At 48.4% G+C, this 144,179-nt stretch overlaps 1 protein-coding gene across 5 annotated transcripts; it reads left to right on the top strand.

The window, feature by feature from the left end:
* The first annotated feature begins 36,784 nt into the window (after positions 1-36,784).
* FAM171A1 (family with sequence similarity 171 member A1) lies at positions 36,785-130,153 on the top strand. 5 transcript variants are annotated; one of them, XM_048510906.1, is made up of 8 exons: positions 36,785-37,211; positions 79,716-79,943; positions 86,821-86,913; positions 97,007-97,165; positions 98,231-98,368; positions 123,785-123,901; positions 126,022-126,136; positions 127,333-130,153. In XM_048510906.1, exons 1-8 carry the CDS (start codon positions 37,115-37,117, stop codon positions 129,038-129,040), a joined length of 2,655 nt encoding a protein of 884 aa, XP_048366863.1. In that variant the 5' UTR covers positions 36,785-37,114; the 3' UTR covers positions 129,041-130,153. The 5 variants fall into 5 exon arrangements, with proteins under 5 accessions (XP_048366863.1, XP_048366862.1, XP_048366865.1 ...); XM_048510905.1 differs by having other exon boundaries at positions 98,192-98,368; XM_048510909.1 differs by lacking the exon at positions 36,785-37,211 and adding an exon at positions 85,419-85,522 and having other exon boundaries at positions 79,832-79,943; positions 98,192-98,368.
* Positions 130,154-144,179: the final 14,026 nt, after the last annotated feature.

Genomic DNA, 144,179 nt, shown 5'->3' with positions numbered 1-144,179 from the left:
CCCCCCCCCCCCCCCACCCCCCCCCCCCCCCACCCCCCCCCCCCCCCACCCCCCCCCCCCCCCACCCCCCCCCCCCCCCACCCCCCCCCCCCCCCACCCCCCCCCCCCCCCACCCCCCCCCCCCCCCACCCCCCCCCCCCCCCACCCCCCCCCCCCCCCACCCCCCCCCCCCCCCACCCCCCCCCCCCCCCACCCCCCCCCCCCCCCACCCCCCCCCCCCCCCACCCCCCCCCCCCCCCACCCCCCCCCCCCCCCACCCCCCCCCCCCCCCACCCCCCCCCCCCCCCACCCCCCCCCCCCCCCACCCCCCCCCCCCCCCACCCCCCCCCCCCCCCACCCCCCCCCCCCCCCACCCCCCCCCCCCCCCACCCCCCCCCCCCCCCACCCCCCCCCCCCCCCACCCCCCCCCCCCCCCACCCCCCCCCCCCCCCACCCCCCCCCCCCCCCACCCCCCCCCCCCCCCACCCCCCCCCCCCCCCACCCCCCCCCCCCCCCACCCCCCCCCCCCCCCACCCCCCCCCCCCCCCACCCCCCCCCCCCCCCACCCCCCCCCCCCCCCACCCCCCCCCCCCCCCACCCCCCCCCCCCCCCACCCCCCCCCCCCCCCACCCCCCCCCCCCCCCACCCCCCCCCCCCCCCACCCCCCCCCCCCCCCACCCCCCCCCCCCCCCACCCCCCCCCCCCCCCACCCCCCCCCCCCCCCACCCCCCCCCCCCCCCACCCCCCCCCCCCCCCACCCCCCCCCCCCCCCACCCCCCCCCCCCCCCACCCCCCCCCCCCCCCACCCCCCCCCCCCCCCACCCCCCCCCCCCCCCACCCCCCCCCCCCCCCACCCCCCCCCCCCCCCACCCCCCCCCCCCCCCACCCCCCCCCCCCCCCACCCCCCCCCCCCCCCACCCCCCCCCCCCCCCACCCCCCCCCCCCCCCACCCCCCCCCCCCCCCACCCCCCCCCCCCCCCACCCCCCCCCCCCCCCACCCCCCCCCCCCCCCACCCCCCCCCCCCCCCACCCCCCCCCCCCCCCACCCCCCCCCCCCCCCACCCCCCCCCCCCCCCACCCCCCCCCCCCCCCACCCCCCCCCCCCCCCACCCCCCCCCCCCCCCACCCCCCCCCCCCCCCACCCCCCCCCCCCCCCACCCCCCCCCCCCCCCACCCCCCCCCCCCCCCACCCCCCCCCCCCCCCACCCCCCCCCCCCCCCACCCCCCCCCCCCCCCACCCCCCCCCCCCCCCACCCCCCCCCCCCCCCACCCCCCCCCCCCCCCACCCCCCCCCCCCCCCACCCCCCCCCCCCCCCACCCCCCCCCCCCCCCACCCCCCCCCCCCCCCACCCCCCCCCCCCCCCACCCCCCCCCCCCCCCACCCCCCCCCCCCCCCACCCCCCCCCCCCCCCACCCCCCCCCCCCCCCACCCCCCCCCCCCCCCACCCCCCCCCCCCCCCACCCCCCCCCCCCCCCACCCCCCCCCCCCCCCACCCCCCCCCCCCCCCACCCCCCCCCCCCCCCACCCCCCCCCCCCCCCACCCCCCCCCCCCCCCACCCCCCCCCCCCCCCACCCCCCCCCCCCCCCACCCCCCCCCCCCCCCACCCCCCCCCCCCCCCACCCCCCCCCCCCCCCACCCCCCCCCCCCCCCACCCCCCCCCCCCCCCACCCCCCCCCCCCCCCACCCCCCCCCCCCCCCACCCCCCCCCCCCCCCACCCCCCCCCCCCCCCACCCCCCCCCCCCCCCACCCCCCCCCCCCCCCACCCCCCCCCCCCCCCACCCCCCCCCCCCCCCACCCCCCCCCCCCCCCACCCCCCCCCCCCCCCACCCCCCCCCCCCCCCACCCCCCCCCCCCCCCACCCCCCCCCCCCCCCACCCCCCCCCCCCCCCACCCCCCCCCCCCCCCACCCCCCCCCCCCCCCACCCCCCCCCCCCCCCACCCCCCCCCCCCCCCACCCCCCCCCCCCCCCACCCCCCCCCCCCCCCACCCCCCCCCCCCCCCACCCCCCCCCCCCCCCACCCCCCCCCCCCCCCACCCCCCCCCCCCCCCACCCCCCCCCCCCCCCACCCCCCCCCCCCCCCACCCCCCCCCCCCCCCACCCCCCCCCCCCCCCACCCCCCCCCCCCCCCACCCCCCCCCCCCCCCACCCCCCCCCCCCCCCACCCCCCCCCCCCCCCACCCCCCCCCCCCCCCACCCCCCCCCCCCCCCACCCCCCCCCCCCCCCACCCCCCCCCCCCCCCACCCCCCCCCCCCCCCACCCCCCCCCCCCCCCACCCCCCCCCCCCCCCACCCCCCCCCCCCCCCACCCCCCCCCCCCCCCACCCCCCCCCCCCCCCACCCCCCCCCCCCCCCACCCCCCCCCCCCCCCACCCCCCCCCCCCCCCACCCCCCCCCCCCCCCACCCCCCCCCCCCCCCACCCCCCCCCCCCCCCACCCCCCCCCCCCCCCACCCCCCCCCCCCCCCACCCCCCCCCCCCCCCACCCCCCCCCCCCCCCACCCCCCCCCCCCCCCACCCCCCCCCCCCCCCACCCCCCCCCCCCCCCACCCCCCCCCCCCCCCACCCCCCCCCCCCCCCACCCCCCCCCCCCCCCACCCCCCCCCCCCCCCACCCCCCCCCCCCCCCACCCCCCCCCCCCCCCACCCCCCCCCCCCCCCACCCCCCCCCCCCCCCACCCCCCCCCCCCCCCACCCCCCCCCCCCCCCACCCCCCCCCCCCCCCACCCCCCCCCCCCCCCACCCCCCCCCCCCCCCACCCCCCCCCCCCCCCACCCCCCCCCCCCCCCACCCCCCCCCCCCCCCACCCCCCCCCCCCCCCACCCCCCCCCCCCCCCACCCCCCCCCCCCCCCACCCCCCCCCCCCCCCACCCCCCCCCCCCCCCACCCCCCCCCCCCCCCACCCCCCCCCCCCCCCACCCCCCCCCCCCCCCACCCCCCCCCCCCCCCACCCCCCCCCCCCCCCACCCCCCCCCCCCCCCACCCCCCCCCCCCCCCACCCCCCCCCCCCCCCACCCCCCCCCCCCCCCACCCCCCCCCCCCCCCACCCCCCCCCCCCCCCACCCCCCCCCCCCCCCACCCCCCCCCCCCCCCACCCCCCCCCCCCCCCACCCCCCCCCCCCCCCACCCCCCCCCCCCCCCACCCCCCCCCCCCCCCACCCCCCCCCCCCCCCACCCCCCCCCCCCCCCACCCCCCCCCCCCCCCACCCCCCCCCCCCCCCACCCCCCCCCCCCCCCACCCCCCCCCCCCCCCACCCCCCCCCCCCCCCACCCCCCCCCCCCCCCACCCCCCCCCCCCCCCACCCCCCCCCCCCCCCACCCCCCCCCCCCCCCACCCCCCCCCCCCCCCACCCCCCCCCCCCCCCACCCCCCCCCCCCCCCACCCCCCCCCCCCCCCACCCCCCCCCCCCCCCACCCCCCCCCCCCCCCACCCCCCCCCCCCCCCACCCCCCCCCCCCCCCACCCCCCCCCCCCCCCACCCCCCCCCCCCCCCACCCCCCCCCCCCCCCACCCCCCCCCCCCCCCACCCCCCCCCCCCCCCACCCCCCCCCCCCCCCACCCCCCCCCCCCCCCACCCCCCCCCCCCCCCACCCCCCCCCCCCCCCACCCCCCCCCCCCCCCACCCCCCCCCCCCCCCACCCCCCCCCCCCCCCACCCCCCCCCCCCCCCACCCCCCCCCCCCCCCACCCCCCCCCCCCCCCACCCCCCCCCCCCCCCACCCCCCCCCCCCCCCACCCCCCCCCCCCCCCACCCCCCCCCCCCCCCACCCCCCCCCCCCCCCACCCCCCCCCCCCCCCACCCCCCCCCCCCCCCACCCCCCCCCCCCCCCACCCCCCCCCCCCCCCACCCCCCCCCCCCCCCACCCCCCCCCCCCCCCACCCCCCCCCCCCCCCACCCCCCCCCCCCCCCACCCCCCCCCCCCCCCACCCCCCCCCCCCCCCACCCCCCCCCCCCCCCACCCCCCCCCCCCCCCACCCCCCCCCCCCCCCACCCCCCCCCCCCCCCACCCCCCCCCCCCCCCACCCCCCCCCCCCCCCACCCCCCCCCCCCCCCACCCCCCCCCCCCCCCACCCCCCCCCCCCCCCACCCCCCCCCCCCCCCACCCCCCCCCCCCCCCACCCCCCCCCCCCCCCACCCCCCCCCCCCCCCACCCCCCCCCCCCCCCACCCCCCCCCCCCCCCACCCCCCCCCCCCCCCACCCCCCCCCCCCCCCACCCCCCCCCCCCCCCACCCCCCCCCCCCCCCACCCCCCCCCCCCCCCACCCCCCCCCCCCCCCACCCCCCCCCCCCCCCACCCCCCCCCCCCCCCACCCCCCCCCCCCCCCACCCCCCCCCCCCCCCACCCCCCCCCCCCCCCACCCCCCCCCCCCCCCACCCCCCCCCCCCCCCACCCCCCCCCCCCCCCACCCCCCCCCCCCCCCACCCCCCCCCCCCCCCACCCCCCCCCCCCCCCACCCCCCCCCCCCCCCACCCCCCCCCCCCCCCACCCCCCCCCCCCCCCACCCCCCCCCCCCCCCACCCCCCCCCCCCCCCACCCCCCCCCCCCCCCACCCCCCCCCCCCCCCACCCCCCCCCCCCCCCACCCCCCCCCCCCCCCACCCCCCCCCCCCCCCACCCCCCCCCCCCCCCACCCCCCCCCCCCCCCACCCCCCCCCCCCCCCACCCCCCCCCCCCCCCACCCCCCCCCCCCCCCACCCCCCCCCCCCCCCACCCCCCCCCCCCCCCACCCCCCCCCCCCCCCACCCCCCCCCCCCCCCACCCCCCCCCCCCCCCACCCCCCCCCCCCCCCACCCCCCCCCCCCCCCACCCCCCCCCCCCCCCACCCCCCCCCCCCCCCACCCCCCCCCCCCCCCACCCCCCCCCCCCCCCACCCCCCCCCCCCCCCACCCCCCCCCCCCCCCACCCCCCCCCCCCCCCACCCCCCCCCCCCCCCACCCCCCCCCCCCCCCACCCCCCCCCCCCCCCACCCCCCCCCCCCCCCACCCCCCCCCCCCCCCACCCCCCCCCCCCCCCACCCCCCCCCCCCCCCACCCCCCCCCCCCCCCACCCCCCCCCCCCCCCACCCCCCCCCCCCCCCACCCCCCCCCCCCCCCACCCCCCCCCCCCCCCACCCCCCCCCCCCCCCACCCCCCCCCCCCCCCACCCCCCCCCCCCCCCACCCCCCCCCCCCCCCACCCCCCCCCCCCCCCACCCCCCCCCCCCCCCACCCCCCCCCCCCCCCACCCCCCCCCCCCCCCACCCCCCCCCCCCCCCACCCCCCCCCCCCCCCACCCCCCCCCCCCCCCACCCCCCCCCCCCCCCACCCCCCCCCCCCCCCACCCCCCCCCCCCCCCACCCCCCCCCCCCCCCACCCCCCCCCCCCCCCACCCCCCCCCCCCCCCACCCCCCCCCCCCCCCACCCCCCCCCCCCCCCACCCCCCCCCCCCCCCACCCCCCCCCCCCCCCACCCCCCCCCCCCCCCACCCCCCCCCCCCCCCACCCCCCCCCCCCCCCACCCCCCCCCCCCCCCACCCCCCCCCCCCCCCACCCCCCCCCCCCCCCACCCCCCCCCCCCCCCACCCCCCCCCCCCCCCACCCCCCCCCCCCCCCACCCCCCCCCCCCCCCACCCCCCCCCCCCCCCACCCCCCCCCCCCCCCACCCCCCCCCCCCCCCACCCCCCCCCCCCCCCACCCCCCCCCCCCCCCACCCCCCCCCCCCCCCACCCCCCCCCCCCCCCACCCCCCCCCCCCCCCACCCCCCCCCCCCCCCACCCCCCCCCCCCCCCACCCCCCCCCCCCCCCACCCCCCCCCCCCCCCACCCCCCCCCCCCCCCACCCCCCCCCCCCCCCACCCCCCCCCCCCCCCACCCCCCCCCCCCCCCACCCCCCCCCCCCCCCACCCCCCCCCCCCCCCACCCCCCCCCCCCCCCACCCCCCCCCCCCCCCACCCCCCCCCCCCCCCACCCCCCCCCCCCCCCACCCCCCCCCCCCCCCACCCCCCCCCCCCCCCACCCCCCCCCCCCCCCACCCCCCCCCCCCCCCACCCCCCCCCCCCCCCACCCCCCCCCCCCCCCACCCCCCCCCCCCCCCACCCCCCCCCCCCCCCACCCCCCCCCCCCCCCACCCCCCCCCCCCCCCACCCCCCCCCCCCCCCACCCCCCCCCCCCCCCACCCCCCCCCCCCCCCACCCCCCCCCCCCCCCACCCCCCCCCCCCCCCACCCCCCCCCCCCCCCACCCCCCCCCCCCCCCACCCCCCCCCCCCCCCACCCCCCCCCCCCCCCACCCCCCCCCCCCCCCACCCCCCCCCCCCCCCACCCCCCCCCCCCCCCACCCCCCCCCCCCCCCACCCCCCCCCCCCCCCACCCCCCCCCCCCCCCACCCCCCCCCCCCCCCACCCCCCCCCCCCCCCACCCCCCCCCCCCCCCACCCCCCCCCCCCCCCACCCCCCCCCCCCCCCACCCCCCCCCCCCCCCACCCCCCCCCCCCCCCACCCCCCCCCCCCCCCACCCCCCCCCCCCCCCACCCCCCCCCCCCCCCACCCCCCCCCCCCCCCACCCCCCCCCCCCCCCACCCCCCCCCCCCCCCACCCCCCCCCCCCCCCACCCCCCCCCCCCCCCACCCCCCCCCCCCCCCACCCCCCCCCCCCCCCACCCCCCCCCCCCCCCACCCCCCCCCCCCCCCACCCCCCCCCCCCCCCACCCCCCCCCCCCCCCACCCCCCCCCCCCCCCACCCCCCCCCCCCCCCACCCCCCCCCCCCCCCACCCCCCCCCCCCCCCACCCCCCCCCCCCCCCACCCCCCCCCCCCCCCACCCCCCCCCCCCCCCACCCCCCCCCCCCCCCACCCCCCCCCCCCCCCACCCCCCCCCCCCCCCACCCCCCCCCCCCCCCACCCCCCCCCCCCCCCACCCCCCCCCCCCCCCACCCCCCCCCCCCCCCACCCCCCCCCCCCCCCACCCCCCCCCCCCCCCACCCCCCCCCCCCCCCACCCCCCCCCCCCCCCACCCCCCCCCCCCCCCACCCCCCCCCCCCCCCACCCCCCCCCCCCCCCACCCCCCCCCCCCCCCACCCCCCCCCCCCCCCACCCCCCCCCCCCCCCACCCCCCCCCCCCCCCACCCCCCCCCCCCCCCACCCCCCCCCCCCCCCACCCCCCCCCCCCCCCACCCCCCCCCCCCCCCACCCCCCCCCCCCCCCACCCCCCCCCCCCCCCACCCCCCCCCCCCCCCACCCCCCCCCCCCCCCACCCCCCCCCCCCCCCACCCCCCCCCCCCCCCACCCCCCCCCCCCCCCACCCCCCCCCCCCCCCACCCCCCCCCCCCCCCACCCCCCCCCCCCCCCACCCCCCCCCCCCCCCACCCCCCCCCCCCCCCACCCCCCCCCCCCCCCACCCCCCCCCCCCCCCACCCCCCCCCCCCCCCACCCCCCCCCCCCCCCACCCCCCCCCCCCCCCACCCCCCCCCCCCCCCACCCCCCCCCCCCCCCACCCCCCCCCCCCCCCACCCCCCCCCCCCCCCACCCCCCCCCCCCCCCACCCCCCCCCCCCCCCACCCCCCCCCCCCCCCACCCCCCCCCCCCCCCACCCCCCCCCCCCCCCACCCCCCCCCCCCCCCACCCCCCCCCCCCCCCACCCCCCCCCCCCCCCACCCCCCCCCCCCCCCACCCCCCCCCCCCCCCACCCCCCCCCCCCCCCACCCCCCCCCCCCCCCACCCCCCCCCCCCCCCACCCCCCCCCCCCCCCACCCCCCCCCCCCCCCACCCCCCCCCCCCCCCACCCCCCCCCCCCCCCACCCCCCCCCCCCCCCACCCCCCCCCCCCCCCACCCCCCCCCCCCCCCACCCCCCCCCCCCCCCACCCCCCCCCCCCCCCACCCCCCCCCCCCCCCACCCCCCCCCCCCCCCACCCCCCCCCCCCCCCACCCCCCCCCCCCCCCACCCCCCCCCCCCCCCACCCCCCCCCCCCCCCACCCCCCCCCCCCCCCACCCCCCCCCCCCCCCACCCCCCCCCCCCCCCACCCCCCCCCCCCCCCACCCCCCCCCCCCCCCACCCCCCCCCCCCCCCACCCCCCCCCCCCCCCACCCCCCCCCCCCCCCACCCCCCCCCCCCCCCACCCCCCCCCCCCCCCACCCCCCCCCCCCCCCACCCCCCCCCCCCCCCACCCCCCCCCCCCCCCACCCCCCCCCCCCCCCACCCCCCCCCCCCCCCACCCCCCCCCCCCCCCACCCCCCCCCCCCCCCACCCCCCCCCCCCCCCACCCCCCCCCCCCCCCACCCCCCCCCCCCCCCACCCCCCCCCCCCCCCACCCCCCCCCCCCCCCACCCCCCCCCCCCCCCACCCCCCCCCCCCCCCACCCCCCCCCCCCCCCACCCCCCCCCCCCCCCACCCCCCCCCCCCCCCACCCCCCCCCCCCCCCACCCCCCCCCCCCCCCACCCCCCCCCCCCCCCACCCCCCCCCCCCCCCACCCCCCCCCCCCCCCACCCCCCCCCCCCCCCACCCCCCCCCCCCCCCACCCCCCCCCCCCCCCACCCCCCCCCCCCCCCACCCCCCCCCCCCCCCACCCCCCCCCCCCCCCACCCCCCCCCCCCCCCACCCCCCCCCCCCCCCACCCCCCCCCCCCCCCACCCCCCCCCCCCCCCACCCCCCCCCCCCCCCACCCCCCCCCCCCCCCACCCCCCCCCCCCCCCACCCCCCCCCCCCCCCACCCCCCCCCCCCCCCACCCCCCCCCCCCCCCACCCCCCCCCCCCCCCACCCCCCCCCCCCCCCACCCCCCCCCCCCCCCACCCCCCCCCCCCCCCACCCCCCCCCCCCCCCACCCCCCCCCCCCCCCACCCCCCCCCCCCCCCACCCCCCCCCCCCCCCACCCCCCCCCCCCCCCACCCCCCCCCCCCCCCACCCCCCCCCCCCCCCACCCCCCCCCCCCCCCACCCCCCCCCCCCCCCACCCCCCCCCCCCCCCACCCCCCCCCCCCCCCACCCCCCCCCCCCCCCACCCCCCCCCCCCCCCACCCCCCCCCCCCCCCACCCCCCCCCCCCCCCACCCCCCCCCCCCCCCACCCCCCCCCCCCCCCACCCCCCCCCCCCCCCACCCCCCCCCCCCCCCACCCCCCCCCCCCCCCACCCCCCCCCCCCCCCACCCCCCCCCCCCCCCACCCCCCCCCCCCCCCACCCCCCCCCCCCCCCACCCCCCCCCCCCCCCACCCCCCCCCCCCCCCACCCCCCCCCCCCCCCACCCCCCCCCCCCCCCACCCCCCCCCCCCCCCACCCCCCCCCCCCCCCACCCCCCCCCCCCCCCACCCCCCCCCCCCCCCACCCCCCCCCCCCCCCACCCCCCCCCCCCCCCACCCCCCCCCCCCCCCACCCCCCCCCCCCCCCACCCCCCCCCCCCCCCACCCCCCCCCCCCCCCACCCCCCCCCCCCCCCACCCCCCCCCCCCCCCACCCCCCCCCCCCCCCACCCCCCCCCCCCCCCACCCCCCCCCCCCCCCACCCCCCCCCCCCCCCACCCCCCCCCCCCCCCACCCCCCCCCCCCCCCACCCCCCCCCCCCCCCACCCCCCCCCCCCCCCACCCCCCCCCCCCCCCACCCCCCCCCCCCCCCACCCCCCCCCCCCCCCACCCCCCCCCCCCCCCACCCCCCCCCCCCCCCACCCCCCCCCCCCCCCACCCCCCCCCCCCCCCACCCCCCCCCCCCCCCACCCCCCCCCCCCCCCACCCCCCCCCCCCCCCACCCCCCCCCCCCCCCACCCCCCCCCCCCCCCACCCCCCCCCCCCCCCACCCCCCCCCCCCCCCACCCCCCCCCCCCCCCACCCCCCCCCCCCCCCACCCCCCCCCCCCCCCACCCCCCCCCCCCCCCACCCCCCCCCCCCCCCACCCCCCCCCCCCCCCACCCCCCCCCCCCCCCACCCCCCCCCCCCCCCACCCCCCCCCCCCCCCACCCCCCCCCCCCCCCACCCCCCCCCCCCCCCACCCCCCCCCCCCCCCACCCCCCCCCCCCCCCACCCCCCCCCCCCCCCACCCCCCCCCCCCCCCACCCCCCCCCCCCCCCACCCCCCCCCCCCCCCACCCCCCCCCCCCCCCACCCCCCCCCCCCCCCACCCCCCCCCCCCCCCACCCCCCCCCCCCCCCACCCCCCCCCCCCCCCACCCCCCCCCCCCCCCACCCCCCCCCCCCCCCACCCCCCCCCCCCCCCACCCCCCCCCCCCCCCACCCCCCCCCCCCCCCACCCCCCCCCCCCCCCACCCCCCCCCCCCCCCACCCCCCCCCCCCCCCACCCCCCCCCCCCCCCACCCCCCCCCCCCCCCACCCCCCCCCCCCCCCACCCCCCCCCCCCCCCACCCCCCCCCCCCCCCACCCCCCCCCCCCCCCACCCCCCCCCCCCCCCACCCCCCCCCCCCCCCACCCCCCCCCCCCCCCACCCCCCCCCCCCCCCACCCCCCCCCCCCCCCACCCCCCCCCCCCCCCACCCCCCCCCCCCCCCACCCCCCCCCCCCCCCACCCCCCCCCCCCCCCACCCCCCCCCCCCCCCACCCCCCCCCCCCCCCACCCCCCCCCCCCCCCACCCCCCCCCCCCCCCACCCCCCCCCCCCCCCACCCCCCCCCCCCCCCACCCCCCCCCCCCCCCACCCCCCCCCCCCCCCACCCCCCCCCCCCCCCACCCCCCCCCCCCCCCACCCCCCCCCCCCCCCACCCCCCCCCCCCCCCACCCCCCCCCCCCCCCACCCCCCCCCCCCCCCACCCCCCCCCCCCCCCACCCCCCCCCCCCCCCACCCCCCCCCCCCCCCACCCCCCCCCCCCCCCACCCCCCCCCCCCCCCACCCCCCCCCCCCCCCACCCCCCCCCCCCCCCACCCCCCCCCCCCCCCACCCCCCCCCCCCCCCACCCCCCCCCCCCCCCACCCCCCCCCCCCCCCACCCCCCCCCCCCCCCACCCCCCCCCCCCCCCACCCCCCCCCCCCCCCACCCCCCCCCCCCCCCACCCCCCCCCCCCCCCACCCCCCCCCCCCCCCACCCCCCCCCCCCCCCACCCCCCCCCCCCCCCACCCCCCCCCCCCCCCACCCCCCCCCCCCCCCACCCCCCCCCCCCCCCACCCCCCCCCCCCCCCACCCCCCCCCCCCCCCACCCCCCCCCCCCCCCACCCCCCCCCCCCCCCACCCCCCCCCCCCCCCACCCCCCCCCCCCCCCACCCCCCCCCCCCCCCACCCCCCCCCCCCCCCACCCCCCCCCCCCCCCACCCCCCCCCCCCCCCACCCCCCCCCCCCCCCACCCCCCCCCCCCCCCACCCCCCCCCCCCCCCACCCCCCCCCCCCCCCACCCCCCCCCCCCCCCACCCCCCCCCCCCCCCACCCCCCCCCCCCCCCACCCCCCCCCCCCCCCACCCCCCCCCCCCCCCACCCCCCCCCCCCCCCACCCCCCCCCCCCCCCACCCCCCCCCCCCCCCACCCCCCCCCCCCCCCACCCCCCCCCCCCCCCACCCCCCCCCCCCCCCACCCCCCCCCCCCCCCACCCCCCCCCCCCCCCACCCCCCCCCCCCCCCACCCCCCCCCCCCCCCACCCCCCCCCCCCCCCACCCCCCCCCCCCCCCACCCCCCCCCCCCCCCACCCCCCCCCCCCCCCACCCCCCCCCCCCCCCACCCCCCCCCCCCCCCACCCCCCCCCCCCCCCACCCCCCCCCCCCCCCACCCCCCCCCCCCCCCACCCCCCCCCCCCCCCACCCCCCCCCCCCCCCACCCCCCCCCCCCCCCACCCCCCCCCCCCCCCACCCCCCCCCCCCCCCACCCCCCCCCCCCCCCACCCCCCCCCCCCCCCACCCCCCCCCCCCCCCACCCCCCCCCCCCCCCACCCCCCCCCCCCCCCACCCCCCCCCCCCCCCACCCCCCCCCCCCCCCACCCCCCCCCCCCCCCACCCCCCCCCCCCCCCACCCCCCCCCCCCCCCACCCCCCCCCCCCCCCACCCCCCCCCCCCCCCACCCCCCCCCCCCCCCACCCCCCCCCCCCCCCACCCCCCCCCCCCCCCACCCCCCCCCCCCCCCACCCCCCCCCCCCCCCACCCCCCCCCCCCCCCACCCCCCCCCCCCCCCACCCCCCCCCCCCCCCACCCCCCCCCCCCCCCACCCCCCCCCCCCCCCACCCCCCCCCCCCCCCACCCCCCCCCCCCCCCACCCCCCCCCCCCCCCACCCCCCCCCCCCCCCACCCCCCCCCCCCCCCACCCCCCCCCCCCCCCACCCCCCCCCCCCCCCACCCCCCCCCCCCCCCACCCCCCCCCCCCCCCACCCCCCCCCCCCCCCACCCCCCCCCCCCCCCACCCCCCCCCCCCCCCACCCCCCCCCCCCCCCACCCCCCCCCCCCCCCACCCCCCCCCCCCCCCACCCCCCCCCCCCCCCACCCCCCCCCCCCCCCACCCCCCCCCCCCCCCACCCCCCCCCCCCCCCACCCCCCCCCCCCCCCACCCCCCCCCCCCCCCACCCCCCCCCCCCCCCACCCCCCCCCCCCCCCACCCCCCCCCCCCCCCACCCCCCCCCCCCCCCACCCCCCCCCCCCCCCACCCCCCCCCCCCCCCACCCCCCCCCCCCCCCACCCCCCCCCCCCCCCACCCCCCCCCCCCCCCACCCCCCCCCCCCCCCACCCCCCCCCCCCCCCACCCCCCCCCCCCCCCACCCCCCCCCCCCCCCACCCCCCCCCCCCCCCACCCCCCCCCCCCCCCACCCCCCCCCCCCCCCACCCCCCCCCCCCCCCACCCCCCCCCCCCCCCACCCCCCCCCCCCCCCACCCCCCCCCCCCCCCACCCCCCCCCCCCCCCACCCCCCCCCCCCCCCACCCCCCCCCCCCCCCACCCCCCCCCCCCCCCACCCCCCCCCCCCCCCACCCCCCCCCCCCCCCACCCCCCCCCCCCCCCACCCCCCCCCCCCCCCACCCCCCCCCCCCCCCACCCCCCCCCCCCCCCACCCCCCCCCCCCCCCACCCCCCCCCCCCCCCACCCCCCCCCCCCCCCACCCCCCCCCCCCCCCACCCCCCCCCCCCCCCACCCCCCCCCCCCCCCACCCCCCCCCCCCCCCACCCCCCCCCCCCCCCACCCCCCCCCCCCCCCACCCCCCCCCCCCCCCACCCCCCCCCCCCCCCACCCCCCCCCCCCCCCACCCCCCCCCCCCCCCACCCCCCCCCCCCCCCACCCCCCCCCCCCCCCACCCCCCCCCCCCCCCACCCCCCCCCCCCCCCACCCCCCCCCCCCCCCACCCCCCCCCCCCCCCACCCCCCCCCCCCCCCACCCCCCCCCCCCCCCACCCCCCCCCCCCCCCACCCCCCCCCCCCCCCACCCCCCCCCCCCCCCACCCCCCCCCCCCCCCACCCCCCCCCCCCCCCACCCCCCCCCCCCCCCACCCCCCCCCCCCCCCACCCCCCCCCCCCCCCACCCCCCCCCCCCCCCACCCCCCCCCCCCCCCACCCCCCCCCCCCCCCACCCCCCCCCCCCCCCACCCCCCCCCCCCCCCACCCCCCCCCCCCCCCACCCCCCCCCCCCCCCACCCCCCCCCCCCCCCACCCCCCCCCCCCCCCACCCCCCCCCCCCCCCACCCCCCCCCCCCCCCACCCCCCCCCCCCCCCACCCCCCCCCCCCCCCACCCCCCCCCCCCCCCACCCCCCCCCCCCCCCACCCCCCCCCCCCCCCACCCCCCCCCCCCCCCACCCCCCCCCCCCCCCACCCCCCCCCCCCCCCACCCCCCCCCCCCCCCACCCCCCCCCCCCCCCACCCCCCCCCCCCCCCACCCCCCCCCCCCCCCACCCCCCCCCCCCCCCACCCCCCCCCCCCCCCACCCCCCCCCCCCCCCACCCCCCCCCCCCCCCACCCCCCCCCCCCCCCACCCCCCCCCCCCCCCACCCCCCCCCCCCCCCACCCCCCCCCCCCCCCACCCCCCCCCCCCCCCACCCCCCCCCCCCCCCACCCCCCCCCCCCCCCACCCCCCCCCCCCCCCACCCCCCCCCCCCCCCACCCCCCCCCCCCCCCACCCCCCCCCCCCCCCACCCCCCCCCCCCCCCACCCCCCCCCCCCCCCACCCCCCCCCCCCCCCACCCCCCCCCCCCCCCACCCCCCCCCCCCCCCACCCCCCCCCCCCCCCACCCCCCCCCCCCCCCACCCCCCCCCCCCCCCACCCCCCCCCCCCCCCACCCCCCCCCCCCCCCACCCCCCCCCCCCCCCACCCCCCCCCCCCCCCACCCCCCCCCCCCCCCACCCCCCCCCCCCCCCACCCCCCCCCCCCCCCACCCCCCCCCCCCCCCACCCCCCCCCCCCCCCACCCCCCCCCCCCCCCACCCCCCCCCCCCCCCACCCCCCCCCCCCCCCACCCCCCCCCCCCCCCACCCCCCCCCCCCCCCACCCCCCCCCCCCCCCACCCCCCCCCCCCCCCACCCCCCCCCCCCCCCACCCCCCCCCCCCCCCACCCCCCCCCCCCCCCACCCCCCCCCCCCCCCACCCCCCCCCCCCCCCACCCCCCCCCCCCCCCACCCCCCCCCCCCCCCACCCCCCCCCCCCCCCACCCCCCCCCCCCCCCACCCCCCCCCCCCCCCACCCCCCCCCCCCCCCACCCCCCCCCCCCCCCACCCCCCCCCCCCCCCACCCCCCCCCCCCCCCACCCCCCCCCCCCCCCACCCCCCCCCCCCCCCACCCCCCCCCCCCCCCACCCCCCCCCCCCCCCACCCCCCCCCCCCCCCACCCCCCCCCCCCCCCACCCCCCCCCCCCCCCACCCCCCCCCCCCCCCACCCCCCCCCCCCCCCACCCCCCCCCCCCCCCACCCCCCCCCCCCCCCACCCCCCCCCCCCCCCACCCCCCCCCCCCCCCACCCCCCCCCCCCCCCACCCCCCCCCCCCCCCACCCCCCCCCCCCCCCACCCCCCCCCCCCCCCACCCCCCCCCCCCCCCACCCCCCCCCCCCCCCACCCCCCCCCCCCCCCACCCCCCCCCCCCCCCACCCCCCCCCCCCCCCACCCCCCCCCCCCCCCACCCCCCCCCCCCCCCACCCCCCCCCCCCCCCACCCCCCCCCCCCCCCACCCCCCCCCCCCCCCACCCCCCCCCCCCCCCACCCCCCCCCCCCCCCACCCCCCCCCCCCCCCACCCCCCCCCCCCCCCACCCCCCCCCCCCCCCACCCCCCCCCCCCCCCACCCCCCCCCCCCCCCACCCCCCCCCCCCCCCACCCCCCCCCCCCCCCACCCCCCCCCCCCCCCACCCCCCCCCCCCCCCACCCCCCCCCCCCCCCACCCCCCCCCCCCCCCACCCCCCCCCCCCCCCACCCCCCCCCCCCCCCACCCCCCCCCCCCCCCACCCCCCCCCCCCCCCACCCCCCCCCCCCCCCACCCCCCCCCCCCCCCACCCCCCCCCCCCCCCACCCCCCCCCCCCCCCACCCCCCCCCCCCCCCACCCCCCCCCCCCCCCACCCCCCCCCCCCCCCACCCCCCCCCCCCCCCACCCCCCCCCCCCCCCACCCCCCCCCCCCCCCACCCCCCCCCCCCCCCACCCCCCCCCCCCCCCACCCCCCCCCCCCCCCACCCCCCCCCCCCCCCACCCCCCCCCCCCCCCACCCCCCCCCCCCCCCACCCCCCCCCCCCCCCACCCCCCCCCCCCCCCACCCCCCCCCCCCCCCACCCCCCCCCCCCCCCACCCCCCCCCCCCCCCACCCCCCCCCCCCCCCACCCCCCCCCCCCCCCACCCCCCCCCCCCCCCACCCCCCCCCCCCCCCACCCCCCCCCCCCCCCACCCCCCCCCCCCCCCACCCCCCCCCCCCCCCACCCCCCCCCCCCCCCACCCCCCCCCCCCCCCACCCCCCCCCCCCCCCACCCCCCCCCCCCCCCACCCCCCCCCCCCCCCACCCCCCCCCCCCCCCACCCCCCCCCCCCCCCACCCCCCCCCCCCCCCACCCCCCCCCCCCCCCACCCCCCCCCCCCCCCACCCCCCCCCCCCCCCACCCCCCCCCCCCCCCACCCCCCCCCCCCCCCACCCCCCCCCCCCCCCACCCCCCCCCCCCCCCACCCCCCCCCCCCCCCACCCCCCCCCCCCCCCACCCCCCCCCCCCCCCACCCCCCCCCCCCCCCACCCCCCCCCCCCCCCACCCCCCCCCCCCCCCACCCCCCCCCCCCCCCACCCCCCCCCCCCCCCACCCCCCCCCCCCCCCACCCCCCCCCCCCCCCACCCCCCCCCCCCCCCACCCCCCCCCCCCCCCACCCCCCCCCCCCCCCACCCCCCCCCCCCCCCACCCCCCCCCCCCCCCACCCCCCCCCCCCCCCACCCCCCCCCCCCCCCACCCCCCCCCCCCCCCACCCCCCCCCCCCCCCACCCCCCCCCCCCCCCACCCCCCCCCCCCCCCACCCCCCCCCCCCCCCACCCCCCCCCCCCCCCACCCCCCCCCCCCCCCACCCCCCCCCCCCCCCACCCCCCCCCCCCCCCACCCCCCCCCCCCCCCACCCCCCCCCCCCCCCACCCCCCCCCCCCCCCACCCCCCCCCCCCCCCACCCCCCCCCCCCCCCACCCCCCCCCCCCCCCACCCCCCCCCCCCCCCACCCCCCCCCCCCCCCACCCCCCCCCCCCCCCACCACCACCCCCCACACCCACCCCCCCCCCACCACATCCCAACACCACCCCCCCCACCCCCACACCCACCCCCCCACCCCCCCCCCCCCCCACCCCCCCCCCATCCCACCCCCCCCCCCCCCCACCCCCCCCCCCCCCCCCCCCCCACACACCCCCACCACACCACCCCCACCCCCCCCCCCCCCCCCCCCCCCCCCCCCCCACCCCACCCCCCCCCCCCCGATTCCTCTGGGTGGAAAATGGCTTCTGTTCTTCAAACATACAAGTCTCTCTCTCACTGTTCTCTTGTTTCAACCTTTCCTTTCCAACCACTGGGGAATAGCATGCTCCAACATCACTCTCCCAAGCATAAAAAGAACTGGGAAATGTAACTGAGTCTAGAGTAGCCTTAAAAGTCTCTTCTTGCATTGGTGTTTATTCTATTAAAATGATTTTAATAATAAAAGTGTAGGATAACCTATAAACTTGATTGCCTATTTGTTAAAAATGTAGTATATCTGTGTGCTTCTTTATCTGGTGCAATTCTGATATTTGTACTCCACCCCAATACTACACACCTAAACTATTCAATATACAGCTGAACACCCTGACAGAAATAACACTGACATTCAAATATGCATTATGACTGGATCTTTCCATTAAAAGGCATCCCCATGTCCACAGGAAATCAGTTTATGCATCGAGGCACATTCAACTTAGTTGGGGTAAAATTCTGCATAAGTAAGATGAGAGGTACACACATATGCAAGTTGCAAATAGGAAGAAATCATGAACTTTGATCATTTGGCTTAACCTTCCTTAAAACAGTTCTTGGTTTTCTTTTGTTGAGTTCTTCAGCGCCGTAGATCCCATTCTTTTCTGCTTTGCATCAGATGATTCACAGCATTCTTTGGATTAGTTACGCGTAGTCTATTAGAACACTAAGGTCTCTGATTCCCAAAACAAATAGGAAACCTTTATGAGACTGTAAGACTCAGAAAAGAATGTCCTTATCTGCATTGTCAGACACAATCTATGGGGGAAAGTTAAATCAGAGTTGCATTTGCATTTTTATGTTCCATTTTACTATTTTACAAAATAACTCCTGTCCAAAGCTGGCATGATCATGTTGTCATAAGCCCCTGCTGGAATCCACAAGGAGAGCCAGGATTTGTTCCCTTCTGAGTTCTGCTTTAGATTTCTGTCTTGAAAAGATTATTTCCTCTTCTGGGGTATTGTTTTCCACTTTGTTTTATTTCACATATTTCTGTTAACACTGACTTTTAATAAAATATCAGCTTAAAAAGATGCATAACCTCTGCCCCAGTACAGAAGAAGATCACACAAGGAGGTGCACATGTTAGCACCACATAAGATAGCGACAAGCCATTTCTTTTGTTGCCACACGTTCTGTGAGGGAAGCTTTTAAATCACCCCAGTATGGTTTCCCTAGCTGAAACTGACTCTCCATTCTGGGGGCCATTAGGAGCCCGGGATGCGGGTGGGGGGGACAGATGAAGAAAGGGGTTAGGGAGTTGTTTGTTTCTTTTTCGCTTTCATGACTAACAACAGCCAAGTGCTACAGGAGGGGGAGAAGGCTGAACTGTGTAGGGATTTAAAGTAAACTCCTTCTCTTACCTCCTTTCCATGCCATCATCCTGATCTCTATTTGCTTTTTCAAAATGCCGGGATGATACAACCACTGATCTCTCCACAGCTTGTCTTGTTAGGACCCAGTAAGACACATGAAGATATTCATATTCCTTCCCTTGTACACACACATGCATACAGAACAAAGAGAGAGAACACAACAGGTGAGTGCAGTGTGCCCTAATATACATTTCCTTTCAAAGATATTTTGTCATAATCTCCAGGAGAAATTAACTGTAGCCAGTCCATCACTGCCCTGAGATCCCAGAGGCCTCTTGGGGCGGGGGGGGGGGGGGGGGGGACAGGTGTTTTGTTTTAAATTAATGATATTTTAATGCACATACTGGAACCCCATAGGATGGATAATGAAGACTGCTTTCAAAAGAATTCTCTGAGTTGTCATCATCTCCCCAAGAAAAGTTTTGGGCATGTGTGTTTTATGCTGCTGAGTTGCAAAACATCGTGTTGATAACAGTTTTGATCAGGTCTTCAAGGGGGGGATGTTACTTTATGGAGAGGGAGACCCCTTAATCAAGACATATAATTCATAAAATATAGTTGAGGAAATTTACAGTAATATTATATGCCCATGGTTAGATCCCTGGACTACAGGTCCAAGATTATAGCTATTTAAGACTACTATGTGGTGTGAGTATAATATCCTTAAAATATATCAGTCGGATCCTTGTTCATATTGAGGGCAATTATTACAAGTGTGGGTAGTTACAGTCTGCACAGAAGGGGACACAGAATATCAGACCAGACTGTTTATAAAAGAACAAGAGGGAATCAAACAAGCTTTTCGAATAGATCCTGTTCAGGAAAGAGCTTCCCACCCTTTTTTCCATCAGGGTATCAAAGATGTTACAGGAAATTATTGCCATGAAGGGGTGCTGCATAGTAAAAAAATGTTCTCAGTGTATTGGCTTTTCTTGGGTTGAGTGGTTTGATTTTGGTGACTGAGATCCAAAGAAATATTTACATTAAGCATGCCCATTACATGTTCAAAGCTCATGGGCAAAATAAGTTCTTGATATAAGAGTCCCCTTTATCAGTTTCAACTACCGGGTTTATTCCAGGATTAATTAGGGATCCGAAATTAATTATAGGAGGGTTAAATTCAATAAATATAGGAGGACCATTTCATCCCCTGCAACGAACTGCAAATCGAAGCTGGAGCAAATTTCATGTTAAATGGATAAAAGTGAATAAGTATATTAGAGGTAAGTGTTATTGTTGTGGAGCTAGCAGTAGTCAAAATTGGCTAAGTAAAATGAGAGGTTATAATGGACCATAAAAAGAAGCATGGGATTAAAATCTTATCCTCTGTGTAATACCAAAATGTGGCTTAATGCCACATATCAGCCTCAGAATTATTCTGAAAATTTTGATCCAGATGAATATGCAGAATTATCTCCAAAAATGCCTGTCTTAAATAGTTCATGGAGAGGGACAGAGTCCATCTGCTCAGGGTAGGTCATTAAAGATCCTAATTTATGGTTCTAATTTAACAGATGGGTAAGTAATCACCCTCCAGGGGAGAAGACAGTGTGCAGCTCTGGGATTTTTTTACCCTGCCTGTTCAAATAGTAGATAATGTTATTGGCCCAAATAAAGAGAGTGGCACAGCTTATAAAAGAGTTGAAAGATCCTGTAGTGATGAAGTCATTATAGATACACAATTATCAGATACTGAAGGTAAAAGAGCATTTCTAGGTAGTTTATTCAGAGCTTTAATCCTGGGTAGTTACCCTAGTATATTAGCCCACAAAAATAGGCATAGTATTTTACGGTTAACATGTCAGTTAGAAAAATCTATTAATTTAACAGGGCTTATTGTGAGGGAAATGTAAGAAGAAATTGAAGAACTACACCAAGATATATTACAAAACAGATGACCATACATACTCGAGTATAAGTCGACCCAAATATAAGTCAAGGCACCTAATTTTGCCCCCAAAAACTGGGAAAACTTATTGACTTGAGTATAAATCTAGGGTGGGAAATACAGCAGCCAGCTTCCCCTGCCCACTTCCATCCAAGGCCCTGCAAGGTCTCCGATGAAGGTGGGCAAGGGATCTCTGCAGTCTGCACCAGGCTTGGATCCAGGCTGAATCTGAGCTCAGCGCAGGGTGCAGCCTGGCCTGCTTCCCCTCCCCACCTGGGGATCTCTACACCCTGCTCCTCACTCCCCCTGCTATGGCACCTAGAGCAAGGCTTCTGCAAGGCTTTGACAGCCCCCTCACTTCTTGCCATGGCAGGGGGAGCAAGGCAGAGGTATAGGAAGGGGAACCAGAGCCCGGGGCAAAATGGTGTCCAGGCCTGTCTGCAGCACCCCCGCCCCCCCATGAGGCCACACACCCCTGCCAGAACAAGCACAAATTCAAGTGCTCCAGAAGCCCAGTAGTTAATGAACTCCACCCCTTGTCCTTAAGGCTTGATCATGCAAAGATCTGAATACCTTAAGATTCCAAAGCCAACTCTGGTTTGTCAGGAGGATTTATATGTATAAACATTCTGATGTGTAGAGTATCAAAGTGTATCCAGCAACTGGAAGCTTTTAGAACTGGGTCCAAATATGGAAGCCCTAAACAGAGGTTAGCATGATCCATTCTGGAGGAAATAGTTAACTTAAGGAGAGGATACAGAGATGAACTAAGAATTTTATGACAGGTGTTTTGATTGACAGAATCAGGTGTTTTGATTGGTCAATAACATATAGCTCAGACAATCAGTTTGACCAATGCATGTTGAGCAATTTCACATGCAAAGTCCTAGATATTGAAGGATCCATATTGCCCACCTAGTAAAACTCCCTGTTCAATATAGGAAATCTAAAGCAAAGTATTTCCAACAAACAGCTGCCTAGCCTCTGCTTGAAGTCCTACAGTGAAGAAGAACCCACCACTCCACCTCCATCTAGTTAACTGGTTCCATTGTCAAGCCTCTCTTACCATTAGGAATTTTTTTATTTCCCAAGTTAAATTTAACCTCCTGTACGTCAAGCCTGTTAGATCTAGTCTTGCTCTTTAGTAGCAAATGGCATCTTTGCCCTCTTCCATGAGACAGCCCTTAAGGTATTTGAAGAGTGTAATAATATATCCTTTCAGCTTTCTCTTGTTCATGCTAAAAATACTCAGTTCCCGCAAAGTTTTCTTGGCCCTCTCCGCACACACAAGGTGACTCAGGTTTGACTCGTGTCCGCAGAAATCGTTATCCTCCGTTTCTCTGCACAGCAGCTGACTCGTGTCTCCGGAGCCGAGTTCAGAGGGCGGGATTACCTCCTTGCGTCTTCCGCTCCTCATTCCCGATTGGCTGCCATTCTTTGGCAGGAAACATGAGTGTGCATCCCTTTTTTTTCGTTTACCGACATAGGAGCTACGTAGGAGGATTTTTTTAAGGCACACTTCTTGCTGCCGCCACAAGTCTCCCGTTCTGCGCATGGCTGAAAATACCGCACCGTGATTGGCTGGCTGGCAGAGTCGAGGTGAGCCAGCTTCGGCTTGAGTGCAACCCAAGTTCACCAGGAAGTTGCACCTCCCAGTCGAGCTCAAAAATTTAACTGTGAGAGGGGGGAAGCCGAGACAGACAAGAGTCGAATGCTACGGCTATGCAGAGTACCCGGGTCGGACCTACGTCGAACTAAGGTTGAATCCTACAGTGCAGAGGGGCCCCTTGTAAGACTGTTTACCAGACCTTTGGCTATTTTTGTTGTCCTCTTCTGAACTCATTCCATTTTGTCTGCATTCTTCCTTAGTACGGCATCCAGAGCTGGATACAGTACTGAGATCTGACTGACAGAATAGAGAGGAACTATTGTGTGCAGCTGTGTGCACATATACGCATATTGAAAAATTCATCTCCCTCTGATATCAAGGCACCATATGTAGGTTTTTAAAACCTGGCTACATACTTTTGGGGACAGTGTAACAAAGGCAGGCAAAAAGTCAAATATTTCAAGCTCTGGGAAGCACATTATTCCTAATCCCTAAAGGCAAAGTACAGATCTGTCTCAATATGGAAGAGTGTAAGCCAGCAAGGACTGAAGTAGAACATGTATGGAATCCACAGTTTAAATTTGCTAATGAAAACAGGTCCTTAAGATTTAAAAAACAGAACAATTGAACAACATCCCATTCTAGAAATAGAATTCTGATATTAAGTCCAAAAGAATAAGCAGAAGCTGTGCAAATGCATGTCAAAGAACCTCCGGAGCAGAACAGATTGCCATGTAAGGGCTGCAAATAATTTAAGATGTCAAAAGAAGTTCATTCTCTCTTATTCCTAAGGGTTGTGTATTCTAACACTCACATCCCATTCATCTTAAGTCTTGGAGAAGTCTTCTAAGTAATGGAGCAAAACAGGTACACTATCTACTGAGGTTGGCCAAAGGTTTTTGAGTTGGATAAATCAAGAAGGCAGAACTTGCCAACTCCCTTAAGGTAAGAGTTAGTACAAACATTTACAATGCATCCAATGGACAGTTTCCCCCAGTGGCATAGTATGCTTACTGGGATAGGTATTAACTCAGTGCCAGGGAACTTGCATGTAGATGGTCCCATACTGATTTCATGGCATCTCTGCTTTAAGGATTGTCAAATATCAAAACTGAAGAAGACCTTGGCCTAATACCTTGAGAATCTATAGTCAATAATGGGCTGGTTGTTACCTCATGTCATGGAGTCAGGTATCTATGTGAATGTGTCCTGCTTTTCAGTTTGGCCCCTATTGACATTAGAGTAGACTAAGCATAAGGAACAAAATCCTTCCTTTTCACTTCCTACCTGAATGAGTTTCGATTGTCTACAGTGAGTGTAATGAGACCGAGGAGGGGGTTTACCCAATTTTGCCCTCTCTGTCTGTTGTGGAGACAGCCTGAAACTCATTTCAGTGCTTCGTCTGATTGACAGTGATCTCAGTGCCAAGATGAAGAGGAGGGGGAATATATACCATAGTGGAGGCTTGATGGCAAGAATAAATGAAGCAATAGTATGATTCAGTATGGGCAGCTCAGGGTAACTGGCTGTGTAGAAATTTAATAGGTTAGCCATTATAGGAATTAGTTCTCCATCTGAGACTTTCCAAATGGTTCTGTGCCTGTACTGGCCCAATCTCCAATGTATTGTGTAAAGAGGAAGTGCTAAGATGTATATTTGGTGAGAAAAAGCATGACCAGGGCAGAATCAGGCAAGTCAGTACTGGAGCCTGGATGTATCTGGCATGCCCAGAGCAAAACCAAGATGGTTGTTTATTAAGGCTGGTTAGCCTTGTAGCATCAAGAATTTACTGTTTTAGGGAGATGGTCTAGGCTGCAGATCCACTATCATCACAGTCACGTTATGTCATTCAAAAATAAAGCTGAATGTTATTGTTTTGCGACTCAAGATTTTTATAGCATAATATCAAGCGATGCTCTCTGAGAAATGTTGTTTGAACTGTGTAAGGACTGGAAGCAGGGCTATGATGAACTGTGGGGCGAACAGGAAATGGAGAAATGTCCCATTCCCTATAGTGAAACAGCATCAGATCACTAGTTCAGGAGCTAAAGTAGATTCCACCTCATGTAGCTCCAAATTTAAATAGATTGTTGTTAAAGAACCTTGTCTGCTGAAAAGGAAGCTGCTAATTTAAGGCCAAACCTGAGTCGTACAGTGAAGGAAGGGGATGTTTTACTTTCCTGCTTCATGCAGTACAAAAGAGTCAGGGAAGGCTCAGAACTGGTTGCACATTCTTCAATGCTGATATCGCCCTCCCTTTTTTATGGTAGGGTCCATCCCCTCTGGCCCCTTTGCAGCTGGGGGAATGATAAATTAGGGCCTGAAGAAGTGCTTTTATTTGCAGACTAATGGATAACCCCCTCCCCCCCACACACACTGAGGACATCCTTAAATTCAAAGAGTTCAGAGCATGCTCAGTTCTTATGTGGCTGGGAGGTTTCCTTTTGTTTTAATGTACAATCTAAACCTCTTGTACATGCCTCGAAAGCCTCCCCAGTATCCATCAATACTAAATTAGGTGGTCCTAGTTTGCTGCTGTGTTGATAAGGCATGACCTAGCAATCCATGTTATCGGATAGATTGGCAAGTGAAGAAACTTGGGAAGAGGGAGCCAAGCAGTTTGGGAGGTCCTCCCTTAGAGACATACATTTCCAGAAAGGTGAGCTATATGGCTCAATGAGTCTTTTCCTGCGCTGCCTTAAGCACATACATTTTGAAAATATATTCTAAATACATTTCTGTTCATGTAGCCCTGAACTTCAGTGGCGTAGTGCTGCACTGCAGCTGCCCTAGTGTGCTATCTGAGATTTTTGCCTTGGTGAACAAGAAGATGCTCATCTAGCCTAGTTAATTCCACCCCACCACCTGAAATCGCTCTCAGCTGCCTTCAACATTCCCTGCCTCTGGAAGGCAATGTATATGCTCAGCACTCCTCAAGCTCTTCTTGCAATTTTAATTTTTTTTAATTATTCAAAAAGTTATATTTCTCTGCATACCCGGGCAAGAACTTCAAGGATACTAGAGTCTCAATACTGGTTGATTTTCAGTTCTGCTGATAAAGTTTGCAATTAGAAGTTGTGGTGTACTGGTTTCTATTCTGAGCCTTGTCTTTTGGCACAGAGGCCTCCAAAAGACCAGAATCTGCATTTTTGCTCTGTCTGCCTTGAAGCACATACTTGGATCCCGATCCACCAGTCAGGTTGCACTTGCAGCAGGGTTCTTGAGAGCACAGAAAAGCTACCAAATAGGTGAACCCACAGTGGAGGCAGCTGCACATGGAAAAAAAAAAACAGGGGAGTCAGTGCAGACAGGCTGGGAAGCGGGTTTCTGTCCACCTCTGTATAGTGCTGTGAGGGCTTTAAACAAATTTATTTTTACAAGTCTACAGAGAGATAGATTATCCCCTTTCCTCGATGCAAAACAAACACAGATACACAGCAGCTAAGCGAAGCAGAAGACAAATCACCAGCCAGCTGGAAAGGACATACAAAAGGAAGTCCAGTAAAACTCTGTATAAACTTATTTAAGATGTTTTGTTTTTTAAATTACAAAGACTTTTCTGCTTCAATTAGAAATCCTTGTTGGCCAACTTTAGCGGAGTTTGATAGCCCTGTTTTTCTGTTAACGTAAGTATTTCAGCAGAAGAGATAGTTTACAAGAAAACTTGCCTTTGAGCCATTACTGTTTACAAAACTTTTATACTACCCAGGGATTATACTGACAGAGCAGTTTTAATGATACTTCAGAGCAGCTATAGGGGTCAGATCTATAAAAGTTTATTCAGGCAAATTCCTCACGGCTATCGAAAAGGTGAAAATGTATTATTTCTTCCTTCTTTGTGATAGTGCCTCATGATGATTCAAACTATGTAATCATATAACAACATGCTAGGGGTAATGAAAACATATTAGGGTGCCTGTGGTGGTAAACTGTATGTATTTTGAAAGATGAACAAAGATCATGTGACACATGAGGGTACGCAGATAGTTCTCACATGTTTAAGTCAATAACATGTTTATTTCAGAGGAAACGACAGAGTAAAGACTAGATTATCCATGACAGATATCCATGTAGCTAGGTTTACAAAATCCATGTAGCTAGGTTTACAAAATCCAATACACGCATAACTCTACCTAGAATTTTAAACTACTAACATTTTAAGACTTGAATTTTATTCAGCCATGAAAATGTTTCCTTATGCATGACTTAACAGGACAAAAAGAAAAAAAGGTTCATTTCAGAAATGAACAGCCAAGATTTCAGCTGTCTCTTTCTTTTGTATGTACGGTATCTGGGGCCCAAAGAAAATGTTAGATTTTGTTGCTATGCTTTTTTCATTAGCATATCACAGGAAGTACTTGAGAGATATTACAGAGGGCTCAGCACAATAACAGATTGTTGTAAGCAGCTCTGTTTCTTGTATGCCCCCTGCTGAAGAAGTAACCTCCTTGCACCAGCTTTATATGGTATATTTGTGACTGTAGAACTAACCTCCCAACTGTAAGATTTGCTATACTGGCGTTCTACTGATGCTGTTATGATGTTGGCATAATGGTTTGCTCTCCCAGCAGAGAAACAACAGAAGAAAAAAGTTCCAACCAGTGGTGGGATTCAGACTAGTTGCACCAGGTCGGTAGAACAAGAAGCTGTTTTTTTGTCTAGTTAAGAGAACTGGTTGTAATCCCACCACTGTGTCCTTTCGGAACTGGTTGTTTAATTATTTGAATCTGACCACTGGTTCCAGCCCTATGGAACTGAGAGAATAGCAACAACAGACAGCAACCCAACCATTAGTCTCCCATCACAGAGTGTCATGGTAACAATTTCCCCTATATCATCAATATATGGGAGAAGTCAATTAATTTATGGCAATGTCAGCATACCTCTATGATGTTTCTCTGTGCCCTTCAGTCCTCACAGAGGTCTTTTGTGCGTCCCAAAGGTGCACAACACAAGGAGGCCAGAGGAGTATATCACAGACACTGTCATCTAGGATGTAGGTGTCCTGATTATACATCACTCCTGTGTATGCTGTCATTGGCTGCAGTTAGTCAGCATATGCCATTCTAGGGGCTTGGCTATTATCCTCACCTCTTAGTACAGTAGTTCATGGTAACCTAAGAGTTTCCATTTTAGCTGATTGTGAAGTAACCGATTTCTTCTTTCAGATCTAAAATACATTCCTGGGGTTGTTTATATGCTGTTATTTTATGAACGAATTGTCCTGTTTTACTGGTAGAGTGAGAGCAACTCAGCATGCCTGGACATTAAGTGTGTAAGTGTTATCTCTTGGTGGGATGTCCTTTCTTTGTCTGTACCTGGAAGCTGCCCTCTGACCCCTTATCCTTCTTTCACAGTAGCCATTGTTCTTTGTCTCACTTTCCACATGGACCTGCATGGAGTCAGAGGTTTCTAAGGGTCTTTTCTGTAGAAGCAAATATTCCACACTTGCGCTCAGAACTCACATGATGCCAGCAATAGCTGGCACTTGTATAGGGAAATATATTCTTTAGATTAGAAGTTACAAAGCCATTTGTTGCATACAATATTTGTTTCTACGCAACCATTTCCATCCAAAATATTTATAAGATATGTCAGTTTCAAAGGTTGCTTTTTGTTCTGTGATTAATAGAATAGGAAAGCAAAATGTCCTGGATAATTCAGGAAATTTACCAAAACCAAAAAAAATAGCAACCAATTAAAGCACATCTCTGATGTCTTCTGTTGCATTTGATATACATTAAGTCAAATATATCTCAATATTCATTAGTGGCCATGAACAAAAATGTTATCTGCATCGAGCAATGGTACCAACAAACTAGTTACCAGGATATTATTTTGTTTCATTTTCAGTGTATTGGAAGTCCACCATCACCACCTACTGCTGAACTGGCTGAACTACTGGAGAATCCAAATAACCAGGCTGTGTTTGCCTCTGTTCATACACCCAACTGTTTGAACTCCATCAGTACTGAAACTTATGGTCCTGTCCTGGTTCACCAAACAGAATTACAAATGTGTTCAATGCATGATAGAGGTGTCGATGCCACAGTTCCTTGAAACACCATCATGTCCTGAAATCTGGCACACTTGTCCTTTTAGAGACTTGAAGAGAAGATAAACATGCCAAAAGAGAAGGATTTATGTATAAACTAAGTAATCTACAGTTTAGAGCCGCAGATTATAATAGGATTCTAAATAAAAACATTGCTGTTAGAAATTGTTTTGGGGGAGGGTAATGCTATGGGCCTCTTAAAGTTAATATAGTTTAGGGCCTCATCATGCCTTAATGTGATCCTACAAATCAGATATAAGTGGGGGCCCAAAACAGAATTAAACCTAGGGATGCTGGTTCAGCTCACATTCTGCTTGCTGGTCAGTCAGGATTATACACCCAGCTGTTCAGCTCCATATGAACAGCTGGAGCCTGTTGGCAAGTGACTTTCTACATTTTCATAATACAGGATTGTGCAACTGGATGCATTTCATGCTTGTGATTTGACATACAAGATTGCCTGTTGACTTTTTGACCCTTTCCACACAATCAAAATAAAATGTTTTGAGGCAGGAAATGAAACATTTCCTCCATGGAGTTCTGTATGGTTTTTCCTCCCTTAGGCAGTTTCTGCACGGCAACGATGGGGGTTGGGTTGGTGCATTCCACGCCGACCCAACCCCCCTGGGACCGTTCGCACGAATGGTCCCAGAAACAGCCGGGAAGACGGCGCCGCAGAGCGCTGTCGCCCGGCCGACCTACCGTGTCCGTAGCCGTCCGGCGCGTCACCGAGGCCTGGGGACACGCCCCCCCCTTGCCCTGCGCGAGTGCTCCGGCGTCGCAGGGCAGGGGGGCGTGTCCCCAGGCCTCGGCAACGCGCCGGACAGCCACAGCCACGGTAGGTAGAGGGCGGAAGGGGGGGAGGGCGCCTTGGAGCCGCTGCCATTCGCACGGCAGTGGCTCCAAGCCGCCATTTCCCATAAACCTCGCTTCCCAAGCGAGGTTGGAAAGCGGCGACCAGCTGCTCCGAAGGCGGTAAGAAGTGGCATGGGCGGCGGCTCGCGACACGAAGTGTTATTTCCAGCCTGGAAAACGTGTTATTTCCAGCCTGGAAACATTTTGTATGCATCCTCTTTTATAACGATTCTTTATCCTGAAATGTTTTCAAAATGTTCTCATGGTTGTGTGATCTATGTAATAAGTTTTCCATGCCTCTCTGCTGTCCCCAAACTTCTTCCTCAGCACAATTTCCTATCACATTGCTGAGCTCACTTCATTCCTTCTCACCTGATTATTTTCATCATTTCTGGGGTTTTTTTTATTTTGGGGAGCTTCAATTTTGAGCAGTTTCAGTTACAAGATCTATGGGGAATCTCAGCATAAGGCACTGAGGTATCCAAGAATCGATTTCATTGAGAATTTTTAAAAAACTAGAAAAACCACCAACTGGCAGCCAGGAATTGTTTCAAGGGGGTATGGACAAACAGGTGGGAAATTGAAACATTTTGCAAACATTCTGCAAATGTTTTCAGGGACTTGTTCAAAATCAGCCTGTATGTCCCTTCACAGCAAGCTGTTTAAATAAAGAGTGAAAACATTGGTCAGTCATTTATAAATACAGTTTTTTAAAAAGTCTTACCATTTTATGTCAATCTAAATCCACATGACTCATTATTTTGTGAATAGTTTCAGAGGATAGTCATATTGGTCTGCAGTAGAACAGCTAGATTGAGTCCAGTATCACTTTAGAGACCTTTCTCCTACAAAGGCACACATACTATCTCTCCCTCCCCCCCAGCCTTTCCCTCACTGCTACAGAAGGAGAGAGACTTGTTTTTTTTAAAAGATGCTTGCCTGAAAAAAAGGTTTTTAAAGGCCCTCTCAATCATTAGGGAGGGCGGAAGCAGGGCAGGGGAGGTGAGGTGAGGTGGGCTGGAGCCAGAAACATCCAATTCTCATCCCTCTCAGTGACCAAAATGGGAACCTGCCCTCTGATTTCTTATATCCTTGGAACCAAAAGCCACAGAAATTTCAACTCGATGAATCCAGTGTACATTCAGAATCAATGATATCCAAGAATCTTAATTATTCATTTAATACTTCTTGCATGTTGAGGCATTCTATCCCTTTCAATATTTCATGCCATCATCCATTGATGCTATTTAAGGCCCTTTGTTCCCAGATTACACCCATTACTTCATATCTAATTCTCTCTCCCTTTCCTCCATTCTGAACTTTAGTCAGTCCATCACCCAAGTACCTGCTTAATATATTGAGAGTGGCTCTTGAATGCAAACCCTGATATTGATGGCAAAGCTGCCTCTGTCTGAGAAGCAGCTCATAAGTAATAATCTGGGTGAGTTCATAGTTAAGGTTGCAGCAGAGTTATACATAAAATAAATAATCATAGATCTTTTGCCAAAAAGAACTTTTGGCATACAGTGCTGAGCTCACTGAAAACATTAGTGACATACACTTTGTCTACAAAGTTCACTTTAAAAGGCAAATTTCAGGGGAATTTGTGTCAGTTTGCTGAAACCAAAGCATACATGAATTATGCAGACATAAACCAGGAGTCCCCAACATGGTGCCAATGGACCCCCGTGTTACCCACTAACTGTTTTCCTGGTGCCCACCAAGTGTTTCAGAAAGTAGGAGAGGCTACGTGAGACTTTTGCCCAGCAAGGTTTCTGATTGGCCACTGGAGATTTAATTGGCTGGGGAGACTTTTGAAAACATAGGTGTGGCAGCAGCTGTTACCACAACACAAAGATCTTCACTGTGTGACTGAAGGTAAGCTGTGGCAGCCATTTTGCAGCTGCCTCCACCTGCTGTGGCAGCTATTTTATGTCAGCCATTTTGTGGCTGTGCCCGCCCCTATTGTACCAAAGTTCCAGAGGTGCCAGCCGGTTCAAAAAGATTGGGGATCCTGACATAAACCTTGAAGTAGTAGAGAGAGACTTGGGGTGGTGGCAGGAGGAAAAGAGCAGGGTTCTGCAGTCCAGTCATAGTTTGCTCCCTCAGAACCAATGGGTGAAGGATAAAATGTGCCAGCCAGCTGAACTCCCAAAGTACCTTAACAGACTAGGATTGCTGGGTTTATATTTGGATAGCAGATGTGCCCATGAAGACTTTGACTTGGGATGCTAACTGGAAAGGGAGGTGCTGGAGAATGAGGATATTCAGCAGCTGTGTCTGAAATAAATCTTTACCTATATAAATCACTAATGTCACAACAGCGAACCCTCAACCAATGGGAGTGTCCTGCACGCCCATTGATTGATGGTTTATTGTCACACTCAAAAGTGCCCAGAGGAGAAGAAGCATCAAGCCGCCCACTCACCAAGCCTGCCACCTGCCTCCCCATTCCCCAACCCCCCAAAACAACCCGGGCCCAGCAGAGAAGCAGAATCCAGCTGCCCTTCCACTAGGTCTGCCACCTGCCTCCCTGTTCCCCCAGTCACGCTCCCCCTGCCACCAAAGCCAACCCGGCCCCAAAGGAGAAGCAGCGCCTTCCTGCAAGTGCTGCCACTTACCTCCCCATTCCCTCAGCTTCTCTCCCCTAACTCTCAAAACCAACCCATCTGCAGGCAGAGAAGTGGTGCCAAGTCATACTCCCACCATGCTTGCCACCCACCATCCAATTCCCCCAAACATCCTTCCCCCACCCCAAAACCAACCCAGGCCCAGTGAAGAAGTAGCACCAGATCACCCCCACTAGGCCTTCCCCCACCTCCCCATTCCCACCCCACCTTCCCCCACCCCAAAAACCAACCAGCCCTGGCAGAGAAGCGATGCCTCCCTCCCCATTCCCTCCACACCCTCCATAACCCCCAATCCAAGCACAAAAATAGCCATCCGAGGTGGCTAACGGTGAGTTGGGCTCCCCATTCCCCCACCCACCATCTCCCAAGCACCCAAAACCAAGCTGGACATGCCAGAAACCCTCCTCCAAATAAGGCAGCTTGGTATGAGATAAGGCGTCCTGAGTACATATTGGGGAAAAATCTGTGTGGAGTTTCTCCCGAAGACACCTTTTTTGTGTGTCCTCAGGGCATCTTATTTGTGCTGTGCAGAAAGGACCTTAGTTTTCTTACACAGACCGTGCTGGTCTGCTATCCCATGGAAAAAGGAAAATTTGCTACACAACATCAATGGCTTCTAGGAATATTGACAGAAACTGTACAAAGTGATAGAAGAGATAGGCAGAAGTTATTGGGTGGAAGGGAAGGAGTCGGAGGGTATTATATGATACCTCCTAAGGAATTGTAATAGAAGATATATTGATTTTATTGACAGTGTAATATAACATGACCAACTTTCAACATTAAATGTAATAATTATTTTAAAGAAAGAGGAGTTGATTCCTGGCACAAAGTCATCTGTTAATTCTGTCCTGGGATAGATTTGAATCAATGTGTTCATTTATTCAGAAAACTTCTAATTTTACAAGAAAATATTTAGTTATCTGAAATGTTTATTTTAGCACAGGAGTGGCTGAGGTACCTCCCAACCTCTAGTTAAAATAACAGTAATAATTCTTGCTGTACAACCAATAATAATAATATTAAATGTGCAATGAAACAACAATTAAGTGAAGCAGCAGTATTGACATACACCAACAGACCAATTACAATAAAATCAGCAATAATTAAACATCAGAAATATTGAAACCAGCATCAAAAACCTATGCAGGGAGTGGGGTAGGAAGTAGAATTGACTACAGTTAAAATTAAAATTAAAAGGGGGGAAATAATGGTAAATAAAAAGACCAAATAAAAGATTTCTTGGCACTTCAGACTTAGGAGATCTGGCACCAAGTCGATCATATGGGGGGTGAGGGAGGCAAAATTTGAGACACTACAACAGAAAAGGCAAATGTGCCAGTCATAATATAGTGGAGAACTATAAATTACCGGGTCCCAGTACTCTATGTATTGGCATTCATCCTGTATTTAAAATACTCACTTTTGCTTTTCTTTCCATTGTACAAGTAATTTATTAGATCTAAAGTACATTTCAGCAATTAGACTGACCAGCTCTGTGCCAAACATGAGGTTTTTTGACACCAGTTTTATAAAATGTTTTTGAAAAGAAATGAGACATTTACAGAATGCAACACAGCAAAATCTGCTTCAAAGCTAAGCGACCACCCCCATTAGAAAGTTGTACTAAGAAAACTGCGGATTCTGCAATTCCAGCACAAACCCAGCTTCCTTCCTTCCTTTCTTGTATTTTGCATGCATTTTCAGACCACCAAGCAATTTAACAAAATGTGACGCAATAGATTGAAGCTTTCTTGAAAAGCCAAAAACGTAAGCACAGCATTGGAGGTGAGAGACACAAGTAACTCCCCTGATACTGAATTCTCTCTATTTCCTGAGACTTATGAAAAGCACGTGCCTATCTTCTTCTCCCTGTTGGAAAATGAACAGGAGAAGTTCACCAGTGGCTTGAGAAAGAACAGGATCACTTGCTCCCAGTTGCTGATGGAGCAGGTTATTCAGTCACCTTTTCATTGAAGATTTAGCCCAGTTGTTCCTTCTCAAGGCCACTGTTGTCTCCTATTCCCAGATCCTCGTGGCAGCAAATAGGCTGGCTCACCAATTCCATTTTAGAAAGCCCTCTTGAGGTTCCTTAGTCTTACTTTTGCCTGCTCTTAAGTGGACAACTAGGAGCACCCTATATAAGATTTTTGTGGTTTACTGTACCCCATTTGAATCACTTTGATTTCCACGTTATAAGAATGAAGTTTTGCACAGATCACATGTGGTTGCTTGGGTTAGAGTTGGTTTGGTGTAGTGGTTAGATTGTTGACCTACAATCTCAGGGACCCAGGTTCAAATTTTTCCTCTGCTGGGTGACCCTGCGCCAATCACTATCTCACAGTCCAGCCTACCACACAGAATTCCTGTTGTTATGAAGGTAAAATGAAAAGGGAAGAATGCCATTGTAAGCAACTTTGGGTCCCCTGAGCAGAGAAAGGCAGGGTATCAATTATCTAAGTAAAGAAACATAAATATGCATGTCTGCTTGTTGTAAAAGAATTTACTGTACAACAATGTACTTTTTTAGTTCATTGTAGTCTTCAGAAATTGACATGCTGCCCACTTTCACCCTTTCCTGTCACCCCATTTTGTCTTGCTTTATGGTTATAGAAGCAGAGTACACCTTTAGTACTCAAGGAGCACAGAATGTGTGACAGGCACTGGAATCCCTCACACTTGTAAATTCAGTTAATGCCTGTAAACACTAGGCAGCCTTCCCAGACAATATGGACTGTCAGGCTTCACAGTCCATATTTCCAAAGAAATTCAGGCTGTTATATTAACATTTTTTCCTGAGCTTCTTTATGCGACCTTAGTCCCATCCTAAGCAGAATTATACTCTTCTAAGTCTACTAACATCAATGTTTAGGATGATACTGTGAAACTACAGTGGCAATTGTTTTAAAATCAGGATTGATTTGTTCTTACTCCAGGCTTTAAAATCATCTGAAATTTCTTTTTGTAGATGGATGGCATTCTTCAATAATTTAGCAAACACGGCAAGATATGACACATTCACAGCCAAAGAATTCAACAATATTAAGACGTGTTAACAAGGGTCAGGAGCTCTGCTGACTCTTACTGTGCGTTAACACAAACGCAGTCATTTGTAATTTTGATTTCAAGCAGCACACTGAACAGCTTTATCTCGGGTGACTCAACACAGTTGGCATTTGCTCTCGGGGTCATCTCATTTTTCTCCTTGTCAACACAGAACTGTTCTATTCTCTTACTACTTTGTCCCTGAAAAAAAGAAGAAGAAATATCCAGAATGAATATCGGCATGTGGGATGGGGACTATGCTTAGACTGTGAGACATGGGACTTGTTTATTGGTTTTACTGTTTATTTATTTTGCTATTTAAGAACATAGGAAAGAGCCTGCTGGATTAGACCAGAGTCCGTCTAGTCCAGCACTCTGCTACTCGCAGTGGCCCACGAGGTGCCTTGGGGAGCTCACATGCAGGATATGAAAGCAATGGCCTTCTGCGGCTGCTTCTCCTGAGCACCTGATCTGCTAAGGCATTTGCAATCTCAAAGACAATCAAGATTGGTAGCCATAGATCGACTTCTCCTCCATAAATCTGTCAAATTTACACCCTGCTTTTCTCCATAGTAGGGACTCAAAGCAGTTTATAGCATTATTCCCTTCTCCATTTTATTCTTATAACCTGGTGAAGTAGGCTGTGTAAAGTACTGTCAAGTGGCAGCCGACTCATAACAACCCTATTAGGTTTTGAAGGCAAGAAACTAACAGAGATGGTTTACCCTTCCCTTTCTCTACATAGCGACCTTACAATTCCTTCCTGAGCAAAGCAAGGACAATTACACAAGAACGATTACTTGCTTATGCAATAAGCAGGACATAAGGGCCATCTGCCCATCCTTGTGGCCAGTAGTAGCAGAGACTCACAACACAGAGCTCATTCAGACTACTGTTTTAACCATGCATTCTGCCACATTTCTCAGTGGATGAGCAATACAGCTTGTCAGGATGATGCTGATAACCAGTCAGAGTAGCTTCAATTGTCTGTGTCACAGAACTTGGTTTTAAAAGGTCACCTGAATATAAAACACACACCTTAGAGTTTTCTGTATGGGTGGCAGCGATCCATGTGTTAAGTACTTCCAGATGTTATGATGGGGGAGCTTGTTTTTGACGGCATCTCCAGGTCCAGAGTAAGGTCTGATTTAAATGGCACGCTGGTGAGGCAAAATAACTCACTCAGTGCAACCTTGTGCGGGCCCAACACCTCACTGAAATTGGGCTGCTCTAAGCACAAAGCAGCAGTATGTACACATCTGTAGCTCAGGTTCATGTTCACTAAACATGCATAGCTGCTTTGCATGAGTACCAGCCCAGGATAAATTAGATTTGGGCTCTTCATGAAACTGCTCTGTACTGAGGCCATTTCCACAGAAATCTCTTAAAACGTTTGGAAAACATTTTCTATCTGCTCTGTACTATGGAGTATGTCCGCACTCACCTACTTGAAACAATTTGTGGCCATCATTACATGTTTGTTCCTTTTTTTTAGTTAGTTAAATGAATTGATGCTTCAAGGCTTCAAAGCTTCATGCTATAATTCTCCATACTTTGTATAATCCTGCCTTGAAGGATACTCTCCCCAAAATAAAGAAACTCACAGAAATTATAAGAATAAATAGGCTGGAGGGAACAGAGAGTGAGCTTGCAAAATGGTGCCGAGGAGGACATTCGAAGACAGCAGAAAGGTGTGGAAAATGACTTAAAGAGATCGCACGGCAAGTGAAGTCGTTTTAAAAAACGTTTCAGCCTAAAGAATAGTTTTAAAGGGGGATTCACTGAAACCGTTTTGAGGCTGATTTGAGGCTGATATAAATCATGATTTCGGTATATAAGTAGTTCCAAAAATCGGAAGTCAGACATGGTGGTGTCAGGCATGGATTATACGTAAGTGTTTCCGCACTCCTACATTCCTGCTGGGTAACACTAAACTAGTCACAGTTCTCTCAGAACTCTCTCAGCTTCGCCTACCTCACATGGTGTCTGCTGCGGGGAGAGGAGGGGCAAGGAGTCTCCATACAGGAGAAAAAGGTGGGGTACAAACTGGGCTGGAGTGAGGGGGAACTGAACCCAGGGCATACGTGCGCCCTGCGCCCCTGCCCCATTCCCTCCATGAACCGGCCACGCCCCCGCATTGGCACACACCTGGTGCGTCGTGAATCCCCCCTCCCTTTGACGCTACCCCACTAGGTATAAATCCAAACTTTTCCTATTGCCATGACATGGCCTGTTTGCATTGTTATCAGGCATTTACGATTCATGAGATTGTATGTATGGATCAACTGGATCAACACTTGTCATGGATTCTTTAGGCTAGTCCTGCACTGAGCAGGGGGTTGGACTGGAATAGACGGCCTGCATGGCCCCTTCCAACTCTACGATACGATTCTCTCTCGAGCTCCAGTTCTCAATTCGGATTGCAGAAAGTAGCCGGCAGGTGGAGCTATGAGCCCCGGACTCTTGCGTGTTCAGCAACAGGGAAACAGCAAGGGAAGGCAGAGAAGGGGCGAGGAAGGGGTTAAGTGGCGGAGGAGCCTGGACGCCTCTTTCGGCAGACCCCCCTGCCGTCGGCTCCCCTCGCAGTCCACTCAGCCGCGGCGGTGGGAGGAAGCGGCGCCGGATGCTGCCCGGTTGTAGCCCACCGACGGCGATGCAGCGGCCGGAGAGGGCGCAGGGCGCACCGGCGGGCAGGGTGGAGTGAGGCGCGGTGCGGGCTGGCCCCTGATCGCGGCTCTTTCTCCTCCTCCTCCTCTCCTCCTCCTCCTCCTCTTGGGCAGCGCTCCGGCGATTCCTTCCCTCCCTCCCTCCCTCTCTCTCACCCACCCACCCCCTTCTCCCGGCGGCATCGACTGCGGTTGCAACGGCGGTGGAAAATGAACAGATCGGCGGCGGCGCTTCTGCTGTGCCTGCTGGGTTGCAACGTGTGGAAGGCGGTGACCAAAACCTTAGGCGCGACCGATGCGGCTCAAGGTCGGTGCGGGAAGGGGCGCGCTTTTTGTGCAGTTTGGGCAGGGGCTACGGGGCCTGCATTGTGCCGGGGCTGGGGTCTGCAAAGCCCGGGCGGCGGAGGTCGGTTCTCTCCCCGCCAGAGGGGGCGGCGCCCGCTGTTGCTAGCCGCGCCGCCGAAAGGAGCTACAGGGCGCCTGGCTGAGGAGCAGCCGGGAAGGGCTTTTGTTACTGGATCTGCTCGGTGCTTTGTGCCTGCCAAACGTGGGGTTTTGCCCCTCCGTTCACACACAGTCGTTGATCTGCTCTTTTTGCACCCGTTTCTTTATAAGCCATGAACCTCAATCCGTTCTTCTTGCTCGCTGTGGATGCCCTGGTGACGGGCGCTGCGTATTCCTCTCTGGCTCGTTCCCTGGTTCAGGGTTCCGGTTGGTGTCGAGTGGCCTGTAGTACCCCCGGCCTCCCCTATCAGCATGAATCAAAATGTTAAGGAGGCAAGGTGGGGGGCGGGAAGGGACGTTGTCCATCCTTTCTGCCCGCTAAACCTACAAAAGGATAGCCAGTCTGCACTGTATGCCTGGAATAGAGCACGTTTCCTTTTGAAAAAGGGGGGCTATCTAGGTGCGGGGGCGGGGAGGGCGAAGAGAAAAGGGCCATCTGGCCAATTTTTGCCTTCCCACCCCTTGCAAACTGTTTCTTGCTGCTGGCGACACTGTGCTCCCTCCTGAGGGAGCCGCTTAATGATGCTTGCTGCTTTGCATGCTCCACCAGGTGCCTGTATTGTCCCTGCCGTTGTGCCTTGCCTTTCCTCTGTTCTGCCCCCACCCCTGGTGCCAGTGGCATTGCTGGTACGTTGTGGACCTCGCTTGGCAGCCTGAAGCCGCCTTGGAAAGTTTCTTCTCCCCCGCCCCCTTCCCCATTGGAATCCTTTGCCTTGAGATCTGCCCATGCTGTCATCTTGCATTCTGCCTTTTGTTTAGCAATGTGAACCTCTCGAGCTTGGTTTTACAGCGTGCCGTAAAAATATACAAGCACGGCGTCGCCAGCTAATTGTGCTGGGTCTTCATTTGTCTTGGAATCTGGAGAAATGACTGGAAGTGGATCTCTTGGTTTCCCAGACACACACACACCCATGAAAAAAAATTCTGTATTCTGCCACTTGCTGAACCAGTTTGAGGGATACTGAAATAGAGCATGGAGAATCAATTTTGTTAACACCCAGTCTAACAAAGTTAAAACAGCATTCAATGGATTCTTCCCTGCTGCAGTGCCTTGTCTTCTGCAGAATGCACCTGTATACTGACAATCCCTGCAATGCTGGAGGTGGGAGAGGTAACTCAGTCATCATTTCCAGGCAGCTCCCTGTGGCATTTCTAGCCTTCATTGTTGAAGCGTGGTGTGGTGGTTAAGAGCAGGTGGATTCTAATCTGGAGAACGGAGTTTGATTCCCCACTCCTCCATGTGAGCGGCAGAGTCTTATCTGGTGAACTAGATTTGTTTCCTCACTCCTACATTCCAGCTAGGTGACCTTGGGCTAGTCACAGAACTCCCTCAGCCCCTCCTACCTTACAAGGTGTCTGTTGCGGGAAGAGGAAGACAAAGGTGTCTGTAAGCCCCTTAAAAGGAGATAAAGGGGATATAAATCCAAATTCTCCTTCTGCCCAGGCCTATTTCTGCATATTTCAGAAAGAGACCATTTCAGAAATATGTAATAAAAATACAGCAAATTCGTCTTTTGGCTGCAGGGCATTATATGTGCAAAGTAGATGCTGAAAGGGAGCGGTGTTGTGGTTGGGGAAGGAGCTCATTTATTCTCTCAAGAAGCCTTTAGTAAGGGATCCTAATAACATGCATCCAGGGTCAGGATGAGTAAGTCAGTGTTCTGTTACAGTCTCTCTCTCTCTCTCTCTCTCTCTCTCTCTCTCTCTCTCTCTCTCTCTCTCTCTCTCTCTTTAGGTGTAGATGTAAAAGCCAGTGACCTTTAAATGGCAGTTTTGCTCCCAAAGCAAAGGGTGAATGACCCTTTTACTAGGTTGTAAATAGTGGTCTTTGAATAAACCATTGTCTCTGTTCTCTATTATGCACATTTCATCTCTCCCTTCTCCCCCCACCCCCAAGTGTTAGCTGTTAACCTGTGGATTGACTTTTACTTTAATAAGATTAATTTTGCTTAATTTGGACTTTTTGCATTTGAACAGGCTCCCCAAGGAGACCAAGGTTTCCTTGGGGTCTGTAAAACGGACCTGTTCCGCCAGGCATTTGGTCAGCTGGGTTGACTGTATGATCCCTGTGACATCTAGGCCTCCCATGGGCACGATAAGGGTGGGTGGGAAAATTGCCGCCATCTGACATAGGGATGTTTCTGTTTTTATTGTTTTATGATTTTATTGTATTTGATTGTTGGTTGTTCACTGCCCTGAGTCCTCTGGGAGAGGGTGGTCTAAAAGTTTAATTATAACTAAAAATAAATACATTTGTTGGGTTTCCCCCTCCACTTCAGAAGCTGCAAACTAAAAAAACCCTTTTGTTTTAATATTGAAAAAATGATCATTGAGTTACAGCAGTTTCTTTTCAAAAAACATTGATTATACTTATATTCCACCCAATTCACGGCTAGAACCAGGCTAAGGATAGCTTTCAAAAATACAGTAAACCCAAAATCACAAGCAAACACTACAATATAGTTCAAAATATTGCTTCTTAAAAACAAATACAGATGGCCACATTAATAATCTCCAAGCCCAGTTTGTTAGTATACTATCACATTTTAAACTGTGCATAGTTAATTGAAAGTGCCCCTGTGAATTGGTGTTTATCTCCTTGTTTCACACAATGGCCACAATTCAACATGGAGTTAGATATATACACATCAGTATATGTAATTGTAGCCTTTGAGTTGTTTGTTGTGCTCACAGAGTAGAACTCCCTCACTTCTACTTTGACTTGTAGAGTTCCTCAGATGTAGCCCATATGAAATGGGAGATTCTCAGGAATTATGCCGTGTGCAACATTGGGGGAAGAATCAGTGGAACACCTGTCCTCGTGGGAACATAATTGTATGAGTGGAAGAACATAATTGTATGAATGGAAGAAGAGATAGGATCCATAATGTCAGTGCAGTTCTTGTGACCTTCCAAGCAATAAATGTTGTATATTGCTTTGGTGAAGGGAAGATATTATGATAATTAATAACCCAAGTAATAAATGCAGTAAAATGGAAGACACAGAATTATCTGGACTTGAATGAATGGCTGAGTAAATGGGCAGCCCAATCCAGAGTCTTGGGACTTCCCTGCCACCTCCAGAGTGCTTTTTGGTGGCGCAGGGAGGCAAAAAGAAAGCCTCCCTTCTGCGGAAAAGCTCTCCATTGAGCTCAATGGGCTTATGCCACCTAAAAGGGTGATATAATTCCATGCCCTGGGCTCCAGCATATTGGGAGGCAGTGCTGGGGTGGAAGTCAACTAATGTCGGCTCCAGCCTCAGCTATGTCTCCAGAACGCCCCTGTTATGCCAGTGGGAATGCAGGGCTGCTCTGCATTGCGTTGGGGCATCCCAGAAGGCCATGGTAGCTGCCTGCCAGTAGATTTGCCCCTCCATCAAGATAAATGGGGAGGGCATTTCTGCTGGCTCCTCCAATTCCCTTCAGTCCCCCCACTCTGAATTGGGCTATAATTGAATATACAATAATGGTAACATTAAAATCCTTTACACACAGTAGATCAATTTCTGAATTTCATGAAAAATGGAATGTCTTGTTTACTTATATAGCTGAAAATTAAGAATAAAGTTAAATAATGTTAAACCAAAATAGAAGAAAAAAGATCTGGGCAATATATGTGTTATAATAAATATGTTATTAGCTATGAAAATCTATTGAAAAGACAGAGTAATGTAATCTAAAATGTCATTTTAGACAGTTAATTCCACACAAACTGTAGGAATGTGAAAGTTTATATTTTATGTCTATGTGTGTTTATTTTGTTTATTGAAATATTGTGTATTGGCCTGTGTTGAGATAATTTTGTGGGGGGAGGGCTAGAGGCACCAATTTACAGTGCAATCCTAAACCCTTCCAAGTCAATGGGTTTAGAACAGTGTATCTCTACTTAGGATGGCACTCTCCTTAAAAACTCACTAATGATTAACTGGCCTATAGATATCAAGTTCATAAGTTTTGTGATGGAAACCTACAGTTTATCTTTTTTTTTTGTAGTGTAGCATTGTGTTGAAGTTGGAGTAGTGTTCCTCTTGCAATATTTAAAGGAAAATGTGTTTCAAATTATGTTATAGGTTATGATACTAATGGTATTTTAGAATAGGTATATTCTTTGTGTTAAGTGAAATTCCTAATGTATTAGGTAAATAATTTCTGGCTTACTTTTATACTGTCTGTATGTTTTTAGAGATTTTTTTGTGTAAGAAAAGATAGTTGAGACTGACTTAATCTGGCATCTAGAAGGAGCATTGACTGTAGCAACTACAGAATGGCTTGATATGTAAATCAAGGCAGAGGTTTAAAGATGGAGAGTCAGCTATTATTATACAGCTACTGTACTGAGGGTTCACTTTATCTCTCTTTGAAAGTTGACCTCTTTTCTACTTGCAGCGATGTCACCCTTGAGTGAGCAAGGAACATTGATTTATGGTGAATGGAGTGGTCAAATTATGTCATCAGCATTTGAAAATCCAGGGTTTACTGCTGTATGGTTTATCAAGGTACTAACCCCAATGGATTATTTGCTTGGTTCTTATTCATTACAAGTGGATTTTAGAAATCGCAGTAGACTACATGCAAAGAATGATTTATTATGAAAAGAATTGACCAAGTGTAGTAGCATGTGATGTTATAATCCAGTTCCTTTGGGTGCACAAAGAAATAAAGCCATTTGGTGTACGTGTTTGGTACCTGCGTTGAGATTCAGAACGTGAGGATCCCCGTTGGAACTGTTGAGAGGATTTTGTCTCCCCTCGGGAGGTGGTGTAAATAACAGCAGTTAATGGAAGGGCAGATTATTTTTCTTTTTATTTAACAATCTGGCTTTTTGCACAGGTAGAGTAAGGAGTAAGAATAGTTTTGCTTAGGAATCCCCACATCAAGAAAGCTGAAAACGCTGCGAGAGGCAGAAGGTGCAGTCTTTCTTACAAAAGAAAATGTCCTGATTATTTGTGGAATAAAACCTGAAATGGAATTATTAACCCTAATTATGATTAAATGCTAGCCAAAATGTATGTGATATTGGAAGGCAAGATAAAGAGATACTTTTCTGTTGGTTTTAGGGCAAGCTTTTGTATTTAGGGCTGCCAAGAGTCACTACTAGCCCCCCTTCATTCCATATCATATGAAACAATCATGACTTTCCTGCCCAGACTGACTACGTCCTTGGAATTTTGTCTCCTCTTCTCCCATCAGCAGCCTACTTCTGGTCCCCACTTTTATGGCTCAAGTTTAAATTATGTGGTTATAAAAACCCTGGTAGCAAGAGCCCTAAGGCCAGGATCTCAAGAACTGGGAAACTTTGGTCTAATTATCACCGAAGCGGTTGACCAATTTCTGGGCTGTTCCACTTCAGACTGCATTTGGGCAACTCCAGTGACTGAACAGGACTATTAAAAAAAATTCGCAACATAGGAAAACAAACTTGAGGAAAGAGGACAGATTTTTGTGCAGAGGACAGATCAGTCACGTGAACCCCTATCGGGAAACTGAAAGGGAACATCCCAGACTCTTCTTAAATCCTCAGTAAAAGCTGAAGATTGATTTAAATGTTATGGTGTTGAGGCAGAGAGCTCCCCGGTGTGATTTTGTGCAAGCTTGACATCTCATCCATGCTCTGCTGCATCACAAGAAAAGTAATTACACATGCTCAGTTTCCAGACCAGCAGAATATCGACATAGGGCAGGCGAAGGATCTTTGGTGTGCAAGCTTAATCACATGCAGTTGGTGGTTTTCACAGTATAAATATAAAGCCAATCCTATGCCAAGCTGCATATACTCTTTACCTCACTAGTACAGTATCACATCTTAATCAAGCTAAGACATTTTGTGAGACCAAGAGGTCTTTAGATTTGATTTTGTCGGAGCACTCCCGCAAATCAAATGCCAAACTGCTTTTGAAATGGAGGGAATTTTCAAAACAGTGGGAGGGGCAGTCATCTGTTCAATGAGAAACAATTAAAACTGTCACTGTCATTCAAGCCCTTTGCTTGGCCTTATAAAGATCTTTGTATTCTAGCCGCTAGTTCATGGCTAAACAAATGGTATTATGTGTGCACATGTTTGTCTTCGGATGTATGGATGCACTATTGCTCTTTGGAAAATATTGATTGACATTTTTTAAAAGAAAAATTGTCCATTGAGAAAATGCTAATGTGAATTTATAAATGGAGAACAAGCAAGGTTGCTAATGTTTGCTTTGTCTAAATATTTGTTGCTATATTCTAGGGTAAGTTCAGTGAAGTATGTATGTGTACATGGTAGAAAGTGTGTGAGAGTGTGGTTTTTCTGTCTTTTTCCCTGGAACCTGCATTGCTTACTTAAAGTGTCAGACGAGGACAGGATAGTTCAAAGGCCATGAAAATTATTGGTTGATCTTGGTCCAGTCCTTTACTCTTAGCCCAACCTACCTTGGTAGCTTAACCTACCAAGTGCCAGCAAGTCATAGTCAACTTCTAGTGACCCCAAGGTGCTTTCAAGGCAAGTGATTAAGCAAAGGTGTTTTGCCATTGCTTTCTTCTGCAATCTTCCTTGGAGATCTCCCTTCCAAGTACTGACCCAGTTTAGCTTTCGAGATCTGATGAGATTAGGCTATACTATACCATTCCACATCCCAACCTATCTTGAAGAGTTGTTATGATGAAATGGAGGAGGGAAGAACCTTGTACACCACTTGGAGTTTACTGGAACAAGGCTGAGATAAAAAATATAAAAAACAAGTAGGGGTCTACTTGAAACTTGTGGGAGCAGCTATCTCATTCCTTTGTTTCCTTGCTTCTCTCCCTGCTTAATTTCTCCTTCCTGCCCCCCTTTTCTCACACACTCTCTCCTTCATGCCTATCACTTTCTCTCTTTCTGTTCTCCATACCATTCATCACTCCCTTTTTGCCCCCCCCCCCCCGCCATCACTCTCCCAAAATACACAGGAGCTGTGGTGGCAGTGGCTCTCCTGGAATCATAACAAATATCCTTAGAGAAACTGATCACTATTATCTGGAGATCAGCTCTAATTCTGGGTAATCTCCAGCCTCCACTTGGACATTGGCGGCACCAGTTCTCTTGGAGGAAGTGTTTGTTTTGAAAGGTGGCGTCTAAGAACAGTCACTGAGAAAAACACGTTTCTCAAGCTACAGGTGCCCCTTTGATCATTTTTAGCTTTTAAAAACTCTCTGATGTATTTTTTTTTGTTCTCATATTTTCTGCAAGCTTAGGGCCCTTTTCAGGTTTATAGAAAGATCTATCTTGCCCATAAACAGTCCCAGTCACAGAATTTAACTATCTAAAGATATGCCGACTTTGCTCTTAGATATATAGATAATATCTAACTTTTAAGATATTCTACCATCCTTTTAAGTTTGTCTTGGTGGAGTACACAATCTGTCTTCTCACAATGTTTACAAACCATACAAAATTGCCCATGCTTTATAATGTCCTGCTGGAACCCTGCCACATATATTATTGACATTATATTTCAAAATACTAAAACCTATGTCAAGCTTTAATTTCAAGTAACAATTTAGAATGGTTCTACGTTTTATAGTGGTATTACTATGGATTTCTTTTACATACTGGACTAATGCAAGTACTTGGGATGTTTGACATCTGTTTAATTTTTTTTCCTGTAATGAGGTTTCTTTATAATGACCTTGCAGATTTCACAGTCCAGGATCATTCTGATGTAATAGTTGGCCTAACTTGTTTTGTATTGAACAAACTTGATAGTAACCTTAGAGAATTTCATTTGGCTGTACTGGAACCTAGCATATTAGTTAGCAGAGATGGTTGATTTATCATTTATCCTGATGTCTCGATTTGTTCATATTAAGATTTAATGATTTGACTTCCGTGTGGAATGTGGCAGCTTTCTTGATTGAGCTGCCAGGGGTACATTACACCACTACTGAGTTCCTTTGGTCTTCTGGGCGTCTTTCAAAGGGCGGTTTTTGTTACACAAAGCCCTGTACTGTATAATGTAAGTCCAGTATACCAAACCTCTTCTTCTGTACTAGTTCCATTTTAAGCATGCCAGCCGAATGAAAACTTTAAACCGCAGAGGTACAGAATGGTTTTCTTAGTGATTATTTGCAGTTCTTAAACTCTTTTCCTCCAGATGTTTCACAGAATTTGAGTACTTCTAAAATCTTTTTTGGTTAGACAAGTGCATAGTAACTTATGATAATCAAAGTTCATTTTATTTGTGTAATATACAAATGTGCTCTTTTTAAATGGGTTATTATTTTATTGGTATTCTATGTTTAAAGGTTTTTAGCTTCCCTGTACTTCTCTGGATATAGATGCGTCGTTTTCTGAACACTTCATTTATTTTTCCAATTCATAGGCTGCTTTTCCTCCAGGGAGATCAGAGTGACATTTAAGGGGCTGTCCCATTTTTTCTTCAGGTTACTGAGAGACAGTGACTTTCCAAAGCTACCCACTTCATTTCACTGCTTGACCTAAATCTTTCAGTCCGTGTCCCACATTCTATTTGCCTCACCCAATGGACTCAAATGTTATAAATCATTTTACTAATAGCCCTTAAGTGTAGTTTCAAATGATGTGAGCAGCAGATTTGCTTATTTTCTTTATAATATTCCATATTCCTGCCCACCCCCCAGGGCAGTTGGCACAAATAAAACACGAGCAGGTAAGAATAGCGATCTGGCGATTAAACCTAGAAAGCATTTGAAGCAGTTGAATCAATACATAATTATTCTTTACACAAAAGCTATCTGAAGTAGAGCGTTTTCACTTGCTATCTGCAGTAAGTCAGACAAGCTACCTTTAGAACATGATTCTTGTCTGCTACTACCAAGTAGGCCCTGTCTTTTATGACTATCCATTGCACCTCAGACTGTACATAGGGTCTTGAGACTCAGCAGTGGTGTAGGAGGTTAAGAGCTCGTGTATCTAATCTGGAGGAACCAGGTTTGATTCCCAGCTCTGCCGCCTGAGCTGTGGAGGCTTATTTGAGGAATTCAGATTAGCCTGTACACTCCCACACATGCCAGCTGGGTGACCTTGGACTAGTCACAGCTTCTCGGAGCTCTTTCAGCCCCACCTACCTCACAGGGTGTTTGTTGTGAGGGGGGAAGGGCAAGGAGATTGTGAGCCTCTTTGAGTCTCGTGCAGGAGAGAAAGGGGGGATATAAATCCAAACTCCTCCTCCTCTTCCTCTTCTTCTTCTTCTTCTTCTTCTTCTTCTTCGGTGGATTCCGCATGGGCCAAAAACAGCGGTGTGAAAACCATGTGAAATGGTTTAAAATGGTTTACACCATTTTCACACTGCTGTTTTGGGCCCATACGGAATCCACCTAAGTCAGTACATAGGTTTAAATGCAGTTATTTGCTAGGTATTTCTTTCCATCAGCAATAAATAGTTCAAGTTTATGTGGCCAGTCATTAAGTTATTAAAAGAAGGGGTGGTGGTTCTAACACATCTACTTGACTGGCCATTGTAGGCATATCCATTTAAATTTTATAAGGCCGTATTATAGCAGCTGTGGCACCTTTGTGAAAGTTCTGTACAGTGAGAGCTCAGATCCTAAAACTCTTATTAATTTTCCAGCTTTCCACATAACAGCAGCAGTAAAACATTCAGAGAGGTTCTAGAACTTCTAACAGTTTTGCCTTACAAATGTCAGGTGTTAACAGTCCCAGAGTGGTAGCTGGTTACTCTGTTGTAGCAAAATTACACAGAAGTCCAACTTCAAGACTAACAAATTAATTCAGCATGAGCTTTCGCAAGTCAGAGCTCACTTCCTGAGATGCATAGAAGTGTACACTTGTTCAAATACATCTTGGGAACAGGGAGAGGCTGATATAAAACAAAGAAAGGCTGGTATAAAACAAAACCCCATCTGAAGAGAAATTGGTTCACCTGGAGGAGGCGTGAGACACTTCCAGTCAACAACAGCAGAGCAGACCAAACTTTAAGTCAAGGATGAAATAAGACAATTAAATCAATTAACATCTGTAAGGGGTGGGATATTAGCACCTTTAGTAGCATAGGTGTTAATAGCGATATCCTCAACTTATTAATGATTTGCTAATTATCAAAGGCTGTAGCCATACATGTGTGTTTTTATCCCTCAGGGTAATGTAAAGGTTAGTAAGATGAATACACAAAAGTCTAGGTATATCTTTAAGACTAACCATAAACTTTTGTGGATTGGAGTCTGCTTATTCATATGCAGTGCTAGTAGGGCGACAATGAAGTAGAGCCTGTTGTTAGGTCTCAGATTCTTCAGAAACCAGACTGTCATTAGTAGTACTGAATAGTATGGCTGCTACTTCAACACCCTGTAGTTTCTTTGTGCGTATGTTTCTTTGTGCTTTGTAGAAAGCACAGGGAATAAGATGCTTCTACATGTTATGTGCACCAGAGTGTAACGAAAATAATGTGTACTTCTTCTGTTTCATTAGAGTATGTTATCAGGACACTGAGGTGATGGATCATTTCTTCATCTTGGCTAAAGAGCTCCCAGCCATCAGCTCTTTGTCTTATCTGACATTTTCAGATTGTCCAAGATGAAAGGCCTTGTTTTGAAATTTCCATTATCATAGCTAAGTCTTAAGCAATGTTGGGCCATTGGGTAATTGCCATGGAAGCCTTCACAAGTTAGTATTGAGCCTGGTGAAAAGATATGCATCGTTGTGCTTGCAACTACAGGAAACATCTTGCAGCAGTGAAGCAGATACTAGAAGGAAGATGCAGTCAAAACAAGAAATGGTACATTTAGTCTACAAAGTGTAGATGTGAAAGAGGATTGTCACAAATTTTACAGCTGTTGTCTTCTATGTTGCCAGCTGTTTTAAACAGGAGTCTTGTTGACCTGGCAAAAACCACATCTCCGTTTTAAAATTCTATGCCAGGGGTAGGGAACCTGCGGCTCTCCAGATGTTCAGGAACTACAATTCCCATCAGCCCCTACCAGCATGGCCAATTGGCCATGCTGACAGAGGCTGATGGGAATTGTAGTTCCTGAACATCTGGAGAGCCGCAGGTTCCCTACCCCTGTTCTATGCCATGCTGGAGATGATATTGATGTCATGAGTAAGATAGGTCACTCATTCCATAATAATGGGCTCTGGAGTTTTGTGTTTGGGAAGGGACCAGGTTGGTTGATATAATGATACTTGTTCTTATGATAGGCTGTTTCTCTGTGGTGTCAGGATCTCGACCTTGGATTTAACAAAGTCAGACCAGTGCTAGAACAAGCAGTGCTGAAAAATATTTAAGATTCCTATCACCAGCTCCAAATTTAGGAGCCAGGTCCAGTCCTGCAATGGGCTGAATAAGAAATGTTTCAGGTGCTTATATTATAGCTGTGCTTGACTGGCGTCAATATTCCTGAGAGCTCTGTTTTGTTTTTAATAGAAGTTGCAGTTTTGAATGGAGCAGGCTTCTTAAGTTATATGATTTTGTTTAAACAAATCAGATAATTCATTAGGTTATGCACATAAGTTCATTCCTTCTGACCTAGCAAAGGATATTAACATCGGAATTGGCTGTGGTCTGCCGTTATAGTGGAAAGACACAAAAGAACGGCAGTTGCTAGTCTGGACTGTCACTTTAAGTGAATGCCAACTTCCTTCGTGACAGCATTGTTGACTTGACACTGGATAAATACTATTGTTAGAGAGTTCAAGGATAAAAAGGTGACTTTAAATACACTTGCATGCGTGTGACTTTAAGAAGGAAGCTTCTGGTAGCCTGAATTCCAAACGTACTTATCACTTTAAGCTATTAGTTAAGCCGTAATTGGAACAGACTTCAGAATATTAAGCTATTAGGAAACATAAAAAATATAGTTGCTCAGGGAGGAAGAGGATTTGCAGAAGCATTAAAGGACACTTCAGAAAAGCTCTGAGATTTTTTTCACCTGGGTAAAGATTAACTGATGAAAAAGGAAGCCGGATATCTCAAAATTTAACCTTCAAGGGTAAACCCATACTACATAGGTAACCTCCCTGACCTCAGTGGCTTCTGTATAAGAGGAATCAGTGCAGGATTGCTGTCTTAAATCTACCAGTTGTGTTCAGGTTGTCATTTGTTTACCATGAGCATCAACACTGGCCATACAAACCCGGCTATAGAGATGTCACTGCCTTTGTAATTCATCTCCCCCACAGTTGCCTATAGCCTGCCAATTGCTTTTACATAAAGAAAATGGACAGGGCTCTGCCTAGTAGCTTACAGCATAAAAGAGAGGTTTAATGTCAAGGTTATTAGAGTTGCCACCATGCACCATTGTCTTACTCAGCAGCCTGATACACACATGCATTCAATAGGCATCATGGTCCTAAGCACTACCTTTCTAAACCCACTCCCCTGGAAAGCCCAGATCAGCCCAATCTCATCAGATCTCAAATTCTAAACAGGGTCAGCACAGAGTGGTATTTGGATGGGAGACCACTCAGGGAATCCATGGTTATGATGCAGAGGCAGGAAAGCCACTTTTAACCATTTCTTGTCCTCAGAACCCTACAGAACCCTAATCACACACCGGTGTGTGATTAGGGTGTGACACTTGATATAAAATTGACAAAGGTGACCCAATCAACTCTTCTTCTTTGTATCTCTAGCTGAAGGTTACATTGCTAGTTAAGTAAGACAAAGAGAAAAGAAATTAAATTTATGCTGAAATCGAAGGAGAAAATGACTAAAGGGGAGATTGGACAACTACATGGGGCATGGATTGGTTCGGTGAAGAAGTAAATACAGTTTTAACATGCTTGCATGCTCAAGCGAAGCTAGCTTGGAAATGGATTTTAAAAATCGTGGTTAAAGTTGTAGTCATCCCCCCCAGAGTCGTGCATTAGCTAAGGAATAGAAGCCGAGAGGCGGAGGGAGGGTTTCATCCCTGAGGTGGAAGGCGATCAGCAACAGGAGCCAGCGGGATTTAAGTGATCCCTGACAACCGCTCTGCCCTGTGCTGGTCTCTGGCACCTTTTATTAGGGTTTCATTGTGGGCGTGTAAAGGAGGTGGGTAGGGAGATGAGCGGGGAGACCGGGAGACCTGGAGATCATCATGTGATGCATGATCTCACCTGGCTACGTCTTGCGGAGGAAGGCGTGGCGTCTGAGCCTAGTATCCTCACCTAGGGGCAAGACCATTGTCCCTCATCCGGTGACTGAGGCCAGAACAGTTCATGACCCGTGACTCATAGGGGATGAGGTGGGGGGGGTGCGGTCACGACCAAGAAGGCAGTAGGTCGTTGGCGTCCCAACGTTTCTACCGCAGTGCTGCTGGGTCAGCAGTGCAAATTACTACATCTCCTCACTTTTTACATTTTTAGAAGGGGACCGAGAAATGCTGGGGGGTGATTTAAAGGGGCGCTCGTCTCCTCAGCCGTCCTGGTCAAACTGGACGAGCTGCTTGTAGCATTAGAACTTGGTTCTTGCGAGGGCAGAAGAGTGGGGGCTTCTTACACACGTTACAGGCAACATTAGACGGTGATTTTACACTGAGCGAAACAAGATCCGATGAGCGAGGGCATACACGAATTATAAAGCCAATGCAAGGAGCTGTACAATAGCACTCAACCATCCTCCCGGCAGCCAGCTCCAGAGGGCTGACCACCAATGAAAAGGAGCAAAACATCATATTTCAGATTAGATACAACTTCTTGCAGCTCCGTACTTACTCATATGAATCGAATTGGGAATTGTCAGAGAGGGTTAAAAGCAACACATATTATGTATATATTCTCACAACCTTGGTGATGCAACAACAACAAGTAATCAATAGCGACACGTACGATTATCTAAAGATTAAACTTGGTATTAGAAGTTCCATAACGCTGCTTCGGTGTGGAGGGCATCCAGAAGCCGCTCCAAGTGGAGGTAGAAGTTGGTAGACTTACACCGCTTGGGACCTGACAGGCCAAGAAGCGGCCCGATAGTCTTGAAAGTGTGTTACATGGGGAAACAAGTCCGGGGACTCCCACAAAGTCGCCATAGGGAAGCTTATCTCCGCCCATATGGCTGACGCAGCTGCGTCTACGTCGTCACGGCAAAGGGAGGTCGAGGAGAGAGCGGGCGTACACCCGGTGCCCAGGCTCCCGAGGTGAAACCCTGATCACAAAACAATGGTGGGAGCGGCAGTAGAGAGTCCCGGCAGGCAGATAGCGAATGGCGGGAATACAGCCAACAGCAAATCTGATAACTTCTAAAATTAAGGCATGCAGTAACTGTGTCAATAATCAGTCCTGGTCATAGTACTCAACAACCGAATTTCCCTTGGAGAATTCGGCTCCAATGGGCATAAAGGGAGCAAAGAGCATCCAGACATTGCGTGCGGCAACAATATATACAAGACATGCATGTGTTTGTAGATAAGAGCGACATCATATAAGTATGAAAACAATAGAAACATAGCTAAAAGCAAGTACATAGAAGCTAGATGTAGGAAGGAAGAGCAACCCGTGGTTTGCATAATTATCCAATGCATGGCTCTTGCTGTTTGACTACCAAAGCTTCACAGAAGCGATGGCCGTTAGAAGTCCATGGGTTTCTCAAAAGGCGTAGGGGAGAGCTACTGATAGTCTTTAGCATTGCAGGTTCCAGTGACTCTCGACTGAAGCAAGGTTGTGAGAGAAATGAAGTGTTCCAACAATTATTTATTCAATGACTGAAAACGAAGCGGAGGGAGTTCCAAAGTTAATCTATCAGGAATGTTCCTGGCTGCAATTCCAAGTTTCCAGCCAGAGGCTGACGAAGAGGAGAGAATGGCGGCTGTAGATGAGAGGAGCAGCGACACACAGCGTCAACCTTTGAGCCATAGCTGGCCCGAGGCTGCCATTCCCCTGGGGGGGGGGTCAGGGAGGGGTTCACGAGGGTTGCGTCCATTGATGGAAAGAATGGGTACTGGTTCCAGAGGTCCCTCCCACATCTTGGCCCCAGAGCTGGGGGGGGGTGATCCAGGGCTCTCAACAGCAAGGCGGTGGGGCCGGATCCTCCAGGAGGCCCAGCTCCCATCTCGAGGATGGAGGCCACAGCCTGGCATGGCGAGCTGGACTCTGCCTGTATGTAGAAGAGAAAAACAAAGCGGCACTTTTCCCCAGGGTTTCGCGTGCTGGCTGAGTTAGACTTCTTATAGATGACAATGCGGAAACTTCGAGGCCCTGAGCAGGTGGGGGGGGGGGGGCGGGCAATTTTTTTGATAGAAGAGGCGAAGAATACTTTGAGATATGGTCTGCTGGATGAGACGCGATTGGTGGGTCAATAGGGGGGGAACTACTCCCTTTCTTTTCACCGTTGTTTTGGCCAAGCTTTAGGTTAAGCAGTTGGCCCCATTCCATTCTTGATCACTTGCACAGCATTCAAAGGCGTTAAAGAGATACAAGGCAGGGAATTACCCGAAGGCTTAAGTGAGGAGAAAGGGAGAGGTCATATCCAGGTCGGATGATGTTTGCTTGTAAAAGAAACGATCCCAATCACCCGTCTAAAGGTTATTGGGTTTTGCAAAAGCAACTTAAGAAGCAATTCACACAATTATAGTCCTTATAATAAGTAATATAGCATCCTATAGGAAAGATGTAGAGAAGATGCAAAGAAAACAGTTCCTGGAGGCTTGAGTTTTGATCACCACGAGCAACTTGGCAGAAACCCTTTTTCAAATCCCTGGGTGTTAGGGTGGTGGAGTCAGCCCATTTTGAGAGGAAGAGATGCAAAGGGAGATGCATTAGAAGAAAAGGAGGGGGGGGGGTTGGGAAGTTAACTCTACACCTTCCCCTCCTGTAAGGAAGACTCTGGCCGGTTTGAACTTGCTTCCCTACCTTCAGCCTGGCCCGGAGGCTGTGTGCAAGGTGGAAGTGTGGCTTCGAAGAGCCCCCCCAGGCACTGTGACTAGCCAGGGAGGGCACTCAGCAGAGAAATGTGGGGAACACGAGAATAATTCTGGCTCCACATACAAGCCTGTGTGCTCACGCCAATGTGGCAGGAGGTGTAAGAGCTCCAGGTAGACAAAGGAAAAGGTTCTCAAAGAAAAGGGCTTGAAGAAAAGAATTTTTGAGGGTTCAAAACTAAAATGGAGGTGGCTTTGAGGGGCAGAATGGGTGTGACACCTTTCCAAGGCATTGGCACATATGATAATCCAAAAAAAGAAAGGAGAAACTTTAAATTGAAAGGCATAAGAGCATAGCTTAGAGGCAATGGGGAAGAGATTCACTCTCATGAGGGAAGAACCTTAGGGGTCCCTTTTAAAGGGGCAAGACACACAGAACATACATAAGCATGCATGAGCATATATAATGTAATGAGGAGGTTGCAGCTTTGACTCAAGATCTTGCTCTCTCTCTCTTGCTGAAGATGGTTTTCTTGTGAGAGCATTTTTTAAACAAGAAGGCTGACTCTAATCATATTTGGGATTTCTGTGAGAGCATTTTATCAATATAAGCCCGAGGTGCCGAAAGGAAGTGGGGTTGAGTCCTTGTCTGCTTAATTCCATAGGAAGTGTTTTCCAAACTGGATCACATTTTCATTGAACAGACAATTGAGGAACATGAAGCCTAAGAGGAGATAACATGAGTTTAAAGCATCCAGACCCCGTGGTAAGTGGGAGGGGTCCGGCAGTTCCTAGGAATGTTGCTGTGGAAAGAAAAGGTGGTTGAGGGGTCGAGTGGGTGAGGGAATTGTGGCATAAGCCTTGGCCCTCTATGCGTGGTTCCAGAACTTGGCTCCCAAACAAGGGTCCTAGGGGCAGGCCAGTGTTGAGGAATCTCTATGACAGGAGTAGGGGAACCTGCTTTTGACTCTCCCAGATGTTCAGGAACTACAATTCCCATCCAGCCCCTTTCGGCATGGCGTGGCCAGTGGCCCATGCTGAAAGAAGACTTGATGGGATGAAGTTCCCTAATTTATCTGGGCATGGAGTTCTGCCCTGAGTGGCTGCACCCAAAACTCGAGAAGCCCACCATCTGGGTCTACTTGAGGCGTGGCACTCCTCCATGAGCTGGGATCCTGCTCCCTTCTGAGGTACCCCAGCTTGATTTTGCTGTTACTGGGTGCTTGGAGCTTGGGGCCCTGCACGTGCTCAGAGGCTATGAAATCTGGCAGACACTGACTGGAGGCCAAAGGGGCTTCCCTCTTTATGAAGGACTCTAGGCTTAAGACCATCGATGCGAGCGTCTTTCCCTCTCCATACCTCATTGTCCTGTATGTGACATTCTGAGGAGGGTTCAAGGCGGCAGTCCCTCTTGGTTGAGTGAGGCCAGACGGGGCATAGTGCCAAGATATTTGGTGTTTTTCTTCCGTCAGCATTCCTTCGGCTGCAAATCAGTGGTTTTGCAGGGATTTTGAAATCTCACTGGCCGCCATTCTGTGGCACTAGCGGAGGCATGAGGTGATTTCAGAAATAGCAGGAGCGAGCAGAGCTGGAAGTGGAAGCCAGAGGAGGGGCAGGCAACAGAGATTTAGATCAGCTGAGCTTAGATTAGGAGATTCAAGTGAAGGCATAGAGGCAGGAGGACCCGAGGAAGGCAGGCATTGGACACATGAGGAGGAGGTAGGCATCATCTTCCGTCAGGGTTTCCTTCCCCTCCGTAGATAAAGTGGTTAATGCGCTCTGCCAGAGTTTTGAAACCAGCGCCATTACGTGGCTGTGAGAGTCTTGGTGGCTCCAGAAAATGAGGAGGAAGCGAGGCAGGAAGGCAGAAGCGAGAGGAAGGAGGAAGCGGCCCGAGGGCAGCGGAGTCTGGCGGGAGAGTTTGAGGGCCGAGGAAGCAAGTGAGGCAGAAGGAGGACGAAGCGTCCAAATTAGTGGATAGAGAAAATTCGAGGGTGAAATTGAAGGTGAAAGATCGAAAGGAGGCTGACCTACAGCAAGGGGAGCCATAGGTCTGCAGGCTGATGGCGACATAACATTATCTCCACGTCAGTAACAGGAGGCTGACACACTTGAGGGCTCTGTGCGAAGAATTAAGCCCGATGTTTTCCCAATCCTTAAGATTCAATGTCCCCCACTCAGGGTACCATGGACATTGAGCTTCAATCTCCTCAACAATTGCAGCTCCCCTCTCTTTATGGAGACCCTGCGCATTTAAGCTAGCAGCTTACGGATTGGATTAGCGTGCTTGTCATAAGCCCTGCTGCAAGCTCTCCCATACTCACCGGTGTTCCGTCCCGAGAGAGTGTCTAGGGCCGATGTCTCTGGATCGCCCGATCAAGAGGGACAAGCGTCTGAAAGCAGTGTGGTCCCTGGATCGCCGATCCAGCCGGACTTAGTATCATGACCCCAAGCCGGTGAGCAGGGTGGAGGTTCGAGAATTCCCAGGTTTGGCACCAGCTTGTAGTCATCCCGCGGGGTCGCTTCGCTAAGGAATAGGCGAGAGCAGCGGAGGAGGTTTCATCTGGTGGAAGGCGTCAGCAACAGGAAGCCTTGATTTGCGTGATCCACAACAACTCTGCCCTGTGCTGGTCTCTGGCGCCTTTTATTAGGGTTTCATTGGGGGCGTGTAAAGGAGGTGGGTAGGGAGATGAGCGGGAGACCGGGAGACCTGGAGATCATCATGTGATGCATGATCTCACCTGGCTACGTGCGGAGAGGAGCGTAAGCGTCTGAGCCTAATCCTCACCTGGGGGCAAGACCATTGTCCCTGCGCCCGGTGACTGAGCCAGACAGTTCATGACCCGTGACTCATAGGGGGATGAGGAGTGGGGGTGCGGTGCGACCAGAAGGCCGTAGGTCCGTTGGCGTCCCAACGTTCTACCACGGTGCTGCTGGGTCAGCAGTGCATTACTACAAAAGTGGCCGGGCAAACAACAAAAAATGTGGCATTCAAAGAAAAAATGTAGCATTTAGTGGTAAGATACATTGTAAAGAACTAATGTGGAAAAGTATTTTGTTCAGATGGGTGCAGCTGTTTCAGTGGGACATATTGGTGTACGACAGTCCTTTAGATATGCTTGTCCCAGGCCATTAGGGGCTTTATTGATGGTAGTCAATGCTTTGCATTGAATCTGGGCACTAACTGATAATGGAAGACATTGGAGTGACAGCAGGACATGTGTAGTAGGCATACTTTGCCTAGGTCCTAGTAATAACTGAGATGCAGCATTCTTGGTTATCTTTGAGGGTAAACCTGTGCTGAGCATATCTAGCCTGAAGGTTACTGTAGTGAGAATCCATGTAGCAATCAGCCTTGCCAAGATAGTAGAAAGTATTTCTGCGATGGAATTAACTGTCTTCTCCATCAGTAATGCTAGATCACTTCCAAACTTTCTCAGTGATATGCAAGACATAAAATGTGCCCTTTTTCCCAATACCACTGAGTTCACTGTGGCAAGTTTGTGATGTTATCAGCAATTTTTCTGCTTGAGCACCTCCTCACTAGATTTGGTTTCAGCAGTGGGGGGAGCTGGGGGAGTAGAAACTGGTTCCAGGGCAAAAGATTTCCTTTGCTCAGGGTGAGCAGGATACTACTGTACGAAGGGTCTGGCTTCTTTTTCTCGACTTTAGACACCTCTCCCTGGAAACTCCCTACGGTAACTGAGTAACCTTTCCCCCCTTGTTTCCTACCAGGCTGCATTGCAGAAAACTTAAAAATTGAAGGTTGAAATTCTTCAAATTGCATGTTGGGAGGTGTTAAGGGAGCATTCGGCTGTTTTGGCTCAGTTTCTGTTTCGGCTCAGTTTCGGCTGTTTCGAACTGTTTCGGCTCAATTTCAGCTCAGTTTCAGCTGACTAAGTACCTACTCTTTCATTCTGTGGACTCTCCTTTGGTGTAGTGGAGTCTCATTTGGAGGTTTTTAAATAAAGACTGGATGGCCATCTGTCTGGAGCAGGGGTCAGCAACCTTCAACAGCCAAACAGCTATTTGGATTCATTTTCCGCGGAAAAGAAAACACACGGAGCCGCAAATACTTTTTGATTTTTAAAATGAAGATAACACTGTATATATTGTTTTTTTTAACCAATTAGAGTGTGTTGCTTATGAAATCCATCCTCCCCAGGGTTTTTGCGAACTGAGTGCATGCAAAATAAATATATTTTATAAATATGAAATAGATATGCTACTTCAGCCACAGGTTGCTGGTGACTTCCTCCCACTATCAGCCCGCAGCTCTCTCCAGTCTGCACCCTCTCCTGCCTTCCCCCTCTCAGCCACTTTCTCTGCTTCCTTCCCTGCTTGGCTGTCCTGTCTTTTGCTCTGTCTCTGCCTTCCACTCTTCAGCCACTTTCTCAGCTCCCTTCCCTGTGTGGCTCTCCTCTGTCTTCCCCTCTGCCCCTTTCAGCCCCTTTCTCTGTCTCTTTCACAGCTTCTTTCCCCTCTCTCTTCTCCTCTTCTGCCTCCCTTACCGTTCCTCACAACCTCCACAGGTCTCGGCTCCTTCCCTGTCCCTGGACCCCCACCCTGCCTTAAATAGCCTCCCAGAGGTCTCTGGGACTCCCTCGTCCCCACCCTCGGCCTTGTGCTGGTACCGTAGCCAGCTGGCTGCGGCGCAATCGCTCGCCCTGCCCCCGGTCCACATGATCTGCTCCTGCTGGAGCCAGGGAACCAACCCACTGCGGAGCGATCAGCCGTTCGCCCCGCCCCGGGTCCAGCTGGTCTGCTCCTCTATGGCCGGGGAGCTGACCCTGCTGCAGGGATATAAATCATCCTCCTCCTCCTCCTTTTTCTTCCTTCCTTCTTCTTCTTCTGTTCTATTATTCTAATCTCTTTTTCTCAGCCCAAATGCCACTGGATATTTTGGTGGAATAAAAGAAGAGTAAAAAGCTCTTTATTCCTATAAATATTGTGTAGATAGATAGATAGATAGATATTGATATTGATATTGATATTGTTCACTGCCCTGAGCCCTTCGGGGATAGGGCGGTATATCAAATCAAATAATAAATAAAAGAAATAAATAATAAGACTAGGCAGCAGAATCAGATTTCAAATCAATAATATCTATGAGTCTTTCCAACAGCTGGCTCAAGTTAGCTTTAGCTTGGATAAACATTCAAGGTAATCTGAGTTTGCTGCTTAACTAACAATTTCTCCTTATTAGAACCCTTTCTACCTTGCAAGGCTCTAGCCAAGTCAACTGAGTTATTTTTAGGTTGCAAAAAAGCTTTTTTAAATGTCCTGTAACTTGGAAAAGGTGTTCTGTAAAGTGTCAAATATAAGAAAAGCCTGATCTGCCGGTATCTTTAGTGTAGAGGTAGCCGAACTAGTACCACCATCACAGTCCTATTTGTTTAATTTTGCACCTGGCATCCCGCCCCCTGGATTGGAAGGATCCTTAGCAGATTGAGTTGAAGATAGTGAACTGTTGTCTAAACACTGAAACCTGTTTTCAGTTGCCAACTGAAAAGTTAACAAATCATCCATCCTATTTTCTTACAGTGTAAGCTTGATATATCCCTAAAAGGACAAGTTATTATCTGGCCCATTGAGTTAATAAGTACCTTAAAAATTATAGCTAAAAATTCTAAATACATAACATATATTAGCAATAAACATTTGTGACTTGACCAAGAAATTTCAAACACCTTGCCAGTTGTCCTTCGTTTTTCCAGTTCTCCTCATTATTAATGATCTGCCCTTTGTATTCATATTTATTTATCTTCCTCCCACTAAATCAAATCAAACTCACTTTTCTAATTGGGCAGAATTTTACTGTCTACTTGATGAACTGTTTACAAAATTCTCTAGAGTTAAGATTTTTTTTTCATGGGGAGGGATTTTAATGCCTAGGTAAGCCCCTTGGATGAGACTTTCCTTGGTAAAATTCCAGATTTACCTGTTGACCTTATCTTACCAGGTTGCTTCAAAAGAGGAACTAGAGATCACAAGATTAACCAAGTTGGAATTCTATTATTCAAGTCAATTACTCAGTGTGGCCTAATAATGTTAAATGGATGAATGGACCTTGATTTTCTTGGAGAGTTTGTCCTAATTTTTCCAAAGGGATGTAGTATTGTAGATTGTTGTTTAGTTAACCCTGCCTTTTATCATTGATTTTGGGGTTGGTGAGTTTCTGGGAGGCACTCTCTATTTACCTGGTCCTTTTTATTTAGCAAAAGATTCAGTTGATAAGTTGGAAATTTAAGGACTATTCACTGGACCCCATCCCAATGCTCTCTTTTGAAATTAGTCTTGAAATAAGAAGAATGTCAAACTCTACAGACCGTAGGAAAGGGATTAGTCTCTTTTCTAAATTGATGGAAAATTTGTCACTGTTCTTGCTTAAGTTACCTGTTGATAAAGTAGTCCCAAGAAATACATAGTTTGATGGAGCTTCTAGGGTTGCTAAGTGTTGAGTATCTCATAATTTGTGACGTTTGAGACAACTTGGGACCGATAGTTCAGTGAAAGATCATTTGGCTGCTAAGAGTGTTTAAAAGCAAATTCTAACGGCAAAGAAGGCTGCTGCCAAAATGAGATCTTGACAACTGTTAATTAAGACAGCTGGGTACAATGATTCTTCTAGATTCTGGTTGGTTGTTCCAAATTTTTTTTTCTAAAAACTAGAGGTAGTTTCTTTTATGCTATCACTGCTCAGACTTGAGTTCCACATTTTTCATCATTATATTCTGAATCAAATTATGATGACAATCTAGAAGATGATACAGTGCCTCTTGATTTTCCAAAATGGCCACCTGATCTATGTTCAGAGGTAGTTTACATAACCTTATTAAAGGTCTCCATACTCAGAAGGCTGCTGGTCCCAGTGGTATCCCAGCAGAATTAGTTTGTTGTCAATAGTTGGTAAGACCTACGCAGCATATTTATTGAACAGACTTCAGTCTTGGATGTCCAGCTCTAAGATTATTGGCCCAGAACAGTGAGATTCATAAGAATATAGTACACTTGATCATTGTCATGTGTTATCCCACTTGATTGGTAAGTATGCCTCGTAAAGGGTATTTTATATGAAGTTTTTACAGTTCTTTCCTATGCATTTGACTCCATATTTAGAACCCGAAACTGAAACGGACCACAATTGATAGGAGAGTGTTGTGGTTAATTAAAAACCTTTATACTGATTCCCGTTGTCCAGGGGATTAGACAGTGGTGCTTTTTAGCACCATCTTGATTTAATTTATACCTGTCCCATTTGTCACCTTTTAAAAATTATCCTTCTTTTCATTAGTTTAAATAACTGGATATTTCAGTCCCACTTTTACTTGATGCAGTTGACATAGGTTTCCTTTCCTGAATCCGGCTTGTCTTTTTCAGCACCTCCAGGTTTAAAAAACTGTTGTCTGTCTCTGTTGTTCTTTTCCTTCCTTTTTATAATTTGTACTTGGAGCACATTTAATGTCTTTATCCTTTTTCCCATGGAGTACATTTAGTCTCAATCTTTGGCTCTCCTCTCAGCATTTTCCCCCCCTCTGGGAAATGTAATTGCTGAGTTCGGACACAGGACTCATTTCCTGATGTTTTTTGGTCATCCTTGATGTATTCTTCCAGCTCTGAGTGCCTGTTGGTCTCTGTCAGATCCATAGTTTCTTATTCCTCCTTTTCCAAAGAATGAAGTTGGCTTTTATCTGCTCATGGAGTGTTTTCCTGTGGTGATACCGTCTTCTCCGAATTCTTTTTCTGAGTGTTGTGAGAAATGCAGGAGGAAGTTCTGAGGGTACAGTAAAGGAAAACATAAGAACAGCTGCTATCAAGTAGCACTGGCAACACTGAACCAGTGTCCATTTGATGGCCTGATCCTGTAACGCTTATTTGAGAGTAGGTCTCACTGAAGTCAGTGGGATGTATTTCTGGTAGATGTGCAAAGACAGCCATCTTAGCAGTTTAAATTGTCTTGTAAGACTGTTGCTTCTCAGCCATTTCTCCAAACCAGGGTTTGCATATGTACTGCCATCTATTACCCTAACTTGTAATGTGAAACCACCTCTATAAAACGTATTTATTTATTGCATTGCATTTATACCCCACCTTTTTCAGGAAGACTCAAGGCATTTTTTGTTCTTATTAGTTTAGTATCTGATACCTTTTATAGGGTTGTCGGAAAGATTATAACAGCTAATTCACAATGTTTGGAATAAGTGTCATTCATAGATTTCACCTGTTGTAGGATTGTTCCATTGTTTTGTGTGTTGCTTCTTGGACTCAGTCCATACTGTGTGGGTTTAAAACCTTTCATGGCCTGGGAACCACATTCTTTCAGAGCTACCTCTCTTTGTATGTTCTTGTGCATCACACACACTCTTCTTATCTGAGTTTGTTACCAATGCTTTTCAGTAGTGATCCTTGATTCTTTGGAGTGGCCCACCCTGCCCTGGGCCTTACAGCAAGGAAGGCGGCACTGAGAAGAAGATCCTCACTAAGTTTTTCTTCTTCTTCAATCATATCCACAATGCTTACCTGTGTTGTTCTTTTCTAGATGATTGTTCTCGTAATGTTCAACTGTTTACATGTGCATACCTTAGATGTTACGTCGTTCTAGTTCTATTACTGTAAGGTTCTCTAGCTTGGAAAAGCTTTAAGTTCACAGGAGGCCAACAAGCAAAAAGTTTAATCCTGCCTCCCAAAGGTATGGGTGGGAAAAACCATGCTCTGAAGATGGCCTCCTTAACTCAGAGCCGAGGGAACCTTCACAGCGAGTAATCCAAGACTTCATTTTCACGTGTGATATCACTTTCTGAAGATAATTTATTTATGCCTAGAATAAGGACCACCCTATGTGGGGTGAAGCAGAGAGAAGGACAGCATAAACATACTCTACTGGGAGTATCAGGTCCTGGATTTACCTGATTACAGGTTCTTCAGGTCTGGGTGCATAGTGGAAGTTGATGTTCCTATCTTTCACCAGCCTCCGGGGGATGTAGTGAATGTGCCAGCTCTGAGGTTGGCTGTCATGTATCTCACCCCACAGAGACCCTTAAGGGCTCTTTAGAGTCATGTTAGTTTTCTGTCTGTCACCAGCTTTCTGGGGGTGTGGTTAGGGTTTCCAACCTCCAGGTGGTAGCCGGAAATCTTCCACTATTACAATAGATCTTCAGGCAACAGAGATCAGTTCGCCAGGAGAATGGTGAAGGTAGAAGGTGGACTCTGTGGTATTATACCCTGTTCAAGTCCCTCCCCGCTCTAAACCTCCCTTCCTCAGGCTCCACTCGTAAAATCCCCAGGTGTTTCCCAATCTGGAGGTGCCAACCCTAGGTATGATCAGTGCATCAGTTCCAAGATTGGCTGTCATGTACTTCACACACACGCACACACCGAGCCCCTTCAGGGCTCCTTAGGGTCACCTGCATAACCTGTACTATATTTCCCAGCCAATGTCTAAATGTTACTATTATCCTCTTTTTAACATTACAATCAAACATACACAGTATATATTCTTGTTGTGATGAAGGAAACCCCCAGAGCCTATTAGATGGTTGGAGCTTTGGGTAAAATTATTTTCTGGCCCTGTTAACCATCAAACCCCTGCGCACATAGCAAAGGATGAGTACCAGCTACAGAGATAAAAAGGTAAAAATGTCAGGTGCGATTTGTTAAAAGAAGGCTCCAAATGCCCAGCATACCTGCAGCTGCTTCCTTTTAAACATAAGTTGCTGACAAAATTGAAACGTGTGATTGCTGGCCCCTCTGGCTCCCAGTGGTTCAACTGGCCAGTGGGCATAGCACTGCAGAAAGACTCACCTGGCTGCTGAGAGCCAATGCTGGCCCCCAAATTCCCTTGTCTTCCTGTCCCCTCTCCCTCCACCCTGGCACAAATGATGTTCCAGTTTAAGGCTGAGAGCTAGACATACTTTTGTGGGTTTCCTGTTGGAATAAAGCCGGGACAATATGCAGCCTCGGGCAGATTTGCTTCTCCTACTATGGTTTGGGAAACTGGAAAGAGGAAGCCTTTTTATTCTCTTAAGAAGATATGTCCCTGAGGACTTCAGACATTGGGGGAATGTGGAAAACATTTTTCCAGAACTTTCAAGTAGTGGTGAAATAAGGCGAAGAAAACAAAAAAGAGGAAACACCAACGTTTATAATGATTAGAGTTAAATAGTGGCTCCCGTCGTCCGCCCAGCATTAGTTTATTTTATTAAAGAAGTTTTAATAATGTGTGGTACTTGGAAAAATATTAGATAGGCAAATCTAAAATGGAATGAGTAAATTACAATTAATCCTTGGTTTTTCACCTTTACTTTAATTTTTTTCTACTTTAAAGCTTGTTCTCCTAAAAAGATGCACCATATAAACAAGTTTCTTTTTTTACTGGGTCCATGGCATAGCCTTCATAGGGACCTACATTTAATGAACAGAAGGTGACTCCAAGCATTGAATTGACTAGCTCAAGTTCATTGTCAAAGTTCCCTGTCCCTTAAGGTAGCAGTGGTATTTTCTCAATTGACAGGTTTATAATTAACCTAATAGCAGTCTGTTGAAGCGTCACAATGCATCTGGTCACATCTGCCCTGTCTGCTTAATGGTTATGGCAGTGACATAGAAGACGCCATTTTGCAGAACTGGAGGCTGCCATACAGTACAGTCCTAAACAAAGGTAAGCCTTGTTTTGGCTCTGGTGGTGAATTCTTATCCTGTGCTTGAGCGGATTTTTTTATTATGATTTTGCATTTGTATAATAATATTAAAACTTGGCCTTGTATAAACCCTTGCATGTAGCTCCTCCTCAACCGTGCTTAGTCCTGGACATTGGTCAGACATCTCCTGACCATTTCAGACAGCTAAAATTGGTTGTGAGGTTGTTTTGCTCCTGAAATCCTACAACTTTCTTGCCATTCTCCTTTTGTGGGCTTGTGATTAATAGGCAAGATCTACTTGACTGCAACAGTTTTAGCCATATAAATGCATCCTTGTTGCTTTTGTAACAAGTGGCAGTAATTTCTAAAGATTTAAATAAAAATGGTAATGTTGGGCCCTGTTCCCAGCGGTTTGTTGACACTGTGCTGTTCATAAATTAAAATATTTTTTAAAAAGCTGAACAATGAGCCAGATGTTAGAGATAATAATGTGCAGACCTTCACTTTGTCAAGCTTACAGTGCCATTTAGGTTGACATGTTGTGCTTATACTAGCAATTCTGCCATTACAATCCCATATGGATTTTTCTCTATATTTGGAAGTGCAATCAAACACATCTGTGAAATAAGCCAGCCAGTTTTACTCTGTGGAGTCACAATTCCTGCTCAGATTTGATGCAGTTGGCTTATATGTGAACTAGTGAACCTGATTAAAAATTTAGAAGGTTAAAAAAAAATCCGGACTTTTATGTTCTCATTATGTTGTTGTTGGTTTTCATGCAAAACAGGTGCAGCCTTTACTTTCTATGTGTACTTACAGAAACACATTTATCAAAATAGAATTGTTACGGTTGGGACCAGACCAATTTGGCTGCCATATTGAATTTTGCTTCATATGTTCCATGTAAAGTGAGATGATCTATGGCTAGATAGGATGGTCGCACAAGGCCTGATTATGATACCTCTATGTGAGCACATCAAAGAAAGGACAAGGTTAAAACTCTTTTCCTCTTAAAGCCAGAATTCCATGTGTAAGGAGTTTATATATGGACGTAACTTCAGATATCTTACTCATATACCATCTGGTATAATCCAGGTAGTACTGTACCATATCCTATTTCTGCATGTATCAACCAACTCCTAGGGTATCCCTAATAAAACTGCAGTTTGTCATTTAGAATTGTTCAACAGGGCATAAATGTGAATACAGTTCATAAATTCCACCTCTAAAGACAACTCATTATAAAAACACCATAGAAAATTGCCACAGGTTACATTTATTATGCACTGCTGCAAAATTAAATATCTCTAACCTAGCTGTTACATTGCTGAGTACATTGCAAGGTGAGAAGATTTACACTCTGAACCTTAACTGTATTTTAATATGTAGAAATGATTCATATTGGACATTTTCCCAAGCAGTTTGTTGTCCTTTGCTGTTCTCAGATTATAATGGATTTTTTAAAATGATAAACAACAAACCAGATGTTAGAAATGCTTTAAATTTGACATGCTCATAGTGTCAGGGAAGTTGACATGGTACGCTTATGTTAGCAATGAGGAGAATGCTAGAAGACACATTCTAATGACTGTACATCATTGTCTTGTTTTGATGTTGCCAGTCAAGGTGCTGACCGAATTCTGTCATGCCAGTGCTGTCAGGTGTATAACATCTACCCTTCATATCCTGATTCTTGATAACTTTGTCTGCCTTCATATGAGATTATTTAATGCTTCGTGTCCATTTTGTTAAAATTAAAAATATTGTATCTATGGATAGTTGAACCGTGAGCCCAGGCACTAGCACGTTGCCAGTGTGTTACCAGCATCACTACTCAGTATCTGATAATCACTGATCAGAGAGAAAATATACACTGGAAAGACCCAAATTCAAGATGTGGCAAGCATAGCAATTGGGCTGGAGTCCATGGCACCCTTTAGTTGTAGAATGGCATGCAAGGTACACTCCCTTGCCAGCTACATAGGAACACAGCTAATGGCTGTACACCAAATGCTGGCATTCTTTCCTGATGTCAACCTGCCACTGTCCACCTACAGAACACAACAGGGGAGGGAGCAAAGAGAATGCATGTTCTCTCCCCTCAAATCAAGATGAATTATGGAGCAAACAGTAGGAGTCCTAGGACAAACACACTCAAGGGAGCTCTGCAGAAGGGGGTTCAAGTCCCAGAGTGCAAGTATGGTGTCCACAGAAAATATTTCCCCCCTTCTCTGCTCCAGAGCCTTCTTTTCAATCTGCTTTTCACTAAGGAAAATACACTTTTTCTTTTTAAAAAAGACCCTCTCATGGACATTGATTTATGTGGTTCAGCCATTACAGACCTTGAATCAGCCCACAGTAAAAAGGCATAGGTGGCCACAAATTTCTCTTAATGGAGTTTCTTTTTACTGAACTTCCATCAGTTGTTTTTCCCGCACCCTCACATTACCCCAAGCACCTTTCAGGGTAATATTGATTTTAAAATATCAATAGTGTTATTTTTATGTATAGAATTGAGAAGCTTCTTAAGTGTAAATATCCCACATAATTGGTACTGTGAATTAGAATGGGATTTGAACACAACTCACTTAAACCGGGGGGGGGGGAGGTAGGGGGGGAGAGAATAGTCCCGTAATTTCAGCTTGTTTGGACAGGACATATAATTAAAAAGCTGAGGCTCGTCTGCTGCAGATTAGACAGGTTTGTCAACAGTAGACAATTTAAGGTTTTAGAAGTGAACCTACTTTGTTTCAAAAGTTTGAATTCACTGTCATCATGCCACCATAGCTTCCGTACTTGTACAGGCCAAATTTACTCTGTTACTGTATCCTTCCTAACCCAACCATCTGTTTCTTTGTGGTGTAAACTTCTCAGAGAATTAATATTTTGTCGAACTATGGATTTAAATGTTTCATTGAATCCTGATCTGAAGGCAGATGTTTTTCTGTGAAGACCCCACATGAAGACGTCACTGTGAGAAATGTTAGCTAAAATGCCTTAGTGTTTTAAGTCAATTGACCATTTGACAATGAAGGGATGTCAGGTTGCCTTCCTATCTAAATGGGATTTACTGAGAAGTTTCTGGGCTGCTGTAATATTGGCATGACATTCTTCCATTACCATTCTCTTGAAAGCTTAAATAAAATATGAAGCAATACAGATTCACAAGCAGATGTATTGGTCTGAAAGAGCACAACGAAGCAAAATTGAAAGGAAATGGGAGCACTTCTAATACAAAATTTCTTATTTATAAACAAACAAGACTGAATATTCTGACAAAAAATTGTTCTACAAAGCATAAATGTATATTTGAAATGAGCATGTTAAAAATGTATAGAACTAATGGCTCTTTATGTGTGTGTTTCTTTTCTTGAGCCAGGATAGATGAGTCAGGAGTGTCATAGTGAGAATTAAAACTACTACTTAAGGTGATAATAATTAAACAGGGTGGAACAACTTTGGATGCGTAAAGTTGCTCCAAGTTGCCAAATAAACATTTCCTTTCTTTGATACTGTTAATCAGCGTGGCTGAATTCTAACTAGAATTGCCAGCTCTGGGTGGGGCCTGAAGTCTCCCGCAGTTACAACGGATTTCCAGACAGCAGAGATTAATTCCCCTGGAGAAAATGGCTGCTTTGGAGCAGGGACTCTGTAGCATTGTTCCCTGTTGAGGTCCCTCCCCTCCCCAAATCTCTTGCTCCCCAGGCTTCACCCCAAAATCTCCAGTATTTCCCCACCCGGAGCTGGCAACCCTGAATGTAACCAACCCAACAAGGGAATTATGTGCAGTATTCATCATGCCCTTTTTGTTTTGCCTAGCAAATTTAATGTTTTTCGACTTAGCTTCTGGATTGTTTACAGTGAAAAAGCTGCCTCATTTTGCTGAAGTTGCTCTCACAAGATTTAGTGTGCAGAAACCTAAAGCTGAGTAATTCAAGCCTGTTCAAATATGGGGTATTATTAAGTGAATAAAGGGAAGTGTTGGATCATAGTCATGGAGAGGTCAGGCTAGCCAGAAGAACACAAACAATGTTTGTATTTGCATTGCAGCTTTCCCAGATTCCAAAGGATTGGTAAACAATGGTGACATTTGGACCTCAATGGAAGCTTAGTCTGGACTGACACAAAAACTTGTTCCACTGCTCCATCTCTTTATCTTATCATGTTAGTAACATTTTTATTACCACTGTGTAGACAACATTCTATTATCCTGCTTGAACTGAGAATATTCTACATTTAATTTAAAAGAAAACCATGCATCTAAGGCAGTTTTCTAAAATAGTGTTATGCTGTCTTGTTTTTAATACTGGGCAGTTCTGTTTTCTTGCTAATGAATAGAAGTGCACCTTATAGATGTTAGCTGTAATCTAAAATTAATAAGGTGTTCATGGACAGTACATAGCCCAGGTAAGTCTTCTTTTCTGAGCTATAATGGATTTGTGGTGGTTATAGTTATAAAATGGGCTTTGGGGGTATAATGAAAAGGTTATGACACCTATAACTGAAACTTCTGTTTTCCAAAGAAGCTTCTGATTGTCTTCCCCCCGCCCTTTTATTCTTATTGCTGTGTTTCACAATGGAGACCCAATCCTGGTTTTGAGCTCCATATTTTGGGACTGATCCCTGCATTTTTGTTTGCCTCCTAGCTAATTCTTGATAGAACATTGGAGACCTTAGACCATCAGTTGAGCTTTTGTAGGCCTTTACATTATTTGTTGATTTTGTGTCATCTTCTACACTTCTGTTATATTTTAGCATTTGACCATCCCTAATTATCAGAGGGAGAGACCCTCTGGATAAGAGCAGTGGGCTTTAAGCTGGATAACTGGGGTTGATTCCTCACTTCTCCACATGAAGTCTGCTGGGTGATCTTGGCCCAGTCATAGTTCTCTCAACTTTCTCACGCCATGTTGAAGTTGGCAATGGCAAACTGCCTCTTAACCACTCTTGCCTAGAAAACCCTACGGAGCCACTATAAGTCAGCTGTAACTTAACAGCCCTTTTCCCCACCAAATACCAGAGAGTTTTCCTTTTTCTAGGTTAAATGCGAGGAGCAGCTTATTCAGATCACCTTGGTCCTGGTGGAGCTGGTGCAATTGAAACATTAGTTCATATCCTCTTTGATTGTGTGCTAATGGCCCCTTTGAGAGACTTCTGGATTTAGTCAATGACTGTCTCTGGTGCTTCTTTCACTTTCCTGGCTTTACTGATTTTGGTATGATTCTAGCTGCACAAAAATCTTTACTGTAGCAGCTTCAATGTAAGGTTGATATAAGTATGATCTACATTGACCAAGGCCATTTGGTTACTGAATTATTTGAAATAAAGCAAATATAGAAAAAGGTTAAATATGTTATTGGTTTGTATTTTATTGCAAAGTGATTTGAGTGCAATTAAAAGCAGTAAATGAATAATAATTTTATTACTTATTATAACTAGGGAAGGTTCCAATGTTTATATTTTCAAAGGGAGAGACTCTGTTTAGCGGGGTGCCTCTGGAACATCTTGAAATTTATCTTGTAACAGATAATGTAATCTAGTATTTGGTACAAACAGGTACAAACAGCAGAATGTAAAACACTCTTTTTTCTTTCATCTCCCCTCTACACACACACACACTCTCTCTCTCTCTCTCTCTCTCTCTCTCTCTCTCTCTCTCTCTCTCTCTCTCTATTTACTATGTAGTCTGGCAAAGAATGTGCTGAGGGGGAAGGCAAAACAGGCACATTCCCAGCCCTGCATGCCAGAGGCCCCAACAGGGTGCCAATGGGCACCAAGATGCCTGCTGACACCTTTTCTTGTGCCTGCCAAGTACTTTGAGGAAGTAGGGCCAGCGTGGTTTAGTAGTTAGGAGCTGGTGGACTCTAATCTGGAGAATCAAGTTTCTTTCCCCACTCCTACACATGAATCCTGCAGGGTGACCTTGGGTTAGTCACAGTTCTCTGAGAACTTTCTCAGCCCTACCTGTCTCACAAGCTATCTGTTATGGGGACAGGAAGGGAAGTTTATAAGCTGCTTTGAGACTCCTTATGGTTGAGAAAAGTGGGGTATAAATCCAAACTCCTCTTCTTCAAATGTCAGCATATTCAGAATTACAATGGGATGTTGTGGTAGCCACCAGCATAGTGGGCTTTGACACAGATTTTATGGTAGGTTGATTTTTCAATGGCTGTTAGTGACAATTGGTAAGTGAGAAACCTCTCTGTTTCTAGGCAGCATACACAGTTTGTCCCTTCTGTGTTACATTATACCAGCTCTTTGTATCTGCACTGTATCCAACTGCTGACATGTGTCCAACAACCTGCCATGGCACTGTCAGAGAGAATAAGTTGAATTCAGTGGATATGGAAGTGGCGCTTCCCATTTCATTGAAATAAATGAGTACTCTGTGTACACAAAGGTTTGCTGTATACATCTGACCAGGCTCATGACACTGGACGAAAGTGTATCTCATTGAGCCTGCAGAAGAAACTGCATTGGCTTGAGCAATTCTTTTGTCATTTAATTATTTATGAGAAGACCTAAGAAGTTAGTAAACAAGTGTTTCTAATATGATGTGAATAATACATTAAAAATGTAGATTTGTTAAAGCGGTGATGCTAAATTTCAAAGTCACATTTTTTGTTTTGGTCTGGTATCTGTTTTGGGAAGGTACTTATAATTTGGTTTTATTTTGTTAATTACTGTCAATCATTATGAGAGTTTACAGTAAATTGTTAAGCTGTCCTTTCAGTTTAAAAATTATTCTTTTGGCTACCATGTCATTGTTGTTCATTGTTATAGCACAGAGCGCAGAGCTTAGCTGGAAGTCTTCCTTTGAAGAATAATTGAAGATGATTTGAAGTAAAGCAGTGGCTTGCATGACATTGGATGGAAAAATAAATGATGGCTATTATAAATAACTCTAGGTTATGCTAGATGAGTTTTATTAGAGTAACTGCTGAATAGGTTTTCTGTACTGGTCCTGTGACTTAATGTCTCTATTAATTATCTGGAAAGGAGCTGTGTAGCATTTTAATTAAAATTTTGCAAATGATGTTGAATAAAGAGACATAAACATCACTGGATGTAGAAGTAGCATAAAGGAATATAAACGTTAGGAAAGAAAAAGGTGATTATCAATAGAAATACATTTGCAATATTAGGGCAAATAATGGTGCGTGTTTTTAAAGAGTCTATCTCCCCATGCCGATTCTTTTCTATTCAACTACAGTATTTAGTTATTGGTGGCATCATTTGTACCATGTGTTGCCTTATTTGGTTTGTATATCTTATTCTATGAACAAAAATGGGAATGCCTGTTCTATAAATGATCAATCACTCCAGATTAGATATAGCCATGAGTTCAAGGGTGTTATGGTTAAATTGTTCGAAGAGGGAGATATTAATTTTGCGGACTATTACCTTAACTGTAGCTATTTGATTTCTCTTTCTGAGCTTTATCAAGATGCATGAATTATCTTAATATTAGTAAACATAACGTATAAAAATTATTACTTTTAAGAATTGCAGAACTTCAGTAGATATGGAGTTGCTACACGAGGGTATCTCCTAAACTTCCTTAAAATCCGCCATTCTGTTTTTCACCTCTGCAAAGATCAAATCTTGTAAACTTTTCAGTGCTAGGAAAAGAGGACCAGCTCCCCCCTCTGTAGCTTGTGACCCAGCTTTGGTTATTATATTAAGTAATCAACAAATCATGACTTAACTCATGCTGAAAGTCATGTGCAGATTAATTATTAAATAATTTTTTCAGCAGAGAGAGAGACTTGTTCAAATAATATTCTGTAGAGGTGAACTATAAGCTAAAATAGGTGAACCGTTTTTAAAATTAGAATTTTCAGTGTTTCAAGTTAGAATGACTGAGGTGGATCTGAAGTTCATAAGTACATTCATATAGCATGCATTTCTTACCTCCTCTTTCCCCTACAAGCTGCCATGACCCCCAGTTTCTCACTTGGTCGAACATCTTGATTGTGGGCAGGGATCTGCCACATGAGTCAGGGGTTTAGCAGACATCTCATTAAAGTTATAAATGTCCCTTGTGGTATTGAAAGAAGCCTTAGGTTTCAAGCCATTGGATTTCGGATTTTGCTAGTTTTCCTACTGGTGAGAAAAAAGAGGAGAGAGTCTCATTTGACGGCCAAAAAAGCTATGCTAGAGGACATATAACCTACATGAATAAAGGCCATTTGTGACTGTGGTTGTAATAATGAGGAAAAATCTGGTTGGATCCAACGGGGTATGCATATAAATTGGACCGTTAATGTCTGCTTTAAGAGAAGGTTGTTATAACTTTCTTCTATTTTTTACATCTTTTTGAAAGAGATCTTTGTGAAATTGACGGCTATTTCTTTTTTTAAAATTTGAATTTATTTTTTCCATTTGGCAAAAAAATGACGTGACAGGTTTGAGCCATTAAATTCCAACCAAGTAGTTTCTTATGGTACCAGTATCACCATAAGAGATATGAGGCAGAACATTTAGAAATGAAATAATAGTATTCTGTGTTTGGTACCTGGAAACATTAAAACCAGGGCCACTAATGTAGCTATTGCTATTCATGAGTTCCAGGTTAATTATAAATATGGTCTCAATCCCTTAAAGGTAACATTACCTCTGCATCTGTACATTAAAACAGAATCCTACTGCGTCTGCAGCAAATTAGTTTTAGCATTAAGCTATGTTAGTTAAGGATAAGGAAATCTCCCTTTTAAATACAGGCCATTAAGTGGCAAATGCTTTTCAATATTTTATACTTTAGCTGCAAGCCGGTGGGGCAGCTGGTTGCCATTGGAGATAATGTTGGAGTTTGCTAAGTTGCTAGGAGTGTAGTCCTGTGCAAAGTTATATACGAAGCTATGAAGTCTGTTCGCTTTGATGAACTTAGGAGGATGCAACTCTGCATAGGATGGCACCCTTAGGGAACAACCTCTTCTTTTGGAAACAAAAGTTGTGCAATGCCTTTTATTAAGATTAAACAATATGACACAATACAGTCTGCAGGCGATTTGAGTTAAACTGAACTTGCACTCTGTGTTCTGTGTTCTTAATAGTATGACATAGAGGTCAATAATATCACCTGATAAATAACATCCCACTAAGCCTCTAAAGCAGAGGTCCCGTCTTTTTGATCCTATGGGGATATTTGGAGTTCTGACATCACACAGTGGACATAGCAGCAAAATGGCTGCCACAGGAGGCGGAGCCAGCCCCAAACGATTGCCACAGCTTAACTTCAGTAACACACTGTAGATCCTTGTGCTGCAAAAGCAATGTTTTAAAAAGTCTGCACAGCCAATTAGATCTCCAGTAGTCAGTCAGGAGATTTGCTGGGCCCTACCCATTTCCTAAAAACACTTAGTAGGGACCAGAAAAGGTGTCACCAGGCACCATGGAAACTTTGAGCACTATGTTGGGGATCCACGCTGTAAAGGGGAGAACATTTTTCTCCAATCACTTAACAACCCTGTCTTTAAGTAGTACAGGACTTTTGGACCAAAAGATGGAGTCAGCATCAACATTCAATCCACAGTTATGCCTTTGTTCTTCTACATTGCATAGAAAGATTTCTGGATGTTAGACAGTTCCACCTGGAAAATTTTAAGAAGAAATCATGTGAAGCATTTGTTATCCAAACACATTTTGGACCTGTACAGAGACCTCATGTCTCAGTCCTCCATACATCAGCAGTTGTATGGCAGCCAGGAAATCCAATTGCCTGCCAAGTGGCTGTTTCACATTGCTACTCTGGGACTTTTCGTTGATGAGCCTCAGTTTTTAGGGAAACGTGTTTTTAACAGGGAAAAATCTCAGTGTGCCAAGCAGATGGAGCAAAGAGGATTCTTCTAATCAAATGTAGGGTTCACTAGCCTATTAAAAATCAGATTATAAACGCAGAAGGGATTATAGGTTTTGGATTTCAGTGTCTTTCAGATTTGGTTTTTCTCAAATGCGTTTCCTTTAGGTAACACAGAACAAATTTAGCAATAGGAATGAAGAATTATACTTGCCTGTCTATAGTCCACCCAAGCCTAGAATTTTGGTTTGCCCTCAAAGTTGTAAAAACAAAAAAAAGTACAATTCAAGGAGAAGGAATGTAAGCGTGAGTATATGTGTAATTTGAAGGACCGCTAAATACAACATGATTTTGTGGCTCTTTGCTCTATTACAGATTTACAGTATTGCTAACTACTTGTGGTTCCATGTGGTATGGTATGGTTTCAAACAGCTCTTGGACTTGAGACATTTTGCAAGTGCACCGTTTTCCTTGGCAATACTGTGGCAGTCAAGTTACTTGCTTTCTCCTTGCTTGTCATGGGTCTTAAGAGCTAAGGCTGATAGAGGTCTCCGTTCCCAAACCTCCTTAATGTAGCATTATGCTTCATTTGGAGTGCTTTCATCCCATCAAATATCTAATTCTCAATATGGACAAATCTGTGGATACTTAAATCTAGAGACTAGAGCTTAGAACTGATAAGATAAATCTTTCTACAAACTTGAAAAAGGGCCAGTTTTGTAGAATCTAAAAAAAACACCCTAAACACTGGGGGTTAACCCATCCCAATAATAGAAGCCGTGCCTGTAACTTTGTGGCTGTTCCTATTTAAACACAGCAGTACTAGCAGTTGAAGCCTTAGTTTCCTTCAGTAACAGTCATTGGGAGAGACAAGGCCTTTTCAGGGCTGTTTTGGGCTTGGAGGGAGACCTCATTGGAGCCAGGCCCAGCAGCAACTGCTGGGTAAATTGTTATCATTCAACAGGCATGTCTCATCAAAGCATGTTGCTTGCAACTGTTTAACAGCAGCCATGAAAGCCTGTGTGGTGTAATGGTTAGAGCTTCAGTCCAGCCCAGGTTCAGATTCCCACTGTGACATAAAAGCTCATCATGTAACCTGGGGGTAGTCACCCACTCTCAGCCTAACCTACTTCACAAGATTATTATGAGGATAAAATAGAAGAGCATAATGTAAGCAGCTTTGAGTGCACATTGAAGAGAGAGAAAGTAAGGGTATAAATGTATTAACTGAGTAATAATGGGGGTCGCAGATAAAAGGGTGGGTGGGTGGGAAGAAGAAAAGGAAGCCAGACAGACGCAAAGAGGAAGTTGTGTGGAGAAAGGGATATGGGGTAAACCTTCCCAAGTACTTTCAGGTTTCCCACCATGCAACTTGGCCTGGCTGGGTGGCCCACACTGTGCAACTTGGCCAAAGTTTTTCCAAGGAGAGGCTCCGAGGTGAGAGAAAGTTGAAGATGAGAGGTAAAGGTAGGTTGGATTGGCTAAGAATGAAAGGAGGAGGCATGAAAAGAGAAGAGGCTATAAGGACAGGGAAGTGGGAAAAATAAATAGAATGGGAAGGGGGAAATGAAATGTCTACTCCAAGTCTTTGCAGGTCTCTCACCCCCACCCCCCACCCCAGTGTTTTTATATAAGCTCCAAATGACTGGCACTTGCAGTCCATCCACCATGCTTGGATGAAGCTCCAGCCAAGGAATCCTTTCCTCCCAACCTACTGATTGCTGTCCAAAGGTCAGATGGAGAAGAGGCAACAGACATTTGTCCTTCCATTATGCTTGAATCCGGACTATTTGGAGAAGTGAGGCAGACATACGCACACACATTCTGGCACAGCAAGTTCTTAAAACATTTCTTCCAACAGTTTCTAAAGCCCAGTTTTCTACATTGGTGGATTCCGCAGAGGCCAAATATAAGAGGTACAGGACGTTACATAAACTGTTTGGTGAGGGGGGAGGTCCCAGGCCCAAAATTTGTTTGGCCTGTTTTATTCCCCTCAACCTGAGATTTTTGAAAATCGCTAAACTAGCGATCCTTTTGCAGAATCCTGGATTGAAGTTGCTCCTGTGCGAACACAACAGCCAGGAGACGCTTTATTTCCCTTCCTTTAATGTGCTTTAGGTTCTGTGCTGTCCTCTGTCAGGGAGAATCCATCTGCCTGCCATTCTGTGCAAGTTGCCCAACACGTGAGCAGATTCTCTGAGCACCCAACCGTGTACAAAGTCCCCCAAGCAAGTTTTCTCCCTGTGGAAACGAGTAGGACCACCAACACATTCTACAGCAACACGTTCATCATTGCCCCGGGTGTGCAGGGAGGTCCCTTTTTCTTGTTTCCTTTTTTTTCTTTGTGTTGTACATGCACAGCTACACAGGTGCAACCAATCGGATTGTGAGACAGTTGGCATGACTGCAGGGATCAGTTTCTGTATGTCTGCGCAGCTACACGTGTTGCAGGATTTTTTTTTTAAAAGAAAAGTGTCTCCATGCAAAGGTGTGAAAGCAGCTCAGATTGTTTCCATGGACTCCAGTTGCTGCCTGAATGAGTAAAGGGCGCACTTGTGAACGGGAAAAAGGAAAACAGGTTCCTTTATAACGACTGCAACCTGTTATACGTATGCTGTGCAGAATCCACCGTTGTCTTAAAGGATTTATAATCCCACTTCCTCATTTCAGCGGTCCCTGAGGTTTGATGTGCAAGCGGAAACATAAACTAGCTTAGCTTGGTTCCAGATCTTGTACAACATCTAGTGCTTTCCTCCTTAGATATTATAGTGCCTAGAAATGGATTGTACGAGATCTTGTGTGAATAGAAACAATTGTGGATATAATAAGTTCACGTAATGTAGTTAGTACATGTGGCTAGTACAGTCTTTTTCTTGCATTTCCACTCATGCATGAGCTCTAGCTGTTACCAATAATACATGTGGCACTGTTTGTATCCCTCTATTGCTATCCCTTGCTTCTATAGCTAAAGAGATCTATATAAAGGTGCAGCAGTGGCTTAGTGGCTAAGAGCAGGTGCATTCTGATCTGGAGGAACCGGGTTTGAGTCCCTGCTCTGCCGCCTGAGCTGTGGAGGCTTATCTGGGGAATTCAGATTAGCCTGTGTACTCCCACACATGCCAGCTGGGTGACCTTGGGCTAGTCAACAGCTTTTCAGAGCTATCTCAGCCCCACCTACCTCACAGGGTGTTTGTTGTGAGGGGGGAAGGGCAAGGAGATTGTAAGCCCCTTAGAATCTCCTACAGGAGAGAAAGGGGGGATATAAATCCAAACTCCTCCTCCTCCTCCTCCTCCTCCTCCTTCTTAGCATTGAATTTTCAATTGATATACTCAGTGCCTTGGAAGTTCCTGTCAAATTGAAAGGCTGCATATATGGATGAGGGAACATGCTGATCAAAGAGAACATGCCGTGTGGTTTGTATTTTACAAGCAAGTGGCAAAATGAGCTTTCATTTCAAAAAACTGCACCAGCCGCAAGCTCTTAGATCTGAGAACGAGATCGTTGCATTGTAAACGGATGGCATTTTTTTTCTTTTGACTTGACTATCAATTTGGGAGAATCAGTGTAGCAGAGAATAACGAGGCATGCAGGAAAAAAATTTCTGCCTAAGTGTAGTATCTTACATTTATCTCTGCTGAAATTCATTTGTTTTGGTCTCTAATCTGTCCAAGTCATTTTGAAGTCTAACCCTGTCCTCTGAAGTATTAGCTACCCCTTCTGATTTGGTGTCATCTACACATTTGATTAGCATGCCCCCTATTCCTACATCCAAGCTGCTGATAAAAATATTGAATTAGCACTAGGCCCAGGACAGAACCCTGTGGCATCCTTTGAGTTCGGTCAGTCAACCAATCCATCTAACAGTAGCATTGTCTTGCCCACGCTTTACTACCTTGCTTGCAAGAATATCATGGGGCACCTTGTCAAAGGCCTTACTAAAATTAAGGTATGCTATGTACATAGCATTCCCTTTGTCTACCGAACTTGTAACTCTATGTAAAAAAGAGAGATAAGATTAGTCTGGCATGAATTGTTTTTGTGAAAGCTGTGTTGACTTTTAGTGATCACCGTTTTCTCTTCTAAGTGTTTACAGACTGTTTAATGATCTGCTCTAGAACCTTTCTTTGGTCACCAGATCAGTCCACAGCTCATGTGGAGGAGTGGGGAATCATACCCATTCTCCAGATTACAGTCCACCTGCTCCTAACCACTATACCACACTGGGGAGTGTACGAAAAAAATACATAATGGATTTACTAATATGGGGGTACAGTTTTAGGAAATAAGTTGCCATGGAATACACAAGAGAAAAAAGGTTGGGAGCCATTGGAGTGTACAATACGTGGATTTACTTTAAATTATTTCCGGAGCCAACAAATATCTCAAGCATGTTGAGAAGGAAGAGGTACCAAGTAGATTAGGCTGGTACTTGGAGCACCCCCTAATGAGAAGATTATGGGTTAGGTTAATGGCAAATTGTGTTGGCTTCATGAAGTGGTGAAAATGTTTCTGTTACATAGAGCACAAGGATGTGGATGGTTAATCATATGCAGTTGCTATGGTGGTATTATTGGAAAATGCTGCTTGTGTAGGAGGCTGAAAGATCAGGACAGTAAGTACTTGTTCTTTGGATGAATGTGAGATCGTGGTTGACGATGGAAATAACAGCATTAGCATGTATTAAATTACATAATGCAACTTCAAGTATGCAAGAGCTTCAGATAGAACTGCATACTGCGCACCCAGAAGATGTACATAAATAACTTATTTAAAACGATGAGGTTTTGTGCACTGAAAAAGGAAAAGGGATCAGTACTTTACAGTGGTTGCAATTTAGAAGTGTGTAGGCACCATATCAATATACGTACTGAGGGTTTTCTGGGATTTTTGGCAGCGTTTTCAGCCAACTGCTTTTCAAACTTCCCCCCACCTCCACTTTTATAAAGCAGTATTATGTCTGGGAGAGCACAGTAGCTGCTAAACAATAGTCTGTACATAAACAATGTCTAATTTTTGCATTCCAGTCTGCTTTTTAAAACTTTTTTATAGGGAAGCAGTTTTGGTGTGGAAAGAAAAGATGATTCAAATAGACCTAGGTGTTTGATGCAGGCAGATTTACGCACTATTTCTCCCGTAAGCAGGATGCTTTTCTAGTAAAACGAAAGCTTGAGAATTGAAGCACCAGATCAGGTGTGCAGTACTTTGAAATTTCTTGGATTGGCGTCAGTTTCCTAGTTTGAGAGACTACAGGGTCTTCCTTTCACTGCTTCTCACGCCACACCGTATCCTTGCCTTTTGACCTTTGTGTTGCCTTTTCTAATCTTGTTTCACTCCTGCTCACTGCCATTTGTCCAAGTGACTGTTACAGGCTAATTTGGCATGTCAGTCAGGACTTGAGTCCTAATCTTCAAGCATATGTGTATCTTTTTTGTTTGGGACTGATGGAATGGGTTGCAAATTTTGGGCTTAAACAAGCAATTGAAGGAAAGCAGATAATCCCCTCAAAGGGTTTGCATATCAGTGCATGTGGAGTAGTCTTTTTAGTGGGGATGGAAGTTTGTGGGATATTGACGGCTGGCAACTTCATAGTCTTAATGCAATCCCTTTCAGAAGAACAATGCCAGTAGAGAGGAAAAGAGATGGTTAGCGAGTGGCTAATTGACAGATGTTACCACTAAGCCTCCTCTGATATCCTCTTTACCCTAAGCCCATTCTTTTATTACCTGGGCTATTTTGGTTACCTCCCATGCAGCATGGGTAGAGGACATTGAACCGAGGATACCTCAAGGTCAGTCTTCTACCACGTGAACCTAGGTGTTCTTTCAGGTCATTGTTGGAGACCCTGATCTGTGGTTTTCTGCCATCTGAAGTGGAGCAGGTGGCTAAAATGAAGCAGGTTCTTTGTGGGGGTTCCTTGTGGAGCTCCCCCCTCCTGTAGCCTCTTGTTGCGCCTCTTCTTCCTGCATGGACATTACCTGTAGGGATATGAACTAAGCAGTCAAGGCACAATTGTTACATTGAGGTCTCTGTGTAAATGAAATGACAAAGATTGCCCAACAGTTAATCAGCTGTGGTGTTTTCATTGCAGAAGTGACTCTGAAGGTCCACGTAAGCGATGCCAGCACACATCAGCCAGTCACTGAAGCCTTTATTGAGATTTTTACCAACCAGATTCCCATTGCCTCTGGAACCTCAGGAGCAGATGGCACTGCCTTCATCAAGTTTCAGTACAAGCTGGGCAGTCAGCTTATAGTTACTGCAACTAAACATGCTTATGTGCCAAACTCTGCACCATGGAAACCTATAAGATTGCCTGGTAAGAGATCTTTATTTTTGTTCTGAGGTAAGATTTTACTTCTAAAGGGTGGGAGAGGGAGGGCACAGATCTATGAGTTGTTTTTCTTAATGCTTGTGGTTGTAATGTTAACAATTTTAACATCAGTGGAAAGTGAATGCCAAGTAAATTCACCTTCCCCCCCAATTCCCTGCGTGAAGACTTACCCATATTTACCTGACAGAAAGGTGACCCTGATGTAAGACAATCCCTCTGAAAAACAGTTAAAAACAGTTATACACAATAGGTTTTTTATTACTGTATCTAATTGGAACTTTGTTGTGAATTTAAAATGGAGCCCTCTCTTCCTTGATGGCACATTGGCCGTGGCGGGGGGGAGGGGGGGGGGACTAGTCTTCCTTTCAAGTTTCAAATAGGGTAATTTGAGCTTGTGTTCAGCAGGACATTTTTTTCAGCACAAGTGTTTTGTCATAGGAGGCGTGAAACAGTAATAAAAGGAATGCTCTGATTTTAGTATTGCCTTAGTTTGTGGTATTTTGTGAGCATGCATCAGAGAGAAGAAGCTGTACTAGTGTTTATTGGTTGCTCTGTCATGTTTCATCCCCCTTTCCCTTGATAGTATTTCTCTTCATTCCTCGTTTTTCTAACAGGCCTAATATGTTCATTTCTGCTGCATATTCTTTTAAAGAGAAAGATAGCCTGAATTTAAATCTCCCGGACCCAAGCACTATTTTTATTATTATAATCAAACATGGGATATTAAGCCTTTGTCAGTATACATGGGGCTGAAAAGTTGAGTTTGAAATCATGTATGAAAACATACAGTCTAAAAACGAGAAGAATAAAAACCAAGAAGGAAGAGAAGGATTGAAAAGTAAAAGGGGTATTGGATATTGAATATAATCCCTCTCTTTAGATGTAAATAACCTGGGGGTCTGCAAGCAGTCATAAGGACAGAGTATTGGGATATCCAGCTCCCAGATCTACACTTCCAGAGGATTAAGTAGAGGTTTCCAGGTCACCCTCATTTTTTCCTACTTTGTATTGCTCTGACTATTTCACATGAGGTCATTTGAAATATTTCACATGGGGTCATTCAAAATGTTTGTGAACCCTTCCTGTAAAGCAAAATGTCAAACTTCTGTGTGGGTGCCCCTATTTCATTGTCTACATGCCCCTACCTACACTGTCCATGTTATTCTTAGTGCCCTGAATATATAGACTCTGGAGGCCAGCCTGGTTTCTCTGCGTTATAAATGGCACTAACTACTGTACTGTTAGCTGTTGCAGTGACTTCAAACTATACTTTAAATTGCAGCTAGGGTTGTCAATCTCCAGGCAGGGCCTAGAGTATTACAGTTGATCTCCATGAGATTAGTTTCCCTGGAGAAAATGGCTGCTCTGAAAGGTGGAATTTACGGAATTGTACCCTGCTGACTTCCCTCTCGTCCACAAACCCCTCCCTTTTCAAACTCCACCCCCAAAATCTCCAGGCATTTCCCAACCGAGAGCTGGCAATCCTACTTTTAATCAAGGATCTCAGGTTTAATGCGTAACCTGCAAAAAGCAAAAACACAATTTTTTGAGGGAAGTAAGAAGTAGTTTATTATCCTTCTACAAATGAAGCTCTCTGAAATGGTGTGACTTGGCTTGCTTGACAGCAGAATCCCTTTATTAACTAAACAAGGGCTTCACCTGATATGTAGTTATGATCACAGAAAATGTGTGGTGGAGAGCTTTATCTTGTAAAAATCAATGAAGCAGATCGTTGTCTTAATGGCCACTGTAGAAATCTCAGTATGGCTGTATTTCTAGATCATATGGTGTTTTCCATTAATAATCTTGGCAGAGAGAAGAGTCAAGGTGACATTAGTGCATGGAACAAACATATTATTTTTTGTTTTAGTTTCTTTTAAATAGACCTTGTCATTACACAGCATATTTTGCTTTTAATATTGATTTTTGAACAAGGAGAACTGAATTTGTGGTGGTTTCAGCAGGTCATTGAAATCTGAACAGGGATTGTTTCATATCCAAGTGTTTTCAAGAGAGAAGGCACTTGAACTGAGTGCTTGTTTCTGAAAGCATTGCTTGTTTAACATTCATTAGGCAGTTTGCCACAGCTTTCCATGAGAAGGAGCCGTTATTTTGTGCTTAGTTCCTCTGTTAAATGGCCAAAAGGGGACAATAGAAGAGGAGGGACTAATAGAGGCTATAATAAATTGATTTAGTACCTCCAGAGAGCACATTGAAAAATATTTCATTCCTATCAATGTGCATAGTTTCTTTCTTTAGTTTTACTTTGCATTATTAAGAGATTCAAATTCTATCAACTAGGAATATGCTTTAAACAGGTTAACAGGTCCAGCTTTGTGAAGGACCCTGAGCTATTCAAAGAAATCCTAAAGATAATAAAAGTTTCTACATTTGGAACATTAAGGATTGATAGAAGAGCAAATAAGCTTTGGGAGATTAGATAGAAAGTCTAACCTCCTTGAAGTTACCTTAAATTGCTCAAAAATAAATTAAAGTAATTACAAGAACTTTATTAGTTAAATAGACATGTATCCTCTCACTCCCAGCAAGCTGTATGAAAAGAAGAACTTGGAGGACATATATGAGATCATGTTTCATAGTGTCTGGATGATGAAAACATACCTCAAGATGGGGGGAGGTGTTTTTTTTTTTAAGTGAGTAACGTTTCAGCTATTGCTCATGTAAACATTAACCTACACATGGTATATGAAGAGATTGATAGCTGGATAAAAGCCACTAGAATTCAATACTTTTCCTTTGCTTATGGCTTTACGAGTGGACATAGCTAGGGGAAGTAGAGGATGTTCACAAAGTCAGAGAGGTGATGAGATTTGTGTGCACTGTCTAAACCTGACTGTATGGACATCACCAGTAACTGGCACAACTGTCAGTTGCCACAAGAATCAGCCGAGAGCTTACATAATGCAGAGGTAGAAGCAATAGGTACATAACATTCATTAGGTAACAAACCAAATCCCAAATTGGTACTTTGAAATGAAAGAATGGTACACTCTTTCTATCTGGGAGGTCATCCACCAAGCCACAGCTTCAGGAGGGACACACACGTGAAGTGGTGAGGGAGGTAGGGGACATCCACTTAGCCAACCAGATCAGCCAAATCAACCCTAGCACTCAGTGGAGTGACATATTTCGCAGCCAGATCGCCCTCACATAGACCAAACCCCCAAATGATGCTTTGAAACCAATATGGTTCCTTTTGAAAGAAAATTACAAGATGGCAGGCCTTGTCAAAAGATGGGCAATTCTCCACGGTCAAAAAATCGTGTGATACAGTAAAAGTCCCAGTTTGGGCAAGGAGCTTCAGTGCCCAATTTGGCTCCATCCCGGCCCTGGCGCACGCTCTACCCGATATCCCACGTTTTTCAAAAACTGGCCAGAATTTACACCTGTTTGAAAAACGTGGACCGAGGCCGCATCGGTGGGGAGCCAGCAGAAAAACAATACAGTTTATTTTCCCGCCCTAGGAGGCACGCACCAATCAGAGCACAGTGGGCTGGGCACAGAGCGTGCGAAGGGGTTTTCTGTTGTTGTTTTTTGTTCTGGTCATGGCTTCGTAGAATAAACCTGAAAAGAGAAGGAGGGCTAGCGCAGAGTGTGCATACCAATGAAGCTGCGCAACCAGAAAGTTAAAAAATAGAACTTCCTATGTTTCTACGAAGCTGTGCAGCCAGAAATTTTAAAAAAACCAAATTTCCTCAAGCGGGGGTGGGGGGGGGCACAGGGGCGCATTCCTGCACCAATACAACAGCCAATTGGAAAGAGCCACAGAGCAGATTGCAGTCTTATGGAAATAGTTACAGTTTTTGATCCTGGGATTAACATTGACCCCCTCAACAGACACTCTTCGATGGGGAGACGAAGACTGGGATAAAAGGTGCTGTGGAACTGGGGTGAACAAGGTTTATTTTCCCAGTGGGGATTCGCCTGATTTAAAAATATCTGTGTAACAAAAGTTAACATACAGTCACATTTTATGCATGTAGTTAGATATCACTTCACATACTAAGCAGGAAGCTTGTCAATCTATTTCTGATCAAATGGGCCCTCCAGTTTTTCTTCCTGATGTGGTCATTAACTTAAAATAAAATTTACCAGAGTTTTCACAGCTTCAATTTATTAGCATGCTGTTATTTGTGTAATGAAGTTTCAGGAACAGTATTTTTTGAATGGAAGATGTTATGTTGCCTTTCCAGAGAACCTGCTAAAATGTTACGTTTAGTGACTGTATGTTAATTTTTACAATTAATTGAAAACTTAACAAAAAGAGATCAAATCACTATGCAGAAAAACTGAGGGAAGTTTATAGCTTAACAGTTCTCTTTTGGTCCAGCGAGTAATGGGAACAGTTTTCATCTCAGGCTTGTGTATAGTTTTTCATTCAGACAAATGAAATTATGTGCAAAAAAATAGAATTTTCATCATTCTAATGGTATTCTTCAGTGCTGTCTGTTCTATAATTTATTCCATTTGTAATGCAATTATGCTTGGAATTCTCATTTAGTATGTGACTGTACATGTAGAAAAGAAATTAATATGATGGGACATCTGTAATTTGAGAAGCTTCTGATTTACAGTGTGAATTAATTAATGCTCAGCAGAACACTGAAGAAATGTATTGTTGAAGGCTTTCACGGCCGGATTCAACTGGTTCTGGTGGGTTTTCCGGGTTGTGTGGCCGTGGTCTGGTGGATCTTGTTCGTAATGTTTTGCCTGCATCTGTGGCTGGCATCTTCAGAGGTGTATCACAGAAGGGAGTACAGACTTCACTCTGTGATACACCTCTGAAGATGCCAGCCATAGATGCAGGCGAAATGTTAGGAACAAGATCCACCAGACCACGGCCACACAGCCCGGAAAACCCACCAGAACCACTGAAGAAATGTTTAATGTGTTATATTATTATTATTATTATTATTTATATTTATATTATTATATTTATATATTTAATAACCCGCCCATCCCCCTAAGGGCTGGCTGTATATGGGAGACATGCCCTGCGTACATGTTTGTTTATAAACACACACACATATACACATACACACATTGTTTAAATGAATGATGATGGTATATCTGCTACTAGTGATGGGAAGTAACCTTAGTTTGTGAAAAATATAAAATCAAATGATTAATGTGTAATTGATTGACATCTACCAAGTTTTACTGAAAATCCATTGAAGACAATTCCCTACAGTTGAAGGAAATTTTTGTATCTTGCCCATGTGGGTTGGGATGGGTGTGTGTCATAATTTGTCCTAGATTTGAAATTACTGAATTGGAATTTTCATGCAAATTTTGTTGGAAAATGATTAACCATTTCTCCAGATTTTGAACGGTATTTTGGTTGTATGTACCATCCTTTGATATATAGCTTCCGTATGAGTGCCCAGTTTGTATTATTTATTCTCTGCTTCAATTTCTCTCTTACATACTATGGGCAAGTGAGAACAAGGCTACCCTACCTCCACCAGGCATCCGTCTGCGGATGTAATGTTGATGCCTAAACACGCTAATGTCAATAAGGTGTTTAGGCATGAAACCCACGTGTAAGCATAGATTTTTTATTCCTGGATTGTCAGTGGGCGGGGAGAGGACTTAATCAATCACACTGTTCAGATCTAGGTACATTTATATGTTCATAGAAGTGTGGTATTTAAATGTTACACTCATAGACTATCCAGCAGAAAATGTGAAACCAGTGAATAGAATGGGAAGGTACAGCTTTACTCTGTTCTAGGAATAAAAGAGAGGCTGGGGAGGAATATCGGCTGAACCAGACCACTGAAAATGGTCCAGAAATACAGAAGCTGCTTGGAAAATACTCGTTTTCATTTTCTGTGTACTGTAACTACACCAGAAAATTTTCCATTGCAGTTTCTGATCAAAATTTTTCAGTGCCCTCTGCCAGGAAGATCTTGATCCTGCTCAGGCTAGAACAGGAGCATGGTAGTTTACTTCAATTGCGTTTTGCTCAGAACCTGTTTAAAATAACATCACTGATAAGACACTGATGGGTCCTCTTCCACTGCCTGTGCATCTATAATCTGTCTCACAAAAAGATGTTAGTAGATTGTATATTTCTCTGCCACAGAACTGAACATGACGGACCTTCTTGGACCCATCCTTCTGGGTCCTAGTGCCTACCAAATCCTACTCCCTGATTCTGTTTGAAAGTTTGATGGTAGTTGTTCAGTGAACTATAAATGCTCTTCTATCAAGGTACCATGTTCAGTAATGCTCAAAATAATGGTTTTGGCAAAGGCAGCACATAAAAGTGAATGATAATTCACATAATTGTTCGGGACTATAATGCGGAAGCATAAAGTATTCTCAACTGCTACACCTCAACTGACCATACTGACATCTTTATCTGAGACAGAGTATAGACTTTTTCATGCTTGTTCTAAATTATTCTTCTTGAATGTACAGGCACAAGCACCTTCCTGAAGAAACAGTTCAAATCAATGAGCTAGATTCGAGTCCAGTAGCACCTTAAAGACCAACTAGATTTCCAGGGTATAAGCATTAGAGAGTCCATGCCCCCCAACAAATGGAACTTTGACTCTTACAAGCTTATACCCTGGAAATCTTGTTCATCTCTAAAGTGCTACTAATCTTGAATCTTGCTCTTCCGCTGCGCAGACCAGCATGGTTATCCCCCTAACACAGGTCAAATAAATGCTTCTGATATAATTGGTAGATAACAGGCGTTTGGAACAATTTTATGCCTTGTGTCAAAAGCCAGTTGTTAGCAAACTTTGAAGGACTTGTTTTTTTAAAAAAAAAAATTTAAGTTTAATTCAGGATTAGCATATATCCCACTTAACCCACTTTCCTTCCACAGTGTTTTCTTCTCTGAGTCTTGGCCTTCTTCCCGAACGTTCAGCTACTCTAATGGTGTATGAAGATGTTGTACAGATAGTCTCAGGATTTCAAGGTATGTAGATGTTTGGATATGAAGGGCTCTTCATTCTTTTGCCATGATAGTTCCTCCCACTCGACAGTTACAGCATTACTCAAAAATCAACTTGCAGAAATCTACATTTGCAGAAGGCATCATTGTTATCAGACCATTATTTTGGTTTATTCTAATTCCTCACATGTGAGTTTGGCACTTTGCCCCCTGTATTACTGGTGGAAATAGCTTGGTCTAATTATTTGGACTATAGATAATGGTGTTTGAACTACAGCAGCCCAAACTCTGTATTCTCTCATTGGTTCTTACTGTTCAGGAACTATTTCCATTCAACTCAAGTAGCCTTGTATATAGTAATCTGGGATAGTTGGATGTTATTAGGGAAGGCTCTTTAAAGTGTTGCAATATAATTTTAGAGGTTTTGGCTAGAGAATCTTTCTCGTTTTCCTAGAAGTGATCTGGAGTGCTTAAAGAGACGTCGGTGAATCTTTACATTATCTATATAATGCCTCTCTGTCAATGATCCAAGGTATTTTACAATTACCTATATAATTCACTAATATGCATAGTGTTGCAACAGCGAACCCTCAATCAGCGGGTGCACAGGACAGGGTTGGGGATTCACCGTTGCACTCAAAAACCACAGCAGGGAAGTGGCACCTTGCAGCCCACATCCCCCCCACAGCCTCCCCATTGCCCCATCTGCCCTCCCAACTAGGACATTACAACGAGGAAGCAACACCTTGTGGTCCGCTACCCCACCACCACCTCCTCCTCCCTGTTGTGGCTGACCAGCTGCAAGGCAGATTCAGGGTGCCAGTTTTCCAGGCAGGCTCGCTGGGGGCGGGGGGAGGTTTGGCAGGGGCTAACAGTCACATGCAGGAATTGTCACAGGACAGTGGCCAATTGCAGCGCAGGACTCACTTGCAGTCGAGCATCACACATGGCTTGACTGGAAGTGAGTCCTGCACAGTAATTGGGTAGGACTGCGTGGGAACCCAGGGGGTTGGGAAGGAGCCCAAAAGAGATTGCAGCTGGCATTGGGGGAAGAGGGGGGGTGGGAGGAGTAGAAAGGCAGCCGGGGTTGTCCCCCTCAGTGGTGCACTGGTGCCCATTGTATTTCTCATGCAATGGGCTTTACTACCAGTATGTAAATAAAAGCAAACACATAAAAATGATTTTAGTTTTCCTTGTAAAATCTTGCTAATTCTTGGATAATATTCACCCAGTGTGCATACTCTGTGAATAGCAGACTTTAATCCTTTTATTTTACAATCTTTAGTTTTAATAAAGCCCAGTAAATAGTTGTGTTTTTTTCCTCAGTCATCTTGGTCATGTTTACAGTTCAATTTAAAACAAGCCCCAATGTTTTTTTTTGCCTTGTGTATTTGTCTGCATTCACACACACATACAAATTTGCCATTTCATATAGTAAAATCCAGTTGCGCAGTGCATTGAAAATTGATTGAAAGTACATTATGGTGAAAGCATCAAGTAAAAGAATTCTATTGGTACCAGGTGATCATGACCAGAATCCATATAATACCCTAACAACCAGGGCAACTGGCAATCCTATCAAAGTGTCCACTGTGTGGTCCAATTTTGAGACATTCAGAAGAAGTAAGCTCAGTGAAAGAATGAACAGCTGACAGCTGAAATCATAGAAAAAATAAATTAGTGACTAACCCTTTAACTAGCAGTCATATTACTCTATGTATAGATAATGAGCAAAATTGGTACCAGAAATCTAGTATGAAGCTTGAATGTCCCCAAGGCCTATTTCAACCAGTCCAATGAAGCAGCTAGTCTTAACCTATAGCAGATGGCCATTCAGACTCCTCACAACTACAAATATTCCACTATTCTCTTTGGCAATCACATCTAGAGCTAGGAATAGTTTTCCTGTATCCACCCTAAAGCTGCTTGGCTATTGATTCCACTGAGGTTGGGTGGAGGATTCTTCCCTTGGTAATACATTTTCTGGAAATATTTTAGTTTCATGAAGATGAAACTAATGTTGCCAGTTGGTAATCCTTTATGCAGACAAAATTCCTTCCTTCTTTCCTTTTTTCCTTCCTTCCTTCCCCAAGTTCATAATGATTGAAGTTGCTTTTTCATGAATTATTTCCGATTTTGCTGATATCACAAAAATGCAAAGTCCAGAGGCTGGGAGGACAGCTGCTGTGGCTCCAGGCCACTTGGGGCTTCCTCAGCCACTTGGAGGCTGGGAAGACAGCCACTGCTGTTCCGGGGGGTTAGGGGTTTCCTTGGCTGCTCTGGAGTCTGAGAAGACAGCCATTGCTTGCAAGAAGAAAATAAGAAATGTTTGGATTTATATCCCCCCTTTCTCTCCTATAAGGAGACTCAAAGGGGCTTACAATCTCCTTGCCCTTCCCCCCTCACAACAAACACCCTGTGAGGTGTGTGGGGTTGAGAGAGCTCCGAAAAGCTGTGACTAGCCCAAGGTCACCCAGCTGGCGTGTGTGGGAGTGTACAGGCTAATCTAAATTCCCAAATAAGCCTCCACAGCTCAAGTGGCAGAGCGGGGAATCAAACCCGGTTCCTTCAGATTAGAATGCACCTGCTCTTAGCCACTACCCCGCAAACCCCAAGAGAATTCTTACCAAAAAGTTGAAGGGGCGGGGGAGGAATGAACCAGGTAGGCACTAGGACCACTGTGGAACATTCAGCTAAGAAGAAGCTCTTTATCTTGAACAGGGTATAGTTCTTGATTCACTATCACACCAGTTTTTAGAAGGCTGCTTCATAAATCAGTGGGGAATATACTAGATTTAATCACCTGTTGTATTGAATCGACCATTAGAAGGAGTAAAGCACTTGCAAAACTTTTGAAGAACATAAAGCAGGAACTCCAAGATAAGAAAAAAGAGGATGTGGAAAAGCCCCAAATTAAAGGACATTTCAGCAGTTCACTTTGTTCTCATAGAACCACGGGCTTTTTCAGCATTGATCCACTTGTGTTGGCAAGAGCTTCTACATTCACAAAAGCCTTGGTAGCTGTCATTGCCTTCCTCCAATGAAGAGTATTAGCAACTACTATTATATATTCTGATTTAGCCCCCAGCCAGACTTCAGATGAAGGAGGATGTATGGATAACTGGCAGATGATGGAGGAGCACAGCTTTATTATCTAAACTGAGAACATTAATCTTTTGCTGAGGCCATTCCTGACACTTTGAGAGACCAGATATTTTTTCCTGATCCAGCAGGGAAAGGGATTTCTGCTTTGCTGGTTCTAATCTGGGAGTGCTCCTCCTCCCCTCTGTTGAGTTCAAAGGTCAACGCAACAGGCATGCAAAGTTCTTTGTATTTTCCTGTAGGAGTTTCCAAGTTGGAGAAACACTGGTAAATGCCACCAAAACTTAATAATAGGAGATCATTTCTGTCTGTAGATGGTGATTAGAATTCTTCTGTAGAGAAATTGCTGAATTTGCTGGGGGGGAAATGGTTTATGTTCATTTTTTAATTTTTTTATGGTCATTTTGCCAGGTTATCAGATTTTGTTATTTTATGTTCTTTTTCTGTTGTGGAGTTCAACTCATATGCAAATCAGACAGTTTTGTGTTGGTTTGAGCAGAGCTGCTCCCGAGAAATAAGCAAGTATTGTAACCACTGGGGAAATGAAACATTCCCTGGGGCTGCTTAGGGTTTGTGAAGTCTTTAGTCTGTAAAGTTTCTATTTCCAATTTAGGACTGGGATTCCTTCCTATTAGACAAGTGTGCTGCATTCACTGCTATCAGCCGTGCATATATTTTTTCAGTATGTTGTTCTTATTGTTTAAGGTATTAGCTTGATTCAGTTTAAAAATTCAGAATTACAGGAATGTTTTATGGCCTCGCTATATGACTTTCCATGTAGGAAATCAGGTTTTTTTTTTAAGATCACTGCCAAACTACCGTGCCAGTGTGGCGTAGCAGCTGTTCCCAGCTGCTGGCTGTCAAGCTCACCAAACAAACAATTATTTGCACACAATAAGGCTTGCAGTCATAGACTGTATAACTTGTGAATTTACTAAGTCTACAATAAAATACACTTGTGGGGCTGTATCTCCATAGTGCCCCAATGCAATTTCAAGTATTTCTCTCATACAGTAATAAGTATGTTCATAAGTACTAGTAACACTTGACAATTGCTTCCCTGATCTCCACAGGAATAGCTGTTAACTTAATATTGAAAATCCAACACAAGCGGCCAGCTTCTGGATATGATCTGGCTTCTATAAGTCTTTGGAGGCTCATGGGTGCATGGTATTTTCAATGTTGATCAATAAGTCACATATAAGATTGTTCTTACAAAAATCAAGTTGGACTACATTTGTCTCTACAAAGCTTTCTTTTGCTGTAAAAAACGTCCTTCAAGCTCAGACAGGGCTAACCAGGTAGCAGTTGGGAAGCCTGAGTTGCCCCTTACCTGGTGGCATGGTTGCAAGGGGGATGAGAGGTGAAGAGGGGCTGGAGTGATTGATCTGAGCCTCACCAGATCCCTCTGGCCATGCCATTTAGTGGGAGGAGGATGCAGCAGGAGAACCAGTAGCAAAAGCCACAGGGATCGAAGTAGAAACTGGCAGGTGAGATGAAGCAGAGAAGGAGGCAGAGTGGAGGAGTCAAATTAATTGGGAGGCCAGGAAGAAGGACAGGTAAGAGGGGAAGAGTTAGATAGGGGAAAGTTAGAAGGGAAAAGGTATAAAACCATTGCTTTTCCTTTCTGCAAGGGAAAAGGGGGTGAGGCGACAATGTCCATGTCAAAGTTCCTACTGGCTGAAGCTGAGAAAAAGGAGCCTGGCAAACTCCAGCTAGGAGGTAGACCAGCTGGCTTGCCAAAAAGATAAACAAAACTCTTGGAAAGGTGTCCCGCTAAGAAGAGGAAGACACACCACTTCCCAGTGAAGGAACTTGGAGTCTGAGAATTCAAGACAGAAAAGAGAAAAGGACCCAGAAGGACTTGGAAATGTTTAGTATCAAGAAGAGGACATTGAGGGGAAACATGATTGCTTTCTTCAAGTATTTGAAGGCCTGTCACTTTGAGGAGGGCACGGAGCTGTTCCTGTTGGCAGCAGAGGATAGGATTCGCAATAATGGTTTAAATTATGGGCAGGATATTAGGGGAAAAGAATTATCAGCTACCTAGGGAGATGGCGAGCTACCCATCACTGACAGTCTTTAAAGAGTGGCTAGACCAGGGGTAGGGAACCTGCGGCTCTCCAGATGTTCAGGAACTACAATTCCCATCAGCCCCTACCATCATGGCCAATTGGCTATGCTGACAGAGGCTGATGGGAATTGTAGTTCCTGAACATCTGGAGAGCCGCAGGTTCCCTGCCCCTGGGCTAGACAAACACTTGTCTGTGATGCTGGACTGACCCTGCTTTGAGCAGGGGGTTGGATTAGATTGCCTGTATGGCTCCTTCCAACTCTATGATTCTATGAAATTTTGTAATCTCGTGTAGAGGCAAACTATGCCACCAGATGTCAAGGCCGAGGGGGCATTTTAAAGTTGCCGCCTTTTTCTGTTGTCCAGAACCCTGATTGACTTCCAGTCACGAGGTTTTTCCCATTCCTTTCTGTAGTACTGCAGTCTAAGCTCTGCTCACAACCTAAATTTGATCCCGATGGAAGTTGGTTTCATTTCATTTATTGGATTTATACCCCACCCTCCCCCGAAGGGCTCAGGGTGGCTTATCAACAGTCATCTATCAAAACATCATGACATAATATAATAATACAACCTCTTAACAGCAGAATTATCAATCAGGTAGCTGGCTCAAAGTTGACTCGGTCTTCCATCCTTTTGAGGTCGGTAAAATGAGTACCCAGCTTCCTGAGGGTAAATGACTGGAAAAGGCAATGGCAAACCACCCATAAACAAAGTTTGCCTAGAAAAAGTTGTGATGTGACATCACCCCATGGGTCAGTAATGACCCAGTGCTTGTACACAGTACTACCTTTACCTTTTTTATGTACAAAACTGCTGGTGGATGGTGGAGCTACACTTAACTGTAGTTTTCATAGACACTTCACATATTTTCTGGATTTGATTAGTAATGACTTTCCTACTTAATCTATTTTAAGCCAAAGCCTCTTGGTTAAAGTTCTCATATGGAAGAGAAGTGCCTTAATCAATACGCCTACTCATTACACTTAAGGTTGTGTATGACGCAAGCACTCCATGAATAAACACATAAATACATAGGCCACATTCAAGCAACCTTTCCCCATTTTTGTGAAAAAAGAATAATAGGAAAGTGTTCTATGTTAATTCACTAATATGCATAAGGTGACCTTATTTTAAAGTGGTATAACTCCATTAGCTTTGTTGTTGTTACATACAACTATTTGTTGTTGTTACATACAACTATTTATTGAATGGACAACCCCAGATAGTGTACCTAAGCATTCTGCCATTGCACTCCATGTTTTAAGGATGGGGAAGAAGTATAATCTCAATTGGAAAGCTAATTTGGAAGCATGCTACATGCACTAAAAAGGAGCTCTGGGGAATATAGTAACAGCTGTTTCGAATCTTCATTGGCACTTTATGGAAAAAGCTTGCAGACAGGGGCCTTGCTGTGTTTGCTGGAAACCTTTGTTAATAGTTCAGATTTCTGGAGAGATGCTTTGGCTTCATAAGCAGATGTCTAAACGGAACAAAAATGATAAATCCTACATGAGGTTGACTGTATCCCTTTCAGGATTCAAACTCTCTTCTGATAAAATTTAGCGATGTTGAATAAAAGTTCCACATTGGTCGAGTATTCAGTAGTATAATAGCTGTCCATAACAGGACTGTTCAGCTGGGACTCTAGCATAATGAGCTGATTATTTCAACTCCACAGCTAAACTTATCCATCTTGCTGTTGTATGAGTAGAGTTGTTCTACAGTAGTGGCTATTTTGTTAAAATCCCAGACTCAGTGGAGACTCCTGCATGCTGTGAAGGATCCAGTGGGCAGTAGGGTATAGATTAGCTTGCCTGAGGCTTTTTCACTCGGCTCTGAAAAATTTAATGGCTCTTTGAATCTTTTGTCTTCCTTAGCAGAAGAATGTACCAGAACTGACTTCAGTGACTGGCTCAAGAAGGAGATTCATTTGGAGACCTGGGGTAGATCTGTTGGACCGCACTGTTGGGCTTGTGGTCATGTTCGTTTCCAGAAGCTGCCTTTGACCTAAAGCGTGCCCTAGATAGGTGGAACAGTCATGTTACCAAGCCTGGGATCTGACTGTTTCAAAAAAGCAGTTGTGGACCTGGCAGCAGATTCCTTGCAATGTTGTAGTTAGTGTGAGGGAAGGCACAGGTCAGGAGAGAAAGGACGTTAAGGGCAGAACATAGAACAAGCCTTCCTTCTGCTTTGCATTGCTCAGGGCATCTCTGCCCCATGTTTGACCATCCACTCACATTCAAAACTGGCACATACTGAAATTTGCCTACCTTGTCTGCATAAAACTTGCGTATAGCCTTAGTCTAACTCTTAAAACATACCCTGTTTCCCCGAATATAAGACATCCCCTGAAAATAAGATGTAGTAGAGGTTTTGCTGAAGTGCAAAATATAGGGCATCCCCCGAAAGTAAGACGTAGCAAAGTTTTTGTTTGGAAGCATGCCCAGTGAATAAGACATCCCCTGAAAATAAGACATAGCGCATCTTTGGGAGCAAAAATTAATATAAGACACTGTCTTATTTTCGGGGAAACATGGGTAATAGTATTCCTGGTTTGTCATTTATTATGGAAAGTGTAGGACTGTAGAAGGTGGAATATGATTCAATGTTTTATCTAGGGAAAATACAAAGAGGTGGGCTTTTTCATAGCTGTGGATGATTTGATGTTACTTTGAAGAATTTTGATAGCTTACAGCCAAAGTGAAACAGCCAAAAACAAGAAGAGTTTGGATTTATACCACCCTTTCTTTCTTGCCTGTAAGGACACTTCTCTTTGCGCAACAGACACCTTGTGAGATGGGGTAGAGGTGGGATCCAACCAGTTTTCACCACTTCTCTAGAAGTGGTTACTAATTTTTTCTGAGTGCCGAGAAGGAGTTACTAAAGCAACCTCCCTACCCAATAGGGACTGGAGGTGTGTTTGTGCAGCGGTGCCACTATTTGAATCCCACCACCATCGGAACCTGTTATTAAAATTTTTGGATCCCACCATTGAGATGGGGGCTAAGAGAGTTCTGACTGAACCGTGACCAGCTCCGCTTACAACTTGACCGAGGCGGATCGGCGCTGCTGGTCTTGTTAGATCTGACCGCAGCGTTTGACGTGGTCGATCACGACCTTTTGACCCACCGCCTAGCCGCTTCCGGGGTGCGGGGCACTGTCCTTGAATGGATTGCCTCGTTCCTCTGGGACCGGACTCAGCAAGTGTGGTGTGGGGACCGAGCTTCCCGGAGGTGCTCACTTTCTTGTTGTGTACCTCAGGGGGCGCTGTTGTCCCCACTATTATTTAACATCTATATGCGACCCCTTGCTCAGTTGGTGCGGAGCTTTGGGCTGACGTGCCATCAATATGCTGATGACACTCAGCTCATTCTGTTGATGGAGGGGGGAGCGGCAGCCGCCCCTGCAGCTCTCCAGCATTGTTTAGAGGCAGTGGCTGGTTGGTTGAAACAGAGCAGGTTGAAACTGAATCCAGCAAATATGGAGACCCTTTGGCTGGGTCGTGAGGGGGAGGGGGGGATTTCCAGCTGCCGGTGTGGGAGGGGACTATATTGGCACCAGTCCCCTCTGTTTGCGACCTGGGGGTCCATCTGGATTCGTCTCTTTCAATGGAGACCCAGGTGGCCCATATAACCTGGGTCGCATTTTACCATCTTCGTCAGGCCCGACGGCTGGCCCCCTTCCTCTCTCAAGCTGACCTGGCCAGATCTAACAAGACCAGCAGCGTGGTCCATGCAACGGTCACCTCCAGGTTGAACTATTGCAACTCGCTCTACGCGGGCCTTCCCTTGCGCTTGATTCGGAGATTGAAAATGGTCCAGAATGCAGCGGCTCATATGCTCACAGGAGGTGCCATGCGAGAACACATTACACCTGTGCTTAGCCGCTTGCACTGGTTACCAGTTGAATACCGAATCACTTTCAAGGTGTTGGTATTAACCTTTAAGGCCTTGCGCGGCCTGGGACCTCTGTACCTGCGGGACCGTCTTACCCCATATGTCCCGAACTGGCCTCTGCGTTCGGCGGAGGCCAATTTACTGGTGATCCCTGGCCCCTCAATGATATGGCTGGCCTCTACCCGGGCCAGAGCCTTCACAGCTCTGGCCCCAGCCTGGCGGAACGCTCTACCACCAACTGTCCGGGCCCTGCGGGACCTTGCAGAGTTCCGCAGGGCCTGCAAGACAGAATTGTTCCGCTGGGCCTTTGGGGAGACCAGCCGTTGATGAGGGCCCCCTCCCCCCCTCCTTCGCCCCTTCTCTTCTGATAACACCAACAAATCCTATCACCCTTTGGAGTTGAGGAAGTTGACAGTAGATGCCATCTTTGTATTAATAATTAATTTTAATGCTGCATTTTAATGGGGAAGGTTTATATTTTATTCTTAGAGCCTGTATTAATTAACTTAACGACTTTTAATTTGATTTGATATATTGTGCTCTATCTATGTTGTTCACCGCCCTGAGCCCTCTGGGGGACGGCGGTCTATAAACTGAATGAATGAATGAATGAATGAATAAATAAATAAATGTAGGAGTGGGGAATGTAGGAGTGGGGAAACAAATTTTGTTCACCAGATAAGAGTCCACTGCTCATGTGAAGAAGTTGGGAACCTTGTCCTCCTGATTAGAGTCCACTATCTCTTAACTACTGCACCACGCTGGCTCTCTCAGTAGGTGAATTAAGCTCCACATAACATATGCTTATTTTATTGTTGAATTATTTTAAACTTTCATTAGAGTGCGTTTCTGAACCTAATTTTGAATGTCAGCTGCAACTGCATGAGGAACATGTGAAATGATCTGTTCTTTTTATTGTGAAAGTATCACAGTGTTGAGCAAAGTCACATTTCAGTTTATAAAAAATGCTCTATGGATAAGAATTTACTGGGTTATTGGATAATGGCAAATTTGTTTAGTGAATTTGCTTCTTTGTTGCCAGGTGCACGGATTCAGCCCCGAGTTCATTTTCAGAGGAGAGCCCTCAAGCTGCCAGAGAATACCAGCTATAATGACCTCACAGCATTTCTCACTTCAGCTAGTTCACCTTGGGAAGTGGATAGTTTTCCTTATTTACAAGGATATGATGGCAATGGAACTGGTAAATTTTTAATCTTGATTACGTTTTGAAATAGCCAATGCCACCTTTATTAGTCCCTCACAAGGAATTACTAAAAGCCAAAGGATCTTGCAAACTCAAAGTAGTTTTTGTGGAGAAAGGGTGTCAACATGCCAGAAATCCTAGGAAAAGCTGCATTGATTGATCTCTTTGGTTATTGTTGAAAAAAGAGTAGGGATCCTTGAAAACCTGCAGAAATTACAAGAGATTGTCCACAATTATAAGAGATTGTTATGTTACTACTGATGGTGTCTACCCACAGGCTTGCCTCTCATACATGTATTCCCAAACATTATTTCAGAAAAGCAAGGAATTATCAAAGGACTCTGCGGCCATGATCCAAAGGGCTCTGTTTGGAACTCCACATGAGCTTTGAATACTTTTCTAGCCCTTCTTTCCACTATGAGACCTTCAGGTGTTTCCTCCCCACAGTGGTGTATGGCCCTAGGGACATGGGGTTTTTGTCTCCGGGCGGCATTTGGCCCTAGTACGCATCTGCCTGCCCCACACCAACTGCTTAGGAAGATTGGATGTAGCTGAAAGGAAAAACAGGCCGTCTACACTTTCTACTCGTGAACTGAGAAGTGCTGTCCCATAGGGGGGCTTTTAAAAAATCACATGTCGTCACTGTTGCCACTATGTGCTGCTTGTCCCTGAGAGAATTTTTTTCTTTTTTCCCCCCTTTTTTTCTTTGTCCCTGAGAGAATTTTGATGAGGGAAGCCTTCAGGGTGGCAAAACCACGACACAGCACGGTATTGTGGGTACTTTTGTTTGAAGTGTCTGAGCAGGAATAGGTAATTAGAAGTATAAAAGTCATACCCTGTGTAAGTCAATAATTTTGAGAGGAAATAAATTGGAAGTAATTGGATCAACCATCCTGAATTTGTAAAATGCTACCAGGTTACCGTCCTCTTTGGGTTGATGACTTTGTAATATGCCTGTGTGTTTAAATGCACTTGGAATGTTATCGTTTATCTGTTTCCATAATTTTGTTCATTTGCTTACAGGAAATAACACTAGGTATGATCTTACTCCTGTCACTGCAGTTAGTGTTCACTTACTCAGAATCGATGGGACTCCAGTTCCAGTGAATGGACCCATCTTTGTAACAGTGCCTCTCCCAACCAACAGCAACTTGAAGCACAACGCCCACGTGCCCGCTTGGAGGTTTGACCAAAAATTTGGTAAGCATCTTCTGTTGTTAACTTCAAATGTGTGCTTCACCACTTCATTCCCAATGTCTACTTGAAACTCAGATAGGAAGTGTAGGCGGGCAATTATCTATGATGTTTCTGATCTGGGGTAGCCTTGTGAACATGGAAATTTTCTTCCTGTTCTCATTTGGCAATTTAAAGTATGCTTTGAAAGGGCTACTGTTTTCTGCCTCATTGTTACCCCAAAAAGCAGTATCACTAGCTTTATTACACTTTATTGGTATTGCTGTGATGTTGCTATAGCTTATTTGCCAATGCAATAAAGACTGTGGTGATTATGATATTACAATGTATTCACAGCACTTGTAGAAGGCCTTGAGTTCTTTTGTGAGAAAATCCAGTTACAGTGTTATATAAAATCACAATAAAAGTCATTATGAATTGTAACAGTTTAAAAATCTATTCTTAACCCATACCTTATAAACTAAACAACCCAATTTTATTTTGAAAAATCTAAACAGTTCAGTTTCACATAGTGTCCAAAAAGCTGACAACATAGGGATTGCTTGACATCCTCAGGAAGACCGTTCAAACAGATAGGGGCCCTCACAGAACCTCGTTTGATAGAAGTGAAGGCGGATCTTATTTGCTGACAGGATAGAATTTTTAAAAGTTTTTTTTTTAGCTAAACGGGGCTGTCATAGTGAAGCAGATGGTCCAGCAGATACAAGGTGCCAGTTTTCTAATGTTTAATATACAGTTTAAAATATTTTACAGTGTCTTAAAGACATTGGCTTGGATTCAGTCTGTGTTTCATCCTGCTCACACAAGAGGTAATTCTGCTCAGGCAGTGTTTCTACTGATGCCCATCTCCTATTGCAGGTCTCCCGTACTGATACTCAGAAACAGGATTTGAGGAAGCAGTGTTAAGCTGCAATAGGAAGGGAGAAAGTGACCAAGTCCCTAATTTATATGAATACTGCTTAGAATGTAATGCTTAAGGTCCACTCCATCATGAGTAAAAACGGAGTGATATTATTATGGTATTTAGAGTCACCACCCTTGTTGAAAAATACAGTGGGTCATACCAGAGTGGACCTCTGTTAGCAGAACTTATTTTCACTTCCCTCCCCTTAATACTTCAAACTCCTGAAAAAAAGCAGCAGGAATGCAGGGGATGCATCATGGAGGCTGCACTGGCATCGGGCAATTGGCAGGAGTTAATTTCTTTCTTTCCTTGCTTCTGCTGGTTTTAATTCAATCCATTATATAATTGCTGCAGTGCAAATCATAATCTTTTGGCAAGTTAATAACTTTGCCATGTGCTGTTTGAATTTAAGTCCCTTGAATTTAATTCCAGTATATCGGCACTGATCACTCAAACTCCTATTTTATCTGTTTTTGCTCAAGATCATTCTTGAAGAACCTGACTTCTAATTACCATAGCTAAAAGAAGCAGTCCATCTCTTCTGTATCCTGTTCAAAGTCATAGGGTTGCAACATATTTATAAAATGTATGTGCAAAAAAGGAACTTTCTGAACTAGATAATCAGTGCTGAAATCCTAAGCATAGTTTCTTGGAAGTAAGCGCCACTGAATAAAATTCAGTGTAGGTCTGCATAGGGTTTCTATTTAAGTCACAATGATCAGGCAGTACAATCTCCAGCTTTGTGCTTATACAATTCAGAGTATTAAAAACAAACAAATTACATAGCAGTCAGAGATATTCATTTGGTGCAACTGAATGAGATGACCTCACTCCTGTGGCATTTATGTAAATAGTTTGTTTGCTTGTTTGTTTGTATCCCGCCCTATCTTCACAGGGCTCAGGGTGGGTCACAAAAATTAGTAACAATCATGCCAACAAGACTAAACGTGGATTTTCGTTTTGTACCTTATTCACCAGTGGAATAGATCACATTTAAATCTTTTAAAGTCATGCATTGAATTTCTCACATGTTTTTCTGTGAAAGACCGTTTCTTCTTCACTACATAGTAACCTGCCAATTATTCATGCCTTGTCTTACAGCTAATGAATACAGTGTTCCTACCACAGTGAATTTGCTAGTCTTTCTTTTTGCCTTGTATCTTTAGCCATTTTTGTTTCAATTTCTCAACTATTTAAAATTTGAGTGCTCTCCAGTCTAAGCCAGTTCCAAATGTTTACTACTGGGTTTTTTTAATTGTAGTTTAAGATTAACCAAGATTACCAGCTTATAGTTTTGCTGGGAAAAGTGTAACTTAGCTCATCATGAGCTTAATTATTCTGCTTTCCCACTTTCTACATCCCTTCCCCTAAACTCAAGCTTCTGATTTTCCATGGCTCATGCTCTTCATATTTATTTCTGTTCCAAGACTCTGAAGTTTTATTAATGCATAAAAAATGCACACAGCAGCAATAAAATAGGAGGCAGATTCTATTCTTTTACAAGGTTCATCTGCTTGCCAAGTATTTTCTATAAGCTTAAGAACAAGCTAAAAAGTGCAGACAGATGCTTACTCTAGACAAAAATGGCCCTAATGCATGCAGCCACTTTCCAGCTAGATCGTGCGCATGGGTCTATGCTTGGAGATTTTTCCATTACTTCTCTAAACTAGAAGAAAGTTCACTCCACAGCTAAAAGTTCCTTCCAAAAATTATTTATGTTTTGTCTTTAAGTAGTGAGTTTTGTTTTCCACGCTGTGTCCTAAATAAAGAAAAGTACACAAAGTTGCTTCTACTGAGTCAGACCATTGGTCTGTCAAGGTCAGAATTGTCTACTATGACTGATAGCAGCTCTCTGGGGCCTTTTACAACCCTTACTATCTCATCCTTGTAATTCGATTGAACTCAGGGCCCTCTGCATGCAAAACAGATGCTCTGGCACTGTGTTGTGGCCCTACATCTTGATCAAAACTGAAAGCTAATGTGTATCCCAAGGCTGAATTCAGTATGTAGTAGTATGTTTCTGTAATTGGTGTGGTATAAGTTGGATCAATTCAGGATTGATTGGGAATGTCATGCACTGAAATGGTTGTGTGAATGGCCATTTTCCTGTCATGGTGGAAGAACAGCCTTGGGGTGTGATTGGACCGGAAATGCTGGCATGTAGTTCATGTCCTTTTCTGGCAGTGGCAGGAACCAGATTTCCAGAGTTACCTCAGATTTCCAGGGTTACTTCAAAGAGGATGCTAGTGGGGCAGAGAATGAGGCTATCCTGCTTGTAAACTATCTGATTAGGTTTCATGACTCAAACATCTGAAGTATATTGAATGTCGCTCTTACATTAAGCAAGTTCGGCCACCCCTAATCTAATCCAACCCCCTGTGTAATGGAAGAATTTCATAGCAACCCCCCCCCCCCAACATTTCCCCAGTGACCCTTGCTCTATGCCCAGAGGAAAGCAAAAAACCTCCAGGATCCCTGGGCAAATCTGGCCTAGATGAAAATTCCTTCCTGACCCCAAAGTGGCACTGAGTTGCATGCAGTCCTGATTCCTGATTTGGTGTAAGATGACAACTGTCTTATCTCTGGCTGCCTAGGACACGAGGGTTAGAAGTTGTTCCGTGGAAACTTGGCAGGAAGGGGTTTGCAGCTAACAGCACGGGAAATTCCACTGAGATCAGTCCGTCTTACTGCCATATAAACACCCTTAGAAGTGGGATATTGGAGCAAAAGAAGGAAAATGCAGATGGATTGCTTTACTTAACCAGTCTCTGTATGCCATATTGCTCCAAGCAAGAACGAGGCATTACAAACAAAACTTACTGCCTTGGATGTAAACTAAAGCAATGGTAACTTTTGAATAATTAATAAAATTAAACAGCATAATTAAGCCCTGGAGACATTTTTAAGTTTATTCTTGAGCTGGAGATACAGCCTATTCTGCAGTAATTGCTTGTATTGGGAATGACAGACAGAGAATTGCATATCCAGCATGACTAGTCATGCCTTTGAATCCAGCCCTGAAATACGCTTCTATCCATCAGCGTGGGATGTTGATATAACTATACAGACTTGTGGGTATCCTGCTGAATTTCCTGTAGCAAAGAAATTGTGAGCTTATTTCACATTTTAAATCATTTCCGGTGTTTGAAAGAAGCTCATCATTGGCCTTTTGCCTTGTCTCCCCCCCCCCCCCCCCAATTTCCTGCTCAAATACTTTTGTCACTGTTTCCTCTCTAGGGTAACAGACTGCTGGAAAAATATTTTTCCACCTACTGCCACCTAGAATGGAGTTCAGTTCCTTGTGCCCTCAGTGATATTGTTTAGGAACCTTTCCATAACATTCTGCTCATCTACAGAAAAATACCTCAGGCTTTGGTAGAGTTTCGGGTCCTTTTTGTAGTGTGTGACTTGCCTGAATATGACTCACTTGGAGTCATTGCCTTGGTTACATTTTTTTGCAGAGTACCCAGTCTCTTCTTGAAACTGAATAAATTGATTTGTTGGGGGTTTGTGGGCCTCAATGATCAGACAAGATTTTACTTTTATTTTCTTGATTTAAACCATACGTGTACATATGAATCTGTCTTATACTGAACCAAACTGTTGGGCAGTTAAGGTCAGTATTGGCTACTCAGACTGACACCGGCTCTTTGGGGACTCTGGTCAAGGTCTTTCACATCACCTACAACAGCCGTGGCGTAGTGGCTAAGAGCAGATGCACTCTGATCTGGAGGAAAAGGGTTTGATTCCCAGCTCTGCCGCTTGAGTTGTGGAGGCTTATCTGGGGAATTCAGATTAGCCTGTACACTCCCACACACGCCAGCTGGGTGAGCTTGGGCTAGTCACAGCTTTTCAAAGCTCTCTCAGTCCCACCCACCTCACAGGGTGTTTGTTGTGAGGGAGGAAGGGAAAGGAGATTGTAAGCCCCTTTGAGTCTCCTACAGTAGAGAAAGGGGGAATATAAATCCAAACTCTAAATCCAAAACATATATAAGATGGATAACACCTGACTTGACAATGGTACATGTGAAAGGGACCTGGTAGTCTTAGTAGACCACAAACTGAACATGAGTTAGCAGTATGATGTGGCAGTGCAGTTCTGGGCTGCATCAGTAGGAGCAGAGTGTCTATATTGAGAGATGTAGTGGTATCATCTTATTCTGCATTGGCCAGACCTCACCTGGAATACTGTGTCTAGTTTTGGGTACCACAATTCAAGAAGGATACTGACAAGCTGAAACAGGTCTAGAGGAGGGTGACTAAAATGGTAAAAGGTCTGGATTCCATGCCTTATGAGGAGCAGTTTAGGAAGCTAAGTAGTCAAGAGAAGAGAAGGCTAAAGGATAACATGATAGCCATGTTCAAATATTTGAAGAGATGTCATGTTGCAGATGGAGCAATCTTGTTTTTTTGCTTCTGCAGAAACTAGGACAAAGAGTAATGGATTGAAAGTACAGGAAAACATTAGGAAAAACTGGTTGTGGTGGGTCTTCCGGGCTGTATGGCCATGGTCTGGTAGATCTTGTTCCTAACATTTTGCCTGCATCTGTGGCTGGCATCTTTAGAGGTGTATCACAGAGAAAAGCCTGTTTCACATTGTGTCTAGTGAGAAGGAAAAGTTTAGTGGGATATATTGTCCATGTCCCAGGGTGGGGAACCAATCAGTAAGTGTTTGGGTGGAACTTGCTATGCAAAGGTGTAGTTGAGTGCATTGTATTACGGGTGGGGTTATCAGTCCATTTTTAAAGTACTGATAGCCAAGATTTATTAATTTTCAGAGTCTCTTCTTTCTTGTTGAAGTTGTCTTGGTGTTTGTGAATTTCAATGGCCTCCCTGTGCAATCTGACATAGTAACCTTCTGAATTGTCCAGAATTTCAGTGTTTTAAAATAAAATGTTTATTTATTTATTTATTTTATTTATTAAACTTTTATACCGCCCCATCCTCCAGGGGCTCTGGGCGGTGTACAGCATAAAACATGGTAAAACAAGTCACTAAAATCTTTAAAACAGCGGTAACAAACATTAATAGTAATCCATAAAATAGCTTAAAACTCATAAAACAGCAAAAAACCATAATACATAATAAAAGGCGTCCGACCCCAATTTAAAACCTACCCCCATGAGGGGGGATGGCAGGACCCCTCAGTATGAGGGGACCCTGATGTAACTGCCCTAGGGGCAGGGCATGTCCAGTTTTGTTTTTAAGACATGTTATGTCCAGTTTTGTTTTTAAGACATGTTCTGCAACTGCAAATTTTTCAGGATGGTTAAGCCAGCAGTGTCTTTTGTGCTCCTTAATACAAGTCTGAATTCTGCATTTTGTGGTTCCTATGTAGACCTTTTTCACAGCTGCAGGGTGTGCGATAGACTCGTGCAGAAGTGAGGGGGTCTCTCTTGTCCTTTGCTGATCATAGCATCTGCTGCATATTCCTGGTAGGTTTGAAGATGGTTTGTAGACCTTCAACAATACATTAGGAAAAACCTGACAGCAAGGGCTGTTTAGTGGGATACACTGCCTCAGAGTGTGGTGAAGTCTACTTTAAAGGTTTTTAAGGAGAGGCTGGATGGCCATCTATCATAGGTGCATTGATTATGTGTTCTCTAGGGTGGTTTCGGCCATCTTGTTGGGTTGTTCTTCACTACTTGCTAGTGAGGCAGGAAGTGCTTTTTGGTCATATCCTGTTGGCGCCAAATTGCCCCAGTATCTTCCTCTGCTCCTCGCATTAGTGAGCCTTTTCATGGCTTGACTCTCTTGACTAGCTCTTCAAGAAATTTTTTTCCTCAGCGGCGGATCTTACGTCCCTTTTGTCTTCCCTTTGTTCCAGTCAGTCGTGAGTCATTCCCCTGTGTAGTTTCCTCTCCCGCCTTCCGGCGATTCCCAGGGGCATGACTTCGCGGCACCCCTTCCCAGGAGGGAGGGATTTTTGTCACGATCCAGCCCTTGAAAACAACAGAGAAGCTGGCGAAGCCAGTGTGGCATCCCGCTCCCCACCTCGGCAGCTCCCAGGGATTTGAGCTGGCCGGAGCAGCCCAGCGCTCCCTTGGCCGGCCGATCGGGCCCGCCACAGGAACCTCCCCCGGTCTCCGGGAGAGCGTGGAGGGAGGCGCGCTTGTTCAGCCGGCCCGTGCACGGGGCCGCCGAGAACCCCCTGCCGACAGCCGCAGCAGAGAGAAAAGTGCGGGAAAGAAAGGTCCCACGCTGGCCGGAAGTAAGCGCCGCGGCGCACTTGACTTCTGGCTTTCACGCAGGCGCGATTTTATCGATGGGTGGAGGGCATGGCCACGGCCCCCTTCTCCCCCCTGAGGGAGGGATTTTGTATCCGACCCGCCGCAGAAAACACCAGAAGGCGGCAGCCAGGGCATCCCGGCTCCCCCTCAGCGTTTCCGAGGGATTTGAGCGAGCGGGAGTGACAGCCCAGCGCTCCCTCGGCCGGCCATCGGGCCCGCCACAGGAACCTCTACCGGTGCACCCGGGAGAGCCCGAGGAGGGAGGCGCTTTGCCAGTTCCAGCGCCGGCTCCGATGCAAGGCCGCCGAGAACCCCGCCGACAGCCGCCTCTGAAGTGAGAAAGCAGCGGGGAAAGGAAGGGTCCCGCCGGAAGTAGCGCCCGCTTGGCTGCCTTTGAATTGGCAGCGCAGGCCGCATGCAGATGCGGGTGGATCGGCTGTCGGTTGCACCTGGCGCCCAGAGGCGCAATGCAGAGAGAGGCCCCTCTTCCCACCTGTCAGTCACAACAGGAGCTGGCAGCTTCAGGCCCCTCAGGCCCTCAGGAGGACATTCCTAACGACTGGAGTCGTTTTTCCCCCCACCAGCTCGTGGCGCCTATGTGATCCTCCATTAGGGAGGAAGTCTCTCACCAAATTCCACCCAGTTCTCGTAGCACCAGATGCAGAGTTAGGTCCAGATCCAGATCCCCCAGACCCTAGACCAGATGGGGATTGACTGGCTCTCCCATATGGGTCAGACATCAGTAAGGGGGAGTTAGGTTCTGAATCAGACCACCTCTCTGACAATGACACTCCCAGCGGAGATTAGTGACCAAAGCCTTAATAGGTTTTTTTTTTTTCAGGATGGAGCAGTTCCCAGTTTCCCAGAAGAAGGAATGGAGACCCTAGCCAGAACCATCTCCACCTTAGCCTTGCACAGTTCCAAGGAGGCCAAAGAGGGACCCCAACTCCACCCCTCCCCTCCAAGCCGCATCAAGGGGCTGTCCCAAGGAAAAGCTCCCTTCCGATTTTCCCCGACAGGAGGAGGAGGATTTGCAGTTTTGTTTCCCCTGCCAGAGTTTTTTTGAATGCAAGTTCAAGAATGAATGGGTCAACCCCGCTACCAATAAGGGTTTTTTCCATCCCTCTTAAAAAGCTATATCTTGCCCCTGACCACCTCCACAGCCTCCTTAAAGATCCCACTGGGGGGGGGATGGTCCCGTCTCCCAGCCCTACATTCTGGGGGGCTTTGCCTTGCACGGAGGCGGTGAGAGTGGCATGTAAGGATCCCATAGACAGGAAAGCTGAATCCAGCCCTACATTAGGGTCCATGAGGGCTTTGCCAGGGCTGCCCAGGATTTTGAATCCCTTTGGCTACTGATTGGAAGCAGGGCAGCCTTGGTCAGGCTCAATGCCTGCTCTCCTTTTTCCCCAAGACCAGGGGAGTTGGGAGGGTGGAAAGAGTCATTATGGCAGAATCTCCCTTCTGGCGGACTCTCGGCTCGGCGCCTTTTTTGACATCCAAGGCTCTTATGGCTCAGATGCTTGAGCATTAGGCCTGCTGTGTGAGAGGCTGTTGGTTCCCCCTGTAGTCCAGCCAGGAGCAAACTATTTTTTCACGCATCATCATGGCAGCAGCCATAATTCCTTTCGGAAGAAGCAGGATTTCAGAGAGGTTCATCTAGAGGAGGAAAATCCTTTCGTCCTGACCCTCCACAGGAAGCAAAGGCCCTGACTTACCTCGATGTGTGCCGATTGGAAGTGCATGCCTGTTGCAGTTTCAACATCACTTTCCCTTTCCGACCAATGGATCCTAGAGATCGTTTCTTCCGGCTTTACTCGCCAAAAGTTCCGCTGTTTGCCAGAGACGTTTTTCTTCCGTCACCCATCCGTTCAAAACCGGAAAAGTAGCAAGATCGAGGATGGCTATCAGCGCACCTGATTAGCCATCAGGGCAATCATTACTCCAGTGCCAAAGGAGCAGAAGTGGGTCTGGGGGTTTTCTCCCATCTCTTCACTGTTCCCCTAGAAGAATGGAACGCTAGAGCCACCCTCGACCTTCGCCGATGCGTCGAATCCGGTTCCTCCGCATATTCCGTTTCAGAGATCGGAACCCTCAGGTCAAACCGTGCGCGAAAAGCCACCCAACAGAGGCTGACTTCCTCACAACCCTCGACCGAAGGATACGCATACCACTGCATCGCTTCCCATCTGACCGGTCCACTACGCTTCCTCTGCGTTTTGCCTTGAGAAACCTTCATTTCAAATATGTAGCCCCGCACGGGTCAGGCTATAGCCCAGCGTCTCTTCAGAAAGGTTCTTGTGGCCCCGATTGCTCTCCCTGGACAAGGTTCCGCACTTGCCCTTTTCGCCAGTGCGAGCATCTATGGGTGCCTTGATCGAAGCCACCACATCCTGCACCCCTTTCGTTCCCCAACAAAGAGATAAAGAAGATCCAGGAGGTCTGCCACAAACCACTACAAGGCTCCAACTAAGCTGAGTCTGCTAGGTTTTCTCCTGTCTGCCATCGATCCCGTCCGGTGGGGCGGGGCTCATCTGCGCAGCCCTCTTCCGAGGCTGCTTCCAGATCCCTATTACCAATGCCATCATCCATCGCGAGGGACCAATATCTGCACCTTTCCCCCTCGATGCGGTGCAGCCCTGGTTGGTGGACCTCCACCAACAATCTAAAGCAGGAGGAAAAGGTCTTTGCAGCCCAGAGCCAGATCCACACATTTTTTTGGACGCCAGCCTCAGTGGGTGGGGAGGCCAGAAGTTAGACCGAGCACACGCTTGCTCAGGGCCTCTGGATGTCCTCCCAGGCACACCCTTCCCATCAATAACATCCTGTGAGGTCGGGCCATCCTTCTAGCTCTCAAGAGTCTTCGAACCAGATTCTTCAAGCAACATAGCCGTGAGTCCACACCACGCGTAGGGGGCGTAGAGGAGTGCTTGGGAGTCTGCGTGGGCCCTGCCCCCCCCCCATTGGATGGGGTCGATGGTAGACGAGAGAACTACCTGCGACAATGTCTCCATGAAGTGCTATCACTGAGATCATCAGGGGGGGGGATCTTCGGTTCTCCCCAATTGCACAGGGAGGCCTCCCGGGTCCTCTCTCCTGGGCAGAGACCAACTTCCGGCTGACTCTCTGAGGCAGAACATGTGAAGGGCTGCCTGAACACCGAGGACGGTTCAGGTTCCAACCGCACCAGCATCTCCCGAATGCAGAATGGAAATTAAAGCATCAGGTCTTCCATCTGATCGCGCTCAAGCTAAGGAGCCCGGTGATAGGCGTGTTCGCCACGCACCTCAACTCTCAAACCACCAGATTCGCGTGACAGCTTCTTCCACCCTCGGAGGCGTTAGGCGTCAATGCTCTGTTAGCCCGATGGCCGACAGGCCTCCTTCATCTTCCCCCCACCCCTCTGTCTCTTCTTCACAGGTTGTTCACGCGGGTTTGGGAGAAGAGGCGGGTCATCCTGAGTGGCTCCGAACTGGCCCAGGCAATGGCGTGGTACTCCGTTCTCCAGCAGCTCTCCATGGCGAGCCCATCCCATCACTGCCAGTCTCCCACGATCTGCTGTCCCAGGGCCCCCTGCTCCATCCGGATCCAAGGTTGGCTCCGGCTGACGCCATCAATGGCTCCTGAAGCGGAGAGACCCTAATTCGCAAGAAGGCTTTACTCTGAGAGCGAATTGTAAGATACCCACCCGGTAGCAGCCAGGCGAAAATGCGACCATGGGGCCGGCTTTGCTACAGGTCTCCGTTGTTCCACCGCGCCGACGACAGCTGGCTATCTCTTAGTCACCCCGTCCTTCCAGCCGGTTGGGTAAAATTCCCATCTTCAGGCATCGGCGTCATTTTCCAGCTCCTGAAAGGAGTTCAGCAGTCCCAGGCACCTGGCTCCCTCGGTTTCCTTCTTGGCGGCCTCCATTATTGCAGTTCTGGGCCGTAGCTCACTAAGAATCACCCGTTTGAGCCGGTCCAGTAAATCCATCTCCGTTGGCTGCCGCATGAAGTTTTTTTACTTTTGGTGGCGCTATCACCTCTGCTAGGTGGATGTCTGAAGGATTCAGGGCCCTTCCAGTGAACCCCAACCTTTGCCAATTCTCCCAGACAGAGTAGTGCTTAAGCTTGACCTGTCCTTTCGGCCTCGGTGGCTTCAGGGGTTCCATCAGGACAGGAGGTATAGTCCTTCCAAAATTTTTTTGTCCCGAAGCCATTAGCACCCTCGGCGGAGGCCTCCGGCGCTGTCTGGATGTGCGTCCCGGTCGATTGGCAGCGTTCCTCAAAGCGTGCTGGAACAGCTCAGAAAGTCCTGAGACGCTTCGCGCTAATGCTGAATTGCCCCCTCGGCTGGGGAGACTATGCTGTAATCCTCCAGCTGGCCATCAGATTCCATCTCAGAAGCACACAAGGCAAAATGGTTTGCCAGTTCCTAGCGGAATTACAGCCCACTTCCACCAGAAGCTGGCGTGAAATGCTGCCCTGGTCGGGCATGTCCCGTTAGATCGCGGAGATCTGTGGGGCTGCCGCATGGAGCTTCCCCTTCACTCTTTTGTCAGGCATTAACCACTGGCGACATTCATGGGCGCCGTCCAGGCTTCCTTCGACCAGAAGGTTCCTGGAACGCATGTTGATTGGAAGATTAACGGAACCCACCCTATTTGGGGGTGCTGGCAGGGAGTCCCAACAAGATGGCGAAACCACCCTAGAGAGCGACCCATTGGTGATACCTCACCGATGAAGGGGGGTCTTCTCTTGGGTGGTGAAGGCCATCTTGGCCCTCCCTGTTCTCGTTCTCCTTTGATAATATGCTCCTTCCCCTTCTGCCTGATAGACTCTATTTTATACTTATATCAGCTTTTTGGTTTTTTACCTGTTGGATTTACAGTTTTTTGCCTAAGCCTTTGGTGATGTTCTAATAAGATTTTATTACAGCGTGTTTCGACTGTTTCTTCTTCGAGTATTTCTGCTTTCAATCGCTCGGCCGGTCAGATACTGGGGCAATTTGGCGCCAACAGGATATGACCAAAAAGCACTTCCTGCCTCACTAGCAAGTAGTGAAGAACAACCCAACAAGATGGCCTTCACCACCCAAGAGAAGACCCCTTCACGGTGAGTATCCAATGGGTCGTTCCTGCATGGCATGGGGGTTGGATTTGCTGTTTCAACTATGTTTCTACCATTCTTCTAACTGGAGAGGCTCAGGATTGAACCAGGGCCTTCTGTGGGCCAAGCCGATGCTCTACCCCTGAACTACAGAGCCAAGTGACATTCTTCCCTTCTCTATTTTATCCTCTTAACATTAGGCTGAGCCATAGGTAACCCAGCAAGTTTCCATGGCAGAGTTGAGGTTTAAACGTGGGTTTCCGAATAGTCCAGCACCCTAATAACCACAGCATCACACTGGCTCTCACAATGACCTTGCGGATCTCGTCAAGTTCTGAATTCATGATGTGTTTTAGTCTCCTGGCTCAGACGAAACATATTCCAGAGTGGCTAGGAAAGAGATTTTATCTGTCCCAACACATTCTTCAAAAGTGCCTCTTTGCACTTTGAGAATCATTCAGTGCTGCAAATTCTACCCATGTGCTACTGCCACTCTTGGTTGCCTATGGTTCAATAAATACAACATTTCCCAATAGGGGTTGGGTTAAAGACATTTGCTATTCTGGCCAACAGAATATCCGGGCTTCACGTGGAGCTTTAGTGACAAGGAAGCACATTTGTGAGAATGGGATTGTACATCCGACAGAGGATTTGGCATTGCTTCGTTTTCTTGATAGGAAAAGACACCATCGCTTTGCTTTCGTGCGCTTGTTTGTTTCTAATTTAAATTATATGTTTCTTGCGTACCATTTTTAGCTTGCATCCGCTTTCCCCTGAACACTTAGTTAGCATACATCCTGAACATAGCATTGTTCGCTGAATTCTGTGCAGAGGGACCATCCCGCGTCTCCCCTGAAAAATTCCAAACCAACCATATATTAATTCAGACTGTAATGTGTCAGGCAGAAGATTGCCTTGAGGGATTATTTTTAGCTTTACAAAGCAAGAAGCTCCTCATCTACACTCCTTCAGCACTAAGAGTCTGAGGCTGAATCTTGGTAAGTGCCGAAATTATATTTGACATTTGGAATCAGCATGTGTAGTTAGTAGCTCGCTGTTAAATTTGTATAGCCTACAAATGTCAGCTATTACTTTTCATTCTCTGGAATTTTCACAGGAAAGATCAGAAGGCCTCAGGGTAGCACACGGCTTCCTCCTGTGGCGAGAAGAGCAGGGAGCTGGGGGATATGCAAGATTTTGTGTACTTGCCATCCAGAATGGACTTCATAAAGAGGCTAGACTAGCAGTTCAGTAGCATTCTGAGTAGTCCTGCTCAGAGTGGCTCTCAGTTTCTATTCCCCCTGACCTGCCCTTGTGTGAAGACAGATTACTGTTTTTCTTTTTCAGAAGCATTGCTACTAATAGGATGCGGAGTATGTACAATCTGCAGATTTTGGGACGGTTTCAAAGAAACTTTCAACGCATAATTGATCTGGTCTGTTTTACCCTTTATAATTCACTAACATGCTAATTGATGGCGAACCCTCAAACAATGGGTGTGCGGGAGACTGTCCGGCACACCAATTGACTGAGGGTTCATCCTCACACTCAAAACAGATTGAGAGACTGCCTGCCCTTCCTGTAAAGCCCTACTTGACCTTCCAGTGACATCCCCCGTCTGCTCTCCCAATTCCTGCACTCCCTCTCCCATGCCCACCAAAAGCCCTCCCGCTTCCCACACACCTTCTCCTTACCACCACACCAAGCCTCAGCCAGCAGCGCAAAAGCAGCAAATCCCAGCCGCACAAAAGCTTCCCACTCCCCCCCACCCACTTTCCCAAAACTCAACCCAGGAGCATGCCTCCCATGGTGGGGCCAAGGCATCAGGTTCCCCTCCCTGCCGGTCTGGACAAAGCACCCTGGTGTGGGTGAGTGCCCCTGGGGCAGAGGAGGAAGGGGCAGGGGATCCCTGGCTCACCATCCCGCCCCCACTGCTGGAGCCCATTTTGTTTTCAATTAAAATGGACTTTAATGCTCATCATAGGATAATAGATGCATTCTTGCATGCCTTAGAACTGATGTCTCTCCCAGACTCTTCAGTTGTCTGTTACCAGATCAAGTACTCTCACATATGCACCTAAGTTTAAAATATCCAAAGAAAAGTGGTTGTGGAAGGGAACAATTGAAGCAAAGGGCAGCAGCAAAAGACAACAGCAGGGATCAGCAGCACACAAAATATACATGGAAGACATTGTTTTTGTGTTCTTGATAGCTAGAGTTTAATTCAGTCAGTGTATATGCAGTATAGCCAGATTATTGGCTTTCCAAAGCCTCATGGTGAGCAACAGATCAGATTGCTCATTACGCAAGTATTGTTTTCCAAGCTACAGAAAGGAAATCGGGCCTCCTTAGTTCATGTTGCTGTATTATTTTTGGATGCTATTTAAGAGCCCTCTGATAGCTTGCTTCAGACATCCTCTTCTGCTTTAAAAACAATGCCAAGGTTAAATGCTTCTTTCAGAATTAAAAAGAAAAAATCCTACCCTCTCCAAAGACTAAGGTATAATCACTTCCAGAGAATTAGCTATGTGTTATAGAAATGGTAGACACCAAAAATGTTCTTTAGATCATGAGTGTAAAGGACATGCATAGTATGGAAAGTAAAGGATCTGCTTTTGCATTGTGGGGTTTTTTAATTGCCAAGAAATGCACATATTGTAGTTGGTTTCATTGCTGAATAGAATTAAAAAAAACTGTCATTGCATAATATCAATTATAGCTGGGCTGTTTGCCAACAAAAGACACAGGCTCGATTCAGATGTCACTCCAAATATGAGTTAGACAGTCTGATTTGGCAAACTTTGGCTTGCAAACCAGTATTGAAAACCTTGTACTGAAATGGATTTCAAATGATGCTTGAATTGCAGTACCATAATTACAGCCATCATGTTGCCTCCAGAGATTTTTGCACCATGGAGAAAAGAGTGAACATACACATTTAATCAGCTGAATGCTGGGGAATGGAAAAGAAAAATACAAATGCTCTTCATTTCTAGTTTTGGTTTGAGTTGTATTTTATGGTTAGCATAAACTGTGGTTTAAGATGTTGTCTAAAGTGAGCCAGCGAATGCAGAATGCAACTACATAGAATACAATCTTTTGGAAGAGAGTACTGGAGGTGAGTAGCATATCTCAGTAAAAGGTCGACATGTCTAAGCTGCACTGAAACCAAAGTTTCCTACAGCCACCACTAATTACGTACCTCCCATTGTTTTCAGTGGGAGTTACATGTTGTTGTGTCTGGCAGGACTTCTCAAAGGGCTAAGCAGAGCTTTCTTCAACCATGCTACCCTGCTTTTTTATCACATCATTTCAATGCTTCTTGCAGGACCTTCTGACAATTGGGTATTCTCCTCCCCTGGGAGGAGGAAGTACATTGTTTCTTCTGTCGCCATTGGGGATGAGGCACCCCCCCTCCTCCTCCTGTTTCTTATGAATTATTCCAGTGTATAATTGTTTTTGCTATTTGAGACTACCTTTTCTACCTAATATTACCTCTCTTTGTTAGTACCATCTCCCTCAGAGCTATAGGTCATTTTGGATAAGGCATACTATTTGAAGAGCCATATTAGCTACAGATGTCTCTGAATTGAGGATAGTAGCCCTTCCTCCCCACTGAAGATAAAAAGAACAACCTACTTCCTGTCTCCTAGAATTGTGGGTAGGAAAGTACCCAGTTGTCAGAGTGTCCTCTTCAAGTAAGAGGAACCTTCACTGTAAGTTCAATGTTCCATTCCATTTGTTTTAAAAAAATGTTATGTCTACTTTTCTGCAAGTCAAGGTGGCTCACAATAATAAGAATGATACAGTTAACAGAAATGTTGAGGAATATTGAGCACTAACCAGTTTCTATTAGAGCATAAGCTTTCATGTATTAGAGCCCACATGGGCTATAGACTGCAAAAACACATACTAGGAAAAAAATGTCAGTTCTTTAGGTGCCACAAGACTCCTGTATGGTTTTGTAGCAACAGCTGAGTGTAGCTTCCCCTCTGGAAAAGAAAGATATAATATTGACTTTAAAATAAATAATAAAACAAGCAGTAAAAATAAGACTAAAATGTCAGCATCAAATTGCTCATTAAATTTATCTATTATCTAGCTTGTTAATGAATGTATATACGTGAAGCCTTCAGCAGTAAGCTATATGCATGATCTGTATGCAAGTAACAGTGAAACATCTGTTGAAAGGAACAAAGATTTAATACATGTGGATAAAAATTACAAACCATTAGAGTGTTCTTATATAAAATTAGTTCCCTATTGTACAGTTTCTGGCTATAAATATCATGCTTCTGCGCACTCCCTTTTTAAAATTGGAGTTACCAGGAGTTACACTGGAGACATGCGAAATGGATGCTCTACCAGTATGCTGTGTTTCTTCTGTACATTTAGATTCAAATCAAAATAATGCAAATTGTGAGTCTGGGTAGAGGGCTGTAACATTTGCATTTGGATGGTAAAGAACTGTAGGCTTTCAAAATCCTTTGCATGTATATTTTTTCTGTTTCTCAGAAAAAGAAACAGCAGGTTTTGTACCTATCGTAAAGCATCAATTTTCAGAATAATATGTAATGTCTCTTGAGTTCTTTCTGCAATTCCTTTTTTGAAAATAAAGGGAGCAAAAACAAAGGAAACTACCTGTGTGTATAATTTGCCTTCTCTCCTCCTTCAGATGTAATTAGAATTACTAAGTACAGAAAAGAGATGTGTTCCTTTGTTCAATATTAGACAGGTAATTTGCACGTACAATGGAGAAGTAGACTAAAATGACAGCAACGACAAAGCAGAAAAATTCAAAGTTCAGCTTAGATTTTGGTAATAAATAAAGCAGTTACTCTCTGGGAAGGAAATTTTTGTCTTTCAAAAACCATACAGATTGTATGTCAGAACCACATGTGGTTGTGTTGCCCCTTGTGATCAGTATCCTAAAAGGCCCTGGATCAGGGTTTTTTCCCTTTTAAACCACTGGGTTTTTGTTATAACATAGTAGGAGTGTCCAAAAGTGTCTAACCAGCCATAGGTCATGCAAAGAGAAACAACAACACTCAGAGAGGGGGGAAGAGAGTAACAAAGAGATAGCCTGGGACCATGTATGCTTATTCCTTGTGCTGCCTGGTAACTTCAAAAGAAAGGTTACATCCCCTGGGAATACGAGGGGGAAGCCTCTGGGCTTGAACTTTTGAAACATGTTATGTTCCCCTTGATAACCTTCTACTTTAAACAAATGCTGCGTTGGGAAGAAAGCAGTTTTTGTGCTGATCAGGCAAAAGGTCTCCCGGCCATCTGATGATAAATATAACTCTTAATAAAAACATTTGGCACATCTCAGATTAGTTCATAATGTTGATCTCGTTTTAAATGGCAATTAAAGAGAAGTCAATCCGACTACGATTTTAATTCTGTATCAGGAAAATTGTTTTGAAGCTCCGGGTAAAGAGAAAGAAATATTTGTAATAAAGCATGCAACTACTTTAATTTCATTCCTTCAGGCTTAAGCATCTTTGCTTGAAATTTATTTATAGACCTCCTTTCTCACTGAGACTCAAGGCAGATTACACCATTAATACGTACAGTCAACAATGAAACAAAACTGGATCAGAGAAATGGTCCAACTATGTAACTGAACAAAACAAAGAAATCTTGAATGAACAAGAGTCACCTAATGATAGGAGCAAAAGCTAGCTTTGCTAGGTTTTGCATGTTTTCAATTCCTTCCCCTGTCATCTTGCCAAAGAACCTGGCTAATTTTATTTATTTCATTGTATTGCCTATCATCAAAGTCATCATTGGCCGTCAACCATTAAGGGATGGCTTGGTATAGTCTCCCAAATCTGCACTATCTTTGAAGGCTACAGGGTGGGTCACTGACTCTCTATCGACATTTGGTACATTCACATAGCCATCTGCATGTTAGCTTCTCACTTGCAGGATTTCCAAAGGATAATAATTCCACCATAATGCATTCCGTGGTGGTAAAGTCACATGGAAGGCTGTATCATCTCTTCATTTTGGTCCTCCCAAATGTTTAAACTGTAGAATATGTTGGGATTTAAAATCCCTATTTGTAAGATTTCATGATAGATTCTAATGAATAAATCAAGAATACTGGCTTAGCTGTCATTGTCAGTTTGCTTGCATAAATTTGCCCCAAACATAAAATAATTAGATTATTTTTGTTGTAAAAAACCTAGTGTGCCTTTCTCTGTGACTTCTCCCACTGCATCAGATAGGTTTGTCCATTCATTGCTTATTTATCAAAACATTACTACTACTTAATTATTTACCAGTTCAATCACTTATATGTACTCTGATGAAAAGTGAAAAATAGAATATATATATATATATGGGCTGGAGAAGCCCTTAAGAATCTGAAGACAAAAAAAAAAAACTTACTTACACAAGGTCAGATCTGCCTACTATTCCCAGTACTCTGCACAGTACTAGCAGTCCCTGTTGCTTTATATTCTTGTAAATAGGAAAGTCTGCATGCACGGGATAAGAGTTACCACTAGAATTGCCAGTTCTGGGTTGGGAAATACCTGGAGATTTTGGGCTGGAGTCTGAGGAGAGGAGGGACTTGAATGGGTGTAATTTCAATAGAATCCACCTTCCAAACAGGCTACTTTCTCCAGATGAACTGATCTCTGCTGCCTGCAGATCAGTTGTAATAGAGCCTATCTACCACAATGCTATGACTTCTCCCATAAAGTGCAACACAGCTATGATCTGAACCCTTGTGTGCAGAATGGAACAGATTTTTCAGCCTTTTTGTGTTTTTTACTGTGCCACCTCACAGCATGCATGCCCCACTACTGAAGGTGGACACCTGCTGACTCTCAGCTTGAAGGAAAGTGGAATTTGAACCCCTCGCAGCATCCACTGGCGTGTGTACTAATGTGATAATGGGGTTTAGATATTGATGTTGATCAGAGGGTGGAATAAAAGCAACACAGATTGAACGGAAGACAGGTGCAATAATTTATAACAATTTTTAGGATTTAAACTTGTGATATAATATTAAAATAAGGACTTGCATTTACCTGTTGAAATCCATGAGATTTGAAAGTGCTGGACCTATGCTGGGTTTTGCCTATGGGTTAACATGTGACTGATATCAATTGTGAGCTATGACTTTTTAACAAGGTCAAACCATAACTATGATTGTATCTAACATTCATTTGTGCCTCTAAAATGACTTTAATCTCCCCTCCCTATTATTGCCTTTTTCGTCTTTCCGTTTATCTCTTTTGCTGCTTAGTTTTGCTCAAGGTTTCTGCAGCAAAAATGAATTTCTCTTTAGGCAGTGCCTTCCACCAGTAGTGTAGCACCAAGGGGTGGGGGGCAGTGCAGTGCGTGGCACACCGGGCATGCGCCAGTGCAAGAGCGTGGCAGGGGCGCAGGGTGTGCCCCAGGCGCCGTTCCCCCTTGCTCCAGCCCTGCCTTCCACTTTGAGAGCTGTGAACTTCTGTCTGAAGTCCTGGAAAATACAGTGTGACTTGCACCTGAAATTCCTTTGGGAGCAGTGCTGTCAGCAGAAGTCCTTGGTAGCTGCCCACATGCGTTTGAGGGAGCGCTGCCCACTCAGTTGTTTGCAAGACTGCGTAGGGACAGCATTTCCAGTCAGGAGGTTCCATCTTCTTAGAGCACAAGCAATATAGCTGTTTGAGGTACGCATATCATTAGCACAGCTGAAGCAGCCTGTTTACAGAACTGTAACCTCTCTAAGGAAGTCTTACTTGATTAACTTTATTTCTCAGTTAATCAGTTGATTACATTTGTATATTACTGTAAATGCATTACATCACACAGAAGCAATGTAATATTACTCTGGAGTAGTCAAATAAATCTTAATATGAACCCATTAATGTTTCCCATCTTTGGAGTATCTTGTTTTTGTACAGTTTTATATTTATAAATGGTTTTTGGTTTTAAACAAATTAATATGACTGACCACATATGACAAAAACGAACAAAACAGCCCACATCTTTTATTTGTTTCTAAATGCCATAGCAGGCATTTCTTCGAGAGGTATTTCTTCCTGAATGAGAAGGAGGAATACCTCTTCTAATATGGTGCCTGCCACCAATAGGTTGTTTGGTACCTTCAGGTACTGAAAGATTAACATCAGTTTTTAGGATTGGGAATACCTTCTTCGTAAATCAAAAGGTTTTTAATTGAAGAGCATTCCAGTGAACTAGACATAGCAAATCGAGCTGGTTGTTTTCTTCATGGCCCTTCCTATGTGCAGAACTGTGGGAAGGCTGCCTCAGTTTAAGCCAACCTGTGCAAGAAGGCAGTCTGCTTTCACTTCTGTTGATATAATGGGCAACTTTCCCATTTGTGAAAATGGTGGTGAAATGCTTCTCTGGGAAAACTGGTTCATACCATTCAGTTTGGAGACAGTTCACACAAAGGAGGGAAATGACTAGCTTGAATGTGTGAATTGTTGCCGAGTATTGTGCCCAAAAATGAAAATACGTTTGAAAACATTCAGGTGAAGCAAGTAACTGCTAGTGCTAAAGGAATGGCAATGTAAAAAGTTCCAAATGAATTTCAAATAAGAAAATAGATTTTCCTCAGAAATTTGCTGCTGGGCTTTAGAAAATGGAATTACAAATACAATTCCATAAAAGTACTGATACACTAGATCCGCATATCTGAAGAGCTCCTTCTAGACACAATAGACAGCAGAGAGAAAAAGCCTTCAGTCTACGAGGATTGATAACAACAGTATTACATTAACCCCATGTGGTGGTCTTCAGACGTTCTTTTGCTAGCGTGAGAATAGCCACTGTAACAGCAGCAACCTTGCTATAATGTAGTTTTGTGGCCTACTCCAGTAGCTCAAGCAGGCAGAATATTATTCAGATCTGACAGTCATCAGTGTATAGAATATAAGAAGTTTTATCAGTTACAAAGAAAAACTAGATCTCAGTTCACACTCTCAGTAAATATCAATAATTGTTAGATCCTACTTTTTCTAGAACCATCTATTCCTCAAAGCCTGTGTCCTATTGGCTGGCCCTGATTTGAGTTATTGAATTTAATATGCTACCCCTCCCCTTCCGGACCTGGGGTGGCTCACAATATATAAAACATTTAAAGGAGGTTTCAGTGGAATGCAGGTCCTTGTGTTTGGCACAGAGTTCTGGACTCCATTTACTCCTCTCCCTGGCGGTTGATAACGGTACATCTGGGCTCTCCATGGCAATGGTACCCAAGGTTGTCCATTTCCAAAGGCTAGCTGGGATTCTCTTGGAATTACAGCTAGTCTGCAGACAACACAGATCAGTTCACCTGGAGAAAATGGCCACCTTGGAAGGTGGACTCTACGACATTATATCCCATTAAAGTCCCTCCCCTCCCCAAACCCTGTCCTCCTCAAGTGCTAGCCTCAAAACTTCCAGGTAGTTCTCAGCAAAAAAAACCGGGCAACCCTAATGGTACCTGGTAGGCATAACTTTTCCTTCTTGGAGGTAAGAGGAAATACCCAGGCTGGAAATCATCTGTTAACCCCATCACGTCACAAAAATTATATCACTTTTTAAATATGTAATCTGATATTGATAACATGTGTTTGGAGCAGAGTCAGAAAGCATTGCCTCATCTGAGTGCTACAGAAGCCAAATGATCAGTGGTGGTGAGATTGTAAAATGCAGCTGCTGCTATTTCATGGAAAATTTGATAAAAAGCAACAAACCCATATCAGTTAAATATATTTTTGACCAGCGAGTTTTTGAAGCCAGAATGAGGATGTTAAAATGACAAAGAACTATTCTGGTTCAAACGTAATTGTCAGGTGAAGATTTATAAGGAGTTTTTAAAATAGATCTTGCCCCACTTTATTTTTTTACTTTGGATCTATTTTCTAGCATGTTCTAAAATAAACTAAGTGATAATAAGAAAATTCCATCTGAGGTTTGGCAGGAGGAGGTTCCCCACAGGAACTATATAGACTTAATTGGGATGACTGATTATGGAGTTACTGGGAACTGGAGGAAATGGCTTTCTAGCTAGTGTTGTCTCCTTCCTGATTTATGCAGTGGAGGATCTATGGAAGATAGAGATACTCTGTGATGGTATATAAAGAAAGTCTTTGTGCACTGCAGAAGAATATTTTGGAGAGGGGACTGCCAGACCTAGTTGTAGGCATTTTGGGGAGTGGAACAGAAAACTGAAATGACCTTTCCTCTTTCCCAAGGTGGTCAAAACAATTTTAGTACAATATTTTTGCCACCATGGGTCACAATTCAAAATTATAGGTTATGTTTTTTAGTTTATTAATAGCTTCTATCCAAATTACCTGCTACCATTATACCTGTGAATTGTTCTTCCATTTATCCTATACTGATTTCTGAGGCGCCTTTTTTGCCTAAGTAAGGTTAGACAGCAAGAATAGCTGTTTTCTCCGTGGCTTTAACCTTCAAATACCCAAGTATTTTGCCATTTTACTTGCATTTTGACCAGTAAGAGCTAAATAGCCTAATCCCATGTATCCTTACTCAAAAGTAAGTTCCACTGAGTTCACCTCAGTTTGTATAGGATTGAAAGTCTTGCCTAAAGTGAAAAGTCAAAATGACAAAACATGTTCTGATCCAGTCTAGCACCATTTCCCCTGCAAACTTGCACAAAGAAATGTTGACTGGAGGAAAGAAAATGGTGCCCTCTTTAGAATTTGCTGGTCAGCACAGTGTCTTTAGGATAAGACTGCTCCTGGCTTTGGTATTAGACAAGTCACAATATTTCAGCTTAATCTGCATGAGAATATTGATGGTGGAAAGTGTTGTCAAGTTTTGGAGATCCCATAGGGCCGTGGTGGCGAACCTTTGGCACTCCAGATGTTATGGACTGCAATTCCCATCAGCCCCTTCCAGCATGACCAATTGGCCATGCTGCAAGGGGCTGATGGGAATTGTAGTCCATAACATCTGGAGTGCCAAAGGTTCACCACCACTGCCATAGGGTTTTCAAGGCAAGAGACTAACAGAGGTAGTTTTCCATTGCCTGCCTCTACATAAAGACCCCGGGTTTCCTTGGTGGACTCCCATCCAAGTACTAACCCTTCTTAGCTTCCAAGATCTGAAAGATTGCGCTAGCCTGGGCCATCCAGGAATTAGGTCATGACAGATATCCATTATAAAGCATTTTGTCCTGTTTAAAGTTCTTTCTGCACCAAGACAATTTCCAGTTCAGTTACCCATTCTTCTCCGTTGTTCCTGCCACCACCACCCCACCCCACCCCCCCAAGCTGGGCTTTTGGCTGTTGTTTTATTTTTAATAGGTCAAAGGTATAGCACTCTGGTGTTAGGGCACCATAGCATATCTGTTACTGATAAGAAAGGCAAAAAGCCTTTCTCATCCACACTGTCCCAACCCACTTTGGCGGAGGGAAGTAATAGCATGCATGAAGAAAATGCCACTGCATGTGGGCAGAGTGACATGGAAGTCTGTACGTGTCCATCCACGCTGCCTCCAAACACACCTTAAGTACGATTTTCCCAGAAAGATCATAGGTTTGGGGAAACCAACAGCAGAGCTGGGAAACGCCCAGAATGGCGACAACTGCATCGAAAGCATTTGGCAGAATCCTCATAAACAATAGCAGCATTTTGAGGGTAGGATGAAGTTCTCCATGCTCACTTCTTACCTTTAACAAAGCATGACAAATCTGCAGACAGACCTCATGTGTTATCAGCAACACATTTGTCGGTGCTCAAAAATTAATCATCTCTTGCTAGTTGTCTGGGAGATTTTATCTGCATATGTTGAGGTCCAGGTAAGGGTTGGCTTTCCCCCAGGAATTCATTTTTTTTCTGCTTTTGTTAATTGTAATGTTAATTGTATCTGGAATACAATTGCACAGTGTAATACTTTAAACAGGCCCATGGAAGTTCTGTGGTGGTATAATCCCTTTTTTGTCTCCAGGATCTATCATTTTTGAGAATACCAACGTAGACCTGCTAAATCATGTGTCTAATCTAATGTGCATAATAAATGCTTAAGAGCTTTAATTCTGCAGATCTCCAGGTTCTAGATTCCTTTCTTTCTCTCTCATTGTTATTTGTGGGTGCCCACTGGTGGTGAATAACCAGCATTTAATAACCTAAAAAAAGGTTTGCAGTTCTTCCCATTTTGTGCCTCTGAAAATAACCATAACTGATTTTTATCAGAATGGTGATCTTTTAGAAGTCTTGTTGTTAAATATAGTATAACTTCTAATTCTTTTGTGTTGGTGGCATGGGGCATGCAAATTCCCCAGTAGAAACATAAGCTTGGGACTCTGGAAAGCTGAGAAACATTTAGCTTGCATTCAGCTGCCACACCAAGTCCTCTCCACTTAGAAACATTAACAATTTGCAGATGCCCTTTAAAAAAAAACATTTTTACTGGCATTCTTGTAAATGACAGGGTCTTGCAAACCTCTTCTAGCAGAGTGTTTCAGAAAGTGGGAGTGACAGAAAAAAAATCTCAGTTTTTCACAGATGCCAAACATTCCTTCTTAGTGGACAGGACAGATAATAGCCTTGATTGGGATGATCTCAGTTGGTATACAGGTTCATACGAGAAGAGGCATTTGCTACTGAAGTATGTACTTTGGTGAATCCAACCATCCTCCAAGTATCCTTTATCCAATCTAAGGAGACCTCCTCCAACTTAAGTAGTGCTTCCTCCAATGGAAGAGCAACTTAAGATGGAGGAATACCCCGCTTTTCTCTGCCTTTAAGAAGTCTCAAAGCAGCTTACAATTACCTTCCCTTCCCCTCCCCACAAAACATAACATTTGAGGTCAGTGGGGCTGAGACAGTTCTGAAAGAACTGTGAATCAAACCCAGTTCTCCAGATTAGAATCTGCTACTATTGATCACTACACCATGAAGGCTTCAAACCTGAGCCAAAATAAAAGGTGACGTATACATATTTTAATAAAGAAATAAACTTTGCTCAGTGACGTAGTCGGATAGGAGAAGGATTTACCCCACTGGGTCACACATTTAGGAATTGAATATAATAGTATCGTAAACATCAGATGGATTTTTCTACAAAAAGGAAATCCCAAATGGCAGCCGGGCAACTCATTTTAATAGCCATTATTTTAAGTCCACAAATTTTTAAAGCAAGAACATCTGAAATAGTGTCAGCTTCTCTTCTTACTGGGTCTGTTGATTGTACTGCTAATACATTCTGTTTTTACAGGGACATGGTTGAAGAGCACTTTAGGTGCCATACAACAAGAAGGAAATGAGATGACCTGGACATACATTGCTCCTCAGCTGGGATACTGGGTTGCAGCTATGTCACCCACCAATCCAGGTAAACTTTATTCCAGAAAAAATCTGCAAAGTTAAAAATTAAAACATTTGTGCATTTTTAGATGGCTCATCATGTTGCATCAATGAATTCTGAAAACAAAGTTTAAATCTGGTTAGCATCTTTAATGCGGTTTAAGCAGACCATGTTTTTCTAAAATATACATTCTTGATAAGAACTTTCTGTTTCTTATGCAATTTAACATGGACACCTTTGAACGAATTGCACTGCAGATAAGGTGTGCATTTTTTAAAAAGACAAAAAAACCAGTACCTGCTTGAGAAATGTATGAATTACAGGATACACTGCTGACAACGTCACATTGCGGCATTCTTTAGGGAAATGAATTTATATGAATTCTAACCCTTCTATCTCTAAAAATACAAGGTTATTTTTTCCTGTTCATCAAGGATTCAGTATTAGCACAACACAAGGGGTTGGATCTAGCTAGTGAAAAAGGGTTCTCTTTGGCCACTGAAAAGGCTGTGCTGGCAGTTATGGAATAGAATAGAATAGAATCTTTATTGGCCAAGTGTGATTGGACACACAAGGAATTTGTCTCCGGTGCATATGCTCTCAGTGTACATAAAAGAAAAATACATTTGTCAAGAATCATAAGGTACAGCACTTAATGATTGTCATATAGGTCTAGTAAGCAATCAGGAAACAATCAGTAGTAATGAAAACATAAAATGTAAAATCATAAAATAAAAATAAGAATAAAAATAAATGATGTAAAATAAAATGCCAAGCACAGGCTATAGTCCATACAGTCATAAGTGGGGAGGAGAGATGGGTAATAGGAATGATGGAAAAAAGATACGTTGCAGTAATTATATAATAAGTATATAATAAAATAGATTTAACATTATCGAGGGAATTATTTGTTTAATCAGAGTGATGGCATTCGGGAAAAAACTGTTCTTATGTCTCTGCCTGAAGGTTGTTGTCTTGGTGTGCAAGTGCTCTTGTAGCGACGTTTAGGAGGGTAAGGCAAGAGTTGCAAAACAGTTTATAAGCTCCAGGATGCGAGGGGTCAGTAAATATTTTTCACAGCCCTTTTTTTTTGACCCGTGCAGGTATGTTACAGGTCCTCAATGGAAGGCAGGTTAGCAGCAATTGTTTCTTTTTTTCCTGCAGTTCTGATTATTCTCCTGAAGTCTGTCAAAGTCGATCTTGTTGGGTTGGGTGCAGAACCAAACCACACAGTTATAGAGGTGCAGATGACAGACTCAAATGATTCCCTACAGCTGTAGAACTGTATCAAGCAGCTCCTTGGGCAGTTTGAGCTTCCTGGGAGTTGGCGCAGGAAAGAACATTCTTTGTTGTGCTTTTTTTGATGACATTATTTTTGGAGTATTAGGGTATGACCATTTTAGGTCAATGAGATATATGATGGAGCCTAGAAATTTAAAGGTCTCTACTGTTGATACTGTGTTGTCTAGTATTGTGAGAGGAGGTAGGATGGGAGGGTTTCTCCTGAAATCTACCACCATTTCTACGGTTTTAAGTGTGTTCAGTTCTCTAGATTCCGATTCCAGTGTGGCACCAATGCGAGAGGCTAGTTGTTCAACCTCTTGGAACTTGTATGCTCAAAAGTCACATGGGGACAAGAGCTGCAATAGGGAGCAGAATTAGCCAAAATTAACTGAAAAAGTTGGCTGGATGCAACCTCATGTTAAGATGCATAAGTCAAACACCTCCAAAGGTTTTTTTTTTTTTTCAGAAGTAGACTACCGGTAATACTACATATTGCCAGTGTAAGCAAACATTAATTTTGAAGCTCTCAAAGGCTTAGTATGGTGACTTAGCCACAACTTGAAGATCAGTTAGCAATAAAATCTCAGGATTGTGACTCCAATCAAAGTCCCTGACCCACTAGGCTGAACAGGACCTACCAACCGTGTATTGTGGCCAGCCCCTTTCTTGACAGTGCTCGCTTTTATAGTCCCAAGCAGGCAAGAAAAATGGCACTTTTATTGAGCCCTTGGTAAGCCATAATTCATGAATGCATAGCTGGATTCTGCCTGGAATCTACTAACCTGAACCCATTCAAAGTATACAAAAAAACAGAATGTGCTGAATGGATTTGCTTTAGCATTTTACATTTTTTCCTCTTCTAGGTCCCAGTGTATCCCCGGACATAAGCACTTACCACACAGTGATTCTATTGGCGATTCTAGGAGGGATGACACTTATACTTCTTGTTTTACTGTGCCTCCTTTTGTACTATTGCAGGTAAAATGTCTCATTTTGACCTTTAATTGTGTAATTACAATGTAGATGAATAAGCTCACTAAAACTCTAGCTCTTAATAAAGGTAATAGTTTAAAAGAACAATATTCAAAGATAGAAAGGTGGCAGTCAGATTAAAAATGCAATAAATAAATAGTTACTAAAATTATAAAACTAGAAAACAAAAAGTGAATCAAGGATGCATTCTCATTAGTATTGCACATATTTTGGCACTACAGCCTAGTAGAAAATGTATTTTTAAAGTTGAAGCTTCCATTGCAAATGAAGAAGCAAAATCTTTCATTTAAATCAAAAATTAGTAAAAGTTTTTTTCATTGCAGCATCCATTCAATTTACAGGTCCCTTTGCCATAACATGAAGGATAAATTATGATTATTTTTTAAAGAGAAGGGCCTTTTCCACATACACAGCTTATCCTTGCTTTGGAAACACTGTGTTTACTTCAACGCTGCATGCCCTAACATTGCATTCTGTAGTTCTATATGAAATTGACAAAGCTGATCTAGTGATTCAGCTTCCTTGTAACTCTGCCTGAATGTTAACATCTCAGATTCTGGGTGAAACTGACAAACCTGATCCAATCAACCCTGTTTCATTGTATCTCTGCCTCAACATTACGTTGCTAGTCCGATATGACAAAAAGAAAAAAAATCCATTTAAAAATGTAGGAGGAGGGGCAGGACAAAATGGCTGAAGGAGAGGTTGGGCAACTACACAGGGCATGGATTTGGGCCAGGTGTTTGGCAAGGTGTAGAAATAATTATCTTTCCAAAATAATAGCATGCTTAATGGAAGCTGGCTCAGAAATGGGTAGGAAAAAATTGCAGTTAAAGTGGTGGAGAAAATTATTCTGGAACCAAACAGAGGAAAAAACATCAAAGAAAAAGTTAACATTTGGTGATTAGATATGTTGTAAATGGCTTGTGCGGAAAAGGCCTAGCATTTGTTTCCATTCTTTTCAATTATTTCCTTCTGTGTAAAATAAGTATATACCTTCATTCTTAATGTTTTGATGTATTTGGTTAGCAAGGCAGCATAGAAATGTTTTAAATACATAATAAATCCAGTAGAACAATTCTGCATTGCAGTAGATAAAACCATCCCACAAAATGTTCTTATTTTACCTACTATACTTTAGTGTTTATCCAGCACCTGACATATTAATTGTTTTTTTATAGGAGAAAGTGCTTAAAACCACGTCAACACCATAAGAAGCTGCACCTTTCCTCAACACTTGGTTCTAAGAAGGATCAGTCAACCTCTATGTCCCATCTTAACTTGGTATTTTCACGACGTGAATCAGAATTTCCTGGTGGTCTGTCTGCTGCTAGCCATGGACACTCAGAATCCTCAGGCCACAAGGAACTGATCAGGGCTGTCCGAATGGAGAAAATGTGTACCGGTGGAGATGCAGACCTGCATACTCCCATGCTCAAACACACATATAGTACCTCACAGGAATTTAGTTCCCGAGAAGATTTGCTTTCCCACAAGGAGAAGGACCAGAGTAGGATGTCTCTTGAGAACATTACTTCTAGTGACACGCTGAAAAAAGACTATCTTAAGCCAGTGGATACTTTTGGTGGCAACCCTAGGAAATCTATGGAAACATTAGAAGGGTATGACACCACTAACAAGGAAGATCACAGGAGGAGTTATAATGCAATGTTGTCTCGGCCTCTATTTGAAAAGCAAGAGCAAGCATCCATGAACCATATTTCTACAGGAAGCAAATATAACATTCAGGAACAACTGTACCCTATCTCTTCAGCACCTGAAACAGAACTACTCGATTGCAGACCCAGTGAATGTATGATGTCTCGCTCCGTTGATCATCTTGAAAGGCCCACTTCTTTCCCTCGGCCAGGCCAGCTGGTCTGCTGTAATTCTGTTGATCAGGTTAATGACAGTGTTTACAGGAAGGTGTTGCCTACGTTAGTCATCCCAGGTCATTATATGAAACTTCCTGGGGAACATCCTTACATTAGCCAACCTTTGGTTGTCCCTGCTGATCAACAAATGGATATTGAGAGACTCCAAGCAGAAATGTCAAGCCCACATTCCCAGCTTTTTTCACATTCCCAGCAACAGATGCAACCTCAACAGCTGGCTGCCCAAGCAATATCTCAGCAACATTTGCAAGAAGCTGGTACAAGTGAATGGAGCTCCCAAAATGTATCTATGTCTGAATCAGTATCCATTCCTGCATCACTCAATGATGCCTCTTTGGCCCAAATGAATAGTGAAGTGCAGCTTCTTACGGAGAAAGCTCTAATGGAACTAGGAGGAGGTAAGCCTTTGCCTCATCCTCGCGCGTGGTTTGTTTCTCTAGACGGGCGTTCAAATGCTCACGTTAGACATTCGTACATTGATCTACAACGAGCTGGAAGAAATGGAAGTAACGATGCTAGTTTGGATTCTGGTGTTGACATGAATGAGCCAAAATTTTCACGAAAGGGAAGGGGAGATCCTTTATCACTACAGCAGTTTCATCAACAAGTGCAAGAACATTCGCAGAAAGAGCAGAAAGTTCCAGAAAGTTCTTATACACAACTTGTATATTTGGATGATATGGACCAAAGTGGCAGTGAATGTGGAACTGCAGTGTGCAGCCCAGAAGACAGTACTCTACGATGTCTGTTGGATGGAGGCAGCAGAAGAACAGGTGGCCAGCTACCCAGCCTGCAGGAAGAAACCATAAAAAGAACTGTAGAAACCTCACCAGAGCCTTTAACCAGTCCGGAACATGGAGTAACTATCCACAATGAAGTTGGTGATGATGACGACGACGACGATGACGATGATGACGACGACCAAGGAGAAGATAAAAAAAGTCCCTGGCAAAAGCGAGAGGAAAGACCGCTCATGTCTTTCAATCTAAAGTGAACTACCATAACTCCAGTTTTCCCCCTCTGGAATATAAAATTGCCAAATATTTGGGGAGGGGGAGGTCTCAGTTTGACTGGAGAAGCAAGACAGTGGGGAAATGAGTCCCTCTGGTGGACTGCAGAGAAAGTACACTCAAAGAATGACTGCAGATGGTTGCCAATAACTCTTTGAAAGCTATTCAAGGACCACATTCGAGGAGAGTTTATAAGAGTGTGGCTGTTACTTCGTTTACTTGACTTCGGCCATCAAGGACATTTGGACATATTTGCAAGTTGTATGGCGGATTATGACCTCAGATTTCCCTAGAAAGGGATCTATGTGAAATTTTATTACATTTTCTTAATACAACTTTATCACGATGATGCTACTGAAAGGGTATCTTAAATTAGAGTTTGACACTTGATTCTACAGATATGCATTATCTCAAAGGAAGGCTATGCATTGGTACTTTTTAGTAACCTTTTTGCTTAAACTATGTTTTTCTTACTTATTTACAAGGTAGTTGTAAACATTTTACATCTTTACTAGAGTCTGCTCAGTGATTCAGTTGTATTTCCAAAAAGCCTGAGTAGTAATTCTTGATACTGAAGAGCCTTTTTATGAAACCAAACTGAATTTTAGGTCAGCTGCAATTCCTCCAGTTCTGGTTCCCGTTCACTCCAAGTGCCTTTTTTACAGGAAAAATTAATAGCCCCTTCTTCTGCTAATGCCTTGAATAGTCAAATTTTTAAAAAATTTCTGAAGCTGTATCTTTTCTTTAAACTGCATGTCATCAAGTGTCTGTGCGGAACGACTCATAACTTCACTACAATGTATTCTCTAGTTATGGTGTGTACTGTGGTTTCTGTTTAGCAACATAGGCTAGAGGACACCTTTAAAAAACCCAAAGTAGCCAAGAAGATCATTTCACGGACTGTACATATTGTGTATATAAGTTCAAGTAACATGGACTATGGACCAAGCAAGTGGACTTATAATGTGTTTTAGAAACGTCGGGCAAAGTTATTATGTACTATCCAAAAGTGCCAGATATACTTCTGTGCTTTCTTCTATATAGAGTGCTTGGTTATCCAAAAATTATAATTGAAGAATAAACTTTTTAAAAATTGAGGATTTTAAAAATTTCTCTGTGATGTCCCAGCTCCCTTATTTAGTTGGCAAAGTAATGTATGCTGTACAAAGCCAGCATTCAGATCAATTCAACTATAACTTTACTTTCAGAGGTTGATAAGTGATATGTGTCCCGTGGTTTAAAGTGAAACAAGACTGAAAGCTTTTATTGTGGTTCCTATATTTAATATCCAAAAGGTTCTCAAATTTGCCAAAGATTAGATTTATAATTAATTATAATCTTTGGTCCATCACCCACCTTAAGGAAGAGGCTGGGTTGGAGGAGGGGAAGTTGGCTTGCTGGGTTTGGCTCTTCCGAGGGGAAGCAAAAGGAAGAGAGATGTATTGTAATTACATGCATCCATGGAGGACTTTAACACTCACAGTAACACCCTAGCAACAACTGCTTTATAGAAATGGATTTCCCATTGGTCTCTGCACAACCAATCAGCGCAGGCTGCTAGGATCAGAAAGGCAATGTGTTTATTGAATGAGTAAGCTAATACTCAAAACATGCACACAAATTGGAATAGTCAAAAAGGAGTTTTCTCTGTTGGGTCTGATAATATGTAAGGTGCTAGGTTCATGTTGATTTCAGAAGGCAATACCTGTTGCTGAGAATAAACATCTATGGAGCAGCACCAAAGACCTCAGGGTTTGAACTATTATTGCAGCTGCAAAAATGAAAGAATAATTGGGCACTTGGTCATTTTGTATTTCTGACACACATTAATGAAAGACCAGTGTATGAAAACAGGAGGTCATCAAATGTACCAATGTGACTGATCTGTAGGTAAAAAAAATGTATTAATCCAGTGCCTCTGTTTTTGCTCTTATAATAGGAAACAAACTGAGATGTTCATATTTGCAAGTCATTACCACAGGTTAAAAAAAAAGAACATTGTATTGATCGGTTAACTGAAAATGTTCTTATTTTCTTTTATAGTTTCATCCTAGGAACAGATTTATTTAGCTTGTCTTGAAATAGATTGAGCAGCATCGTTTCTTTGCTAGCTTTGCATGGAGGATGGAATTGGCCATTGTAATGCACTGGACCATGTTTACATGAAGACATGTGTCACAGGAAGAGGGGTGCTGGATGAGCTTTTGATGTGAATGGTACATTTCTTCCAAGTATCCCTCCTTTCCCTTTCAGTTCGACAGTTCGACAGAAAGCCAGAGCCTTACCTGGCTACCACCAGTCTGTATCAAGGACTTTACTGGGAAGGTCCAGACCACCCTATCTATCACTTGGGCAACCTCCTCTTTGGCTGGGGCATGCCCTGCTGAATGACCAGATATAAGGCATGAAGCATCTAGGCAGAGTGGACAAAAAGGGCAAATTCAACAGTGTAACAATAGAAAGTATAATAAAACAGTTGTTAGTAAAACAGAATTTGGTGAAGTTTAGTTCAGGGGGGCCAAAGTTATGGACCCTCAAAGAGGTAGCCCCCATCTTCTGTTAGCTCCCATTGGAAACAATGGGGGCACCCCCTTTGGGGGTCCATAATGTTGGCTCCCCTGAACTAAACTTCACCAAACTTGGGTGGTATCATCAGGACAGTCTCCAGATGATAGCCTGTAAGTTTGGTGCCGCTGGCTTTAAAAATACGCCCCTTGCAAGCCAAAACGTCAAAAAACACCCAAAAAATAAAAAAAAACAGACCTGAATATGGGTGCTGTGTGGTTTCCGGGCTGTATGGCCGTGTTCTTAACATTCTCTCCCCGCAGCGTTTATAAGCTTTCTCACGTCTGTGGCACCAACATGGCATCTTCAGAGGATCTGATGTTGGGAAAGCAAGTGGAGTATATATCTGTTGGAGTGTCCAGGGTGGGTGGGGAAACCTTGTCTGTGAGTAACAAAGGCGGCAACCAGGTCAATAGTTAAGGGCATCTGAATAGAAGTATGAGTAACAATGAAGACTATAGCCTGGGAGTAACCCTGTAGATAGCAAGGTCACTGGTGGGAGCATCTGAATAGAAGTATCCTGGCCTTTGTTTCTTTTGTCTATGGTCATCCTGTGTTTTTGTGGAGCTGGTTTGACACAGTCTTGACCCTAGTATTTTTCAACACTGGCAGCCAAGTTCTGTTTCATTTTCATGGCTGCCAGTGTTGAATCAGAATAAATAAAAATAGCTCAAAATAGCCCCACGGGGAAAATCATCTTGGGATTGGACCGGGACCATCAAATACTAGTACCTTTTGATCCCAGTCTGTCACTCCCCACTGCAGCCGAGGTCTGGGGTTGAAACTGGGATCAGAGCCCGCGATAATCTCAGTGCCTCCTCTGTTCCCGATTGGCTGTTGCTTTAGAGTGAGAATGTGAACAAGTGTTTCTTTTTTTTAATGTAACAGCTACATAGCTATGTCGTCACAAAGCAAGAACACCACACAAACATGTGCCTATTAGTTGTATGGCTGTGGCTTCATATGCAAGAAGATTTTTTTTTAAAAAAAGGCGCATTCCTGCCCGCCCCGAGTCTCCTGTTCTGTGCATGCCCAAGAGACTTAGCTGTGATTGGCTGCCAGAACGAACAGAGGCTCAGGACGGGGAAAATGATTCCCCACGATACCGGGCTCATCCTGTGTTCACCAGAAAACGTCAGAAAAGATGTATCTTTCTGGCAGTTTTTGAAAAACCCTGGATGAGGTAGGTATTTCATGGCTGACCCGGGACTGAGCCGAATTCGATCCAGGAGCCGTGGGGAGTTCTCCTGTTTTCCCAGGACACCTACCAGGGCTATCACATGTTGTTTCCCCCATGAGGAATCGACCATGGTGTAGCTTTGCCTGCCTCCAAGTGGGACTTTGCAATCTGTTGGAATTACAACTGATTTCCATATGACATAGATCAGCTCCTCTAAAGAAAATGGCTGATTTAGAGACTATACTCCACTGAAATCCATCGCCTCATGCAATCTCACTCTCTGTCCCCAAATCTCCAGGAATTTCCTTAATCAGAGTTGTCTTATAGGGCCAATCCCTTCCTCTGCCCACCTTTCTCATACTGATTTTTTTTTTAAGATCTAGGTATTACTGCGACTTACACTGTGGTATGAGAGATTCACACTGTACTGCCACTTCCCACATAGCTTCTCCCTATACTATTGATAATACATGACTACTTCCCTCTTTTCGTACGTCATGGTGTAGATGACCTTTGAGCCAATTGTTCTCTTTTAGCTTAACATATCAAAAAGGGCTGTTGTGAATGTACAATTAGGGTTACCAGCCTCCCGGTGAGGCCTGGAATTCTCCCAAAATTACAACTGATCCTCAGTTCTGAAGAAGATGGCAGCTTTGGGGGGTAGACTGTATAATATACCAAAGAGTCTAGGAGAAATTAAAGTCCCTTCCCAGGCACCACACCTAAATCTCCAGGAATTTCCTCAGCCAGAGTTACACATCTGAGTATTGGATCATCCACTTGGCATCCAATGCTTAGGGTTGATAGGTCCCACCTGACAACTGGTGGGAGGTTTAGATAGGTAGAAGAGGAAAAAGGGTTTGGATTTATACCCCACCTTTCTCCGCTGTAAGGAGACTCAAAGCGGCCTACAAACTCACTTCCTCTCCCCACAGAGGTTTTTAGGAGAGTGCTAGAGCATTCCCTCTGTGCAATGCCAGGGCTTCCATTCCCCTCCACCTGCCGGACATGTTTCTGCCCACTGATCAGCTGAGTTTCAGCAGGCAGTAGAATGAAATGGTGGATAATTGCCCACCATTATCATGCAGTTGGGAACCCTGAATGTTTAGGAAAGCGCACTACAAGGTACAGATTGCCCAAAGCATAATGTGAGGCCTTGGAACTGTTAAGTGGTTGCTGTAGCAACCCAGAATTTATCTTGCTTGCTCGCTCATTTGTTTGCTTACCTTCTTCATTTGTATTTCATTTTTCCCACAGTGGTGTTAAGCGATCAAAACAATGGCTTAGTGAGAGAGAGTAAGCATACATCCATTGCTGCCCATAGAGACTTCTTGGCAGCGGGGAGACTTTTGCACTTTGTGAACGTCTTCACATTGTTGGTAAGCCTCTATGGGAGTGGCAGAGTAGTGCTGATGCAGCACTGCAGCCCACTCAGCCCCCAGCCCCATTTGGGTAGGGTGGCCCAACACTTGCGACAGTCCCCAACACCTTCCAATATCACCAAGCCTGGGAAATCACTCACTGACCCAGCTTGTCAGATTTCCCCTGCCTTTTTCCTTTCAGGGACTGAGCAGCTTCTACTATGGCAGCATTCGGTGACAAGAAGCACTTTCCCTTAGCCCAGTTATGCTTCTCAGAAAGTGAAGGAAGCCTGTTATTTTTAAAACTTACCTTGGCAAAAACCCTTATAAGGCACTAATAATAATAATAATACTGAGGCAGATGTAAATTTAAACAGAATAAAGATTTATTTAACAAATAGGAGATTGTAATGGGAGGTAGATGGCAGCATAAATATATATTTACAAAAGAGCCTTGGCAGATAAGCAATTTTTGTTTCTCGGGCAAAGGCTTGACAAGATTGTTCAGATTCAGTTAGCTTAGATGTTCTTCAGATATTACAGTTATTTAGATGGTACAGTTCTTTACATTCCAGGTGCTCCAGCTAATGGATTTCCCTCACACTCTGGGTCTAACTCAGGCTGACACTTAACACCATGTCTTCATAAGCCTCACACAGTTATATGTAAACAAATAAACATAAAACACTTCTCAGAGGAACACAAAACCTTATACAGCAGATGATCTGGTATTTAGAATTCTTCTTCCCTCTCCTGAAAGATATATCTCTCACATAGGTTTTATACATATAGTTATTCAGTCTGAGCTCCTCAATAACCTAATCACCATATCTCCAAGCATTCATAGTTGAGGAATATTGTGAGCTCAGGAATGTTACCGAAACTCGCTTTTCACAACTGCATTGCCTACAAGGATGAAGGGTTGACACCTGCCATCTTGTGGTAAAAGAAAGAAGCTGCTGAGAATACTGCAGTTGCATTACTTGAGTATATTTTCTAGAGGCAAGATAGAAATTTATCCTAAAAGGAATGCTTTCAGATGATTCAGCTTGTCTGACTTCAGATTGCAGATGAGGAAAAACTATTCTACCTGCACCATCTCCAACTTTCCATCAATTTTTCATAGGAAGTTTTAATTACAGTGTCATGGTAAACTGACATTCATCTCCATTCTTCCTCACACAAGTCTCTCTTCATTGAAAAACATGGCTTTCCACTTTTTAACATTACTATTACCAATTTGTCATTCTTAAAAGTGTGAACCTTCCAGTGAAGTGAATGGTGGGGAGACATAGAAGCTTTTTGCAGGCTACATCAAGTTTTGATTTGGCATGTTAAGGAAGCAGGTGGTCAGACTACCCCCTGCTAAACAGTACTGCTCAGTGAGGACTGGTTGTAGTTACAGTTGCTTGTTCATAAAATGGATAGCTGGAATTATCCCCTTTCTGCCTATTTTTCCCTCTTGTCTTAGCTCTGAAACCTTCATTTGTACATCCAAGTCATTTGATTTTATTCCATCCTACAATACCAGGGTCCATACTGGAGGAAACTTCACCAGATAAGCTGTCTTTACTTAGTTTCTATTTGTGAAGCTGAATGTATTTTTTACTTTACTTGCTATTTCCCCACTATATAGTATCTATTCTGTTAGGGGCCAGTTCTGACTGAACCATTTATGTTACATGGGAATTTTTTTTCGATTGAATGCTGCTTCTTTAGGGGAGAGCAAAAAAAAAAAATCTTACCCCAGTTTCTGGCTGAAAGTGGGGTAAAAATTTTATGAGTTGAGATTTGTATCATGAGCTTTCCTCCACACCATAATTCATTCACATCTCTATTCATAACGAAATACAGGTCTTCTAAAAGGGTGGTACTACAGAGAAATGTTACTTATGGTTATAATCAAAGGAGAAATATACCATGTCAGATTTCTGGACCATGTTTAGAAGGCAGAATCAACATCTAGAAATGCGCTCCACACTGTTGTTTTTTTGTTTTTGCCAGAAATGATAGATACTCCATCACACCTTCTGCAGAAACTGAGAAATAAAACAAATCAGAAATACTGGCAGGGAAGTGTGAATGTATCACGTATATGGTCAGATAATGAAGGTTGCTTCATAGTCTATAATGCTATTATGTTTTGAATGCACCCAAAAACCACATCAGATTCCACTGTTTTAATAATGTAACCATTGTTAGCAGCATTTTCTCCAAAAGCATCTCTTGGTCCAGACTTCCTTCTGGATTCCTAGGTTCAGTTGATACACCAACAGCATTCTTTCCTGGAAGAGGATTTAACCTTTGCAGTGCATGCCCTGGCTTTCTGCTTAATCTCCTGTGCTTCACTTCATTTGAGGGTATTGTTGAAAATGATTCAGAAACTTCAAGCATGGAACACAGCATTCAAGCTGGTTACAGAGAATAAGTAACGAATGAGCTATTTTAGCTGTCAGCTAATTTCCAAGCCAAATTCAAGGCATTTACTTTTAGAGCCCTGTGTGTTGGATACAGGCGGCTTCTCACACAGACACTGAAATTTAGACATGACAATGTATTACAAGTCCTTATTTCTGGAAAAGAAATAGTAGTGATTGCTGAAACAGCTTTCCCCCGCTATTACAGCTTCAGGACTGCAGAGTCTCAAGAAATCTACCAAATCCTGAGCATGGTTTATGTAGGTTGGCTTTGAATATTTTGTTTTACTCCATTTAGTGGAATACACAATTGGACTGGATATCACAGCTAGTCACAGCTGTTAAGAAATATTTTTATTCTTTATTCATTAGGTGACTAAAGGGAACCCCCATATTTGCTGGCAGGAAAACTCTGGAAAACAATTGTAGAGTGCAACGTCAGGGGAAGGCCTTAGCTTTTATACCATTTGGTGACCACAATGTGAAACAGGATGATATTACTGAACAAATTACTGATCTAGCAGGGATCTTTTTATGTTTATGATTGTTAGAGTACAAATTCTATTATTAGTCACACCACTAGATTCAACATGTTCTAAATAAATAATTTTTAGGTAAGATCCCTTTTTGTGTTTTCAGTTCATAAATGACATTCAAAATCTTGTGTGGGGTGCAGAAAAACTGATGGGAGAAATACTGGATGGATGACCAGAGTGTAGTCCATCCAACAGAGTATCATTTAGACTCTATGAGCACTTGTGTGTGTGTGGGGGGGGGGGGTGTCTGTATTTGCTTTACAGGGCCATTTTGGAAAGTGTCCAATATGCTTCCATCTGGCCTGCATGAGAGAGGGTGTCCTGGGTGATTTGCATACTTCCATAGACATATAACATCTACTTGAGTATGTAGCTAGAAGAAAAATATTTTGGCCTTACTTAGCATTAACCACCTGCATTACTAAGGGTTAAGTCCAGAGGCATACGGCCTATAGGGACATGGGGACACCCAAGTCCTCGGGCACACACCACTGAGCCCCGCAACCCAACTTCCCTGCAGGCCGGCTTTTCCCCTCCTCAGGCTTTGCAAGGAGGGCAGGGATCGGGGCAGATCCACACCCCCAAGCCCTGCCCCCAAGCACAGGGGGCGCCCAGAGGAGGTGTTGTCCCCGGCTGCCATTCCCCCCCCCATTACGCCTCTGTTTAAGTCTCCATGTAATGAAAAATTCACATGAGCAGGTTGTCTTGAGATAATTCCAGTTAATCTATTCTAGCTCTTTCCTTGAAAGAACCAGAATGTCACACACACACACACACACACACACTGCCTACACTGTACAAAACAATGTTTCACTATGCGACTGCCTGCACAGCCAATACATTCGAATGATGCGTGAAAGACTCAACCTATCTATAACTATTCAACTACTGCTCATGCTTTCTGATGCAAGGAATTAGGAACAACCATAATTCTTACTTTCATTGTCTGTAACAATGTCACTGCAGAAACCTGAAGTTGCTCCTCACTCATATTGGCACTCTACTTCTCCAGAGAGCCATTTGATTGTTCATAAGCTGCTTTTCTGACCTAGATGATGGCATCAGGAGCATCATTTGCAGTTAACTGAGCCTCCTGCCTTTTGATCATTACTTCTGGCAATAACGTTCAGTTACCCACCAAGGACCAAGTTACTGTTCCATAAATGGTGGTGCTTCTTCTGTTGTGCTTTTGTTAGTTCCCTTCTGGCAATGTTATTGTTTCAACTAAAGGCCATAGAAACTGGCAGAGAATGAAATTAGCACTTACTCATGGGGACGATGAGTAAGAATACAATAGTTATCCCAAATAAAAGCAAATTACCCAAATTTAAGACATCTGGCATGATACAGAAAATAGGAAAGTGGTGTGATATATTGAATACAGAAGTGTCAATGAAATTTCAAGTACAGAATGGCATCCGATATAACACAGCTGATTTACCAAACCAAACAAAAATGCAAATACCGCTTTTGGACTCATGGCGGCAAGACAAGCAAGGCCACCATTGACTGTGTCTTTGAACTTAACATAATTGTTAGTGATACCCAATTGTTACAACTACAGAAAATACATGTCATAACCTACCGCCCTAGTCTTCTGGTGAATCACAGATCAGTAAAATCCTTATCTACATTTATCAGCTGGCAATACTGTTAGACAACTTGTAACAAGAACTGTCATATCAGAAAGACTAATTAAAATTAATGGGAGAGCGGGGGTCATTCGGCAGAAATTCCACCATCTCCAATGTAGAATTTTCTTATTTATATAGCACTTTTAAACTGAGTGAGGGATTCCAACTATGTTTGACCAATATAGATTAAAAAAGAAACCGAGCATCAGGTTGGATCAGTTTTCCATTGGTAGAAACAGATTACCCTCCTTCCTTCCTTCAGCATTGCCTTTTGACTCTCCTAATATGCCAGGGTCACCATAACATCTAGACCAAAATGGGAGGTGGGGCCAGAGGTGGGATTCAAATAATTTAGCAACCGGTTCCAGTGGTGGGATTCAAATAATTTAACAACTGGTTGTTTACAAGCACCATGTTAACAAACGATTCTGCCGAAGTGGTGCGAACCTGCTGAATCCCACCACTGCTTGGGCCTTGTATAGACAAAAAGCCACTGAGACAGGAAGCTATGGTGAAAAAGGAAACCAGATGAGATAACCTCTCTTCTCTGTTGAGCCAGATGGAAGCTGGTAGGATCCATGATTGGATGTTGACAGAGGCCGTTTCCGCATGGCAGCTTATCTATAAAAGCTTCCACGCCCGGCAAAATTACTGCCGGCGTGGGGGTCGGGCTCCCGTTCACCGCGCATAGCGTGCGAGCCCAGGGGCCACCAGAGAACACGCCACAGGAGAGGCGCCTCTGCATGGAGCCGCCTCTTCCCCCTTCCCTCTCCCACTTCCCTCGTCGCCTTGTGCCATGCAGTCCTGCTGGCACTCCTAAGCCCCGCCCACGCTGCCCCTCCTGACCTCCCAGGGTCAAGAGGACAGCGAGGGAGGAACTTAGGAACCAGCAAACGACGTCAGTGAAAAGGTAATGTGGGAGAGGGAAGAGCTGAAATCAGTGTGTTCCCAGCCCGGTGCTGTTAAGCGCACCAGCATGCGCCTGAGAGAAAGGCAGCTGTTGTCCCCCTCAAAAGTAACCCTTTAAAGGAGGTTGTTTTTTAGAAAGGCGACCTGGCGCCGCCCTGAGGGAGGAAGGGCAGCCAGGTCGATTAGTAGCTGCTGCGTTTCATGGCATGCGCCGCCTGTGCGCACGGCGGTCTGGGGTGGCGTTTTTACGGCCCCCAGGCAGCTGTTTTTGCAGCTTACATCTGGCGGAAGCGGCCAGAGGAGAAATTTTTCTCTCTTTCTCACAATAATGCCCCACTAGAACCAGGGGGGCATACAACATTGAAAATGCTGGGGAAGAATTAGAACTAATGAAAGGAAACACTTCTATTTCACTCAAAGCGTGTGATTGATGCTTTGGAATATGCTGCCACAGAGAGGTGGTGATGAAGCCACTAACATGGATAGCTTTAAAAGGGGCTTGGACAGATTTATGGAGGAGAAGTTGATTTATGGCTACCAATCTTGATCCTCCTTGATCTGAGATTCCAAATGCCTTAACAGACCAGGTGACCGGGAGCAACAGCCGCAGAAGGCCATTGCGTTCACATCCTACATGTGTGGAGGCTTTCAAAAAGGCACCTTTGGTATCGGGCCTACTCTGGTAGCAGAGAGCTGGACTAGATGGACTCTGGTCTGATCCAGCTGGCTTGTTCTTATGTTCTTATGATTTCTGGGAGATATATCAGGAAGAAGCAGCCGAGTAGATACAAGAACAAAGGAACTATCAGGAGATTTTGGGGTGACGGCCTACATTATGCCATGCAGGGGATTCAGTTTGCTTTCTTCATAAACTAGTATGAAGGAACCTATTGCTTTATCTACCCCAGGGAAAAAAACTGCTTCAACTCAGTAGCAGAGCACAAACTTTTCAAGCAGGTTGACTCTATTGTCTCCTATGAAAAGATCTCTGGTAGCAAGGCTGAGAAAATATCACCTTGAAGAGATGCTACCCCACCAAGTAAACCATGCTGAGATACGTAAGCCAATGATCTGACTTGCTATATATCACATTTTCCTTTACATTCATAAATCGATCCTTTAGGAGTCTATGGTGAAGAACACCTGAAAGAGTGTTTACCCATGGTATTATTAATTAAAGACAGAATAATTTTTTAAAAAAACTTTATAAGAAATTATCCTCAGGCACAGGTGAAAAACTGTGACTGAAACTCTTGGTGTTATAGTTTTCTATGTGGATGTGACTGCATCAAGGCTATTCCAAGGGCTGGTTGAGTCTGCAACCTACAGGTCTAGAGCGAACAATGACTTGGTATGCAAGTACATATGGCTCTCTTAACAAGAAACTCAGATCTTGAAATGAAGGTATATTAGAAATGAAGGTAGAATGTTAGAATTAGCAGCATGTGAAGGGAATGGTAAGCGAAGGCTTTTATGGGACTAAAAGCTAGCTTGATCTTATCAGATCTTGGGATGTTAAGGAGAGTTGGCCCTGGTTAGCACTTGAATGGGAGACCACCAAGGAAGTCCAGGATTGCTATGCAGAGGTGGGCAATGGCAAACCACCCGCAGGTCTCTTACCTTGAAAATGTGCCAGGGTCAGCTTAACAGCACTTTCCACCACTAACGGGCTTCTTAGAGATACTTTATGGAAAGGGAAATTATAGAAATGAACAGTTGCCAGTAACCCAAGCGCAAACCACGCACCTATTTATGCCAGGGCACTGAAACAATCAAGAGAGGTGCTCCTGTGTGTATTTATTACTTCTGAATGACTCACAACCAGTTTGGGGGCCGCAGAAACTTTATGGATTCTTAAACAGAATATCAATGGTATGTCAGTAATGTTAACCTCCAAATGCATCTATCCAAGTGATGTCAAATTTCTCCCAGTGTGGCTTTAAAATTTAGTCAGGTCCTTTAATATATGTCAGGACTTAAAACAATTTTACTACTAAATGGCCAGTGGTAAAAACACAGAGTTCCAAAAATATTTAATTCAGGCAGGTTATTTTTAGCCTCATGTGACTAGAATTCCCCCAAACAAACTTGCCCTGTGGGAACACAGAGAGCCTACTGAAATAAAAAGCATTAGTATCATGAGCTTCTTCTACTGCTGCTGAGATTTCAAAATTTATAGCAACTGACTTCTGATTGCTATAGGACTGTTACCAAATAAATGAAAAAATTCAAGCAGAAATAGACCAGGATCTTGAACACAATTGAAAAAAAATAGCTTGTTTTCATTTGCTTAATGTAATTAGAATCAAGCATCCGAAAACATTTTTGTTGCTTGGTTAAAATAATAATAATAATTACAGAATCATTCTAATAGTGAAATAAAATTGTTTCCCCAATTTAGAAAACAAGAAGGGACTCGCAGAAACAGGCTTAAAATAATAATTAATAAAATTATGCCACTTTCCGACATAAAATGAAATTAGTATGAACAAATTCCAGCTGTGCAGAACATTGAGAACTGACACTGTCAATAGATGAAGTCACACCATTTGGCAGAATTATTTCCATTACTTATAAATGCTAATTAACTTTTCAGACTTGACTTCTTATGACATTTTAATGCATATAACTGTGATTTACAAATGACTTGAGATTGGGAGTGAAGGTCTGTTGCTAAAATAGTTTGTGCAACACAATCTACAACCTTCGGTACCTCTGGGCATGTAAAGAAACCTTATACAGCATGTACTATTTAGGTATAGCATGCTCTTTAAGAAAATGTATGACCTTTGATTGAGCTGGGAAAACTACACATACTTACATGTGGAACTCAAACCATAATAGTGAAAAATCTGACAATATAATGCTGTGTATTCTTAAGAAGCACATGCTATTTTATGAACTTTTCCCATAAGCAGGTTGTGAAAAAAATCAACATAGAGGAGATGGAGGTAAACTCCTATCCATCCCACTTAATCTGCCTTTGCAGTAAAAAGTACATACACATGTTGCCCAGCTGTAATCTGTGCTCTCTCTCCAGTTCACTTGAAGGTGTCTTGGAAATTACTGATTTTATTGTTATTTAAAACAAAATAAAGGCACCTTAACTTAGGGTTCCTAAGGTAGTTCCTGAGACTTTGAACAAGATTAAAAATACATATAAACACATACATAAAACAAAACAAAAAATAAACACATGAATGGGATGAAAGGGCAATGAAAATTAGTGAGAGAATGCCAGAGGAAACAGAAAGGTTTTCACTTACTGGTTGAAGACAATGATAGAAGGGGACAGGAGAATTTCCCTGAACAGGGAAGTCCATATTTTTGGTGCCATAACTGAGAAGACCCTTTCTTGGATTGCTACCACCTGCGTTTAAATGGCAGGAGCACCTGAAGCAGTGGTTCCCAAGGAAATGGGTAGTCTGTAAGGTGATTATACGTTATCTTTATAGATACATGGAACCATAAGAATTCTTGCATGTCAGTATTATTGTCCCAGAACCCCAAACCTTAACAAGCGTCCTAATGTTCAGATGAGTCAACCATCAGTAGCCTTACATATCAGCTGTTTGACAGGCCAGAGAAATGAACAAGATGAGCTGCAGCTAATATGACCGGAGCTAATGTGGTGTAGTAGTTTGTTGGATTAAGACCAAGGCTACCTGGTTCTAACCCGCTGGCTGTGAAGCTTACTGAGTGACCTTGGGCCAGTCATTCTCTCAGTCTAATCTTCCTCAAAGCGTTGTTGTGAGGATAAAGTAGAGAACAAGGTATGTCACTCAGCTACTTGGAGGAAGAAGGGGATAAAAATACAAAACCAACCAACAAACAAGACAATCTTCAGTAGGCTGGCTTATGGTCAAATGTAAGGGAATACATTTCACTGCACATCCAGACATTAGTTCCAAAAAGGGCTGTTAACTAATTTAATTTATTACTCTTAATTATTATTTATTTATCAAATTTATTTATTAACTATTAAGATAGATTTGTCTGAACTGGATAGCCCAGGTAAGTGCAATCTCGTCAGCTCTCAGAAGTTAAACAAGGTTGTTCTTGGTTAGTATGTGGTTGGGAGATCACCAAGGAAGTCCAGGGTCCCAACCTAAAGGCGGGCAATGGCAAACCACCTGTTCCTCTCTTGCCTTGAAAATGCTATAGGATTGCGTTGCCATAAGTCAGCTGCGACTTGACTCTCCACCGTTTATGAAGGAATAACACTCAGAGTCTGAACATGTCCCCTTTGGATCCCTTAAAAAATACTGACTCTGTTGTATACATCTACTTATGCTCAGAGGTACACAATTCAAGATTTAAAAAAAAAACCCATAAGGAAGGGGACTGACTCACTGCCAATAACGTCACCAGTCCTTACTTCCTTCTAAGCCCATTTGAAGTCGACTCTATTCAGGGTGGCATTGTCATACCACAAAAGCAAATAAAATAAACCCAGCCATGGGTATCAGTGATACCAAGAAACAGGGAATTGCAAGACGGTAGTGTTGGGAAGACTTTCCT

This window comes from Sphaerodactylus townsendi, linkage group LG11 (assembly GCF_021028975.2).
Source record: "Sphaerodactylus townsendi isolate TG3544 linkage group LG11, MPM_Stown_v2.3, whole genome shotgun sequence".
In the NCBI taxonomy this organism is placed as follows: domain Eukaryota; kingdom Metazoa; phylum Chordata; class Lepidosauria; order Squamata; family Sphaerodactylidae; genus Sphaerodactylus; species Sphaerodactylus townsendi.
Note: the sequence above shows the minus strand (reverse complement) of the source record. Positions and strands in the feature narration are given on the sequence as shown.

Excerpts from the sequence above, each read along its gene's own strand:
- FAM171A1 (XM_048510905.1), top strand. The coding sequence starts at position 37,115 with ATGAACAGATCGGCGGCGGCGCTTCTGCTGTGCCTGCTGGGTTGCAAC. Across the intron at positions 37,212-79,715 it reads CGCGACCGATGCGGCTCAAG|AAGTGACTCTGAAGGTCCAC; the intron begins GTCGGTGCGGGA and ends TTTTCATTGCAG. Across the intron at positions 126,137-127,332 it reads CTCCTTTTGTACTATTGCAG|GAGAAAGTGCTTAAAACCAC; the intron begins GTAAAATGTCTC and ends GTTTTTTTATAG.